This window comes from Spermophilus citellus (assembly GCF_964194105.1).
Source record: "Spermophilus citellus genome assembly, contig: SCAFFOLD_131, whole genome shotgun sequence".
Taxonomy (NCBI): Eukaryota; Metazoa; Chordata; class Mammalia; order Rodentia; family Sciuridae; genus Spermophilus; species Spermophilus citellus.
The window spans coordinates 1,003,400-1,147,578 of record NW_027672905.1 but is presented as its reverse complement, the minus strand read 5'-3'; the positions used below and the strand labels follow the sequence as shown (position 1 = coordinate 1,147,578).

General features: G+C 36.2%; 2 protein-coding genes across 2 annotated transcripts; one reads left to right on the top strand and one right to left on the bottom strand.

The window, feature by feature from the left end:
- Nucleotides 1-44,939: 44,939 nt before the first annotated feature.
- Nucleotides 44,940-59,426, top strand: LOC308640389 (TATA box-binding protein-associated factor RNA polymerase I subunit A-like). The gene is made up of 4 exons (XM_081312319.1): nt 44,940-45,067; nt 48,079-48,248; nt 52,091-52,204; nt 59,303-59,426. Exons 1-4 carry the CDS (start codon nt 44,947-44,949, stop codon nt 59,369-59,371), a joined length of 474 nt encoding a protein of 157 aa, XP_081168445.1. The 5' UTR covers nt 44,940-44,946; the 3' UTR covers nt 59,372-59,426.
- Nucleotides 59,427-78,063: 18,637 nt separating this feature from the next.
- On the bottom strand, nt 78,064-118,437 carry LOC308640399 (uncharacterized protein; the record flags this gene model as incomplete). Its single annotated transcript, XM_081312325.1, has 8 exons — nt 78,064-78,088; nt 78,370-78,470; nt 82,715-82,796; nt 114,417-114,514; nt 115,793-116,075; nt 116,271-116,616; nt 116,670-116,882; nt 118,416-118,437. The coding sequence occupies 8 exons, from the start codon at nt 118,435-118,437 to the stop codon at nt 78,064-78,066; spliced, it is 1,170 nt and encodes a 389-aa protein (XP_081168451.1).
- Between the last annotated feature and the right edge of the window lie 25,742 nt (nt 118,438-144,179).

Genomic DNA, 144,179 nt, shown 5'->3' with positions numbered 1-144,179 from the left:
GGTGTCGGTTAGAGAGTGAATGTAATTGTCAGCACATGTGAAGAGTCAGTCACAATGATGAACTGGGGAACATATGTAGGAAAGCAGATATCAATAGAGACATGAGGAAATCAGGCAAAGTATAAAGTGAGTGAGAGGATTAGACATTTTCAACAGGGTTGAGGTTGAATATATCATCTTAGGAAGAAACAAATGTGTAGTCACCAATAGGATTGACATTTGAGAGCATTAGGCAACCTGGACAAGGATGTTTTTAGTAATCCATGCTCACTTTCCAAGGAGGCTTTGGTACAATCATAAGTGTGACCTTTGCATTTTGTGTCCAGAATATCACTGTGATAAAATGTATATGGAGATCAGGTGACATGAGTATTTCTTCCACCATTTCTGGGAGTAATATGTTGAAGACATATAAATTAGCCTTTGGGGGTACAAATAGGTGTACCCTGGGTCTATGAATATAGAGATAATGCATGAATAGACCATACTGTGAATAAATATTATAACAGGTTCCAATTTAAATAATGGATTGAATTGATATCTGAAAATATATAGGAAATCTGATATTGATACACAACCATTCATTCCAACCAGTTATACATCTAATGGTGATATTAGGTTTATGGTTTACCATGAAGGGGGTGTGAGTTTTGCTTCACAAGGGATTATGGAAATGGAAAAGAATGTGTTTGGAAAGAAGTCTCATGAAAAGACCAGTCAAGAAACGTGGAGGAATACATGTGTTCTGAAGCAGGAAGTGATTGAAAGGGAACCAAATGCCTAGAAATTTGTGAACTTGAGGATGAAATACATATCCTATGATGTGCATCAACTGAAGAAATAGTAATGTACCAGTGTTGAAAAAAAATGAACGTCAAGATACACATCATGTCCCATAGGAATCTACTTGCATTGATGTTAAACTGGGTCAGTTACTGTAGAAATATTAGGATTTCAGGACTAGGAAACAAATATGTATTTCAGGTGGATGACTCTTTCTGAGAATAATCTTGTGAAAAGTTGATTATAAATCCACATATATGAACATGAATGAATTTAGAGAGTGTATAATAAGACACATACATTTCATATTCTGAAAAATCTGGAGAGTGTGTGTATGTATATATATATATATATATATATATATATATATACACACACACACACACACACACACACACAAAACACACACACAGACATTAAAGAGTTGAAATATATATGCCAATCGAAATTCATCATGAAATATTTATCATCCACGGATCCAAAAATATTTATTTTACTGAACATGTATTTATGTATCATGTTGTTCAAGTAGGAAGCTCACCTGGAGGTTGAATTTTCAGTTCCAACAGCGTTTAGGAGGAGTGATCTCTTCTCACAATTTGTATCTGCCAAGTCAGCCACCTCACAAGAATGTGCGTGGGATAGGAGGTAGGATTCTATATGTGCATGTAAAAATGCATGTTGCTGAATAATCTACAGAGAAAGGACACAGGAATTCACATATTTGTTAACTTTCAAAACACATGGAGAACTATTTCTATTAAATTGGACTAGATTTATAACACCTACCCTTCATAATGCAAAAGGCAAGTCCAACTATACACCAGGCCTCCTCTGAACTGCCTGTATTTCTATTCTGTTTGAGTTATTTTTCTCCATCATATTAGTATTCGTAGTCACAATCTAGTAGGGTATGGGTTAGTGTCAGGGATTCAGTATTTCGAAGGGAAAATAGGAAAATGAATCCAATGTGTAGGCAAATATGTGCTACACAAAAATCTTCCCACTCTCATCCAGAACAATGCCTTGACATTACCTTCGCAATAAGTAAGACACAATTTGAGGAGAAGAGTTAGAAAAGCTGTGAATACATATGTGGAATGGAAAATGCTCAGGAGTTCACAACCTTGGAGGTGGTAGAGGAGGTTCCATGAGTAAGGGACAGGGTAAACACTCCACAAACATGGAGCTCTGCTGGCCTAAAGACTTTGTGAGAAACTGCCTCTGAGGTTGGGCACTTGAAATATATGTTGTTGTCAGGAGCTTTAGCTTCCTTTGTAGTGAGACCATCAAACCTGGTCTGCATCTATGTGACCTGGAGTGCATGGTTTCTGATTTTCCAATGAACATGAGGCAGAAGTGCTGAATTCTCTCTTTGGAGGTAAACTGTGGCCACTGGGGTCTAAGTGTCTCCCTGTGTGGACTGTGAAGCCATTTGGTCATCCTCCACTTTTCGTGGTGTTTCTTGCTGCTGCACTGGGAGTTTGGAATTTGCTTCAGGAAACACAAGGAGTTCAACTGGGACACAGTGCTGGAGGGAGTTCTGTCACGTGTCGTGGGTCAGGGTCCTAGGAGAATGCACCAGCCAGGCTTCTATCCCACAGAGCTTGCCCCCTTGACCATAGCAACCTGATTCTGAACATTGCCCTGAAACCTCTCCATATAACAAGATGCCTTTACATAGAAGGGTCTGCTCACTGCACCATGTCAGTCACAAGCCATTTGGAAGCCAATGGCAGATCCACATGGCCCCACCACAGATGTTTTATCACACACCTGCACACCACTGCTCTAGGCCCACTACTCAGCAGGCCCCAACTGACTGGCATCTCTGTTTTACACCATTTTCATGAAACCCAGTCAATCAAGGCACTGTCTGGTACACTCATGATCAGCAACAGGACGTCCAAAGGTTCTCCAGTGCCACCTGGTCATGGGAATTTCAAAAATTTCATGGTATTTATCTAGCTAGCCATTTTTAAAGGATGAAGTTGGAGGCACTGTGGGTTTCCATTCCTTCAGGAACCATTAAATGGCGAGGAAGCTCATTTCAATGAAAGCTCTGGAGAACTCTCACAAACAAGGCTTCCCAAAGAGTGGCCAAAAGGTCACATGAAGCCAGGCCCATTGAGGTCTACAATGTGAGGTCCACGTGTGTTTGGACTCTCAACTATGGCTGCCAGGTCTTTAAGAATAAAATCATGTGATATCCGGGCTGAGATTCCCAGTGCTCCGTGGAAAGCCAGCCTGGGCCTAGATCTCGGTTTCCAAGGGCGACTCTCAGGCGTGGCCTCCTAAAATCCCAACACAATTCACGGCAATACTTCTCTGAGGTCAGTTCCAGAACTCAGTCTCGAAGGGGAATCACACCAGAGTTCAAGCCCAGGTGGACCCAGTCATCTCTTCCCACTGCCACACCAATGACCACAATTCAAACCAAAACACTGCCACATGGCCCTCATCTTCTTCCATATAGACACTCATCATAACCTCTGGCTGGAGGTTTCCATGAGGGGCACAGCCCAAGACAGTGTCCACAATAAGCTCCCTTGCCTCTCATTTGCCTAATGTCAGGGTGGACTGGACACCCTTCCTGTGAACCTGGAGTGATCAAATAGGCCTGCCGTTAATACTGCTCTACTTCTCCAACTGGAGGCCTACTGACTGCCGGGTATAGATTCTTCGTGTGAACTGGAGTCATGAGAAAACCCAAGCACCTATGGGCTAGCCTCTGCAGGGCTTTGAAGAACTCCTTTGACACAAAGGATCCCTATTCTCACTTGATGGAGGTCAGGAACCTTACAGAGGAAGGCGAGAGACTTCATCCACAATGACTGCTTTTGTGCCAATTTGGCTTTGGATGCACACATGGGATCTTTCTTTGGATCCATCAGGTGCTGACAATGTAAGCCACAGCCTCACACAGGGCCAAGAGGCTGATTCAGACACATCCCTTTGCAAAGCAATTAAGCATCAGGTGATGCCCATTCATTTCCATTTGAAAACTGTTTTCTTCAGGCTTCACAAAGGGGTGCCCTGAGGCAAAGGCCTTCCTGACATTCAGGGCAACAGAACAATAGGTAAGCCAAAGGCCCAAAGCAGGGTTTCTCCAGGGAGACTTTACTGGTCACACTGATATCTGAGTTTTCTGAGATGCTCACCATTCCTTTCAACTATCCAGTACATGGCCATGTCACCGAGCTTGGAGGTGGTCCATATCTTGGACACAAAACCATGAGCCTATTCTGGAGAGTGGCCAGAATTCAGGAAGAAAACAGGAACTTAGGAAGATAGTAGGTGTTGCCCATCCATAAGGCAAGCCGCAGTCCATTCATAAATTGGGCAGGATGAATGCTGGGAAGCTTTCTACTAGACAGGACACATCCATTGATGCATTCTCTTTTCTAATGTCTACAACCAGGGACACAGTGGGATACACAAACATAGAAACACTCGCCTTGTCAAAAGCCTTACTAGAAACAGTCCACTCCAAACCAAACAAACCGCCTTTCCTACCTATTCTCAGAACATGAGACAAAACCACAAACTCACACCCACACCCACAAAGGCACCTCCTTCCAAGTTGGTCTGTGACTACCCAGAGTGTCATCTGACTGGTGGGCCATACTATGTTCCCCCGAAAGGGCCTGTCCTGTCTCACATCTGGCCTCCTTGGCCAACTCTGTGAAGTTGTCAGGAGCCAGCGGTGAGCCACTACCTGCTTTCTCAGGAAAGGCCCCTCTGCAGAGCTTTCCTGGCATTTGGCCATCCTCACATCAGTAGGTACCAAGAAAGACTGACTCCGTCCTTGGTAAATCCCAACAAGTGAGCCCACTGGGACTGGGACTGGGACTGGCTCTGGGTGCCTGGCTTCCTGGATCCCAAGTTCAGAGAGTTCCATCACCAAGGAAGTGAGGTGAGGTCACTTCCTTCAGGAACTGAATGAGGTCACTGCCTTGGCAACCACTGTGTCCTAACAGTTGCTTCCAAGGCTCCCATGAGATGGAGGCTGCCCCTCCTTCCTGTGACACTTTCACAAGTTAGAATGGAATATCAGCCATAGGCACCAAGGAACAGCTCTCCACACAGGCCTGCTTTGGTCCATCTTGTCTACATTAAGAAGAGAGAGGCTCATTCAGACACATCCCTTCATCCTGACCGGGTTGTTTGCCACGGAAGATGACTTCTGCTCTCTCAGGTCCTTCATAGCTGCCTACATCTTCTCCAGGGATCGTTTCTGCATGGACCTTTGAGGTTCTCAGCAGATGGAAGATCCCCCACATTCCTGTATTGTAAGACCAACTCTGTCCCTGCTCTTCTGTAAAGTTAGATTGAGGGAACAGTGTATGGTTAGGGTTAAGAACCTGTTTGATTTGGGTGAGGAATCACTCTGCTGCATGAAGAATGGTATTGGGAACCTGCGATATTTATAATAATATATAGGTGAAATATATGTATGAAAACAGAAATCCAAGTAAGATTTGAAGGCCAGAAGGGCATTGGGCCCTTGATTGGGATACTTAGCTTTGAATGACTTTCTGCACAGATGTCTCAGATAAATCGATATACAATGGCATAGGACCTTGTACCTTGGGTGATTGAATGTAGAAGAGAACATCCAGTCAAAAAGGGATAGTAGGTAGGATTAGGAAGATAGTTGGTAGGTTTAGGAAGAAGAGTGAGTATACAATTTGGACCAAAAGTTCTTTAGCAATAGGGTGTCGGTTAGAGAGTGAATGTAATTGTCAGCACATGTGAAGAGTCAGTCACAATGATGAACTGGGGAACATATGTAGGAAAGCAGATATCAATAGAGACATGAGGAAATCAGGCAAAGTATAAAGTGAGTGAGAGGATTAGACATTTTCAACAGGGTTGAGGTTGAATATATCATCTTAGGAAGAAACAAATGTGTAGTCACCAATAGGATTGACATTTGAGAGCATTAGGCAACCTGGACAAGGATGTTTTTAGTAATCCATGCTCACTTTCCAAGGAGGCTTTGGTACAATCATAAGTGTGACCTTTGCATTTTGTGTCCAGAATATCACTGTGATAAAATGTATATGGAGATCAGGTGACATGAGTATTTCTTCCACCATTTCTGGGAGTAATATGTTGAAGACATATAAATTAGCCTTTGGGGGTACAAATAGGTGTACCCTGGGTCTATGAATATAGAGATAATGCATGAATAGACCATACTGTGAATAAATATTATAACAGGTTCCAATTTAAATAATGGATTGAATTGATATCTGAAAATATATAGGAAATCTGATATTGATACACAACCATTCATTCCAACCAGTTATACATCTAATGGTGATATTAGGTTTATGGTTTACCATGAAGGGGGTGTGAGTTTTGCTTCACAAGGGATTATGGAAATGGAAAAGAATGTGTTTGGAAAGAAGTCTCATGAAAAGACCAGTCAAGAAACGTGGAGGAATACATGTGTTCTGAAGCAGGAAGTGATTGAAAGGGAACCAAATGCCTAGAAATTTGTGAACTTGAGGATGAAATACATATCCTATGATGTGCATCAACTGAAGAAATAGTAATGTACCAGTGTTGAAAAAAAATGAACGTCAAGATACACATCATGTCCCATAGGAATCTACTTGCATTGATGTTAAACTGGGTCAGTTACTGTAGAAATATTAGGATTTCAGGACTAGGAAACAAATATGTATTTCAGGTGGATGACTCTTTCTGAGAATAATCTTGTGAAAAGTTGATTATAAATCCACATATATGAACATGAATGAATTTAGAGAGTGTATAATAAGACACATACATTTCATATTCTGAAAAATCTGGAGAGTGTGTGTATGTATATATATATATATATATATACACACACACACACACACACACACACACACACACAAAACACACACACAGACATTAAAGAGTTGAAATATATATGCCAATCGAAATTCATCATGAAATATTTATCATCCACGGATCCAAAAATATTTATTTTACTGAACATGTATTTATGTATCATGTTGTTCAAGTAGGAAGCTCACCTGGAGGTTGAATTTTCAGTTCCAACAGCGTTTAGGAGGAGTGATCTCTTCTCACAATTTGTATCTGCCAAGTCAGCCACCTCACAAGAATGTGCGTGGGATAGGAGGTAGGATTCTATATGTGCATGTAAAAATGCATGTTGCTGAATAATCTACAGAGAAAGGACACAGGAATTCACATATTTGTTAACTTTCAAAACACATGGAGAACTATTTCTATTAAATTGGACTAGATTTATAACACCTACCCTTCATAATGCAAAAGGCAAGTCCAACTATACACCAGGCCTCCTCTGAACTGCCTGTATTTCTATTCTGTTTGAGTTATTTTTCTCCATCATATTAGTATTCGTAGTCACAATCTAGTAGGGTATGGGTTAGTGTCAGGGATTCAGTATTTCGAAGGGAAAATAGGAAAATGAATCCAATGTGTAGGCAAATATGTGCTACACAAAAATCTTCCCACTCTCATCCAGAACAATGCCTTGACATTACCTTCGCAATAAGTAAGACACAATTTGAGGAGAAGAGTTAGAAAAGCTGTGAATACATATGTGGAATGGAAAATGCTCAGGAGTTCACAACCTTGGAGGTGGTAGAGGAGGTTCCATGAGTAAGGGACAGGGTAAACACTCCACAAACATGGAGCTCTGCTGGCCTAAAGACTTTGTGAGAAACTGCCTCTGAGGTTGGGCACTTGAAATATATGTTGTTGTCAGGAGCTTTAGCTTCCTTTGTAGTGAGACCATCAAACCTGGTCTGCATCTATGTGACCTGGAGTACATGGTTTCTGATTTTCCAATGAACATGAGGCAGAAGTGCTGAATTCTCTCTTTGGAGGTAAACTGTGGCCACTGGGGTCTAAGTGTCTCCCTGTGTGGACTGTGAAGCCATTTGGTCATCCTCCACTTTTCGTGGTGTTTCTTGCTGCTGCACTGGGAGTTTGGAATTTGCTTCAGGAAACACAAGGAGTTCAACTGGGACACAGTGCTGGAGGGAGTTCTGTCACGTGTCGTGGGTCAGGGTCCTAGGAGAATGCACCAGCCAGGCTTCTATCCCACAGAGCTTGCCCCCTTGACCATAGCAACCTGATTCTGAACATTGCCCTGAAACCTCTCCATATAACAAGATGCCTTTACATAGAAGGGTCTGCTCACTGCACCATGTCAGTCACAAGCCATTTGGAAGCCAATGGCAGATCCACATGGCCCCACCACAGATGTTTTATCACACACCTGCACACCACTGCTCTAGGCCCACTACTCAGCAGGCCCCAACTGACTGGCATCTCTGTTTTACACCATTTTCATGAAACCCAGTCAATCAAGGCACTGTCTGGTACACTCATGATCAGCAACAGGACGTCCAAAGGTTCTCCAGTGCCACCTGGTCATGGGAATTTCAAAAATTTCATGGTATTTATCTAGCTAGCCATTTTTAAAGGATGAAGTTGGAGGCACTGTGGGTTTCCATTCCTTCAGGAACCATTAAATGGCGAGGAAGCTCATTTCAATGAAAGCTCTGGAGAACTCTCACAAACAAGGCTTCCCAAAGAGTGGCCAAAAGGTCACATGAAGCCAGGCCCATTGAGGTCTACAATGTGAGGTCCACGTGTGTTTGGACTCTCAACTATGGCTGCCAGGTCTTTAAGAATAAAATCATGTGATATCCGGGCTGAGATTCCCAGTGCTCCGTGGAAAGCCAGCCTGGGCCTAGATCTCGGTTTCCAAGGGCGACTCTCAGGCGTGGCCTCCTAAAATCCCAACACAATTCACGGCAATACTTCTCTGAGGTCAGTTCCAGAACTCAGTCTCGAAGGGGAATCACACCAGAGTTCAAGCCCAGGTGGACCCAGTCATCTCTTCCCACTGCCACACCAATGACCACAATTCAAACCAAAACACTGCCACATGGCCCTCATCTTCTTCCATATAGACACTCATCATAACCTCTGGCTGGAGGTTTCCATGAGGGGCACAGCCCAAGACAGTGTCCACAATAAGCTCCCTTGCCTCTCATTTGCCTAATGTCAGGGTGGACTGGACACCCTTCCTGTGAACCTGGAGTGATCAAATAGGCCTGCCGTTAATACTGCTCTACTTCTCCAACTGGAGGCCTACTGACTGCCGGGTATAGATTCTTCGTGTGAACTGGAGTCATGAGAAAACCCAAGCACCTATGGGCTAGCCTCTGCAGGGCTTTGAAGAACTCCTTTGACACAAAGGATCCCTATTCTCACTTGATGGAGGTCAGGAACCTTACAGAGGAAGGCGAGAGACTTCATCCACAATGACTGCTTTTGTGCCAATTTGGCTTTGGATGCACACATGGGATCTTTCTTTGGATCCATCAGGTGCTGACAATGTAAGCCACAGCCTCACACAGGGCCAAGAGGCTGATTCAGACACATCCCTTTGCAAAGCAATTAAGCATCAGGTGATGCCCATTCATTTCCATTTGAAAACTGTTTTCTTCAGGCTTCACAAAGGGGTGCCCTGAGGCAAAGGCCTTCCTGACATTCAGGGCAACAGAACAATAGGTAAGCCAAAGGCCCAAAGCAGGGTTTCTCCAGGGAGACTTTACTGGTCACACTGATATCTGAGTTTTCTGAGATGCTCACCATTCCTTTCAACTATCCAGTACATGGCCATGTCACCGAGCTTGGAGGTGGTCCATATCTTGGACACAAAACCATGAGCCTATTCTGGAGAGTGGCCAGAATTCAGGAAGAAAACAGGAACTTAGGAAGATAGTAGGTGTTGCCCATCCATAAGGCAAGCCGCAGTCCATTCATAAATTGGGCAGGATGAATGCTGGGAAGCTTTCTACTAGACAGGACACATCCATTGATGCATTCTCTTTTCTAATGTCTACAACCAGGGACACAGTGGGATACACAAACATAGAAACACTCGCCTTGTCAAAAGCCTTACTAGAAACAGTCCACTCCAAACCAAACAAACCGCCTTTCCTACCTATTCTCAGAACATGAGACAAAACCACAAACTCACACCCACACCCACAAAGGCACCTCCTTCCAAGTTGGTCTGTGACTACCCAGAGTGTCATCTGACTGGTGGGCCATACTATGTTCCCCCGAAAGGGCCTGTCCTGTCTCACATCTGGCCTCCTTGGCCAACTCTGTGAAGTTGTCAGGAGCCAGCGGTGAGCCACTACCTGCTTTCTCAGGAAAGGCCCCTCTGCAGAGCTTTCCTGGCATTTGGCCATCCTCACATCAGTAGGTACCAAGAAAGACTGACTCCGTCCTTGGTAAATCCCAACAAGTGAGCCCACTGGGACTGGGACTGGGACTGGCTCTGGGTGCCTGGCTTCCTGGATCCCAAGTTCAGAGAGTTCCATCACCAAGGAAGTGAGGTGAGGTCACTTCCTTCAGGAACTGAATGAGGTCACTGCCTTGGCAACCACTGTGTCCTAACAGTTGCTTCCAAGGCTCCCATGAGATGGAGGCTGCCCCTCCTTCCTGTGACACTTTCACAAGTTAGAATGGAATATCAGCCATAGGCACCAAGGAACAGCTCTCCACACAGGCCTGCTTTGGTCCATCTTGTCTACATTAAGAAGAGAGAGGCTCATTCAGACACATCCCTTCATCCTGACCGGGTTGTTTGCCACGGAAGATGACTTCTGCTCTCTCAGGTCCTTCATAGCTGCCTACATCTTCTCCAGGGATCGTTTCTGCATGGACCTTTGAGGTTCTCAGCAGATGGAAGATCCCCCACATTCCTGTATTGTAAGACCAACTCTGTCCCTGCTCTTCTGTAAAGTTAGATTGAGGGAACAGTGTATGGTTAGGGTTAAGAACCTGTTTGATTTGGGTGAGGAATCACTCTGCTGCATGAAGAATGGTATTGGGAACCTGCGATATTTATAATAATATATAGGTGAAATATATGTATGAAAACAGAAATCCAAGTAAGATTTGAAGGCCAGAAGGGCATTGGGCCCTTGATTGGGATACTTAGCTTTGAATGACTTTCTGCACAGATGTCTCAGATAAATCGATATACAATGGCATAGGACCTTGTACCTTGGGTGATTGAATGTAGAAGAGAACATCCAGTCAAAAAGGGATAGTAGGTAGGATTAGGAAGATAGTTGGTAGGTTTAGGAAGAAGAGTGAGTATACAATTTGGACCAAAAGTTCTTTAGCAATAGGGTGTCGGTTAGAGAGTGAATGTAATTGTCAGCACATGTGAAGAGTCAGTCACAATGATGAACTGGGGAACATATGTAGGAAAGCAGATATCAATAGAGACATGAGGAAATCAGGCAAAGTATAAAGTGAGTGAGAGGATTAGACATTTTCAACAGGGTTGAGGTTGAATATATCATCTTAGGAAGAAACAAATGTGTAGTCACCAATAGGATTGACATTTGAGAGCATTAGGCAACCTGGACAAGGATGTTTTTAGTAATCCATGCTCACTTTCCAAGGAGGCTTTGGTACAATCATAAGTGTGACCTTTGCATTTTGTGTCCAGAATATCACTGTGATAAAATGTATATGGAGATCAGGTGACATGAGTATTTCTTCCACCATTTCTGGGAGTAATATGTTGAAGACATATAAATTAGCCTTTGGGGGTACAAATAGGTGTACCCTGGGTCTATGAATATAGAGATAATGCATGAATAGACCATACTGTGAATAAATATTATAACAGGTTCCAATTTAAATAATGGATTGAATTGATATCTGAAAATATATAGGAAATCTGATATTGATACACAACCATTCATTCCAACCAGTTATACATCTAATGGTGATATTAGGTTTATGGTTTACCATGAAGGGGGTGTGAGTTTTGCTTCACAAGGGATTATGGAAATGGAAAAGAATGTGTTTGGAAAGAAGTCTCATGAAAAGACCAGTCAAGAAACGTGGAGGAATACATGTGTTCTGAAGCAGGAAGTGATTGAAAGGGAACCAAATGCCTAGAAATTTGTGAACTTGAGGATGAAATACATATCCTATGATGTGCATCAACTGAAGAAATAGTAATGTACCAGTGTTGAAAAAAAATGAACGTCAAGATACACATCATGTCCCATAGGAATCTACTTGCATTGATGTTAAACTGGGTCAGTTACTGTAGAAATATTAGGATTTCAGGACTAGGAAACAAATATGTATTTCAGGTGGATGACTCTTTCTGAGAATAATCTTGTGAAAAGTTGATTATAAATCCACATATATGAACATGAATGAATTTAGAGAGTGTATAATAAGACACATACATTTCATATTCTGAAAAATCTGGAGAGTGTGTGTATGTATATATATATATATATATATATATACACACACACACACACACACACACACACACACAAAACACACACACAGACATTAAAGAGTTGAAATATATATGCCAATCGAAATTCATCATGAAATATTTATCATCCACGGATCCAAAAATATTTATTTTACTGAACATGTATTTATGTATCATGTTGTTCAAGTAGGAAGCTCACCTGGAGGTTGAATTTTCAGTTCCAACAGCGTTTAGGAGGAGTGATCTCTTCTCACAATTTGTATCTGCCAAGTCAGCCACCTCACAAGAATGTGCGTGGGATAGGAGGTAGGATTCTATATGTGCATGTAAAAATGCATGTTGCTGAATAATCTACAGAGAAAGGACACAGGAATTCACATATTTGTTAACTTTCAAAACACATGGAGAACTATTTCTATTAAATTGGACTAGATTTATAACACCTACCCTTCATAATGCAAAAGGCAAGTCCAACTATACACCAGGCCTCCTCTGAACTGCCTGTATTTCTATTCTGTTTGAGTTATTTTTCTCCATCATATTAGTATTCGTAGTCACAATCTAGTAGGGTATGGGTTAGTGTCAGGGATTCAGTATTTCGAAGGGAAAATAGGAAAATGAATCCAATGTGTAGGCAAATATGTGCTACACAAAAATCTTCCCACTCTCATCCAGAACAATGCCTTGACATTACCTTCGCAATAAGTAAGACACAATTTGAGGAGAAGAGTTAGAAAAGCTGTGAATACATATGTGGAATGGAAAATGCTCAGGAGTTCACAACCTTGGAGGTGGTAGAGGAGGTTCCATGAGTAAGGGACAGGGTAAACACTCCACAAACATGGAGCTCTGCTGGCCTAAAGACTTTGTGAGAAACTGCCTCTGAGGTTGGGCACTTGAAATATATGTTGTTGTCAGGAGCTTTAGCTTCCTTTGTAGTGAGACCATCAAACCTGGTCTGCATCTATGTGACCTGGAGGACATGGTTTCTGATTTTCCAATGAACATGAGGCAGAAGTGCTGAATTCTCTCTTTGCAGGTAAACTGTGGCCACTGGGGTCTAAGTGTCTCCCTGTGTGGACTGTGAAGCCATTTGGTCATCCTCCACTTTTCGTGGTGTTTCTTGCTGCTGCACTGGGAGTTTGGAATTTGCTTCAGGAAACACAAGGAGTTCAACTGGGACACAGTCCTGGAGGGAGTTCTGTCACGTGTCGTGGGTCAGGGTCCTAGGAGAATGCACCAGCCAGGCTTCTATCCCACAGAGCTTGCCCCCTTGACCATAGCAACCTGATTCTGAACATTGCCCTGAAACCTCTCCATATAACAAGATGCCTTTACATAGAAGGGTCTGCTCACTGCACCATGTCAGTCACAAGCCATTTGGAAGCCAATGGCAGATCCACATGGCCCCACCACAGATGTTTTATCACACACCTGCACACCACTGCTCTAGGCCCACTACTCAGCAGGCCCCAACTGACTGGCATCTCTGTTTTACACCATTTTCATGAAACCCAGTCAATCAAGGCACTGTCTGGTACACTCATGATCAGCAACAGGACGTCCAAAGGTTCTCCAGTGCCACCTGGTCATGGGAATTTCAAAAATTTCATGGTATTTATCTAGCTAGCCATTTTTAAAGGATGAAGTTGGAGGCACTGTGGGTTTCCATTCCTTCAGGAACCATTAAATGGCGAGGAAGCTCATTTCAATGAAAGCTCTGGAGAACTCTCACAAACAAGGCTTCCCAAAGAGTGGCCAAAAGGTCACATGAAGCCAGGCCCATTGAGGTCTACAATGTGAGGTCCACGTGTGTTTGGACTCTCAACTATGGCTGCCAGGTCTTTAAGAATAAAATCATGTGATATCCGGGCTGAGATTCCCAGTGCTCCGTGGAAAGCCAGCCTGGGCCTAGATCTCGGTTTCCAAGGGCGACTCTCAGGCGTGGCCTCCTAAAATCCCAACACAATTCACGGCAATACTTCTCTGAGGTCAGTTCCAGAACTCAGTCTCGAAGGGGAATCACACCAGAGTTCAAGCCCAGGTGGACCCAGTCATCTCTTCCCACTGCCACACCAATGACCACAATTCAAACCAAAACACTGCCACATGGCCCTCATCTTCTTCCATATAGACACTCATCATAACCTCTGGCTGGAGGTTTCCATGAGGGGCACAGCCCAAGACAGTGTCCACAATAAGCTCCCTTGCCTCTCATTTGCCTAATGTCAGGGTGGACTGGACACCCTTCCTGTGAACCTGGAGTGATCAAATAGGCCTGCCGTTAATACTGCTCTACTTCTCCAACTGGAGGCCTACTGACTGCCGGGTATAGATTCTTCGTGTGAACTGGAGTCATGAGAAAACCCAAGCACCTATGGGCTAGCCTCTGCAGGGCTTTGAAGAACTCCTTTGACACAAAGGATCCCTATTCTCACTTGATGGAGGTCAGGAACCTTACAGAGGAAGGCGAGAGACTTCATCCACAATGACTGCTTTTGTGCCAATTTGGCTTTGGATGCACACATGGGATCTTTCTTTGGATCCATCAGGTGCTGACAATGTAAGCCACAGCCTCACACAGGGCCAAGAGGCTGATTCAGACACATCCCTTTGCAAAGCAATTAAGCATCAGGTGATGCCCATTCATTTCCATTTGAAAACTGTTTTCTTCAGGCTTCACAAAGGGGTGCCCTGAGGCAAAGGCCTTCCTGACATTCAGGGCAACAGAACAATAGGTAAGCCAAAGGCCCAAAGCAGGGTTTCTCCAGGGAGACTTTACTGGTCACACTGATATCTGAGTTTTCTGAGATGCTCACCATTCCTTTCAACTATCCAGTACATGGCCATGTCACCGAGCTTGGAGGTGGTCCATATCTTGGACACAAAACCATGAGCCTATTCTGGAGAGTGGCCAGAATTCAGGAAGAAAACAGGAACTTAGGAAGATAGTAGGTGTTGCCCATCCATAAGGCAAGCTGCAGTCCATTCATAAATTGGGCAGGATGAATGCTGGGAAGCTTTCTACTAGACAGGACACATCCATGGATGCATTCTCTTTTCTAATGTCTACAACCAGGGACACTGTGGGATACACAAACATAGAAACACTCGCCTTGTCAAAAGCCTTACTAGAAACAGTCCACTCCAAACCAAACAAACCGCCTTTCCTACCTATTCTCAGAACATGAGACAAAACCACAAACTCACACCCACACCCACAAAGGCACCTCCTTCCAAGTTGGTCTGTGACTACCCAGAGTGTCATCTGACTGGTGGGCCATACTATGTTCCCCCAAAAGGGCCTGTCCTGTCTCACATCTGGCCTCCTTGGCCAACTCTGTGAAGTTGTCAGGAGCCAGCGGTGAGCCACTACCTGCTTTCTCAGGAAAGGCCCCTCTGCAGAGCTTTCCTGGCATTTGGCCATCCTCACATCAGTAGGTACCAAGAAAGACTGACTCCGTCCTTGGTAAATCCAAACAAGTGATCCCACTGGGACTGGGACTGGGACTGGCTCTGGGTGCCTGGCTTCCTGGATCCCAAGTTCAGAGAGTTCCATCACCAAGGAAGTGAGGTGAGGTCACTTCCTTCAGGAACTGAATGAGGTCACTGCCTTGGCAACCACTGTGTCCTAACAGTTGCTTCCAAGGCTCCCATGAGATGGAGGCTGCCCCTCCTTCCTGTGACACTTTCACAAGTTAGAATGGAATATCAGCCATAGGCACCAAGGAACAGCTCTCCACACAGGCCTGCTTTGGTCCATCTTGTCTACATTAGGAAGAGAGAGGCTCATTCAGACACATCCCTTCATCCTGACCGGGTTGTTTGCCACGGAAGATGACTTCTGCTCTCTCAGGTCCTTCATAGCTGCCTACATCTTCTCCAGGGATCATTTCTGCATGGACCTTTGAGGTTCTCAGCAGGTGGAAGATCCCCCACATTCCTGTATTGTAAGACCAACTCTGTCCCTGCTCTTCTGTAAAGTTAGATTGAGGGAACAGTGTATGGTTAGGGTTAAGAACCTGTTTGATTTGGGTGAGGAATCACTCTGCTGGATGAAGAATGGTATTGGGAACCTGCGATATTTATAATAATATATAGGTGAAATATATGTATGAAAACAGAAATCCAAGTAAGATTTGAAGGCCAGAAGGGCATTGGGCCCTTGATTGGGATACTTAGCTTTGAATGACTTTCTGCACAGATGTCTCAGATAAATCGATATACAATGGCATAGGACCTTGTACCTTGGGTGATTGAATGTAGAAGAGAACATCCAGTCAAAAAGGGATAGTAGGTAGGATTAGGAAGATAGTTGGTAGGTTTAGGAAGAAGAGTGAGTATACAATTTGGACCAAAAGTTCTTTAGCAATAGGGTGTCGGTTAGAGAGTGAATGTAATTGTCAGCACATGTGAAGAGTCAGTCACAATGATGAACTGGGGAACATATGTAGGAAAGCAGATATCAATAGAGACATGAGGAAATCAGGCAAAGTATAAAGTGAGTGAGAGGATTAGACATTTTCATCAGGGTTGAGGTTGAATATATCATCTTAGGAAGAAACAAATGTGTAGTCACCAATAGGATTGACATTTGAGAGCATTAGGCAACCTGGACAAGGATGTTTTTAGTAATCCATGCTCACTTTCCAATGAGGCTTTGGTACAATCATAAGTGTGACCTTTGCATTTTGTGTCCAGAATATCACTGTGATAAAATGTATATGGAGATCAGGTGACATGAGTATTTCTTCCACCATTTCTGGGAGTAATATGTTGAAGACATATAAATTAGCCTTTGGGGGTACAAATAGGTGTACCCTGGGTCTATGAATATAGAGATAATGCATGAATAGACCATACTGTGAATAAATATTATAACAGGTTCCAATTTAAATAATGGATTGAATTGATATCTGAAAATATATAGGAAATCTGATATTGATACACAACCATTCATTCCAACCAGTTATACATCTAATGGTGATATTAGGGTTATGGTTTACCATGAAGGGGGTGTGAGTTTTGCTTCACAAGGGATTATGGAAATGGAAAAGAATGTGTTTGGAAAGAAGTCTCATGAAAAGACCAGTCAAGAAACGTGGAGGAATACATGTGTTCTGAAGCAGGAAGTGATTGAAAGGGAACCAAATGCCTAGAAATTTGTGAACTTGAGGATGAAATACATATCCTATGATGTGCATCAACTGAAGAAATAGTAATGTACCAGTGTTGAATAAAAATGAACGTCAAGATACACATCATGTCCCATAGGAATCTACTTGCATTGATGTTAAACTGGGTCAGTTACTGTAGAAATATTAGGATTTCAGGACTAGGAAACAAATATGTATTTCAGGTGGATGACTCTTTCTGAGAATAATCTTGTGAAAAGTTGATTATAAATCCACATATATGAACATGAATGGATTTAGAGAGTGTATAATAAGACATACATTTCATATTCTGAAAAATCTGGAGAGTGTGTGTATGTATATATATATATATATACACACACACACACACACAAAACACACACACAGACATTAAAGAGTTGAAATATATATGCCAATCGAAATTCATCATGAAATATTTATCATCCACGGATCCAAAAATATTTATTTTACTGAACATGTATTTATGTATCATGTTGTTCAAGTAGGAAGCTCACCTGGAGGTTGAATTTTCAGTTCCAACAGCGTTTAGGAGGAGTGATCTCTTCTCACAGTTTGTATCTGCCAAGTCAGCCACCTCACAAGAATGTGCGTGGGATAGGAGGTAGGATTCTATATGTGCATGTAAAAATGCATGTTGCTGAATAATCTACAGAGAAAGGACACAGGAATTCACATATTTGTTAACTTTCAAAACACATGGAGAACTATTTCTATTAAATTGGACTAGATTTATAACACCTACCCTTTATAATGCAAAAGGCAAGTCCAACTATACACCAGGCCTCCTCTGAACTGCCTGTATTTCTATTCTGTTTGAGTTATTATTCTCCATCATATTAGTATTCGTAGTCACAATCTAGTAGGGTATGGGTTAGTGTCAGGGATTCAGTATTTCGAAGGGAAAATAGGAAAATGAATCCAATGTGTAGGCAAATATGTGCTACACAAAAATCTTCCCACTCTCATCCAGAACAATGCCTTGACATTACCTTCGCAATAAGTAAGACACAATTTGAGGAGAAGAGTTAGAAAAGCTGTGAATACATATGTGGAATGGAAAATGCTCAGGAGTTCACAACCTTGGAGGTGGTAGAGGAGTTTCCATGAGTAAGGGACAGGGTAAACACTCCACAAACATGGAGCTCTGCTGGCCTAAAGACTTTGTGAGAAACTGCCTCTGAGGTTGGGCACTTGAAATATATGTTGTTGTCAGGAGCTTTAGCTTCCTTTGTAGTGAGACCATCAAACCTGGTCTGCATCTATGTGACCTGGAGGGCATGGTTTCTGATTTTCCAATGAACATGAGGCAGAAGTGCTGAATTCTCTCTTTGCAGGTAAACTGTGGCCACTGGGGTCTAAGTGTCTCCCTGTGTGGACTGTGAAGCCATTTGGTCATCCTCCACTTTTCGTGGTGTTTCTTGCTGCTGCACTGGGAGTTTGGAATTTGCTTCAGGAAATACAAGGAGTTCAACTGGGACACAGTGCTGGAGGGAGTTCTGTCACGTGTCGTGGGTCAGGGTCCTAGGAGAATGCACCAGCCAGGCTTCTATCCCACAGAGCTTGCCCCCTTGACCATAGCAACCTGATTCTGAACATTGCCCTGAAACCTCTCCATATAACAAGATGCCTTTACATAGAAGGGTCTGCTCACTGCACCATGTCAGTCACAAGCCATTTGGAAGCCAATGGCAGATCCACATGGCCCCACCACAGATGTTTTATCACACACCTGCACACCACTGCTCTAGGCCCACTACTCAGCAGGCCCCAACTGACTGGCATCTCTGTTTTACACCATTTTCATGAAACCCAGTCAATCAAGGCACTGTCTGGTACACTCATGATCAGCAACAGGACGTCCAAAGGTTCTCCAGTGCCACCTGGTCATGGGAATTTCAAAAATTTCATGGTATTTATCTAGCTAGCCATTTTTAAAGGATGAAGTTGGAGGCACTGTGGGTTTCCATTCCTTCAGGAACCATTAAATGGCGAGGAAGCTCATTTCAATGAAAGCTCTGGAGAACTCTCACAAACAAGGCTTCCCAAAGAGTGGCCAAAAGGTCACATGAAGCCAGGCCCATTGAGGTCTACAATGTGAGGTCCACGTGTGTTTGGACTCTCAACTATGGCTGCCAGGTCTTTAAGAATAAAATCATGTGATATCCGGGCTGAGATTCCCAGTGCTCCGTGGAAAGCCAGCCTGGGCCTAGATCTCGGTTTCCAAGGGCGACTCTCATGCGTGGCCTCCTAAAATCCCAACACAATTCACGGCAATACTTCTCTGAGGTCAGTTCCAGAACTCAGTCTCGAAGGGGAATCACACCAGAGTTCAAGCCCAGGTGGACCCAGTCATCTCTTCCCACTGCCACACCAATGACCACAATTCAAACCAAAACACTGCCACATGGCCCTCATCTTCTTCCATATAGACACTCATCATAACCTCTGGCTGGAGGTTTCCATGAGGGGCACAGCCCAAGACAGTGTCCACAATAAGCTCCCTTGCCTCTCATTTGCCTAATGTCAGGGTGGACTGGACACCCTTCCTGTGAACCTGGAGTGATCAAATAGGCCTGCCGTTAATACTGCTCTACTTCTCCAACTGGAGGCCTACTGACTGCCGGGTATAGATTCTTCGTGTGAACTGGAGTCATGAGAAAACCCAAGCACCTATGGGCTAGCCTCTGCAGGGCTTTGAAGAACTCCTTTGACACAAAGGATCCCTATTCTCACTTGATGGAGGTCAGGAACCTTACAGAGGAAGGCGAGAGACTTCATCCACAATGACTGCTTTTGTGCCAATTTGGCTTTGGATGCACACATGGGATCTTTCTTTGGATCCATCAGGTGCTGACAATGTAAGCCACAGCCTCACACAGGGCCAAGAGGCTGATTCAGACACACCCTTTGCAAAGCAATTAAGCATCAGGTGATGCCCATTCATTTCCATTTGAAAACTGTTTTCTTCAGGCTTCACAAAGGGGTGCCCTGAGGCAAAGGCCTTCCTGACATTCAGGGCAACAGAACAATAGGTAAGCCAAAGGCCCAAAGCAGGGTTTCTCCAGGGAGACTTTACTGGTCACACTGATATCTGAGTTTTCTGAGATGCTCACCATTCCTTTCAACTATCCAGTACATGGCCATGTCACCGAGCTTGGAGGTGGTCCATATCTTGGACACAAAACCATGAGCCTATTCTGGAGAGTGGCCAGAATTCAGGAAGAAAACAGGAACTTAGGAAGATAGTAGGTGTTGCCCATCCATAAGGCAAGCCGCAGTCCATTCATAAATTGGGCAGGATGAATGCTGGGAAGCTTTCTACTAGACAGGACACATCCATGGATGCATTCTCTTTTCTAATGTCTACAACCAGGGACACAGTGGGATACACAAACATAGAAACACTCGCCTTGTCAAAAGCCTTACTAGAAACAGTCCACTCCAAACCAAACAAACCGCCTTTCCTACCTATTCTCAGAACATGAGACAAAACCACAAACTCACACCCACACCCACAAAGGCACCTCCTTCCAAGTTGGTCTGTGACTACCCAGAGTGTCATCTGACTGGTGGGCCATACTATGTTCCCCCAAAAGGGCCTGTCCTGTCTCACATCTGGCCTCCTTGGCCAACTCTGTGAAGTTGTCAGGAGCCAGCGGTGAGCCACTACCTGCTTTCTCAGGAAAGGCCCCTCTGCAGAGCTTTCCTGGCATTTGGCCATCCTCACATCAGTAGGTACCAAGAAAGACTGACTCCGTCCTTGGTAAATCCCAACAAGTGAGCCCACTGGGACTGGGACTGGGACTGGCTCTGGGTGCCTGGCTTCCTGGATCCCAAGTTCAGAGAGTTCCATCACCAAGGAAGTGAGGTGAGGTCACTTCCTTCAGGAACTGAATGAGGTCACTGCCTTGGCAACCACTGTGTCCTAACAGTTGCTTCCAAGGCTCCCATGAGATGGAGGCTGCCCCTCCTTCCTGTGACACTTTCACAAGTTAGAATGGAATATCAGCCATAGGCACCAAGGAACAGCTCTCCACACAGGCCTGCTTTGGTCCATCTTGTCTACATTAAGAAGAGAGAGGCTCATTCAGACACATCCCTTCATCCTGACCAGGTTGTTTGCCACGGAAGATGACTTCTGCTCTCTCAGGTCCTTCATAGCTGCCTACATCTTCTCCAGGGATCATTTCTGCATGGACCTTTGAGGTTCTCAGCAGGTGGAAGATCCCCCACATTCCTGTATTGTAAGACCAACTCTGTCCCTGCTCTTCTGTAAAGTTAGATTGAGGGAACAGTGTATGGTTAGGGTTAAGAACCTGTTTGATTTGGGTGAGGAATCACTCTGCTGGATGAAGAATGGTATTGGGAACCTGCGATATTTATAATAATATATAGGTGAAATATATGTATGAAAACAGAAATCCAAGTAAGATTTGAAGGCCAGAAGGGCATTGGGCTCTTGATTGGGATACTTAGCTTTGAATGACTTTCTGCACAGATGTCTCAGATAAATCGATATACAATGGCATAGGACCTTGTACCTTGGGTGATTGAATGTAGAAGAGAACATCCAGTCAAAAAGGGATAGTAGGTAGGATTAGGAAGATAGTTGGTAGGTTTAGGAAGAAGAGTGAGTATACAATTTGGACCAAAAGTTCTTTAGCAATAGGGTGTCGGTTAGAGAGTGAATGTAATTGTCAGCACATGTGAAGAGTCAGTCACAATGATGAACTGGGGAACATATGTAGGAAAGCAGATATCAATAGAGACATGAGGAAATCAGGCAAAGTATAAAGTGAGTGAGAGGATTAGACATTTTCATCAGGGTTGAGGTTGAATATATCATCTTAGGAAGAAACAAATGTGTAGTCACCAATAGGATTGACATTTGAGAGCATTAGGCAACCTGGACAAGGATGTTTTTAGTAATCCATGCTCACTTTCCAATGAGGCTTTGGTACAATCATAAGTGTGACCTTTGCATTTTGTGTCCAGAATATCACTGTGATAAAATGTATATGGAGATCAGGTGACATGAGTATTTCTTCCACCATTTCTGGGAGTAATATGTTGAAGACATATAAATTAGCCTTTGGGGGTACAAATAGGTGTACCCTGGGTCTATGAATATAGAGATAATGCATGAATAGACCATACTGTGAATAAATATTATAACAGGTTCCAATTTAAATAATGGATTGAATTGATATCTGAAAATATATAGGAAATCTGATATTGATACACAACCATTCATTCCAACCAGTTATACATCTAATGGTGATATTAGGGTTATGGTTTACCATGAAGGGGGTGTGAGTTTTGCTTCACAAGGGATTATGGAAATGGAAAAGAATGTGTTTGGAAAGAAGTCTCATGAAAAGACCAGTCAAGAAACGTGGAGGAATACATGTGTTCTGAAGCAGGAAGTGATTGAAAGGGAACCAAATGCCTAGAAATTTGTGAACTTGAGGATGAAATACATATCCTATGATGTGCATCAACTGAAGAAATAGTAATGTACCAGTGTTGAATAAAAATGAACGTCAAGATACACATCATGTCCCATAGGAATCTACTTGCATTGATGTTAAACTGGGTCAGTTACTGTAGAAATATTAGGATTTCAGGACTAGGAAACAAATATGTATTTCAGGTGGATGACTCTTTCTGAGAATAATCTTGTGAAAAGTTGATTATAAATCCACATATATGAACATGAATGGATTTAGAGAGTGTATAATAAGACATACATTTCATATTCTGAAAAATCTGGAGAGTGTGTGTATGTATATATATATATATATATACACACACACACACACACAAAACACACACACAGACATTAAAGAGTTGAAATATATATGCCAATCGAAATTCATCATGAAATATTTATCATCCACGGATCCAAAAATATTTATTTTACTGAACATGTATTTATGTATCATGTTGTTCAAGTAGGAAGCTCACCTGGAGGTTGAATTTTCAGTTCCAACAGCGTTTAGGAGGAGTGATCTCTTCTCACAGTTTGTATCTGCCAAGTCAGCCACCTCACAAGAATGTGCGTGGGATAGGAGGTAGGATTCTATATGTGCATGTAAAAATGCATGTTGCTGAATAATCTACAGAGAAAGGACACAGGAATTCACATATTTGTTAACTTTCAAAACACATGGAGAACTATTTCTATTAAATTGGACTAGATTTATAACACCTACCCTTTATAATGCAAAAGGCAAGTCCAACTATACACCAGGCCTCCTCTGAACTGCCTGTATTTCTATTCTGTTTGAGTTATTATTCTCCATCATATTAGTATTCGTAGTCACAATCTAGTAGGGTATGGGTTAGTGTCAGGGATTCAGTATTTCGAAGGGAAAATAGGAAAATGAATCCAATGTGTAGGCAAATATGTGCTACACAAAAATCTTCCCACTCTCATCCAGAACAATGCCTTGACATTACCTTCGCAATAAGTAAGACACAATTTGAGGAGAAGAGTTAGAAAAGCTGTGAATACATATGTGGAATGGAAAATGCTCAGGAGTTCACAACCTTGGAGGTGGTAGAGGAGTTTCCATGAGTAAGGGACAGGGTAAACACTCCACAAACATGGAGCTCTGCTGGCCTAAAGACTTTGTGAGAAACTGCCTCTGAGGTTGGGCACTTGAAATATATGTTGTTGTCAGGAGCTTTAGCTTCCTTTGTAGTGAGACCATCAAACCTGGTCTGCATCTATGTGACCTGGAGGGCATGGTTTCTGATTTTCCAATGAACATGAGGCAGAAGTGCTGAATTCTCTCTTTGCAGGTAAACTGTGGCCACTGGGGTCTAAGTGTCTCCCTGTGTGGACTGTGAAGCCATTTGGTCATCCTCCACTTTTCGTGGTGTTTCTTGCTGCTGCACTGGGAGTTTGGAATTTGCTTCAGGAAATACAAGGAGTTCAACTGGGACACAGTGCTGGAGGGAGTTCTGTCACGTGTCGTGGGTCAGGGTCCTAGGAGAATGCACCAGCCAGGCTTCTATCCCACAGAGCTTGCCCCCTTGACCATAGCAACCTGATTCTGAACATTGCCCTGAAACCTCTCCATATAACAAGATGCCTTTACATAGAAGGGTCTGCTCACTGCACCATGTCAGTCACAAGCCATTTGGAAGCCAATGGCAGATCCACATGGCCCCACCACAGATGTTTTATCACACACCTGCACACCACTGCTCTAGGCCCACTACTCAGCAGGCCCCAACTGACTGGCATCTCTGTTTTACACCATTTTCATGAAACCCAGTCAATCAAGGCACTGTCTGGTACACTCATGATCAGCAACAGGACGTCCAAAGGTTCTCCAGTGCCACCTGGTCATGGGAATTTCAAAAATTTCATGGTATTTATCTAGCTAGCCATTTTTAAAGGATGAAGTTGGAGGCACTGTGGGTTTCCATTCCTTCAGGAACCATTAAATGGCGAGGAAGCTCATTTCAATGAAAGCTCTGGAGAACTCTCACAAACAAGGCTTCCCAAAGAGTGGCCAAAAGGTCACATGAAGCCAGGCCCATTGAGGTCTACAATGTGAGGTCCACGTGTGTTTGGACTCTCAACTATGGCTGCCAGGTCTTTAAGAATAAAATCATGTGATATCCGGGCTGAGATTCCCAGTGCTCCGTGGAAAGCCAGCCTGGGCCTAGATCTCGGTTTCCAAGGGCGACTCTCATGCGTGGCCTCCTAAAATCCCAACACAATTCACGGCAATACTTCTCTGAGGTCAGTTCCAGAACTCAGTCTCGAAGGGGAATCACACCAGAGTTCAAGCCCAGGTGGACCCAGTCATCTCTTCCCACTGCCACACCAATGACCACAATTCAAACCAAAACACTGCCACATGGCCCTCATCTTCTTCCATATAGACACTCATCATAACCTCTGGCTGGAGGTTTCCATGAGGGGCACAGCCCAAGACAGTGTCCACAATAAGCTCCCTTGCCTCTCATTTGCCTAATGTCAGGGTGGACTGGACACCCTTCCTGTGAACCTGGAGTGATCAAATAGGCCTGCCTTTAATACTGCTCTACTTCTCCAACTGGAGGCCTACTGACTGCCGGGTATAGATTCTTCGTGTGAACTGGAGTCATGAGAAAACCCAAGCACCTATGGGCTAGCCTCTGCAGGGCTTTGAAGAACTCCTTTGACACAAAGGATCCCTATTCTCACTTGATGGAGGTCAGGAACCTTACAGAGGAAGGCGAGAGACTTCATCCACAATGACTGCTTTTGTGCCAATTTGGCTTTGGATGCACACATGGGATCTTTCTTTGGATCCATCAGGTGCTGACAATGTAAGCCACAGCCTCACACAGGGCCAAGAGGCTGATTCAGACACATCCCTTTGCAAAGCAATTAAGCATCAGGTGATGCCCATTCATTTCCATTTGAAAACTGTTTTCTTCAGGCTTCACAAAGGGGTGCCCTGAGGCAAAGGCCTTCCTGACATTCAGGGCAACAGAACAATAGGTAAGCCAAAGGCCCAAAGCAGGGTTTCTCCAGGGAGACTTTACTGGTCACACTGATATCTGAGTTTTCTGAGATGCTCACCATTCCTTTCAACTATCCAGTACATGGCCATGTCACCGAGCTTGGAGGTGGTCCATATCTTGGACACAAAACCATGAGCCTATTCTGGAGAGTGGCCAGAATTCAGGAAGAAAACAGGAACTTAGGAAGATAGTAGGTGTTGCCCATCCATAAGGCAAGCCGCAGTCCATTCATAAATTGGGCAGGATGAATGCTGGGAAGCTTTCTACTAGACAGGACACATCCATGGATGCATTCTCTTTTCTAATGTCTACAACCAGGGACACAGTGGGATACACAAACATAGAAACACTCGCCTTGTCAAAAGCCTTACTAGAAACAGTCCACTCCAAACCAAACAAACCGCCTTTCCTACCTATTCTCAGAACATGAGACAAAACCACAAACTCACACCCACACCCACAAAGGCACCTCCTTCCAAGTTGGTCTGTGACTACCCAGAGTGTCATCTGACTGGTGGGCCATACTATGTTCCCCCGAAAGGGCCTGTCCTGTCTCACATCTGGCCTCCTTGGCCAACTCTGTGAAGTTGTCAGGAGCCAGCGGTGAGCCACTACCTGCTTTCTCAGGAAAGGCCCCTCTGCAGAGCTTTCCTGGCATTTGGCCATCCTCACATCAGTAGGTACCAAGAAAGACTGACTCCGTCCTTGGTAAATCCCAACAAGTGAGCCCACTGGGACTGGGACTGGGACTGGCTCTGGGTGCCTGGCTTCCTGGATCCCAAGTTCAGAGAGTTCCATCACCAAGGAAGTGAGGTGAGGTCACTTCCTTCAGGAACTGAATGAGGTCACTGCCTTGGCAACCACTGTGTCCTAACAGTTGCTTCCAAGGCTCCCATGAGATGGAGGCTGCCCCTCCTTCCTGTGACACTTTCACAAGTTAGAATGGAATATCAGCCATAGGCACCAAGGAACAGCTCTCCACACAGGCCTGCTTTGGTCCATCTTGTCTACATTAAGAAGAGAGAGGCTCATTCAGACACATCCCTTCATCCTGACCGGGTTGTTTGCCACGGAAGATGACTTCTGCTCTCTCAGGTCCTTCATAGCTGCCTACATCTTCTCCAGGGATCGTTTCTGCATGGACCTTTGAGGTTCTCAGCAGGTGGAAGATCCCCCACATTCCTGTATTGTAAGACCAACTCTGTCCCTGCTCTTCTGTAAAGTTAGATTGAGGGAACAGTGTATGGTTAGGGTTAAGAACCTGTTTGATTTGGGTGAGGAATCACTCTGCTGGATGAAGAATGGTATTGGGAACCTGCGATATTTATAATAATATATAGGTGAAATATATGTATGAAAACAGAAATCCAAGTAAGATTTGAAGGCCAGAAGGGCATTGGGCCCTTGATTGGGATACTTAGCTTTGAATGACTTTCTGCACAGATGTCTCAGATAAATCGATATACAATGGCATAGGACCTTGTACCTTGGGTGATTGAATGTAGAAGAGAACATCCAGTCAAAAAGGGATAGTAGGTAGGATTAGGAAGATAGTTGGTAGGTTTAGGAAGAAGAGTGACTATACAATTTGGACCAAAAGTTCTTTAGCAATAGGGTGTCAGTTAGAGAGTGAATGTAATTGTCAGCACATGTGAAGAGTCAGTCACAATGATGAACTGGGGAACATATGTAGGAAAGCAGATATCAATAGAGACATGAGGAAATCAGGCAAAGTATAAAGTGAGTGAGAGGATTAGACATTTTCAACAGGGTTGAGGTTGGACTTTCTGTAAAAGTGGAGGAAAACAAGTCTGTTTCCTTTCCTCATCCATCTCATTCAGAATCATCCTGGATTTCCTATACCATTACTTTTCTGTATGAATCTTAGAATCATCTTAAAGTTCTATTAATATCCTTTTTAGGTATTTGGTTAAAGTGATTTGAATCTAAAGATCATATCACACTAGGAATGATTGACAGCTTTATGCTGGTAGATCTTCTTATTCACAAAGATGGCATTTTTAAAAATAAGCCTTTATTTGAAAGCAGTTTTTTTTAAAGAGAGAGAGGTAGAGAGATAGAGAATTTTCATATTTATTTTTTAGTTTTGGCCGGCACAACATCTTTGTTTGTATGTGGTGCTGAGGATCGAACACGGGCTGCATGCATTCCAGGCGAGCGCACTACCACTTGAGCCACATCCCCAGCCCCAGCAGTTTTAAAATTTATAGAAAAATTGTGATTTTAACATAGCTTTCCTTATTGCTAACATCTTATATGAGTGGGGCACGTTGATGACCATTAATAAACAAATATCAATGCTTGATTATTAAATCTTTCAACTCAGATTTCTTGAATTTTTATCTAATGTTCCTTGCTAAACCCTTCTATCATTTCTAAAAGTTCTTCCATGTATTAAATTGATTTTTATAAACAATTATTGACTCTACAAATAATGGTAATTTTAGCATATCCATTGAAATCCTGCATCTCTATGTTTTTATTGTTGTTCATCGTTTTTGTGCTGGTTGGTATTTTCAATATAACACTGAACAGAAGTGTTGGCAGCTGACTTTTATATCTCATTTTTTTCCTACTTCAAGGGACTGTTTCTAAGCTGCTCCACCTTAGATTCATTTTTTTTCTGGGTATTTCTAGTTTTTTGTTGTTGTTGTTGTTTAATAAACATTCTTGTTTGGTAAAGATGCCCAGTTATCTTCTGAATTTAGGAAATGCTTTCCGACATAAAGAGGGGTTAACTTGTCCGTGAACTTTTGAAGTCCAGCACCCACACAGAAGGGGGAGTGGAACCTAGATGCACTGCTGTGTGACCCTCCACAAGGTGGACGCCCTCCTGCAGGAGTCAGCACTGAGGTCAGGACGATGCGGGTCCCTGCCTCCTGGGGAAGCCCACTGCTGCCCACTCCGTGGGAGTTCTGCCTCTCTGTCCTTCGTGCCCTGAGGTTTCATCCAGCACGAGCAGCTGAGGTGCTTCGGGCATCGTAGGTGAGGGCTCTCCTGCTCCGAGCACTTCATTGTGCAATACACGGAGCGTGATGTTTCCTTTCCATTATTCATGGACATCTGGGATATTTCTAGCTCGAACATAGTGAATAATGCCGGTACAAGCTTTTGATGTGTCTTTTGAAGAATCTACGTGTGCACGTCTTTGAGGTGCCAACGGAGGGATGAAATTGCTTGTGTAAGATGTGGGCTTGTTGAGCTGTGGAGAACTTCAGAAAAGATTCTCCCAAACAGGCTGTTCCCAGTGCACGCTCACCAGCAGCGCATGAGCCTCATCCACTCCGAGGCTAGGTCAAGGCCTGCTCCTGCCCATCATCCACATTTGGACCTCCTGGTGGATGTGCACCGGCTTTGAATGATGGCGTCATTTCATCCCTCTGATGACCAACGGAGTGCAGCAGACCCCCGTGTGAGTTTTCGACCATTTGGATGTTGGCTTTCATGAAGGGTCCCAGGTCGAGGGCGTTCTGAGCCACCTGCACCTCTGACTGACTCGCACACACTCCACCTAGGACATGGGCACATGTGCCACGTGGATTCCACTCTTTCCTGCCTCACTGTGTGTGTGTCTTCCACTGCATGACTGCGTCTTCTTGGGAATGGATGCTCTTAGCCGGGAAGTGGTCCGACCTGGCTCTTCTCTGTCCTTCATGTTTCACGATTTTAGCACCAAGTATAAGGTTTTAGTTACTCAGAGCCCATGAAGATGTCCTTCTAAGGTTCTGGGTACCAGTGCATTGTTAACCTGGGATATTAATGGTAACGTCCCTCTTTGGCTGCCATTTGCATGTGGAGGGACGCATCACAGGAGCCACTTAGGGCTGCTACTAGACCATGCCGTTTGCTCCCACTCTGCGTGTGTGGTGTGTCTTTTGCTGTAGTCAGGTGGTTGCACGGGTGTGGGCTTGTCTGGGGAAGCTCGGTGTGGTCCTAGTGCATCTGTCCAAGCTGGCAGCCATGTCCTGTACAGCCTTTGATAAAGAGCTGCGCATCCGTGGTGCAGGGAGGCCGCTGCGGTTTCCCCCTGCCTAGGCTCTTCCCTGGGGTCTGCAATTCCACATGACCTTCAGACTCAGGTCTGAATTTCTACACACTCAAATATGCTCTTGGAATTTTAATTTACATTACATTAAATCTATTTATTAATTAAAGAAGGACTGTCATTTTTATATTAACAAATATGGATGTTTCCTTTCGTAAGTAGGACTTTTCTAAAAAAAAATCATAATTATTTTCAAACTGTCTGTGAAGGACCCACTTTCATTTGGGTTTTTGTATTTCTAATCTAATGTGTTCGTGAAAGAAAATAAAACATGGGAATGTTGAAATTTCCATAAAAGTTTCTATGTGCCTATAAAAATTTTATCTCATCATAAACAGTTAACATTTTACCACCTGTGCTTTGTGTTGCACTATCATAAAGGTCATATACATCTTTCATTACATTAATTTCTAGGTATTTGTTTATTTGATGCTATCAGAAAATACATCAATTTAGTATTTTTGTTCTGCATATTTTGTTTCTGATACGCCAAGACATATTGAATTTTATTATTTGTTTTATATTATTCTTGCAATATTTATTTACTAATTCTGACAATTTGGACTCCTTTGGATTTCTAAACCCATAAATTATATCATCTGAAACAAAAATTTTGTATTCTCTTTTTAAGCTCCTTTGGGCCTTGTCACTTGTTTTCCTTGCCATATTGCACTGGCTGTGATCCACTTTACATTGAGTTTGCTGCATGGTTGTAGATAGGTGTATTCTTGCTGTTGCCAAGGACAACATTTCTCAGAGATTGCCTTGTCTATGTTAGGCTGTCTGCTCTGTTCTGACCCATGTTGATGCAGAAAGTTTGAGTTTCAGAGGTCTCAGTTTATGGGAAGCCAGCTCCTTTGTTCTGGTCATGATGTGAGAAAAATTATCATGGAAGAAGGGTAGTTTGCAAGAAGCCTCTAAACTCATAGCTTCTATGAAGCAGAAAGAAAGGAGGACCAAGTGACAAAATATAATCTCCAAGGACATGCCCGCAGTGACCTCCTTCTTCCAGACACGCACATTCTCCATTTACCAACCAATGCAGCACTGCTTCTAAATTATGAATCCACCCAATGGATTTATTCATGGATTATGGCACCAAACTCAATAATGTGATAATTTCACCTCTGATTATTCCCACATTGACTCACTTCAGCTTTTGAGGTACACTGAACTCCAAAATTTTACATGCCACCCATGATCCCCCAAAGCTATTAACATCTCACCCTGGAAAATGTGTGCAGTATATTTTCAGGAGATGCCCAAATCTAAATAGTTTTAGCATTGCCCCAAACTGCAAGTTCAGAGTCTCTTCTGGGACTCAAATTAGACTTTTGGTTTTCAGACCTTGTAGGAATCAAAATCAACTCATGTATAACTAAGGTACAGTGGCACAGAGTAGGTATTTCCATTCCAAAGGGAGAAATAGGCACACAGAAAGTAAAGCTGGCTGATCAAAACCTAAATGTAGCTGGGCTAACAACTCCTCTTTCCCCATGCTCAGCATCTGGGCACATGTTGTGGACAGCGGGCTCCAAAGGACTTGGGCAGTCCTGACCCATGTCCTCTCACATAGGCTAACTGTATCCTTAGCCAGAAATCTCCTGACATATAGTCCACATTGCCAGCATCTCTTAGTCCCAGGGGTCACTACTGAAGCTTCAACTTCCTTCTACAACTACACACATGACCCTCTCAGGGCCTACTTACATGAATTCTCACTTTGTTACACTTGGACCTTCCAGGCCGACCTTTGCAATCCTATGGAAGCTTTTATGACCACTAACTCCAGGATCCTGCATTCCTGCAGAACCAGCACCACATGCTTGAAGCCAGTGTCTGTCCCCATCTCAAGCAGTAGCCAAGCCTCTGAGGAACATGGAAGGGGCAAGTTTTGTGTGGCTGAGTGAGCATGGAGAACAAACTTTCTAGTAGTTTCTCTTCTCAGTGGAATTTGTATATTCATATCTTGTGAACATGATTTGTGAATCTGGCCAATTCCTGAAATGACCTCTACTGTGTCTGGGTAATTTTTTAGAATCTCTTTGGTGACTGTAATGCATTAACAACCACAATTCCTGAGGCCCAGAATTACTCCCCCTTTTCTGACCAAAATGCAAGTTTACACTCTTCCTTGTGCTCCACCTTCTCCCAGTAAACATGAATAAAAGCTGCTAGAAACATCCATATCATTGCTTGAATGCTATGCTTCCTTGACATTTCCTCCATCAGAGTAATGAGTATATCACCTCTAAATTTAGTCACAGGAATGTGATAGGACATAAGCATAAAGTGGACAACATCTTTGCCAGAATGTAACATAAATGTCTTCTACTCCCTTTTCCAGCAGAATCCTCCTCCTGTGCAGACTCATGAGCACAGTATTTCCTAGCAACAATCCTATCAGCATTGTTGTTTAGAGCTTCCACCATAATCACATGATAAGTTCACTAACATGTTCAGAGCTTTTCCAGCTTACATCTCTAAACTATTCAAAGTATCTATCCCAATTACCAAAGTCCCCACAAGTTTCTGAACCAAATATTTAGGCAAGTCACTGCAAACAACTCACCTGTTGACACCTATTTCTATTCTAGGTGGCTTTTTTTTGTCTGTATTAAAGAGATGACTAGAATAATTAGAGGAGGAAAAATTTATCTTTCTTGGATTCAAAGGTAATTCATAGTCAGCTGTGTTCCTAACTCTGGGCACAATATGAGGCCAAACATCCTGTCAAAAGAGTGTTGTTTAAGAAAGCAGCTCAGGCATGGCCACTTGGAAACACAGAGACGGCAATTCACCAGACAGAAAATGGAAACCCCCAGGCATGTTCACATGGAACTACTTCTTCTAGCCAATACCTACCAGCTTATACTGGTCTCTCATTTAATCCTATGCATGCATTAAAGCTCCTGTAACTCTATCTTTTCACCTCAAATCTTTCTTGCATTGTCTCACACAGGAGCTTGTGTGGGACACCTCATATTGAAAACTGTAACACTTTATAGTGTCCTGTTCAAATATGATTTGTCCTGTGATGCAAAAAGTCCATTGAAACCATGCTGAGAGCAATAAGAATGGTCCCTTGAGTGAAACTATAGGAGGCCTGACTAATGGAAAGATTTTGAATAACATGTGTACTTTCACAAGTGATGGTTTGTTTTTGCTTTTTGCTGGAATCTTGTGTCACTCTATATCCAAAAGCAAAGAGAGTTCAGCACCCCTGTGTTTGCCAACTAAGATAAATGGAAAAGACAAAGTTCTGACCTGGCACTCATATGGGTTATTTCCACTATGGACCAGTACAGGGACATGCTCCATGGGCCCTATTGCATGGTGGCTGTTGTCCCTGCTGCATGCTGCATCACTGACACCCCCTCACAGCTCTGATCTCTACTGGGACTGCACTGCAGTGACCTACATATTCTGCCCTCAGGGAACATGAATGAGAGAAGGCAGGCTGAGGACCTTGAACTATACTACAGAGCAATAGTGACCCAAACAGCATGGTATTGGCATCAAAATCGCCTCATAGACCAATGGTACAGAATAGAGGAGACAGGGAGTAACCCACATAATTACAGTTATTTTATATGAGACAAAGGCACCAAAAACATACATTGCAGACAAGATAGCCTCTTTGACAAATGGTGCTGTGAAAATTGGAAATCCATATGCCACAAAATGACATTGAACCCCTATCTCTCACCATGCAGAAAACTCAATGCAAAGTGGATCAAAATTAAACAGCGACTGCAAATATTTGGTGTGTTGAAATAAACGCAGAACAGATATTGGGGACTTGTGGCCTGCACATCTCAATTTCCACAGTGCACTGTTGGGCTTTATCCATTTAGTTTTCAGAAATATAAATTACTTCCTTACCAGAACAACAGCAGAAGTAAGGAATATAGCCAAAAGGATTGTAGTAAGAGTCAGAAGTCTAATTGTGTGACTATAGGTAAATCATTAACTTTTCTGAGTCTCAGATATTTCATCTATACAAATATGGGTCAAAGTTAAAATTTTATAATTCATTTTTTAAGAAGAAAATGAGATAATATATGAAAGATTGCCCATTTATGTGGTTTAAATAATTAAACAGCAAAATCCTGGCGGTTACACCCACTATAGACAATTGACAAAGCAACAAAAGTCTTGGCAATAAATGCTTTCATCACTAAGGAGACATTTTTAGATAGTGCTTACTCTGGAAACTGTTCTCTTCTCACTGAAACAAAGTAAGGCTGATAACATCCTCCAAAGTGTGCTTGGAAGATCACAAGTACCTCTTGGAGGAGACAGGGAGAGTGGAGGAGAAAATATGTTCTTCGGGATAACATATAGTCTACCAGAGCATACACTGAAGCAAAGCAAACCCTCCTGAATCTTCAGCATTTTAACTGATGTATGCAGTATAAAATTAGAAACAGGACCATAAACACTATTATGAAGACTATACTCAGTGGGGTACACTGAACAAACATATATGGGAAAGTAAGTTCTCTGCGATTAGTATGAAAGCTCAGTCTTACCCAAATCCACGTGAAATTTGCAATGGTTTGGCATACATAAGAGGATCAGTGAATGACATCAAACCCAAATGATGAAATAGAGAATCTGAACATGATCTTTCTCTTATTTCTCACTGATCCCTTAGAACCACCAATAGAAATATAATATAAATACAAAATTACATTTTCTAGAAGTCATATTTTAAAAAGTAAGACAGATGAGCTTCATTTAATAATACATTTTACATAATTCAATATATTCAAAATGTCATCCTTTTAACTTGTAATCAAAATAAAAAGATAACTGTTATTTTACATTCTTCATAATAAGTCTTTGATATCTGACTTATGGCACATCTCAGTTCAAACTGGGCACATTTAAAGACAGTTGCAGCATAAGAAAGTAGGGATTGTAAATTAACACTAGGCCATATCATATACTTGCACTTATTTTAAAGAAAAGCCAAGTTTAATAGTATGTTTTAGGTTTTAAAATATTTTTGGCCAACCTCTCTTGGTACTTACGCAGAAGTGAGAAAAGATGATTGAAGGTATCTCAACATCCCTCTTTTTTTTTCACTCAGAGGTTAAGATTTCTGTTGCAATAGCTAGGGATTGCATTGTCATTTCAGATGAATCTCAAGTCTGTAATCAAAAAGTGTAAGTCATCATTAGGTTCCTACACTTGTCATTCTTTTATTATTTTTCATTGTTATCTTAAATATATTTACTTCTTGACAAACAAAGAAATAAAGAATTATATTTAAATGGATAATAAAAAAAAATTACTGCATAAAATCCCTTTTCGTTTTAGGTAGACCTACTGGTACAAACACGTCACCTGGGTGGTCTATTTTTCTTTGGTAACAGGGATTGAACTCAAGGGCTCTAGACCACTGAGTCACATCTCCAGCCCTATTTTGTATTTTATTTAGAGATAAGGTCTCACTGAATTGTTTAGGGCCTTACTTTTGCTGAAGCTGGCTTTGAACTCACGATCCTCCTGCCTCAGCCTCCAGAGCCACTGGGATTACAGGCATGCAGCACTGCATCCGGCACCTGCTCTGTTCTCTTACTTAACTGCAACTGTGTTTTCCTTGGTAGATTACTTCTTTGCACCAGGGTTTCTTGATAGAACTCTATTGGTACTTTGGTTTGGACTATTCCTACTAGCTGAAGGTTATATACTATCTATGGGCCTGGCCAAAAAATGTTAGTAGTTTCCTCAGTTATGGTGAAACAACAACAAAATGCCCCCAGGCATTTCTAAACTTCTCTTGATAAGACTAGTATCACTCTCCCAGTTTGAGAGTCACTGCTTGAAATGTTAGTTAAACTCTGATAATTTAACAAAGCACCTTTAGTTGTAAGTATCCTATATTTTGTAGTTTGCAAATATTCTGTATTTTGTAATTTCTCTTATCAGCTAAAAAGAAAGGATCATAAAATCAACATTTAAGGCCGGGCTTCATGATGCACACTGTAATCCCAGTGGCTCTGGAGGCTGAAGCAGGAGGATCTTGAGTTCAAAGTCACCCTCAGAAATTTAGCAAGGCCTTAAGTAATTTATGGATTTCCTATCTCAAAATAAAAAAAAAAATGTAAAAAAGGGCTGGTGATGTGGATCAGTGGTTAAGCACCTAGATTCAATCCCCTGTGCCCATCCTCCACAAATCAACATTTTAAAAACCAGAATCACTAAAACACCAAAGAAACGCAAAGGCCCTTGTAAACACAACTGAGTTTGCTTCAAAGTTTTTTTTTGCTTTTTGTTTTCCACTTCAAGTTAACACTACCTTTAAAAAAAATCACATTTTTGAATTTATTTTTTCTGACCTCTAAGAGGGATCATACATTTTTCTACTTCCCTTTCCAAGACTATTCCCTCTTTTGCACTGTGTAATCTTGAATTTAAATCTGAATTAGTTGCATTGATTTTCCCTTGTGTTAATAGTCAAATTATGATACAATTTGAATTATTGAAATGCATATGGAGGGGTTTCTTTTATTATTTTTAATGAAAATTCACGTTTTTTTAAAATTAGCACCTAGGGGACTATAGGTGGAGACTTAATATGTAGAGTCATCAGCATGATAATTGTAATTAAATAAACACAAATCAGTTCATGATAGCTGATTTCATTTACTATTATAATCAGCTTTCTCCTCTATAAAACAGCACAATTAGTCCTAAATTGACATTCACTAATTGTATATTAGAGTTTCAAGGAAAACAATGAAGAGTTAGTGACTATCATAATGATTGAGATGTGTTTTGACATCAGTAATTATTATTATTTTTAAGATGGGGGTCTTGCTATGTTGCCTAACCTGATCTCCAACTCCTGGACTCAAGCAATCCTCCTGGCTTGGCCTTCTGAGTAGTTAGGACTACAAGTCACCAAACCAGCCCAGTAATTATTGTTTAGTAGATCTCTTTTTGGACACTAAAATCACTACTAATATGATTGTATATGTTTGAAATTGGTTTTATGAGCAACATACAGATTTGATGCAATTCCCATCAAAATACCCATGAATTGGTGTAAATCTACTTTGTATACAACAAGAGATATGAAAAATTGTGCTCTATATATGTAATATGAATTGTAATGCATTCTGTTGTCATATAAATTTAAAATAATAATAATAATAATAATAAATGTCATTTTTCCAGAACTAGAAAAAACAGTCCTGAAATCCATTTGGAAGAATAAAATATTCAGAATAGCCAAAACAATTCTAAGTCAATAAGCAAGCTGGAGGCATCATCACAATACCTGACTTCAAATTATACTACAAATCTATTGAAATAACCACTGCATGGCTCTGTCATAAAACCAGATACATAGACCAATGGGAAAGGAGAGAAGACACAGAAAAAGATGCAACACAGTTAACAGTCATCTGGTTCTTGACAAAGATGCCAAAAACATATTGGGAGAAAAGACAGGCTTTAAACAAATGGTGCCAGGAAAATTGGTTATCCATATGTAGACAAATAAGACTAGACCCTGTACAAACTTGAAAGAGATCAAAAGCCCAGGAATTAGACCAGAAACTATGCAAATCCTTGGAAGAAAATATACGTTTGAGACTCCAGCATATAGGTACAGGCAATGACTTTCTTATTAGAACTCCCTAAAGCTCAGAAAATAATGACAAAAGTTAATAAACAGGGCTGGGGATGTGGCTCAAGCGGTAGCGCGCTCGCCTGGCATGCGTGCAGCCCGGGTTCGATCCTCAGCACCACCTACCAACAAAGATGTTGTGTCCGCCGAGAACTAAAAAATAAATATTAAAAATTCTCTCTCTCTCCCCCTCTCTCACTCTTTAAAAAAAAGTTAATAAACAGAATGGCATCAAATTAAAAAGCTTCTGGACAGCAAAAGAAACAATTAGTAACATGAAGAAAGAACCTATGGAATGAGAGAAAATATATTTGCTAACTACTCTTTTTTTTTAAGAGAGTGAGAGAGAATTTTTTAATATTTATTTTTTAGTTTTCGGCGGACACAACATCTTTCTTTGTATGTGGTGCTGAGGATCGAACCTGGACTGCATGCATGCCAGGCGAGCGTGCTACCGCTTGAGCCACATTCCCAGCCCTGCTAACTACTCTTTTGACACAGGATTAATATCCAGACTATATAAGAAACTTTAAAAAACTTAACACCAAAACCTCAAATAACCTAGCTTAATTGGGCAAATGAATTAAACAGATACTTCTCAAAATAAGAAATAAAAATGGACAACAAATCTATGAAAATGTTCAACATCATTAGCAATTGGGGAAATGCAAATCAAAACTACAGTGAGCTTTCATCTCACTCTAGTCAGAATAGCAGCCATCAAGAATATGAACGATATGGGGCTGGGGTTGTGGCTCAACAGCAGATTGCTGGGGCTGGGGATGTGGCTCAGGCGGTAGTGCACCCGTCTGGCATGCGCAGCGGCCCAGGTTCAATCCTCAGCACCACATACAAACAAAGATGTTGTGTCTGCCGAAAACTAAGAAATAAAAAAATGTTAAAATTCTCTCTCTCTCTCTCTCTCTCTCTCTCTCTCTCTCTCTCTCTCTCTCCTTAAAAAAAACCCAGAAGATTGCTTGTCTAGCACGTGTGAGGCCCTGGGTTTGATCCTCAGTACCACATTAAAAATAAATAAATAAAAATAAAGGTATTGTGTCCAACTACTTAAAAAAAAGAATATGAACAATAATAAATGCTAGAGAGAATGTGGAGAAGAAGGGACACTTTTTTCTCTGTTTATAGGATTGTAAATGAATATAACCACTATTGAAATCAGTATGGAGGTTCCTCAAAAGACTAGGCAGGAAACCACCATATAACCCAGCTATACAACTACTCAATGTTTATCCTAAAGAATTAAAGTCACAATACTAGAGTAGTACATGCATATCCATGTTTATAGCAGCACAATTCACAGTTGCCAAACTATGGAGCCAAACTAGGTGCTTATCAAGGATGAATAAATAAAGAAAATGTGGCATGTACACACAATGGAGCTTTATTCAGCCATAAAGGTGAACTATGTCATTTGCTGGAAAACGGATGAAACTTGAGAACATTCTGTTACACAAAATAAGCTAAACTCATAAGATCAAGGGAGCATATGTGTTCTCTCGGATGTGGAAGCAAGGGAGGAAAAAGGAAAAGAAAAGTGAAAATCAAAAGGAGATCAGTAGAGTGTAGGAAAGGGACCAGGAGAGGGAGGAGTGAAGGGAAAATACTGGGGAATGATATTGGCCAAACTGTAGTGTTATATTGTGCATGTGGAAATATGTAACGACAAATACTGCCACAATTTACGACTATAATGTATCAACAAAAAAATGGAAAAAATAAAAGAAAGCATACAAAAGAACAAAATTGCTTTCATGTATGTATGTATGTATGTATGTATGTATGTATACAGCCTAGCCAAACATCTATTGTGAGCATAAACATTAATACTCTGGAACAGTGATGAGCAAATCATAGCTGTCATCCTGACACTGTTTTTTTTTTTAATTGTTCTCTTTATTCCTTTTTTCTCTTTCTTTCTTTCTTTCATTCATTCCTCTCTCTCTCTCTCCCTTCCCTTCCCTTCCCTTCCCTTCCCCTCCCTCCCTCCCTCCCTCTCTCTTTCTCTCTCTCTCTCTCTCTCTCTCTCTCTCTCTCTCTCTCTCTCTCTCTCTTTCTTTCCCAGGCTGGCCTGAACTCCTAGGCTCAAGTAATCTTCCTGCCTCAGCTTTCTGAGTAGTTGTGACTGTTGGAGCACACCATGGTGTCCAACAGTGACACTTGCTTTTGTAAACAAAGTTTTATTAGAACACAGAAGCTTATATTATTTACCCACAGTCTAGGCTGTTTTTGTGCTACACTGGCACTTAAGTGGCAATGAAGACTTGCCTACAAAGTCTAATATATTTATTATCAGTCTCTTTTCAGGAAAAGTTTGTTGATCCCTGATTAGATTATAGATTAAAGTCAGCAGAATGAATACATAACCATTTCTTTTCTTATGACTAAAATTGGCTGTATGAAATGAGATAAATGATCTATTAATTGCCAAGATAAATGTCTCTTCCCTATAGAAAGTGTGTATTCAGGACTAGAAATCTTGGCACTGTATCATGTCAAATGTAGGAAAAAACCTGGCAGTTCATTTTGATGAGACTTAAGAAATTTCTTTTCCAGGGCATTTTGAGGTGTATCTAAACTTTGTAGATAATACAGGGAAGAACATTTTAATCTGCAAATAGATTATGTTCATTATTAGTTTGTAATCATTTCACAACTATCATATAATATTAAAGCATCATAAGAGACTGCCTATCATAATAGAAACTTTTATGACTCTAGCCATTAACTTATATTTTTCTAGTTATTGTAGACCCATACTTTTAAGCTAGTGCTATTGGTAAAATATATGATTATTTAAGTCTGATTGCCTTACTAATTTTGACCAGTTTATTTTTCAGATATCCATTTTGGGGTTTACTCTTTCAATTAATTTTGGGTTCCGTGGGCAATGAAATTGTTGTTGAGTATGTAAGATGTTGCAGTTTCTATTTTCTATGTAAGTTCACCTAAGTGACTCTACCACTATTGATGGGCAAGGATATAAGTAATTTAGTACTTTTACTTGAAACGGTTATAGATCTACTGTACTGGATTTGTTTTCCTGACACAAAAGAGTATAAAACTAGAAAAACTAAACATTTTCAGGTATTAATTTCAGACTTGACTGTAGGCCTGGTGCACAAAACACAATTAGGGAGATGAAGCTCAACTAAGATGGTGGTCATACTGAGTTAAGGAGAAAATTATCAAAGTGCAAGATTATCATAGTGGTTGGAATTTTGCGGACAAGAATGTCTGAGCTATTTATGGTGGGTGCAATGTGATTATGTGTGTGTGTTTGAGAGAGAATACTAAAAGCCTGGAGGAAATTTATTTTTGATATGAATGTACCAGATGAGACTCTTTAAGGCTTAGCAGAGTTTGACTGCTATAAAGGAGACTGAAGATGATGCTAAATGGCAATGTTGGAAGAAATTAGGTTTCCAGCAGAGTCAGGTTGCAGCAGCTTCACTAATATACCAGGTACTTAATTAAGAGTTCAGAAATAAGCCTTAGCAAAAAGAACCACACACAAAAGAGTAAAGGGAAAATGGTAGACCTAAATTTGAAACCAAAATTGATTCATGCTGAAAATGTATGAGGCAGCCAGAAAGGAAAACGGAAAAGAAAGGTGTGTGTGTGTGTGAAAGGAATCTGACGACAATCAAAGGGAGATCAGTAGAATAGAGGAAAGGGATCAGGGGAGAGAGGAAAGCAGGTAAAAGAGAAATACTCGAGAATGATATTGGCTAAGTTTTATCACTGTATTGTACATATGTATAAAAACATAACAACAAATCCCACCATTATGTACAAGTATAATGCACCATGAAATATGGAAATAAAGAAAAATACCAAACCTAGTGAGGCACGGTGGAATATGCCTATAAATCCCAGTGACTCAGGTGGATGAAGCAAGAGGATCACGAGCTCAAAGTCAGCCTTAGTAAATTGATGTGCTAAAGCAGCTCAGCAAGACCCTGTCTCTCAGTAAAATACAAAATAGGTCTGGGGATGTGGCTCAGTAATTGAGTACCCTGAGTTCAATCTCTGGAACCAAATAATAATAATAATAATACCAAATCTAATATGATCAAAACAATTCACCAGTAATTAGCCTGCATGACACATAAAACAGAATATCCTTTATAGGAAGACAACATAATCCAGACTTCCTATGATGTATCATCTATAAATGACCAGAATATAATTAAAAAAAAATTTGGTACCAGGGATTGAACCCAGGGGTGCTTAACCATTGAGCCACAACCTCAGCCATTTTTTGCATTTTATTTAGATACAGGGTCTCATTGAGTTGCTAAGTGCATCCCTTAGTTGCAGAGGCTAGCTTTGAACTCTTGATCCTCCTGCCTTAGCCTCCTGAGTCGCTGGGATTATAGGCATGTAGAATATCATTAAATTTTGCCAGAATGCAAAGAAGATAGAAAAATGAGAACCACAAGAGAAAATATCACATATAAAAAAAGTTCCGTGAGCTGACCCAGATGTTAGGATTAGCAGAAAAAAATTTAAATAGTTTTTATAACTAACTTCAAGGAGTTAAAGAAAAGCTTAATCATAATGAATAAGTAGATATGGGTGTCAACATATAAATGAAAAATTTCTTTTAAAAGAAATAAAAAGTATAGTATTTGAAACGAAAAATTCATGAAACAAATCTATCATCAGATGGTATAGTGCAAAAACAGCAAAAAGTTAACTTGGAGATAGACCAATAAAAATTATCTGGTCTAAAAATCAGAAAGAAAAAAATAGAGACTTGGTTACTATCAGTACAAAGTGACCTAACATACATATAATTAGATTTCTAGAAGAATAGAGGCATACATTGTACAGAAAAAAATATTTAAGACAATGATGGCTAAAATTATCCCAAATTAACAAAAAAGATGTTAACAGATTTAGGAAACTCAGTGAATACTAAGGTTAGTTACAAAGCAAATCACATCTATATGCATCAGAGTCAACTGTAAATAATCAATTGGGAGGAAAAAGGTCTTGAAGGCAATTAGAAAAAAGTGGTGTGTTATGCATTGGTAAAAATGACTAAAATGATAGCTGACTTCTTATCAGAAATGAGAGGTTAGGGCTGGGGATGTGGCTCAAGCGGTAGCGCGCTGGCCTCGCATGCGTGCGACCCGGGTCGATCCTCAGTACCACATACCAACAAGGATGTTGTGTCCGCTGAGAACTAAAAAAAATAAATATTAAAAAAAATCTCCCTCTCTCCTCTCTCACTCTCTCTTTAAAAAAAAAAAAAAGAAATGAGAGGTTAAAGTTAATAGAAAGGTTTAAGGTGCTAGAAGACAAAAACTGCTAATCCAGGATAAATACTCTTCAAAACTGAAAGCAGAATAGACATTTTCAAATAAATAAAAAGTAAGAAAATTCAATACCAATAGATCTCTACTATTAACAATGCTAAAAGAACCTCTTCAGGATAAAAGGAGATGATCCATCAGGTAGAAACAGCTGCACTGTGTGTTTTAGTTCACTGGGTAATAAACTTAATGGTTTAAAATAAAAATTCTTTGTTATTTCTCCTTATTCTATGATTTGGCTTTACATAACCTGATGGGTCCTTTGCTCTAGATATTTATTACTGCTTATGTGGTTTCGTTTAGCAGGGATTGTTTAACCAAAGGTAGAACTGACAAAATCCTCCTACCTCAGCCTCCTGAGCCACTGGAATTACAGGTGTGCACCACCACTCCCGTCGGAAAGTGAAGCAAAATCCAAAGGACCACCAGGTAAAGTGACATCTTACTCCCCTAGTCCAGCCGCCGTCCCCTCTCCACAATCTCTATTTGCAATGGAAATCTTACACCTTCTGGATGGGACAGAATGATGTAAATCTCTGGCCAAACAAATGGGAAGGCAGCAGTTAGTTCCTGGTTCCCTTCCGTTAGCCGGTACCGGCTCCAGGGGCGGGCAACTCCACTTCCGCCTTCAAAGGCGGAGTTGGGGCGGGGCTCTGTTTTGCGCATGCTCCCAAGGCAGGTTTTTGGGCTTGCTCAGAGCAAGCGCGCGCTAACGGTTTCCGGTGAGAGCTTTCTTCTGGAGTGGAGGCGGTTTCCTGCGGAGCCCCGGTGGGAGGTGGGTGAGTGCCGGGAGGATAATTGCGAGCTTACGTGTTTAGAAGAAGACAAAAAGGGTGTGCTTGGATTTACCCGTGTTTTCCTTCCGAGTTTTTCTCCCTAATGCTCTAAAATCTTGGGTTCTGGGAAATGAGAGCCAGCTGGAGAAGCTTTGGTGACTGTGGCAACCATGTGTTACCGATTCTGGTTTTTGAGGATTTGAAAAGAGAGAATTTGTGTTATAACTCCTCAAAGTACATGCTGGGTCGCATTTAGAGTCACGTATTATTTCAAACTCAGGTGTTTAACCACGGAAATTGACTTTAAAAGACTTAATTCTGGTAGTAATGTGGAAAAGCAGTATTTTAGGCAGGGTAACTAGTTAGAAAGCTAATGCAGTGATTAACACAATTTCAGGGTGTTGTAGAATTCCAGAGAAGAGGAAATATTGTAGAAATTCTAGGAGGTAGGATCAGAAGCTTTCATGCTTGGGTCGATGTGGCCAATGAGGGAGAGAGACACTGAGCCTCTTGAGGATTAATTCCAAACTCGCTTTGGCATTTGTATTTCTAGCTTCGTTTGCCACCTGAGATATCATTGCCTCCTACCTATCTCTTGTCCTAGTTCTAGTCATTCCTAGTAGTTTTGTGTTCTCTGAATTTCCTTGTCCTCATTTTGTGTGTGTGTATGTGACCTTGGACAGGTTTCATAATTTCACTCCCTTAGTTTTTTTCAACATAATGTGGAAGAAAACAATTAGTATGTAGCGTGAGTGTGTGTGATGCTGTGTGGGAGGGATAGAACCCAGGGCCTCATGCAAACTAGTCAGGCACTTTACCACTGACTTACATCCCTAGCCCCAAATTAAATAATAGACCAGGTATGTAGTAAAGATCCAGTAAATATTAGCTACTACTATTCGTACTGTATTTGTTATTTGCATTTTGTTGTTTCTTTCTCTAGGCTGCTGGGATTACAGGCCTTGGCAAATTCATTCTTTACTTTAAAAGAACTGCAAGTTGCAGGTTGGAGTTGTTAAATGGGTAGAGTGCTTGCTTAGCATGTGTGAGGCACTGGGTTCAATCCTTAGCATCACATAAAAATAAATAAATTAATAAAGGTATTGTGTCCATCTACAACTATATTATATATATATATATATATATATATATATATATATATATAATTTTAAAAAACCTACAATGGAATGGATCTTGCTGCTCAAGTCATATTTATTATTGGCTGTTTTTCTGTACAATTCAGAAACTTGTGGATCAAGATATACCAAAAGTAACTGATATTCTCAGTTTGGAATAGGTATGAGTGATTTCAGTGAAGAATTGACAAAGACCATTTCAGAGGATGACCAGGTGGAAACATCTGTGCTCACTGGTACAGGAATGTATTTTCCTTGGCTTCAGAAGCATTTAGAAACTGTAGGTAATTAAAATAACAGAACCATTTTAACTTTAGTACAAGGAAGTAATAGATTCAATATGTATACAAAATGAACCATGCTGGTTTAGTTTTTAAGAATATATAAGTTGTTTTCTTGTTCTGACTATAAGCAGAAAGGGAATCATAAGAAATATTCTTTTTTGTTCTGGAATCCTTTTCTTTTGAATTAATATACAGTCTATATTATGTTGCAGCCACATTTTTTTTCAGCAGTGCTTTCTGGGCACTAATATCTAATATATAAGTCTAAATATTGGGCACTTATACATGAAAAAGATATAGTCTCTTCTTTTGAGAAGCACATAGCTTTCAAAAAAAATAATATTTTCCCTCATTTTTATCTAATGTAAATACAAGCAAAATTTTCTATAGGATAAATTCCTTAAAGATATATACAAGAATCAGTTATTTGTACATTGCCCTGTTGGGTGGTATAACCCCAGGAATACATTTGAATCAACACTTTCTTTATTGCGTCAAAATGTCTTTCTTATCCCAGCCTTCTTTCCCCTTTGGCAGGGATTCCTTGGATCCTAGGATTAATTCCAAATTCACTTTGGCATTTGTCTTTCTTGTTTAGTTTGCCACCCGACATATCACTGCAATGAATCTTGCTGATCAAGTGATATTTATCAGATGAAAAGGTGGCTGTTTTTCTGTACAATCCAGAAATTTTTAGATTAAGATAAAAAGTAACTAATATTCTCAGTTTGGAATAGGTATGAGTTATTTCAATGAAGAATCCTAAAGTTTAGCTCCCATTGGAAAAAAAAAATTTTACTCTGTCTTTTTATTTGATGATCTCAGTTAATCCTCAGTAAATTTATGTGCTAGGCATTTTAGTATGAAGAAACTGAGTTTCTCAAATTTATACTCTTAAGTATTGCTATTAGGAATCGTGTATCTGATTTTAGAGCATTCACTTCTAACCACTGAGATGAAGGGAACTTAACCTGAGTATAATATTCTTTTAGATGAACAAAGAATATTTCAAGGAAAGTGTGTTTTGTTAGTTTTCTGGGCTAGTTGCCAGGGATTGTTGCTTATTAAACAGCTTGAGTGTAGGTGTTGTTAAATGAAGTCTCTGATTTGGAGATCTGGATGGGGCATTGTATTCTGCATTTCTAATTAGCTTCTAGGTGATTCTAATGTTGCTAGTTTCAGAACCACATCCAGTAGCCAGGCTCAAGATCCCAAGGTGATTTATATGTCCTTATTAGTGATTTATATGTACCTAGATCAATATAGTCTTTGACCTTTTCCACTGTCATATTTCTTTTTTGTAAACTGTGTCCTACTTTGCACAATTTAAAAATTTAAAAATTTGCCTTCTAAAAAGTTTATCAGTTGCAAGAGATAAATTTCCAGCACATGATGGTGTTTTAATTACATTAAATTAAATTACTTTAAAAAGTAGATCTGGTAGAATCTAAATAGCAGAGATGTAATGTCCTTTCATTGCCAACCTTAAAACATTCAATGAAAAAACTTTTTATAAATGGAAATTTTGTATTGTTCCTGTTTTTGTAGTACATTTTGCAGTAAAAGTATGTCTGTATTTGCACTTATTTTTAACGTCCTATAAATTTTTAAGTTTTAAAATTTCTTGTGGGTTGAGATATGTGTTTTAAGTATTCAAGTAAATTTTAATTTTTTAATCTTACCCCAGTTACTTCATGTATCATTAAGAATGTTAACTTTAGAATGAGAAAACATCTGGCATTAATTCTATATTTTAATGAATGTAAACTCTGAGAAACTTTAGTCACATAGGGAAGTAGAATGGAGTTTAGTTAAGCAAGTATCAGATCTTCGACTCATGAGTTACTCACAGAAAATTACATGTTCTGTTTAAAATTATTAGAACATTCTACAGTTTTGATAAAAGAATTGGGAATCACTTGACTTGCAAAAGTAAATATTAGAATCATTCAGTTTTCATCATGTGTTGAAAATACCTTCAGGTAATATGTAATGATTTTGATTGTGAGACCTTGATTATGGGCATAGCACTCTAGGAGATTAATTTCGGGAAACAATATACAAGGAGGTAGAATCTTCAAATTGATTGCTTTAAGAGGATCTTTGCTTTAAGAGGACCTATTGGTCTATTGTATTTGCAGGGGTAAGGGTACCCAGCTAGAAGACTGCTAGCCTAGAGGGTCTGGTAGTTGTATAGGAAGGAAAGCATAGTAACCAGTCACTTATATAATGAGGTTGTTAACTAAGTCCAGATATCCTTAAAGGAATTGCTAATACTTAAGGGATATAAATGCTAATGTCTATAGCTGTTTTAATTTCGTATGCATTTAATATCATTGTGTTACTGGGAAATTGGTACTTAAAATATAAAAGCCCAGCTAGGTGAGGTGGCACATGCCTCTATTCTCAGATAGTTAGGAGCTGAGGCAAGAGGATGGCAAGTTTGAGATTCAGCCTAGGCAAGTAAATTAGCAAGACCTGTCTAACAAAAAGAAAGAAAAAAGGAAAGACTATAACTGCTCAGCAGTGGTAGAATACTCCTGGTTCAATCCCTAGTACTGTAAAAATAAACAAGTTTATTTGGAATTTTCAGAATATTGGTGGATAATAAAGACTGTGCTTGCATAGGGTGACTGGTGATTTTTACCTATTCTAATTACCAGGGCTTGTGCTTTGGGGGATCTTATTGAGAGATTCTCCTCATTTCCTCCATGGGTTGTGCACTTGTTTTCTACTCTCTTGTTCAAAAAATTGCTTAATGCCAAGATGAAAGGATGATTGAATGAGATTTGAAGGATCTGGTGATTGTAGTAGCCCAAGAATGTAATTTAGATTTTTAGAAATTTGCTAAAAAACAGTATGTATGTAAGAGTTTGTTTCAAAAGAAGTTGACTTTGATACTTGGGGATGGACTGGGCCAAGTAATACCTACTGTTCTATTTATCAGAAATTAAGTTTTTGTAATAGTTGAATTGGAGTCACTGGGTGACCCTTATCCTTCATCTTTACAGTGACTGGAGGGAAAAAGAAGAAAGATTTTGCTCAGACAACAAGTGCTTGTTTAAATTTTATCCAAGAAGCCCTTCTGAAGCACGAGTGGCAGCAAGCTGCAGAGTATATGTACAGCTATTTGCAGACCTTGGAAGATTCAGACACCTACAAAAAGCAGGCTGCACCAGAGGTAAACAAAGTGTGAGTCTGCTGAAAGAAACAGCAGATTCCTGAAAGATTTTGCCTCTAGCTCCATTCACAAAGCTTTAGGGGGATTTCAAACTGAATTTACTAAAAGCTGCTAAAAGTAATGTTGGATGTAGAAATTATATCAAGACTAAAAATAGTCTTGAGTTGTGCATTCTCAAATTTCCCAGTATTCATTCATTCCAATAATAATTCCTTCTTACCTTGTATTATTTTACCCTCTGTATAGGGTAAAATTAACACCTTTGTAGATGAGGTTAAGAAAAGAAAAGATCAAATTGGAATGGGTGAGCACATCACACAGGAACCCTGATTACAGTGTTTTTTAGCAGAGGAGTGAATGAGGATTTAAGGTTTTAAAAGGTTCACTCTACATCATTAGACATTAGGAAAACAAAAATCATTTTTAAACCACGATAAGATATCACTTTAAAACCAACAGGATGACTAAAATCAAAAAGAGACAATAAGGCAAGGGTGTAGATAAGCTGGAACCCTCAACACCTTTCATCTACAAAGGTGTTAATTCTTTTTTTTTTTTATTAGAAATCATTTTAATTCCCACTTACTCCACAGGTTGTGCACCTGTTTTGTACTCTCGTTCAACAAAACTTGAAAGTTTTTTTCTCCAACCAGAGTGTTCTTTTTGTCTTTTTTTAAAATAGCTTTATGGAGACATTAGCACACCATACAATTCACTGACTTGTACAATTTAATATTTTAAATATTTTCACAGAGTTGTGCGAACATTAGCCACAATTTAAATTTAGGATAGTTTCATCTTCTACAAAAAGAAAACCTGTACCTATTTGCAGTCTTTCCTCATTGCTTCTCTACTGACTCGTAGCCCCTGGAAGCTACTAATCTACTATTTTCTATGGTGGACATTTCATATAAATGGAATCTTATAATGTAATGGTCATTTGTGAATGATTACTTTTACTTTGTAAAATGTTTTCAAGGTTCATTTATGTTGTAGTAAAAGTATTCGTGCTTTTTCCTTTTTATTGGCAGATATTCTTTTATATGGACACACCACATTTTATATATCCATTCATCAGTTTGTTAGACATTTGGGTTGATTATACTTTTTGGTTATTGTGAATAATGCTTCTATAAATATTCATGCACAAGTGTTTGTATGTGGATGTTTGTTTTGATTTTTCTTGGGTATATTCCTAGAGTAGAAATTTAGATCATGTGGTAATTGTATTTAACTTCTCAAGAAACTACTGGACTATTTTCAAAAGTGACTCCACCATTTTATATTTCCATCAGTAATATTTGAGAGTTCCAGCTTCTCTACACCTGTGCCTTGTTGTCTCTTTTTGATTTTAGTCATCCTGTTGGTTTTAAAGTGATATCTTATCGTGGTTTAAAAATGATTTTTGTTTTCCTAATGTCTAATGATGTAGAGTGAACCTTTTAAAACCTTAAGACCTCATTCACTCCTCTGCTGAAAACACTGTAATCAGGGTTCCTGTGTGATGTGCTCACCCATTCCCATTTGACCTTTTCTTTTCTTAATCTCATTTCCTGTTACTTGCTCACCTGTATTTTTTTTCCAGTCTTACTAGCCTTGCTCTTATTAGAATAAGCCAGGCATATTCTGCCTCAATATTTATCTTATTCATTCATTTATTTATTTTACTTGGAAAGATCTTTTTTCAGCTACCATCATGTCTGCCCTTCTGTATGACCGCTTTTCTGTGACTTCTGTGAGGTCTACCTTGATTATTTAAAATTACAACTGCATTTCTTGCTTTCTTATTCCTACTTTATACTGGCACTCTTGAACTCCATGTCCTTCTCATGCTTTTCCAGTAATACTTGTCAATATAATTATGTTTCTTGTTTCTTGTGTGTCTCTCCATATCAAATGTACATTTCTGAGGGAAGGGGTAAAACAGTGCCTGAAACGGTGCCTGGCATATACTGCTAAATTTGTTGAGTAAAAAGCAGTTTCTCCACAGATAACTTAGAAATAACTTTACTTGACTATTTCAGGTGCTTTTACTAATGTAGTAACCAGTGCATCAATGTAATGGAGCCAAAACCAAAAATACCAAATAGTACATACATGCTACTTGGTGTGTGTGTGTGTGTGTGTGTATGTGTGTATGTGTGTGTGTATGTGTGTAAAAAGAAAATATAATTATTGACAAATTTTAATTTAGGGACTAAAGTTACATATATCTGTAAATCATTACTAATGATTTACATTACAGAGAGGCATTATATACCTCTCTTTTGTCCAGATTTTGTTTTATAAAATGAAGAAATTAAATGAGTGGCTTCCAGATACTTGTTTGAATCCTTTTGAACTACCTAGGGCATGTGTTGAAAATATAGATTCCATCAGTCACTGTGGAGTACAGCTGAAATCCCAAGCAGCTCGAGGCTGAGACGTGAGGATTGCAAGTTCAAGACCAACCTCAGCAATTTAGTGAAACCCTGTCTATCTACCGCGTGTGCGCGCTCTCTCTCTCTATATATATATATACACACACACACACATATACACATATACATATACATATACATATACATACATATGTACGTATGTATATTTATTTTTGGTACTGTACTCCTGGGGCTTTTAACCACTGGCTTAGCCATTTTTATGTTTTATTTTGAGACAAGGTCTCACTAAGTTGCTTAGGGCCTTGCCAAATGGCTGAGGCTGGCTTTGAACTCATGATCTCCTGCCTCAGCATCCCAAGCTGCTGGGATTACGGGCATGGTGGCTTAGAATATTTATTTTTAATAAGTGCCCCAGGTAATTCTTATGACTGGGTTTAAGAACAACTGTAGATAACTATAAATAATGAATAATCTTTAAGTTTTTGTTTTGGTGGTGCTGGGGATGAAACCTAGTACCTGCCTTGCTAGGCAGTGCTTTTACCACCGTGCTACTCCCCAGCCCTCTATAAGTTTCTTTAAGCTCCTCAATGCTACTTTTGATATTCTACAATGAAGTCGTGATCTTTTTTTTTTTTTTTTTTTGTAGTTGCAGATGGATAGAATGCCTTTATTTGTTTATTTTTTATGTGGTGCTGAGGATTGAACCCTGTGCCTCATGCATGGAAGGTAAGTGCTCTACCACTGAACTGTAGCCCCAGCCCTGTTTTTTTTTTTTTAATTGGGAATATGAAGTTATTGTACCAAACAACCAATGTGTGCCTTCTAGAAATAATTGACTTTGAAGTTCACTTTAAAGTTGGTATGGTTGAAGTACTTTAAATGGGAGTAAGAGAAATAGACATTTGCTTCCATGAAAAAAGAACTCTCAAGTTCTTTCACCAGGATTGGTGATCTGAAGAGAAAATATATTTTATTCAAATTTGTTTATATTTAATGATAGTTCTTAAATTTGTGTTGTAAATATTGGAATAAATATACTCAATATTGGTAAGATCTTAAGAAACTAGTCTGTTGCACTCACTTTGCTGAGAATAAAGATGAGGTTGAGACCAGTTAAGAAGCCAATATTACCAAAACCTAGTTTCTGACTTATTCTTCCTATACTAATTAAGTTTTATACTTAATAATATCTTAACTGCCTCTTCCTCTTTTAGACTGCTAATCTAATAATGGCACTGTTATACTTACCTAGAATTTAAATACTAGTATTGAAAAGATTTTGTCATGTGAGATCTAACGTTAGTTTTACTGGGTAAAGTACGATAACATAGACAATTATGATATCTAGGGAAAGGAATTTTAGGTTGTTTTTATATGTAACCAGAAAAACAAAACTTACAGGAAAAACAGAGTAAAGGCAGGGTTGGACTTTACATTGGGTAATAATTTCTGCTTTGACAGGTTATTTGGAGGCTTGGAAGTGAAATTTTCTTTTATCACCCCAAAAGCAATGTGGAGACTTTCAATACCTTTGCTGACCGGATGAAAAATATTGGTGTCCTGAATTACGTAAAGGTAAGAACATAGACTTTGTGAACTTATATTTCCAGTGTTCATATTGTTTTCTGAATTGTTTGTATCAGTGTAAAGTAAACAATAATGAAGAAAGGGTAAGATACTAGGATAAATAAGAAAGAAAGCAGTGTTGTGGCAGCCATTCCTTAGTTTCTGATCACCTTCCATGTTGTCTGATGGGAAATACCTCCTCTTTGTTTATCTCTGGCTGCCAAAACCAGTCCATCAGATGTTGAAGTTGTGCTTCTACTGTTTGCCCAAGTTATTTGTGCTGAGTTGGTATTTTTGGAAAAAGCGAAACAAGTGGGGAATTTGAATGTGTAAAAACATTTTAATTCCTATTTGCATTGAACCTTCTCTCCAAGTTAATGTTTTATTAAAATTATTACCAAAAGGGCTGAGACATTTCCAAGATATATATTCATTCTCTCTCTCTCTCTCTCTCTCTCTCTCTCTCTCTCTCTCTCTCTCTCTAACTAACAGAACACTTTTCAATAAAATTTTATAATTTGCTTTTAATTATTTTTCAAGGCCATAAGGTTTTACTGGAATACAGCCACACACATTCATTTCCATATTGTCAATAGCTGTTTTTTAATGAAAATGAGTAATTATGAAGAAGCCATGTGCCATGCAAAGCCTAAAACATTTACTTTGTAGCTAGTTTTAAATTTTGTTTTGTTTTTACTTTTCCTGTTTTCTGGAATTTTAAATTGTGATTGTATATAATGGAACATGCTATCTTAACCATTTTAAGTATACAGTTCTGTGGTATTAACTATATTCACCATGTTGTAAACTATCACCACTATTTCTAAAACATTTCCATCACTCCAAACAGAATCTTTATATTTATTAAGCAATAGTTTCCCATTTTCTCCTCCTCCCCATGCTACTGACAGTCTCTAATATCTTTTCTGTTTTTTATGAATATGCCCATTCTAGATGTTTTAGATAAGTCGAAGCATGCGCTTTCCTTTCCATTGGAATTGACATCATTCTCCAACACTCCCTGTTAAGGTGTTTTCTTTTGAGCTGATTTAATATATTTAAAATAGTTATATTATTGGTTGTCTACTGTAGCCCAAACTAGGAATTAGTAGTATGCAAAAGTTAAATCTCATTTAATTTTTTAAATTAAAATTAAATCTCATCTAATCCTAACAACACCCTTCTGAAGGATTAAGAATTGCCTCATACAACAGGTCAGACAAAAGGACAAATTAGTTATTCAGATTTATTTAGCATTTAATTGGCATATGAGCCAGGACACTGTCTTCAAAACCCCTGTTTTTTATTGTTGTTTTTTTTCACTATTGTACTGTCTTCTCTTTGTAAGTTTACATAATTTAGCTTTCATTTACATAGTGTCATTTCATCTGTCTTTCTTCTTTGTTAGGTTGAAATTGTTGATGACAGGGACAGTGTCTTATCTTTCGTATCCAATCAAGGACTTAGTCCATCATATATTTACTGTGTTTTTTGAGTAATGGTTATCTTAATGACTTCAGTGACAGTGGGCTTTTTCTTATTACTGGTGCAGATCTCCTTACAACATGCATTGTACCTTATGCATCATGGAATGCTTGAGGATGCAAACAGAAATCTAAGTCAGGCAGAGACATGGAGATATGGTGAAAAATCATCTTCCCAGGAAATATTAATCAACCTTGTTCAGGCCTACAAAGGGCTTTTGCAGTATTATACGTGGTCCAAAAAGAAAGCTGAATTGTCAAAGCTTGGTGAGTGAATATGAATAAATTATTTTCTTATGGTGAAGAGACTGAAGAGCAGAAGGGATCTTAAGGAGTAATCTAGTAATCCATCTACTGACTTCATTCAGATAAATTCTTGACCATCCTTTATGATATTTCTGATATATCATAAAACTTCTTGGTCATAAATGAGATGATTCATTGCTAAATTCATGACCATTTTAATGATTTTTAAAATTTTGGTCAGAGGTAAACAGCTGGACCTCAGTGGTGAAAACACATTCAGTAGGTTAAGAGCTAAGCTCCATTGCAGTTTGTATAGAGGCGATTCAGATTCTTAAATAGAAAAGTGGGAGGGGGGATAACAGTGCCTTGAGTAGAGTAAGAAAAGTGAAAAATTCTAAAGAAGGGGTTGTTCATGTGAAACCTATCTGGATTTACTAACTGGGTTTATGCAAGTGAGGCATATACTCTCCCACAGAGAGTCAGGAGCCCTATCTTTAGAAGTGTTGGCTAGAACAAACTAAATTCTTTAGGCAGCCTTGAGTATACCCTTTAAGGAGCCCTAAGGTTATCCTAGGGATATAGCCTCGCGTTAGAAATTATCTTAGTGTTTCTTGGGGCTGGGGTTGTGGCTCAGTGGCAGAGCACTTGCCTCACACATGTGAGACACTGGGTTCAATCCTCAGCACCACATAAAAATAAATAAAATGAAATAAAGATATTGCATCCATCTATAACTAAAAAATATTTTTTAAAAAAGAAGAAATTATCTTAGTGTTTCTTAAAGTCTTTATAGGTAGGCCAGGATTGGGGCATAGTCCAAATAGGGACTAGGCTTAGAGGAGCTGGTTGGAGTTTGATCTGGGAGAGAGTTTTTGAATTTATGAGAAAGGTTGTAAATTTTCTTTAGCAGCCATTATTACATGTAATAAACTCTTCATCTTGTGTGTTTAGAGTAGAGTTTAGTTTGTTCCATATTATTGTTCCCCAGAATAACGTTTAAAGAATACCGCAAGTTAAAAAGTAATTTCTGTACAAAGGTTATAATGCAATTTTTTTGATTTACTGGCCATACCAAAAATTGAGCACTCAGTTCTCAGGCTGAGTTCCCCTTCTCTTAAACTTCTTTGGTGATATCATCCTCTCCTACTCCCAGATATACATTCTTTGAAGCTACATGATTCTCTGCACTTTTCTTTCCCTTGTGTAGTTTTCCTCCATAGCTTCTCTAGAATTAAGTCTTTTCTATTTTCACATCCTTCATCCAAATTTTAGCCCTGGTATTTATCACCTTATAGGTGATAAACACTATTTTCTTATTATCCTTATGTAGTAAGTAATATTTCTTTTGTCCCTAGGCATGTAGATTTCGCCAATCTCAGTTCCCATCCTCCTCCTTGTGTTACCTCTTCTTGTCTCCCAAGATTCTTCTGGAAGGCCCTAATGTTAATCTTGTGACATTTTTGCAGATTCTTCATCTATCATACCCTCTGTCCTTTAAGATTCTTCGAAACCTGCCCTGGCACCTGATTCATAAACCTTCTATATCAGCTGCCTGTTCAGCCTATGTCATTTGGCTTTTCATCTCTTGCTTTTTAATTGTTCTAAGTTTTTTCAGGTATATTTTATGCTGTATATTCTTATTTAGATTAAGCCATCTTTTGATGTCACATGTTTGTCTTCTATTTCTTTTGACTTTGCTATCATTTCTGATATAATTTTCTTTTTTCATCTATTTTAACCTTGCTATCATTTCTGGTATAAATTTTCCTTTGAAAAAGGCTTGTTGATATTAATTGATTAGGTGAGTTTTACAATCACTATTTACTTTTTTATTACACATGGTTAGAAAAAACTTGAGCAAATATTTGACTAAAGCAATTGTAATATGACATTTAGACTGTCACTCTCATGACTAGATTCAGTACTTTTAGGCAACTGACATTTTGTTCTCTGGCTACAAGAGATGAAGGTGAGACACTGTATGGAGCAATATGGAGTCCATATTGGTTCACTTAGAAAAGAATATCAACATCTGTTTTTATTGTGGTATTATGTTGTGCTTCTACTAGTTGTTGCTATTTAAATCTTAATGTTATGAAATATAATGTAGACAAGAAAACATATGAAATAAATGAGTGCTGTAATGCATAAGTTTAAAGTTGCATTCCTCTAACTACTATCCTGATTAAGGAACACAGCATTGCTGTTACCTTAATGTAAAAGTTTTATATGTATGCTTTCCTGATCATACTTCATCCCATTCTGTATCACGAAAATCACTGTAAGGTCTTTTAGGGTTTTCATTCTCTTGCTTTTCTTTAAATGGTAAACAAAATTGGTTTTGCTTATATATGAATTTCTTGCCTATATATAAATTTTTTACTGTGTTTATTTTTTTGGGCCTTGCATATTTTATTCAACATTGGTTTTTAAGACAATTGTATTGTTGAATGTAACTCTAGTTTATTTTTACTGCTAAAAAATGTATGTTATCGCGCTAATTATTCTTTCTGTTATTGATGGCCTTTAGTGCATTATAGTTTAATGCTGCTTTGAAATTAACCCTTCATAAGCATGCATTGCTAGGAGTAGAATTGTCATAAAGTATATGCATCTTTGTCACTGTATGAAATACCTTAGGAAGCTAACTTTACAAAGAGAAAAGGTTTATTTAAGTTCATAGTTTTGGAGATTCAGTGTCCAAGATTGGGTGGCTCTACAGTAGGTAGAAGCAAGTGGTCACATCTTGAATATGAGTGCCAAGGAAAAGGAGGGTGGAGCCAGGCTGTTTCTGTTCTAACAAGCCTCTTGTCAGAACACAGGAGGCTACATGAGAATTAGCCTGAGGACCTGAGGACCTCCCACAAAGCTCCATCCCCCACTGTTTTCATCTCTCATAGTACCACACTGAGGCCCAAGCCAGTAATCATAGTGTGTCTTTTGGCAACAAAAACCATGGCAATATATAACATGCTAAACTCTGGTTTCCAAAGTAGTACCAATTTATATTCCACTGGTAATCTGATTAGGGTTTTCTTTTGTCAATATGTTCCTTAACATTCGTTAATTTCAGAATTTTTTTATATCTGTTAGTTTATTGGGTATAGTGGTCTCATATTTTTTAAAAAAATAATAGCTTTATTGAAAATTGAGAATATAGTTTATATGCCACATAAATATACCCACTTAAAGCATATAGTTTTTAATATATTTATAGAGTTGCCTAGTAATCATCACCACCATTAAATTTGGAACATTTTCATCACCCCAGAAAGAAACCCTAAGCTCTCCATTTCTTCATAAGCTTCTAGGCAACCACTAATCTACTTTCTGTCTTTTGAGATTTATTTATTCTGGGAATCTCATGCAAGTGGAACCATCTGTACAATATGTGCTCACTTAGCATAATGATTTTAAGGTTGCAAGTAACTGTATTTCATTCTTTTTTGTTGTTGAATAACATGCCATTGTATAGAAATACCACATTTAACCATTCCACATTTATCAATTGATAGACATTTGGGTGGTTTCTACTTTTTGAATAATATTGCTGTGAATATTTATGTACAGTTTTATTTTTCTTGAATATGTTCCTAAGAGTGAGATTTCTGGATTATATAACTATGTTTAACCTTTGGAAGGAGCACTAGATTGTTTTCCATAATAGCTGCACTATTTTAAATTACCACCATTATCAATGGAAGGGTACTAAAATCCATGGTATCTGTGATTTTGATTTGCATTTCTATAGGGACTAATTATGTTGAGCTCTTTTTATGTGCCTGTGAGCCATTTGTATGCCTTTGGAGAAATTCATGTCTTTGCATATACTTTGATTAAACCATTAATTTTTAGTTATTGAGTCATGAGTTCTTTATATGTTCTAGACAGAAGTCTCTTAATAGGAGATATTTTCTCCTATTCTGTAGGTTGCCTTTTTACTTTCTTGCTGATGTCCTTTGAAACACACATTTTTTTTTTATTTTGATGAAGTCCAATTATGTGCTTTTGCTTTTGTTGCTTGTGGTTTTGTTGACATATCCAAGAAACCATTGCCCACTTCAAGGACACAAAGATTTTCACTTACAAGAGTTTTATAATTTTAACTGTAGCATTTAGGTCTTTAATCTATTTTGAGTTAACTCTTGTGTGTGATATGAGTTAGGAAACAATCTAACTAAATTATTATGCATGTGAATGTCCAGTTGTGCCAACATAGTTGTTGAAAACAAGTATTTTCTTACTGAATTGTCTTGGTACCCTTCTTGAAAATCAGATACCATAAACATGAAGGTGTTGTTTCTCTACACTCAATTTTCTGTCATTGATCTATGTATTTTCCTCCTTACACCTATATCATACTGTCTTGCTTACTGTAGCTTTGTAATGAATTTGTAAAGTCATGGTATGAATCTTCCAACTTTGTTCTTTTAAAAATTTTTTATTCTATTCTCAGTCCCTGGGATTTTCATATAAATTATAGTTAGCTTGTCCATTTATACAAAAAGATTACCTGTGGTTTTGATAGGAATTATAGGACTCTGTAGACTAGTTTAACAATAGTGGTCTTCCAACCTGTGTATCTGAGGTGTCTTTATATTTATTTGGGTCTTTTGAAATTTGTTTCAACAATATTACTTTTCAGATGGAACTTTTCATCTCTTTCATAAAACTTACACCTTTTATTTTTAGTTTTTGATGCTTTTACAAATGGCATTGTTTTCCTAATTTCATTGTTTGCTTCTTTATTGTAAATTCATTTTTTTGTATTTATCTTGTACCTGGCAACATTGATGAATTCATTTATTAATTCTAATAAATTTTTAATGGAATTTTAGAATTTTCTAGACAGAAAATATAGTTTTCCTTTTCAGTCTAGATGTCTTTTCTATAATTTGCTGAAAGCCCTAGCTAAAACCTCCAGTATAAGGAATAGAAATAGTGAGAGGGGACACTCTTATCTTGTTCTTGATTTTAGGGAAAAAAGCATCCAATCTATCACTATTAAATTTCATGTTTACTGTGGGTTTTTCATAGATACTGTTTAATCAGATTGTGGAAAGTTCCTAGATTGTCCATGGTCAGAAGATGATCATGTAGTTTTTGTTCTTTGGTCTACTGATTTGGTTTAGATCAGTATATCTTTATTTACATTAATAGATTTTTCAGTTGTTAAGCCAACCTTGCATTCCTAGAATAGATCCCACTTGAGCATGATGTATTATTCTTTTAACAATAGCTCAATTTACTATTGTCTTAACAGAAGTTCTCAATACTAAACGACTTTTCTCTCTCTTTTTTGTTTTTTTGTGATGCTGGGGATTGAACTCTGGGCCTTCACCAAATGACTTTAAATTTTTTTTTTATCTTCGGGCAGATGAAAATGATTATGCATACAGTTCAGCAACCCAAAGTATGCTCAGTGACAGCTGAAAGACATCTGTAAATATTTGTGGATTGATTAAAACTCCTGGAGTTTGGGACCCTTTTGTGAAGAGTTATGTAGAAGTAAGTAGACTTTTCATAAAATTGTATTGGTTTTATTTTTGTCTTAAGCCTATTCGAGATTGCATTTCTAATTATCTTTATTGATCAGGAGGAAATTTAATGGAGAAAATTGTTAGGGTTAGGGTTAGGGGTTAGGTTTAGGGGGTTAGGGTTAGGGTTTAGGGTTGGTTAGGGTTAGAGGGTTAGGGTTAGGGGTGAGGGTGGGGGTGAGGGTTTAGGGTTAGGGTTAAGGTTAAGGTTAGGGTTAAGGTTAGGGTTAGGGTGGTTAGGGTTAGGGTTGGGGGTTAGGGTTAGGGGTTGGGGTTAGGGTTAGGGTTGGTTAGGGTTAGGGTTGGTTAGGGTTGGTTAGGGTTAGGGTGAGGGGTGGGGGTGGGGTTAGGGTTTAGGGTTGGGGTTGGGTTAGGGTTAGGGTTGTTAGGGTTAGGGTTTAGGGTTAGGGTTTAGGGGTTAGGGTTAGGGGTTGGGGCTAGGGTTAGGGTTGGGGTTGGGGTTAGGGCTAGGGTTAGGGGTTAGGGACTGGAGCTAGGGCTAGGGCTTAGGGTTGGGGTTGGGTTTAGGGTTTAGGGTGAGGAGTGAGGGGCGAGGGTTTGGGGTTTGGGGTTAGGTTTAGGGTTTAGGGTGAAGGTGTAGGGGTTAGGGTTTTGGGTTGAGGGGTGAGGGGTGAGGGTTTTTGGGTTTGGGTTAGGGTTTTAGGGTTAGGATTATTGTTAGGGTTAGGGTTAGGGTCAGGGGTCGGGTTTAGGGTTAGTGTTAGGGTTAGGGGTTAGGGTTGGGGTTAGGGGGTTAGGATTAGGGGGTTAGGGTGGTTAGGGTTAGGGTTAGGGCTTAGGGTTAGGGTTGGTTAGGGTTACGTTTAGGGTGAGGGTGAGGGGTGGGGTTAGGGTTTAGGGTTAGGGGTTTGGGTTAGTGTTAAGGTTAGGGTTAGGGTTGTTAGGGTTAGGGTTGTTAGGGTTAGGGTTTAGGGTTAGCGGTAGGGGTAGGGTTAGGGGTAGGATTGGGTTTAGGGTTAGGGTTGTTAGGGTTAGGGTTTAGGGTTAGCGGTAGGGGTAGGATTGGTGTTAGGGTTGGGGTGGTTAGGGTCAGGGTTAAGGTTAGGGTTAGGGGTTATGGGTTAGGGGCTAGGCCTAGGGTTAGGGGTTAGGGTTAGGGGCTGGGGCTAGGGCTAAGGCTTAGGTTGGTTGGGGTTGGGGTTAGGGTGAGGGGTGAGGGTGAGGCTTTGGGGTTTGGGGTTAGGGTTAGGTTTAGCTTTAGGGTTTAGGTTGAGGGTGTAGGTTGTGGGGTTAGGGTTGAGGGGTGAGGGTTCAGGTGAGGGTGAGGGTTTTAGGGTTAGGGTTAGGGTTTTAGGGTTAGGGTTATTGTTAGGTTTAGTGTTAGGGGTTAGGGTCAGGAGTCAGAAGTCGGGTTTAGGGTTTAGGGTTAGGGGTTAGGGTTAGGGTTAGGGTTTAGGGTTAGAGTTTGGGGGATAGGGTTTAGGGGTTAGGGTTAGGGGTTAGGGTTAAGGTTTAAGATTTAGGGTTAGGGTTTGGGTTAGGGTTGGGTGTTAGGGTTATAGAGCTAGAGAATATTCTCATGGACAAAGCAGATAACAGGCAGTCTTTAACAATTTTTTAAAATGAATTATAATTAGTCAATTGGAATATACGGACAGAATGTGTCAAAAATGCATTTTTGGAGATCTGTCAAAAAAGCAAAGTATAATTCACTGTATCGGTTTGAATTTAATCTTGATTTTTCAGATGATGTCTAAATAAATAAATTTACTCTTATACAGATAGAGTAAATAAAACCACACTAGAACATAAATGAAAGTATTCCTCTGGGAGTTAAAGATATAGAATTCTATAGATTTTAGAAGATTTTTTCCTTTATATTTTTAAATATAATATTTGATACAGATTTCTGTGTATTTAAATTGTAAAAATCACCTACTTCTCATATCAAATTCATGTAGTGTCAACAAATATAACTGATAAACTTCCTTTAATATTGAACTCTTTATTTTCATAACTGTCAAATATTCTTATTAGATTTAATTTCTGAAGACTATACAACTTTCATAATTAACACAATACAGCTAGGTTAACTTTTGAGTATTTTTTACACATTGCTTATTTCACAATTTTTACTGGCAAATAAACAATACTATTCCAAAGAATAATGTAAGAGAATATATGACATTGGACAAGAAAAGTAATTCAAATTTTCTAAGATACATGGTAAGACTACTAAAAATAGAACACAAGAATATTACCCTAAAGTCATTAATTTTAATTATTTTATTAAATAAAGAAGGTATAAAAATCTAAGACAGGGCTAGACCCTTCCAAAAAAGCTTTTGAAAATAATGACAAAATAGACTTTTATGGTATTTAAGTGATACAATGAATATTAGTAATGAAGTAAAATCTTACCCAGATCTCGTCGTTTTGAACTCCACCTTGAGGATAGGTTTGCATGGTTCTGGTTTCTTCCCGTCCTTTAACTGTTTTCCTAAAATATATTTTCCTACATTTAATTCTAAAATTCTACGTTACTCTAAATTCTTGCATTGACAATTTATGAAATGAAAGTGAAATGTAATGAAATTCACCATGAAACATTTCAAAATGATTTTGAAAGATATATTTAATATAAAATACGATACTTTTAAATGATCAGGCAAAATTCAGTTTGAAATTCACTGCTGAATATAAGTAAAATAACATTTATGTAATAAAATTCTACTATGAAAAAATTATAGTCTTCTCAATGTTCTTCATTATAGATAAGCAAAAGAGAACTTCAGTTTGCTAAATGAATACAAAATTTAAAAAAAAAATGAATCTATATTACATTTTTATCCAGGTGTAACAGGCTATAAGATTAAATCCTATTTTAACAAATTCATTTATATTCATCCTCCTAAGTAAAATTCATTCATTATAATGTATAAAAGCTACTAAAACACACAAATCTCTATAAAATGTCAATAACTAATTCTGTAAAATAATTTTGATTTTGATTTTTGATATTTGCAAAATGTTTGAGATTTCAGTTATCTATTTCTAGATATTCATTGTAGAAACCACAAAAAAACTCAAAAAAAATAAAGAAATAAAACAAAAATCTATTTTATCTCTTTTTTTTAGTAATAATTACTCTCAACACTATTATACTTTTGGCAAATCACCAAACATGGGAATTGCCTTGGGAATCTCTGACACATACTCCTACCCTAACACTTCTTATTTGCTTTCATACTTTTATTTTTTCCTCTATAACACTTATTCTAAAATACTTTATATTTCACTGCTTTATTTTTATTTATTTTTGTTGTTGTAGTTTGTCTAACAAACCAGAATGTAAATTCTGGGTAAGCAAAAATTTTTAGTGTATATTTTCCCTGTTGTGTCTCTAGTGGCACAAACCCTTTGACATATAATGGGTACTCAATAAACATTCAATGAGCAAATAAATTAATGATTATTTCCTTGGGATAAATTCCTAGAAAAAGGATATCTGGGTAAAACTGTATTCTAGAAATGTGACTGTTTATACTTCCATCAACAATCTAAGAGAATATTTTGCCAAGGGCCAAGATACCAGAAAGATATAACAATTATGAACAAATTAGCACCAAAAATAATGGCACCGAAATATATGAAAATTAAATGCCTACAAAATAAGAGGGAAATAGACATAATAATAACAGTTGGAAACCTCAACATCTTACTTACAATAGTGTATAGACAACCAAACAGGAGGTGAACAAAGAAACAAAATTTGAACAACTTAAAACAACTTAGAGCCAACAAACATTTATAGAACATTTCATCTAACAGAAACAGAATATAATTTTCCCAAGTACATGCAAAACATTTTTAGGACGAACTGCATATTAGACCATAAAATAAATCTCAATCAAATTTAAAAGATAAACATACACAAAATAAGTTCTTCAACCAAAACAGAATGAAATTAGAAATCATTAGCAGGAAAAATAATAGAGATTCTAAAAAATATGTGAAAAGTAAACAACATATTGCTAAATAAACAATGGGCTAAAGACAAACATCAAAAGAAAAATCGTGCTAGGTGCTATAACATATGTTAGTAATCCTGGAAACTTGAGAGGCTGAGTCAGGAGGACTCTAAATTTAAGGACAGCCGCTGCAAGTTAGGGCCTGTCTCAAAATAAAAAGGGTTGGAAAGGGGCTAGGGTTGTGGCTCAGCAGTAGAGCGCTCACCTAGCATGTGCAAGGCACTGGGTTCGATTCTCAGCACCACATAAAAATAAATACAATAAAAGTACTATACAACTAAAAAAAATGATATGGAAAATAGTTCAGTGGTAAAGTAACCTAGGCCAATCCAATACCACAAAAAGAAAAATAAACAAATAAACAAACAAAAACACAAAGAAGAAAAAGATAAATCAGGAACTACTTTGAAATAAAATAAAATAAAATAAACCCTTTAGCTACACTGACCAAAAAAAGAGGCAGAAAACTCAAATCATAGGACCAGATAAAGAACTGTAAAGAAATCTATGAACAACTGCATGTCAACAAATGAGATGCCTTATAGGAGATGAATAAATGCGTAGAAACACAAAATTATTAAAATTGACTCAAAAAGAAATAGACAATATGAATAAACCTACAACAAGTGAAGAGACTGAAAAACTACAATAGTTTTGAGTTTTAACAGATCTACAAGGAAATGCATAAATTTAAGTATATAATGAGTTTTGACATAACTATGTACCTGCAAGCACTACTTATTGAGACTTCATTGTTTTCCCATTGATAGGAAATGTTAGCTGTACTATATGGCTTTTATAAATATGTCTATAATCTGTTGGTAAAACATATAATCTTGTCTTAATTTAAGATCCTAGGATCGTCACTTTCCTTCCTTCTGAAGAAATGATGGTTCAATGGACCCTGAATGTCCAAGAGGAAGCTCAATTTTCAGAACCAAGAAGTGATTAGTGGTAGATAAGATGTAAGGGCTGGAAAGGAATGTAGAAGGAAAACTTGACTATTGAGGTAGGAGAAAAAAATAAGAAAAAAGAAAGGTATAAATAAAATTCTAAAAAAAAATTATAAAGCTCTAATGAAAGTGTCAGACTGGTATAATTTGGACTCATAAGCCAGGCACTATGAGTGGCACATGTCTATAATTCCAAAGACTCAGTAAGTGGAGACAGAAGGATCAAAAGTTCAAGGTCACCCCAGCAACTTATAGTAAGGCCCTAAGCAACGATGCCATCTCTAAATAAAAAATTAAAAAGAGCTAAGGATGTAGCTCAGTGTTAAAGTATCCCTAGGTTAAATTCCTAGTACCTAAATAATAATAATAAATTAATAATAATTGTCATTATTTATTATTATTTGGTATCACAGACCCAATTTTACATTTGTTTTCAAAATTATTATGTTATATAAAATTTTGTTTTTATTCAGAAATAGGTCATTAACTTATTTCAATATTCAGTGATTTAGTAGCTAGAACAATTTTTAAGAAGGTCATTAAAGGGTATTTTTATTGAACTCTTGCAAGATGGTATTTGCATATCTTGCATAAAACCTGGCTAGGTATAAAATTATTTTTTCTTGCTCAGTCTTCATGTTGATCCTTTGTGTTCTAGCATTTAGACTTGTAATACAGTTGAAAGCTAGTTTTATTGTTGTTCCTTTAAAGTTAACCTTTTTTCTCCAGTTAAAAATTCTAGTAATTTCATTATCTGCATAAATTAAAAAAAATTGGCTGTTTTTCTAGTTATCATTCTTTGCTAATATTGCTTGGAAACCAGTGAGTATTTTAGACTGGCATATTCTGATACTTTTCCAACTAAGATGTTTTAAAAAACATGTTACTGATTACTGCTCCTGGTCCAGAAAGATTAAATTATTCATCTGTATTCTCACACTAACTATTTTGAAACCAAGTAATAAGGCATTAGATATGATTTTATAAGTCATAGATAAATAGAAGAATATTTAGAAAATTACCAGATTTCATTCACCAGGTGTCATTTTACTTAAGTGCTGTAGACCAGTGGAGCAACAAGGTGTTTCTTCTACCTGAGAACTGCCTTAACAAGTCCCTGAAAAGATCTGACTAATTATAAAATCTAACTTAATAAATCACATAAACCTTTATGCCATCCACATACAATTTCTTTTCGTTTTATAAATATCCTTTTCCTATGCCCACTTACCAACCACAATGGATATTCTGCCACATGAACTGGTCTGAGCTCTAGTAATTCCAGAATTTCAGTTATGAATTTCTATTTCTTCCCATTTCCTCTGTCACAACTGAAATCTTCAGTATTAACTGTTTATTAATGTAAGCATTTAGTTATTGTGCAACCTCTTCTGCCTTCAGGTCACCTGATGCACTACTATTTAAAGTGATATTTTCCAAGATGCTAATTGTGTATTCCTCACTGTAAACTCATTTACTAGGCTTCCATCATGAAGTTCAAACATTGTAGCATACTTTGATGTATAATCTTGCCTTTATACAGTTTTTTTTTCATTTCCTGCTTTTACCTCAAACAAATTTTAAACCCTAACACTTTTCCAAAAACACTGCTTATGATTACATCTTTGTGACTTTGTATTTTTTCACTAAAACAACCTTGTCCTATTGTTTTCTATCGAACCCCTTTCCTTAAGACCCCACTCCTATGTCCTGAATTTGTAAACTATTTCTATACCCTTAACCCAAAACAACACCACTATTTCTTTGTTTTCACATCTTATTGTTATAGTTATAGTTATAAGTTTATAGATCATTTTCATTTACTTGACTATGAACTCTTTAAGGGCAATCTACTCCCAGCATTTAATCTCTAGTGCATAGGAGATACTCAGTAAAATGTTTCTTAAATGAATAAAGATTGATTTAAAAAAAAGAATGAAGATCAATGACAAAAACAATTACTAAGTTTTTCATATTGCCAATTAGAACACAGGACATTTTCTAACTGACACAGTTATTATATTGTAGTTTTGCTTTTTCAGTGTAGAGCAGCTGTCCAAAATGGTAGCCACCAGTCATATTTTGTTGTTGGGCTAGTCCAAGTCAAAATGTGCTGTGACTGTAGAATGTATTCTATATTTCAAAGGCCTAATACAAAAAACACTGTGAAATATCTCAATTTTGTATGCTGGATTTCATGACAAAATAATACTTTTGCATATCGGGGGTTAAATAAAAGTTAAAATAAATAATATCAATTTTAACTTTCATTTTACTGTTAATATGATTACTAATAAATTAAAATCAATCTATGCAGTTCACATTACATTTCTATTGAACAATGATTTTCTAAAAAAAAATACAATGACAAACTAGAAAATCACACTGTTGATGTTAATAATATTAGTCTGAAACAGGGACAGAGGGTGAACTTCTCTTAATATATATGGAGACAGAGTTGATTTAAAGCTGGGGACTGGATATATCTGAATATCTGGTTTTTGATTCTTAGCTAAGATTTAAGGATGGTGGGATTTTTGATGAAGTGTTCAAGTTCTAAAACTTCCTTGTTAACCCTCAGGGCACTGACAGGCAAATTGGATGTATCAATTAAAAGGCCTTACTGAGTTTCTCCTGGAACTATCCAGAAGCCAGATTTTGGTGGATGTACTTGGATACTCAGCATAACCATTGTGTGTCAGTAAGTGCCATGGGGAGCCTGCTTATAGGGGATGTTTCAGAATGCTTATCTGCATTCTTTTCTCTTGCTATATTATATCCTTTGCCTTTAAATAAAAACCTAACTTAAGGATGCTAAGAAGTGTGGTAAGTCCTTTCTGGAGAAAATTTTAAATTCTATAAAGTACTAAAGTATGGATTTATTTTATGCTTCAGATGAATCTTAAAAGTAGACAAACAGAATTCTGTGTATATTTCATCCTAACTTGAATTTTTCTTAAACTTTGATTCTATTTTTTTCTTTAGTGACTCTTAATAAAAGTTCCCCAATCTTGGTTTACTTGTTGATAAGTAAATTGATTGTACTGATGAATAAGCTCTAGAAACTAAATTTAAAATGTCATTTTCTATTTTAGACATCTATTGATTTTGACTGCTTAGGATCTCCATTTCCTTAGGGAATCATCTGATTCTGGCAAAGTTGACAATCAGAAAATCTCATTCTGCTACATATCATCCCCAGGGCTTCATGTGGGGCACTGGCCCAACAAAACACATAACAAGGTCACAACTTCAAGGTTAAGAATATGAGCCATCAAGTTATTCCTTGTAAATAATGAATAACGAAAGCCTATCTGTCACAGTAGAAAAACAGACCAAAAGAAAGCAGCAGAGTCTACCCCTACAAAAATACAGAATCCACACTTCATCAAGATGAAATGACTTTGCAGAATCTACATAAATTAACTTCTGCTTACTTTTTACATATTCATAAAATTTTAAACCTTAAAATTCATCTTATTCAGGGGATGGGGTTGTGGCTCAGTGATAGAGCACTTGCCTAGCATGTGGGAGGCTCGGTTCAGCACCACATACACATAAATAAATAAAACAAAGGTCCATCAGCAACTAAGAAAAAAAAATTAAAGAAAATTCATCTTGTTCAATCCTGCCATTTAACATATAATGAAACTAAATCCCAGAGAATAGAAATTATCTCCACAATGTATTTCATATGTAACAAGGTTAGAATAGGTTTCAGGTTTTCTAGTTGCCAAGGAAATGTTTTTTGATATCATGGAAACTGGATTAAAGAGAGCTATCACATTTTGTTTAAGGAGTCAAAAATCACCTATTGTGTTTTATAGTGAATAAAAATTTAATTTAGCATTTCTAAAACTTCTTTGAAAATTACATACTTCTTAGACCAAATAACTCATCAATAAGAAAAAATAAATAATATTTGTGAACTATATTTTTGAAAACTAATCTATCCTTCCAGATTTGTATTTACTAGAATCACACATTTATAGCACCTAATAATTTCCAGGTACTTTTATTTACATATTGCTTATATGATTCATACCTAGAATAGTACTTATCATACAGTGGAACCAATAAATATTTATTGAATGAACATATATAATCCTCACAACCACGTGAAGAGGCCATATTAACTTTCATTATTATCTCTATTTATACATAAGAATAATGAGGTTCAGAAACATTAACCAACTTCACAGAACCAAAAACTATGGAACTAAAAGTCTATAACCACATGTGTGTCTTTTGGAGTTAAAATCTCTTTAGGCTAATGTAATAATAAATCTTGTGAACACATTCTTCAAGGCTATTTTGACCTATTTTAAGTATGAAACCCTGTAACAATAAACATTAAAGTAAAATACTAGTAGGAGTTCAATTAGTTCCTGACTATCAAGGTAATACTATAAATGCTTTCCAAGACTAAGATACTTGAATAACTATTAGGTAGGTTTAAATTTAAAAAACCAAAAATGTACAAAATTTTAAAAGTCTAGTAGATTTAAAGTAATTTGCCATAGCTGTTTGGCTAAAATTAAGATCAAGAGACCATAATAGAAGACAACAATGAGAAAAAAAAGAACTAAATTTATATATTTTTTTTAACCTTTATTTTATTTATTTATTTTTATGTGGAACTGAGGATTGAACCCAGTTTCTCTCACGTGCTAGGTGAGTGCTCTACCACTGAGCCACAACCCCAGCCCCAAAAGAACTAAATTTTAATTCATCAACAGATAGTTGTTATTCTGAAAATTATGTATCACAAATATCATATGTAAAGAACAGATACACATACCACAACAAGATATATAAATCATATCTCTGTACTTTACTATATCAAAATGGACATGACTTTGCAATGGAACTCAGTTGTGAACACAAAACTCTTTTAGTAGGTTATATACCATCAACAATAAGTTAATAAGTAAGTAATAAACAAGAATAGAACTCTTAGAATTCATATTTTAAAAGTATGAATTATTTGTATAAAATAAAATAACACTATTTTATCTTTTGGGGATTATAAAAGTTATATTTATTCACCATGGTACATTTACTGCATTCCCCTAGGAAAAGGGAGAACTATTTTTGTATCCAATTTATATATATAAAAGTTTGTACAAATTATGTGTAGCACATAAAGGCCTCTGTTACACCTAAAATCCAGATACTACTATTTGGGTATTCCTGCTTCAGGGTCTCCAGTTTATCAAGTCTGTTCCATAGAAAATAAAAACTAGAATTATACTCAGTCTTGCTGTTAACACTTAGAAATTATTTTAAAATATAATAAAATAAAAATTTCCTTAACTTTTAAACTCAAAAAATTCTATAAACTGGGAGTGAATACATTTTGTTAACAATTTTAACAGTATGACAAATTCATACCTTATTGTAGTTCGATTTTTTGTAGTTCGGTTTTTATAATTTTTTTTTTTAAATCACCTTAGTTGTGACATTATCTTTCTAGTTTATGCCTATTTCAAAAGGTCTTTGTCAAAATATTTACCGAATACTTTAAAAAATAATAATATTCCTTGACAAAATAATATAACACTTTAAGGAATCAGAAAATACTAAATGTCTGGCTATGCAACTAAAAGGCCATTCTTCCAACAGAATAGAGCATAGTCACTTCAGAAACATTGTAAAAAAACAAAGCATAACAGAAATATGCATACAAATCAAACATTATTTTATGTAAGTAAATAAATAAATAAAATAAAATTCTGACCACCTACATTTAGACTACTATATTGGACAACAAAAGCCATATTTACATTTTGTTTGGATTCTAATTCTGAGAAAAGATAGTAAGTCAAATATTCTTTATCTTACTGGTTTAAAAATAATTTTAGCTAATGATCCTTTTCTAACACACTACAAACATTGTAGAGACTGACTTATATGACTTATAAAGTCTGCTCTTAAAGACCTGTTCGTAGTATAAAAAACAAAAACAAGATTAGATTTAAAAAAAAGTTATTACTTGGCAATATTAGAGTAATAATTGATCAAGGAAACATCAATAGATACCAAAATTAGAGGGAAAAAGTCTGATGAGTAGCAGTATGCACATAATCTCAAAGAAACTAATTCATATCAACATCCTTATTGATAATATAAATTAAAAATACTTAATTTCAAAGGGAAAAAGAATAAGTTTATAGTAGAGACACAGCACACAGATTCCTAATCAAGGAATCAAAAGATACTGCAAATATGAGAGAAAGAAAAAATAAGTTTGGGGGCTAGAGGTGGAACTCAGTGGTAAAGTGCTTAGCTAGCATGAGGTAGGCCATGTGTTCCATTCCCAAGAGCACACACACAAAAGGTTTTGCTTGAGAAGATGTAAAAATAATAAGGACAGTGGAAGGAGACGGTCATCATTATACAAAATTCATGTATGAAGATGTAAATTTGGTGTCAACATAACATATGTACAGAGATTTGATAAACTGTGGTATAAAGGTGTATTGAACATTTTAATGCAAAAAATTATGAATATGTAATGCACTCCACTATTGTCATGTATGTAAGAAATAGTAAAAAAAATAATTAAAATTTTTTTTAAAAAATAATACATTATTATCTCTCTAGGATATGCTGCCAAAAAGTGCAACCTGAATGTAATCATGAGAAAACTGAAGCACATTTATGTACAAAATAAGTGCTTAATACTTTTTATAACTTTTATAATTTACCTGATATGAAAGTTAAAAACAAAAAAAAGGGCTCAATAACTGTTCCAGATTTTAAAGACTGAAGAAACATTGCAACCAAATCTAATGAACATGCAGTATTTTCTTATAAAAGACAAAACTTGTTGAGAGGAGAAAGTTTTATTAGGAAAAAAAAAAATATATATATATATGGAGGGTGCATACACGCGCGCACACACACACACCATAGAATAATTAGGGGTGATTGGGCACTATAGCAACTATGGTTTCAAAGAGAAAATGCACTTAGCGCTTTCTTTTTATTGCAATATTGCAATGCGGGGGATTGAACCTTGGGTTTGCAAATGCTAGGTTAAGTGCTCTACTGCTGAACTACACCTCCAGTCCGAGTACTATTCTTTGAAAGAAAAAACAGATAAACTTCAAGATGCAATAACATCATTATATATTTCTACTATCCTTGATACTAGTTATATTTTCTTCTGAATTTGAAAGGAAAGGTGTTTGAGCTAATTGCCCTTATCTCTACTTTTTGGGTTTTCTAAATTTTCTAGATTTCCCAGTGGGGTTAGAGGATTCTAAGACTTATGAGAATTTTCAAGAGTATCAACAAGATTAGGAACCTAGGCATTAATGAAAGAAAGAAGAAAAATACACTAAGAAAAACTAGAACCTACTATCATAAGGGATATATTCTAGATTCACTTGTAAATAGCCCTGCTGCAAATTTATTAAAGTAAGTGTTTTTCCAGCAGATGATTCTTATTACAGAGCAATGGTAAAGTATATCTTGATGTCAAGAATTGCTATTCTCACAGGAACAGAAGCCTAAAAACCCATACTGCCACAGACAGATAAAATTTGTTTTTAATTTTACTGTTTCTTTAATATCAATATAGCAATAACTCAGAATATTTAGAAAGTGATTATTTATATTTAAAGCAAGAAATGAAATATTAGCAATAGCTATAAAGATTCTCTTTTATTATTATCAGTTTATAATAGTTTCTTTAAATGTAATTTCTCTAAATTTCTCAGGAAGAATTCTCTTGGATTAGGGATGGAGAATTCAGATTGATCCAAAAAATATAGATTCAAAATGAAAAGAGGCCTTCTTAATTCAGCTTTAATAAATAACCTAGTACAATTTTCATAGCAGTTTTAAAATCCTATTTATACAGAAAAAAAAAGTTAATACAGCAGGCCAGAGACTGCTATCCCTAGAAAAATCTACTTGCAAATTAACCTTTTGGTTGGTTTCTGGGACTTTGCCTTTTGAGGCAGCTCCCATTATTACCTGACTGATACGGTTGGATCACTGTGCCTCACTGTTGAACAGAGAAAGTAGTTTATGCTGAACCTCTACTTTCCTTCTGGGAATCTGGAATTTTGGTACATGCTAAAGCCTATATGACAAACAATAAAAACGCACAGGCTCAGGTGAGCTTATTTGATAGATAAAATTTCTCACATGTGGTAACAACAACTCACTGCTAGAATGATGAAGTATGTCCAAGATAACTCCATGAGGAGAGGGCTCTTGGAAGACTGAACTTACTTTTCTCCATACTTTATACAAGTGCCTTTTCCCTTTGACAATTTTGCTCTATGTTCTTTTGCAGTAATAAATCACAATTGCAATATGACTATATGCTGAGTCCTGAGAGTCTTCCCAGTCAATCGTTAAATATGGGATAAACTGGGAACACTCAAATCCCAAATTTAATGTATAAAATTCATCCTATAGAGGTACGCCTGTTTCAAGCACATTGTTTCATATAACACTGACAACTTGCAAGTGATAGCTTTAAGATGACAAAAGCTTAGAGTCCTACCTCACTCAAAAGACCATTTGCTTTTTGGATTACTAAAGAAATGATATTCAAAAGATGAAATATAATATTAAATAAATACAATATTCATTAAAAACTGGACAAAAACAAAAGCAAACTCAAAAAACAAAGAGTTTATGTTATAATCCAAGAAGTATTTAAAATCAAGGTATTCTTACCATGTGGTGTGATTGTCTGTACAGGCTTAGCAGGGGACCTCACATTCCAGATGGTCAAGGTACCATCTGAATGACTGCAAATTGTTTTCCTTCATGATGCCAAGCAACAGAGTGAATAGCCTAAAGAAGAAGGAAAAAGAATTTCATTTTTCAAATTTATTTAAATATCAAACCTATCATAAATAGTTTTATCATGAATTTTTATTTTAAATTCTTTTTATATTTTCCAAGCTAAAATCAATGTTAACTTTACTTTCCCAAAATTTAGCATTCTTGAAATACACAGAGATTTTATTTCATACTGACAATGTTTTAATTCCTTTCAATTATTTTACCTCCTTTTTTATTTATATATGACAGCAGAATGCATTACAATTCTCATTACACATATATAGTACAATTTTTCATATCTCTGGTTGTATACGTAGCATATTTACACCATTCGTGTCTTCATATCTGTACTTTGGATAATAATGATCATCACATGATAATCCCATGCCCCCTCCTTTCCCCTCCAGCCCCTCTGCCCTATCTAGAGTTCTTCTATTCTTCCCATCTCCTGCTGCTCCATATCCCACTATGAATTAGCCTCCTTATATCAAAGAAAACATTCGGCATTTGATTTTTTGGGAATGGTTAACTTCACTTAGCATTATCTTCTCTAACTCCATCTATTTGCCTGAAAATGCCATGATTTTATTCTCTTTTATTGCTGAGTAACATTCCATTGTGTATATATGACACATTTTTTTAAAAAACTGGAACAAAAATATCCCTGTGACAAAAAAAATCCAAATTTAAATAATTACATATAATTTCTATTATATTTATAGATATTTCTACCAAAATAAAATCTGACTACATATGAAAATAAGACAATGAGTAAAACACTTAATTTTAAGTTAATAATTATTCAGAATCTTATGAAATAACCTTTTATAATAAGATTTCCTCTACCTTACCTACCATTAAAAGTAACTATGCAAAATGGCATAAGAATGAAACACAGTAATTTAACTTAGTTAGCCCAAATCCATTCTGGAATGAGGGGAAATTAACTAAGTTATTTTTATTGTGCTTCTATGTCAACAACAAAAATGAGCAGTGTGATAGTCATTATAACCATTCAAAAATAACCTAGTCTTCTCTTTTCCTGTGGATATTGTTGAAATCAGGGATAGCCATGTGATATGCTCCTTGAAATGAGAAAGGAAAAGATGAACATCTCCAAGAAAAAACTAGTGCTTTAGCACATTCTTTTTTCCCCTCTACTATGGTGACTCTTAACATGTTAAAAACTGGCTGTCCTCAGCTAGGATTCCAGAGCAAAGACAACAATGAGAACAGTGTTCCAGCAAGCCAGAAAGGACATACAGAGTAAGCAAAAATAAATCATTGTATTAAACCACTGAGATTGTGAGATATTGACATAGCACAGCACAGAATACATCCTAACTGAAAAAGAATCTAAATACTGAATATAAAGCACTGGTATAAAAAAGTAAAGTGGATTCCCACAAATGAAGAAAGGAAGGATGGGCAGGGGTGACAGGATTCTCCCCTTGTTCTCTACTTGCTCTGACACAAGGCTTCCATCAGAGTATAGATACCAGGGCATTACTCAAAGCCCTGCATGCCACAGAGCTCAGGCTAAGGGGCAAAACAAGTACTGCTACTATAGACAAGTCTGAAGAGCTGAGGGAAAGCTTTTTCTCTCCTTTCCCTTCCCACTTGCAGCCAAGTATTGAGGAAAACTAGATTCCTCTGAACACTAACTTTATTCTTTCAGCCATGTGAAGAAATCATCATCTTGAGAAAATTTAACAATGTTTGTCAATGAAGTACCAGGGCCCATTCCTTGGCATTTTAAGTTCATCCACTACCATACAAATTTGTAGCCTTATAGACAATTCCACCCAGAGGAGTTATTTAAGAATCAGTTATTCCTCCTACAGTCTCTTGTTTACTACTGCCTTCATGAAGACCAAAGGGGAGCTGAACTTTGAACAGGAACCAGCTTCCTGTTCAAATTAAGTGACCAAATTACAGGGCTCAAAATTGGGAAATTCATTAGCTCGTTTCATTTGTAAGTTTTAGGACCATTATAAACAACAACAGAGTTGTGCCCTGGCTAATAGCAACTTAACCCCAAAGGGAAGTGGTGGACACCATAGGGCTTCATCCACTGAGAACAAGAGCCACTTTCCTGCACTTCATGAAAAGGCAGCTTTTGTTTGCTAAGCTATGCCTACAGACACCCTACAGAATGGCTTACTATTCCCCATCCTTGTTTACTGGAATTTCTTGGAGATCATCTTTAGAAGTAGTATATTAGTAAGATGCACTCAATTTCTGACCATCATCAACTCCTGAGTGTGGGTCTCCTTGAGGTTTGATCCTTCCCCTGATATTTAGCATGATAACCTGCAGTGAGTATATTTATGAACTTGGACAAGATACTGTGCCATTCCTGTGCCCAGTGAGAAATATGGACATGTCTCTGATAAACAAGGAATCAGAGATATTCTTTTGCTGCAATTCTAGCTCCTGGTAGAATCTCTCCCATGAAAAACAGTTTAAGAGAACTTCTATAGCACAACACTAACCAAATAACATCACTTTTATACTAATTGTATTTAGAACCAAATAATTATTTGTTGTGGCCACTATCCATGGCAGTGCAGCAAGTATAGCAGAATCCCTGGTCTTTACCCACTAGATGCTAATAGCATCACTTTCCTGTTCCCAGCCTGTGACAATGAAAAGTGTCTTGAGATAGCACCTGAATGCCTTAGAGGTAGGGTGCAAAACCATACCAGGTGACTACTCTGCTAGAAGCTGGTTCCATTTCCAGCAGTTAGTATGACATTGACAAGAGGATATACACTAGGACCAAGATGCCCACCCCATCCCCACATGCTCCACTCCATTTGAGGCTGGTATAGAACTTGCCCTGAGGTACCACTGGTAAACAGATTAATGGACTCTGCCCATAAGTTGAGAAGTTGGCCTGATTCCCAGCAAGTAGTAAACAACTGAACCTTGATTTTTTGTTTGATCTTCTTCCCATACCACACCATTCTCTCCTTCTAATACTTCCCTTTCACTTTTGACTTTCTCCTACAAGTAGAGACATGACTCAACTAACTCAGATGATTTATCTTACAAAACAAGATGTAAACCAATAGCAAACTGCTACTGACCTGACCTCCTGCCACCACCATCCCCACATAATGTAGACATGTTCTGGTGTTAACTGGAAAAATCTGAACTGGGTCCAATTCTCAGAAGTCTCTTTAGCTTGCCTAATTTACAGGGCCAATGGGGGCAGAAGCCCATATTCATAGATTGACCTCACGGACTAACTTATATTTTACCAAACCAGGAACATAGTCTGGTCCTTAACCAAAGAAAAAAAATTAAAACAGGAAGGAAAAGATAAAAAGAATATACCTTTAATGCCAACTACAACTACATAGGTATCACACTCATAAACATAAAAACCCCACCACATTAAAAAACTATGTCTCATAAGCTACAGGGGAAGGACTATATCCTTGCTCTATTTCATGCCAAAGTAAGTTCCATATGAATCTACAATGAAGTATAAAAAATGAAAACTTTAAAAGTTCTATAAGAACACATGTGGAACAATGCTTTAAAAACCTGGGTTGAAAAAAGTCTTTTATTTTTATTCTATTTTATTTTTCTGAGTTTCCCTCATAACAAATCTAATCATTTAATGTTGTTTAGAGTTCATTTTAAACATTCTGTAGAGAACATGATATAAATATTAAATTTAAAAAATCTCCATGGAATATATGCTATCATCCAATTTCATCCAATATTCATCTATAAAAATTAGAAGCTAGATTACATCATCTTTTAACAAACTTGCAAGTCAAATTGTCTTGTTCTTATTGTCACTGGACAGCATTTTATTATTTTTGTGTAGTTTTTCAGAAAAGTGCTAGAAATATTGACAATTATTGTAGCCATTAATGCATATATTATCTGTATAAATTTCAAAATATATAGTTGGAAAGATGAAAGATAGTTGGTTGGAAAAGTTATCTTTGGCAGTTGTAAAACAGTAAATGGATTCAATTTATATCAGACATTAGGATGATATACATTTGGTTTATCACTTATAATTTTATAGGTCATATTTCCCTGATTTCCTAAATTTCCAAAAGGATAAAGAGGCAGGGAACACCTATAAAATCTGACCTATAAAATTGATTAATCGAAAGTCCTCCAAACATGTTTTAGAAATTCCACATTTTACTATATTTTCATCTAAATATTTTCCCTTTTAAATTGAATAGGTATTTGATTGAATTAACCAGTGTGTGCTGTCATGTAGGCCCAGATTGCATTTGAATGCTAGCAATAAAGAGCTTAAACATGCAACCACTTTCATTGACTGTTAGTAAGAACAGAAATGAAATCTGACCACAAATACCCGAACTTTGGCTTCACTGCCTCAAAGTTGTCTTCATGTGTGCTTGCTCATGAAAAAAGTCTTTTAATCAATGCCCAAAGTTCATAAGTTATATTAGAACTAATTTCTTTCACCAAACTCTTATTCTTCTAAAAATTTAGCTGATTTTTGGACATATGAATAAAGAAATATGTTTAACATAATATCAAAATAAAGCAAACTCAACTGGAAATGATCATCTGATGTCCACTGATGAAAACTGAATAAATAAATTATCTATACAACAGAATAGTAAATAGTTATAAAAATGATTACAAAATTGGGTTGGGGTTGTGTTTCAGGGGTAGAGCGCTTGCATGGCATGTGTGAGGCACTGGGTTTGACTCTAAGCACCGCATATAAATAAATCAAAAATAAAATAAAGGTCAACAGACAACTAAAAATCAGACTACAAAAGATTTAAATGTGGTGGTATAAGTGGATCTATTGGATAATGTTATAAACAAAACAAGCTAAAGGAATACTGTAATGGCTTCTCTGTCATGAAAAAAAAAAGAGTCACAGAGAGGTTTTTGCTTTTATACACAGTAAGTATTTTTAGAGGGACACAAAAGAAATTTATATGCTTGTTTCTAGGAAGGAAGACAGATCTGGAAAGGAAGCAATCTTTCTTTCATTGTATATCCTTTTAAGTTTCTTAATTAGTTTTTAGATTATGCATAAAGTTCATCACAAAAAAGATCAAAAAGTAAAATTCAAAGAAAATGCATCAAAACAGAATAGCAAAAGTCCTATATACTTAATGAGAGTATACTCACCTTTCCCGACAAAATTTAAGTGAATGTAGTATGGCAGGCCTTTTTTGACGTAAATTCCATAAGTGTAAGGTATCATCAGCCAAGACACTCACAAGAGCTCCCTTAAAAAAAAAGCATATTTTATACATAAATACATCTTATAAACATTAATGCAACCAAACATTTGCTAAAAAATATCTCATTCTTAAACTTCAAAACATTTGCTTCTAAGAAACATTTACTGCACCAAATTCTAAGCAGCAGATGTTGGAGTCCATCATGTGTATGGATGTCATTTAATGTTTGAACCTCAATAACTTCAAGTTTAACTTAATATCTTATGAAACAAAAGTGTAGTAGTAGTATATAGTAAGATACATGATTAAGACTTAGCTATTTAAAATTAGAGATTGGAATATAAAATTAGTTGGTGACTACAATAAACATTTTCTGGACTAACAGAGCAAAATATGATATAAAATGTCAAATGTTTTCTCTGATATAAAGAGGCTGATTCATAATGGGATAGGGAGAAGGGAACATGGGAGGAATAGATAAACTTAGGGTAGAGTTGCTGGAAAGGGAGGGAAGGGGCATGGGGTTATAAATGATGGTGGAATGTCATTATCATTATTATCCAAAGTACATGTATAAGGACACAAATTTTTGTGAATATACTTTGTATACAACCAAATATGAAAAATTGTGCTCTATATGTGTAATAAGAATTGTAATGCATTCTGCTGTCATATATAAATTAAAAAAATTATGGGAAAAAAAGATAATTTCTTGTTTGTTGGGTTTTATTATTTAGGGTAACAACTGTTAAAGGGATTAAGGTTTGTGTAACTCTAGTTACAAACAACTGTCACTTTAGGTTATTATACTACACTATGGATTCTAAATTTTTCTTAAAAGTTAAACTTGGTTAATATAAGTAGACTGGTGTAATTATGAAGCTACTACTGGTTTCTTTTATATTAGATGTATTCATGTCCCCCAAGAATATAAGTCTTTAAATAAAAGGTTTAGGAGAACACTTTACCATGCTGTTGTTCTACATCTAAAGTTGTCTGTAACACTGGTCTTTTGCAAACTTAAATTTTTATTTATGTCATTTGATGTTCTATAATTAGATAAAAATAATCTGTCATAAGTTGTAAAATTTTGTGTTACTCTTTACTTTGGGATGGGCACTTTAATACATTTTTGGAAGACAATAAGGAGAGACTGGTTTATTTAAAGGTTGAAAATATGGGATATGAAGAAATTTTGCCACTTTCCCACAAATGGGGTTAAAAGCTCTCTTAGCCTGTTTGATTCATGTTTCAGTTTAATGTGAAATTATGTTAACTGATTCATATAGGCCCAGGAAATGATACATGAAAATGTTGTCAAATAATATTTGAGGAAGAAATAAGGATCAGTTTCAGAAATAAAACACCTTACCTAAGATTTATCAAGAGGCCACCTCACTTGAGTTAAAAAGCTCTGCCTCTCACCTTATTCCATGTTAGGATAACCACTCAAGTTCATTTGAAGTAAATTAAAGAAATAGGCATTTTTTATAAGAATTACTGTGATTTTAAAATAAGGAGGAAATATAATATATAGCTAAGTAAAGGTCTGAAATTGCAAAAATATGTTTCTTGGTTCATAGCTATTATACAAACTAAAAATGTTTTTACTCTTGTTAAAAAAAAACTGCTAGTCCTTATTTTCATGGTCATATTCAATTTATTTTATATTAATATCATTCCAATACTCATGTCTTCTTGTTTCTCTGATAGAAGCACCCACCTCCCAGATGACTTTACAACCTGTTCTTTACAAACCAGACTTTTACCATAGACCTTTCGACTGACCCAAAACATTCCTAAAAGGGAAACCCAAACTGCTTGCCCCATGTCACCCCCTGTCAGCCTGAAAGAGCCAGAGTTGTCATTGCCCATTTCCCCTTACAGCAGTAAGGGTTCCCTTACTCAAAGGGAAGAATAAGACCAAGATAAAAAACAAGTAGTAGATTATATTTAATTTTAAAAAAAGGAAATGGGGTAGATAGCACTCCCAATCACCAATGCTTTGGCACAAAATATTTCAAGAGACCTCCAGGATCAACAGACTATTGATAATAAACTTGAAACTAAGGTGAATGCCTTAGAGGCTATTGTAGTAATCTTGGGTGATCAGATACAAAGTCTTAAGGTCAGACAACAATTATGATGCCATGTTGTTTATTAGTTTATTTGTGTAACTAACACCTGTTCCATACTATATCTCCCAATGGGATTGGGAAAAGATAAAGATACATCTATTGTGAATTTGGAATCATAACAATGTGAATTTATATTTTTTACAACTACACCGTTACATCCAAGTCATGCAAAAAAGTAAGATTCCTGTGTTATCTTCCACCAGTTTTACACAAAAAGCTGTTAGATGATTTGAATGGTTTCAATTATTAAAACATGCTAAAACATACTGCATGGTATCTCTTCGGACTTGTTTCCTTGCTCTTTATTCTGTGTTGTTTTCTCGTGGTCAGCTACAAGCTTGTCGGACAAGTTCTAGTTCCTGTACTTCAGAGTAGACATGCATAGATTACATTTAAAAAATTAAAAAGGGGGAGATGCAGAAAGTGGTGACTTATATCATGGTCTCTGACTGCCTTGTGGCTGTGGCTATGGCTGTGCTTGTGCTGGGAATTTTTGCACAAAGTTGCAGGATAAGATTGCCTAGTTGCTATAGTGATGCCCTGCCTGAGGAAGCTCTGTGCAAAGGCACAGAACCACATCAGTCTTAACTTTGAGCTCAGACACCTGTCATCAGTGAAAGAGAATTCTGAGCATAACAAGACAACCACAAGAGCCGCGACATTCAAGTCTGTCTGCTTTGCAGAAACATTCCCACAAATAACCTTTTGATGATAAAACCTATATAAAAAATCTGCTGTACTAGCTCTGGGTCTTTGTTCTTCTATCAGAGTTTGGTGTACCAACTGGTCCCAGGTTTCTCCTTGTAAGTGTGTATGTCTTTAAACCCCACATTGCCCCTCACCAGTTTCTAAGATTGGGCTATGTAAGTCAAGGAAAAGTTAGATACCTTTTATATTAATTTCAAAAGATTTGCAATCCCAATCCTTTATGTTATGAGAAATCTTAAAGTCTCCCCATTTAAAATAAGAGTTTTTCATCCAATTCGGAATGATTAAAATAGCTGTCAAAATAAGATATACATCAAACCATATCTCCCAGTCCTTTCCACCTTCTAAATTCTGAGGGGTAACTCTTTTATGTAGGTCCTACTGCTATAACATGACAATTGGAAAGCTATCTGACATACATAAAGTACACACTCTCCTTTTACTAGAAAGCATCGTCTTATCTATAACACTCAGACCCTAAAAAAATTACACAATTACAAATTATTAGTATGATAGTTTTACTTAATTTTTTGTCATCTTTAGAATTTTACTTCCATGAAAACATTTCTTAAATTCTGACATGAATATTCATCAAAATCCAGAGGTATCTTAAGGATTTGGGGGAAAAACAACGTTCACAAACTATCCTCAAATCTAAGGAGTTCATCAGAGCCCTTTCTGGAGAAATTTCTCATCTTTCCTTCTACAACCATCTTTCCTTGCCTGTTGCCACTTACAGTGAAGATCTATTCTCAGAGCTGCTCATGTTGTTCTAAAATCTGCAAGCACAGCGTTTCCTGAGCTAATAAAATGTTGTTTACTCTATCTCTTTCTATATAGTAAATTCAAAAAGAAGGGGATTATCAATTACTTCAACAAATAAGCAGCACAACTTGAAGCAATATCCACTTTAAAATGAAAATTGGCTTCTTCCTGGTAGTATTTCAAAGCAATTCATTAGGGCTGGGGATGCAGATCAAGAGAACACTGCCTAGCATGTGCGAGGCTCTGGGTTCAATCCCCAACACGGACGGACGGACGGACGGACGGAAGGAAGGAAGGAAGGAAGGAAGGAAGGAAGGGAAACAAAAGGTCAAAGTAATCTATTAAAGGAATTCTGTTACTTATAACAGGATTCTTATTTTATTAATTTTTAATATAGACTTTGTTATACAACTTTAAATATCCCTGAAATAAAATTAAATGCAGCATCTAGTCCCAAAAAAATTTTAACCTTATTCCCTTCTGTTTGCAACTCTATTTTGAGAAATACATCATGCAACTCTCCACAATGATGACTAAAACTAAATTACAGTTATCTCCAACCCACAATATATTAATTTTTGTTCAAATATTTAAATGTGAATGCATACAAAAAAACTGAAAGACCAGATGTAGCCCAATTTCAAATATAAAAAGGAATGATTAAGATAATTCACTAACCTCATTAATCAGGAACTGGAGCTGAATTACAGCAGCTCCACTGTCATGTTGGCAATAACATTCTACTCCCGGACGACCAAAGCTATCATAAATTCCATTAAGGAGTTTTTGATATGTGTGGCCTTTTTTTCTTTAGAGAAATTGATAAGTTATAACAAACTAATAAGTATTTTGATAACCTGATATGTAATAATAGAGGGCACTTACTGAGGTGGAGATTTAGAGTTAGGTTTACTACACATTAATTAGTTTATGTCGATAATCAGAAGTCTCACCGATTATAGTTCTAAAAGAAATAAGAAAATAGATCCTTCTAGTAAAAAAATGAAGTATTAAATTCAGCAATATGGAAAAACACAAAATAGTTAAAATATTTTACTCTGGCCCAAAATCTTTTTTTTCCTTTTAAAATTTTCATATAACAGAAAACATTTATATAACATTTTTATGTGCCACCCATTATTATAAACATGTTTCATTATATTAAATATTTTAATCCTCATAACCCATGGAAGAATATATTAATATTCCCTATGATAAGGAAACTGAAGTACAGAGAAATTACATAACTTGACCCAAGTCACACAACTACAAAGTAAAAGAGAAGGAATGTGAATATGCAACATGGTTCCAAGGTGTTCACTTTTTTTCCCCCCAGTGCTGGAGCTCAAACCTAGGGTCACTGTCATGTTAAGGACAAACTCTACCACTAAGATGTACCCCTAGCCCTACATTCATAATAGGTATGCTAATCAATAAAACGGAACAAAAAAGGACAAACTCTACCACTAAGATGTACCCCTAGCCCTACATTCATAATAGGTATGCTAATCAATAAAACGGAACAAAAAAGGCTATACACTCAATAGAATCCCCTGTGTGCAGTTAAATACATTTCACCTTCATAATCTTGATCATTTTAACATGTTAATACACTAATCCAATTTTCACTACTTAATAAATACTAATAGTAACCAAAGTAAAAATCTTTGGTGGGATTTAATAAAATTATAACTCTCTCTATAAATTCAAATCCAGGAATACAGACATTTTATTAATCTAGGGCTTAATAAAAAATTAAATTGTAGCATAGGTTCAATTTGTGCTTCTCCCATTTGATTTCTAGACATTTTCCTAGGTAATATTTATTTTCAGTAGGGTTTTTTCTATTTTATACAATTAACTTCTATTTCATAACTTTACAGACTGATTTGAGTATGCTTAGCTTATACTCAAAACCTAGAATTACTGTTATTAGCAGTTTGACACACCAGTACAAATGCAACTACAGAAACCAGATTTCAAATTGCTAGTATTGGCACTATGCAAATCACATCAAAAGTCAATAGAAATGTCTACATGCCTGTTCACACATTTCTTTTCTCAGGTGACAAGACAGATCATTACAGTGAGACTAATTCTAATCTTTTCAGCTAAATTATTTTTGCATCAATGACTATATTTTAAAATTCTTTTTACATGAATCGAGTTAGTTAAATTTTTCTGAGCAGACCAGGAAAACTAATGTAAAAATTGTGAGCTACTATGGAGAATCATAAAAAATATATTCATCTTAATATTATCACAAAATATATATCACTTTACTAATCTTCTGATGTTAGCCCATGACCTTTCCTTTGAGTATGGATTCAGAGTTGTTTCTCTTGAATAAAACAGCTCTAACTACCCAGATTTAAGATTTCCAGTTTATCTGGAACCAGACTTGGTGTCCATTAGTGGATGAATAGATAAAAGAAAATGTGGAATATATACACAATGTTCTTTTTAGTCATAAAGGAAAATGAAAGTGTCATTTACAAGAAAATGGACGGAAATTGAGAGCTTTACAGAAAGGGAAATAAGCCAAACTAAGGTGTTCAAGTGCCATATGTTTCTTGCATATGTGGAAGCTAGAGAGGAAAAGGAAAAAAAAAAGTGGAGCAGGGATCTCAGGAAAACTGAAGGGAGATCAGTAGAGTAGAGGAAAGGAATCATGGAGCGGGAGAAGTGTAAGGAAAGGGAAAATACTCAGGGATGATATTGGCCGTATTATATGGTTATGTTGAATGCATGTACGTAACAATAAATCCCACCATTATGTAGAACTATAGTGCATCGATAAAAATATAGAAAAAAATCATCCTGTATAAGTGGAAAAAATTATTTCTAGCTTAATTGTTTAAACACATCTTAAAAGATATTGGCTGTGAAATTCAAGTTCAACATTCATAAAAAATGTTATTCCTTCTCAATCATCTACAGTTATGATGGGAAATTTTAGCATGGAAAAACACAAACTATAGAGTACAGAGTTCTCAATCTTGTTATCATGTTAGAATTCTAGAACCACTGCAAACGTATTGCCAGAGAAGATGCCTGGGTGGGTAGGTCAGTTATTTAGTTAATCTGCTTATTTATTTATTTTAGGTGCCACAGGAACATCTGAGACACAGTGAGAATGGAAGATCTCTAATTTCAAGTCAGTTCATAGGCCAGTTCTGCCATTATCTGTAATATGAGAATTATTGTAACTTTCAACGTTGTAATCTGTGAAGTAAAGATGAGATTTATTAATCTAATAGCAAACTAATTTGTTATTTATTAAAATAACAAATATTAAATAACAAGTTCTTTATATAACCTAAAACTAAATGTTATTTTACAGTGAAGGTGCCATTATAAGAAAATGTCAATTTTGAATATCAGATCACCAAACAGCATGCCACAGAAACAAACATTCACATCCTTTTACACCTATGGTGATTACTGCTTCTGGTACATGTGGTTCTTCCTAATACTAACAACACTGAGAGTTAAAATTCTTATTGGAAAATGGCCAAAAACTATAAAAAAGATCTGCTTGGTATATTATTCCCATATATCATGGATACATTCTTTATAATTAAATGAAAAAGCAAAAATTTTTACATTAAAATGAATGAAGATGAATCAAAAGAAGAGTACATATTGAGTAATGGTATAAATATATTTGTTAAATGGAGAAATATTATTCTGATATATACTTTTTACACATGTATGAATCAACTCTAAGGCAAAGCTAACAATAAATCTTATCTTAGTACACTGTCTCACCTTATAACTCTGAATTCCAATATAATTTTTTCAAAATGGTACCATCATCCTAAGATAACTTTGTGTCCTCAATTTTTCTACTGCTTGCCTATCCAGAGCTATGATATCTACCTAATCTTGTTAGTCATCTTTGTTTCTGGGAAGAACCAGTTAATTTATCTGACCCATGTCATATGGCAGATACTTCTTGTACAGTTACATTCATGGTCCTTGTCCAAAAAAGCACCATTGATAACAGTCACACTTATGAAGAGGAGATGCAGAAGCCAAAGTTAAAATATACTGGGAGCAGAGACTTTGAATGTTAAGGTTAGTTAACTGAGACACATAAACAATAGGGGAAAATAATTATAGAAGTAAAACGCACAATGAAACTAGAAATTAAGTAGGAACCATCAGGAAGAAGTATACAACATTGATGAGCAGAAACAAAAAGCTTGTTTACTTATAGAACTATACATCAATTTAAAAATAAATATGTATCCAATTGCCTAAATTGACTATTGTTGTTGCTGTTATGATGTTGGCTGGGTGACTGGTTAAGAAGGGAGTGATAAAGGAGGAACTAGGATATCCTTATATCCATCATCCATTATCATCATCATTGAGATTTATGAAACATTCGATAGGTGTCAATAACTATGGATGTATTACTTCACAATAGTAATTCTTTGACAAGTTGTTTTTAATAAATGAGAAGAGTCAGGTACAATAAGTAAACTGTCCAAGGTAATTTGTATGTTAGTTAAGAAAACTGACCCCAGATAATCTAATTTCAGAACCTACTGTGTAAATCACCAAGCTTTATCATACAAAAAAAAATGTATGTTAAGAGCTGAATTTCACATGTAAATTTGTCACTTCCTACCTTACCTTACCGTAAGTCACCTTAAAATTGGGAGAATGAACATAGAAGAGATTTATTATCCATATTTTACATATGAGTAGCTAAAAAACTCAGATTGTTCTAATACTATAAAATTGGACCAAATGTAACTTTTAGTAACAAGTAAACATGATAAACCAAGTAAGTGGTTATCCTTAGGTAGCTGGGGTCATGCCCTTAAAGGGACAGTGGGACCTTTGTCTCTCAGTCTTTCTTTGCTTTCTGGCTTATGAGAGGTCTGATCAGTCACATACTCCCTGCTATTGCCATCCAGCAGAGAGGCCCATGGAAATGTGGCCATCTGAACTTGGACTGGAAAATTTAGAATCATGAGCTAAATAAACTTTTTCTAAGGTAAATGGCTTACGTATTTCATTACTGTACTGTGAAGCTCATAGGAATGGTACACAATATTCCAATCAAAAAATACAATACACTCATTTTTCATATTAGCTCAAGGTCTAATATTAAATATTAATTTTAATAACAAATCAATGTGTCCCATTAGGGTAAGTAAAATGAAATTCTATATTTCAATTTAGAAACTACCATCTTTTTTATAATATTTTTTTAGTTGTAGGTGGACACAATACCTTTATTTTATTTATGTGGTACTGAGGATCGAACCCAGGGCCTCAAACATGGGAGACGAATGCTCTACCGGTGAGCCACAGCACCAGCCCCAAACTACCTTCTTGCATACGTTTAATGTCTAAATATTTAGAGACTAGAGCCATGTGAGAGCAATAAAGCAGCAAACAAACAAATGGAGTCTTGGGTTTAGTTCAGTGGTGGAATACATACTTAGTATTTATGAAGTCCTGGATTCAATTCTCTGCATAAAAAAAGTTTAGTATATCAAACATCATCTTACTAAAGATAATACAATATGTTAGAGAGAGAGAGATGGTGGGGGAGAGAAAAAAGCTTGCAGGATTAATGAAATATACTATGTTAGTAGAATAAAGGACAAAAATCACATTGTCATTTCAATGGGCATAAAAATTTATAGACAAAAATCAATCCTTTTTCATGATAAACCACTCAATAGAACCAGGAATAGAAGAAAACTTCTTCAATGTAACAAAGGACATCTATGAAAAAGTCACAGCTAAGCTAACATCATACTTAATGGTGAAAGACTGAATAGCTTATCCACTAAGATCCAGCCTATAGGCTAGTGAGCTTCTAGGACAATCTCAAGTAATAGGAACATGGTAATGAGCTCTCTTTATAGCCCAAAAGCCTAGGAAAGACTCAATAAATATTTATGAATGAATGATCTTTTCTAAACACATGCTTCTATCTAGTCACCGCTTCTTAGGTCTAATATTAGCTCACTTTTCAGAAAAACAGTATGGGATAGTGGAAAGATGTTACAGTCTTGCCTTTACCAGCAGATTAATCTAAATTGTTTCTAGGGCCCATTATATCTCCATGAAATATACATTTCTAAAATTCCATGAAACTATTTTTCCAGCCCATTCATTTTACCTTCCAATCATTTGTTGGATTGCTATTACAGTCATAGCACTAGTTCCTCTTATTGCTCATCCTAGCTTCCGGGGTTTATACTGTACTGTCAGCAAGGTAGAATCAAAGAGTACTAAAAGGAAGCAGGCAAAGGTACCAGGCAGTGTTCTGAAAGTATAGCTCAAGGGGAAATTTTCACTGCTGTCACTACCACTATGTGTTATGAAAATGGATGACATACATATTTTGACAACCTCTACTTTTCCGCAGAATGTAATAATATCAAGAGTGGTATAGTATATACTTAGTAAATTATTAAGATTTATAAAGATTTAAAGATATTCAAGAGTATCTTTTCATCAGTTCCAGTCAACTAAAAAAGAGGAAATGAAAGCAATGGCATTATCCTAATCTCTACTGAAGTGACATATTCAATTTTTTTCAACCTAGGAAGAGAAGATTCTAGTATATTAAAATAAAAACCAACCAGAGAACTTCTATGCAGTTTCTGAAAATACACATTTTTACCCTGTAAAGTCTGAAGCATAAGGATGACTATATTTTCCATGAACTCTCAAGTGAGTAATAAATTATTCTACAGTATTATTCTGTGAGGGTAACTTAGAAAACATATCTGTTTCGAAACCAAGGATTTTTAAGGGCAAATTGTTCCCTCCTGTTACAACAGAGGACAAACCCAAGAGCACAATTTTAAACCATCAGAAACAACAGTTACCTGTGTTACTGTTCCTTTCAGTACATTCTTACACTTTTAGCAAATACGATGCTTTATGCCTGTTTAAATATTCTGGTAAACCTTCAAGGTGTTGCTACTCTGAACTCCCTTACTACTGTGTAAATAAAAGGTCAGTGAAAAAAATATATATATGTGTGTATATGTGTGTGTGTGTGTACACATATACAGATGGGGAGAGAGAGAGAGAGAGAGAGAGAGAGAGAGAGAGAGAGAGAGAGAGAGAGAGAGAGAGAGAGAGATATTACTTTTAATGGCATAAATCTTAAAGAAATTTAGCCATGTGATTATTTTTAAATTAGAAAGTTAAAATAGAAATATCACTGTAATATAATCAAAGAATACTATAAAATAATTTGTTAAGTGAAAAGAGGATGATGTGCTTTAGAACATGACTAATGTTCTCACTTATTTTGTGTGGACATAAATCACTTAGCATCTGAAAGTTTGATTTCATCTGTAATTCCACAGTTATGAGAAATAAATAAAATTGACAAAAGGGTAATAGATCATATATTATCTTATTAAAATAATATAACCAGTTAAAAAATAAAACAATAAACAACAGGTAGCTAGAAAAAAATGAAAAGACATAAAGTGATTTGTAAAAACTAAATAATATGTATGTGATATAGTTTTCTCAACTGGTAACATCTGCCTTCTTCATCTAATCAATATTATGATCAACTACAAATTTAAGACTAGACTTTTCTATTTCTATGAGGAATGCCATTGGGATTTTGATCGGAACTGCATTAAATCTGTACAGTGCTTTCGGTAGTATTGTCATTTTGACAATATTAATTCTGCCTATCCAAGAGCAAGGTAGATCTTTCCATCTTCTAAGGTCGTCTGTGTTTCTTTCTTTAGGGGTCTGTAGTTTTCATTGTATAGATCTTTCACCTCTTTTGTTAAGTTGATTCCCAAGGTTTTTTTTTTTTCTTTTTCTTTTTTTTTTTTTGAGGCTATTGTAAATGGGCTAGTTTTCCTCCATTCAGTTTCTGAGGATTTGTCACTGATACACAAAAATGCCTTTGATTTATGGGTGTTGATTTTATATCCTGATACTTTGCTGAATTCATTTACTAGTTCTAGAAGTTTGCTGGTGGAATTTTTTGGGTCTTCTAGGTATAGAATCATATCATCAGCAAATAGTGCTAATTTGGGTTCTTCTTTTCCTATACATATCCCTTTGATTTCTTTCATCTATCTAATTGCTCTAGAAATAGAAAAAGCAGTCATGAAATTCATCTGGAAAAATAACAGAATAGCTAAAGCAATCCTTCGCAGGAAGAGTAAAGCAGGTGGCATCACTATACCAGCACTTAACTATACTACAGGGCAACAGTAACAAAAGCATCATGGTATTGGCACCAAAACAGACTGGTAGACCAATGGAACAGTATAGAGGACACAGAGACTAACCCACACAACTACAATTATCTTATATTAGACAAAGGGGCCAAGAACATGCACTGGAGAAAAGATATCCTCTTCAACAAATGGTGCTGGGAAAACTGGAAATCCATATGCAACAAATAGGAATTAAACACCTATCTCCCACCATGTACAAACTCAACTCAAAATGGATCAAGAACCTAGGAATAAAACCAGAGACACTGTGTCTAAGAGAAGAAAAAGTAGGCCCTAATCTCCATCATGTGGGATTAGACCCCAACTTCTTTAATAAGACTTCTGTGGTGCATGAATTAAAATCAAGAATCAATAAATGAGATAGATTCAAACTAAAAAGCTTCTTCTCAGCAAAAGAAATAATCTGTGAGGTGAATAAAGAGCCTACATCTTGGGAGCAAATTTTTACCCCTCCCACATCAGATAGAGCACTAATCTCTAGGGGATATAAAGAACCAAAAAGCTAAACACCAAAAAAACAACAAATAACCCAATCAATAAAGAGACACTTCTCAGAAGATGATGTACAATCAATCAAGAAATACATAAAAAAATGTTCAACATCACTAGCAATTAGAGAAATACAAATCAAAACCACACTAACATTTCATCTCACTCCAGTCAGATTGGCAGCTATTATGAATACAAACAACAGTAAGTGTTGGCGAGGATGTGGGTGGAAAGGTATACTCATACACTGCTGGTGGAATGCACAGTGGTGCAGTCAATATGGAAAGCAGTATGGAGATTTCTTGGAAAATTGTGAATGGAACCACCATTTGACCCAGCTGTCCCTCTCCTCTGCCTATACCCAAAGGACTTAAAAACAGTATACTACAGGGACATGGACACATCAATGTTTATAGCAGCTCAACTCACAATAGCTAAACTATGGAACCAACCTAGATGCCCTTCAATAGATGAATGGATAAAAAAAATGTGTCATATATACACAATGGACTATTACTCAGCAATAAAAGAGAATAAAATCATGGCATCTGCAGGTAAATGGATGGAGTTGGGAAGATAATGCTAAGTGAAGTTTGCCAATCCCCTCACCCCTCAAAAAAAAAATGCCCAATGTTTTCTCTGATATAAGGGAGCTGATTCATAGTGGGGTAGGGAGGGTGAGCATGGGAGGAATAGAAGAACTCTAGATAGGCCAGAGGGCTGGGAGGGGAAGAGAGGGGGCAGGAAGTTAGAAATGATGGTGGAATGTGATGGTCATCATTATCCAAGTACATGTATGAAGACACAAATTGGTGTGAATATACTTTGTATACAACCATAGATATGAAAAACTGTGCTCTGTATGTGCTATATGAATTGTAAAGCATTCTGCTGCCATATATCAATTTTTGAAAATTAATAAAAAATAAAAAAATAAAGACTAGACTTTTCAACCTCATAATAAGACTACATGGTCATTTGCTCCTGGTTCTCAGGCCAGTGATAAATTGCTAGGAAGGGAAAACACCAAAACACAATCCTGGAACTCTGTTTCTTTACAAATATTCCACACACCACAGTTTCACAATTCTATCTCCAAAGGCAGTACAGAATCAAAGCAAATCATCGGCATATTTCCTCACCACAGGTTTCAAGATGATGTAACTGCTTTCAAATAACATCCTTTCTATACACACAATAATGAATGTGTGTATATCTACCAATTGCCTCACTAGGAATAATACTACCCAAACTAAAACACTTAAACCAGCATTACTCAGCTCTGGTTCTATATTACAAGTATTTATAGAGATTTAAAAACAAAAAATTGCAAATGTCATACCCCATGCAGAACCACTGAATCAGAATCTCTACAGAAGAAATCCAACTACATGTTTGGCAGTGTTTCTAAGTTTTGTATTGTTTTTCCTTTCAGCTCCACAAATGATTATAATGTATGAGACACCCCATTCTTTAATACACTAATACACATATACATACACACACACACACACACACACCTGTGAGATGCATAAAATTTCTGATTTTCTTTCTTCAAAGAAAATAATCATGAATTTCCTTAATACCCCAAAACTCTTAATTCTCAAATTTCTAATAGATTCCCACTAACTGCCATAACAGAAACATGCTCAAAACAACAGTTTAGTAAGTGTTTGCCAAAGTGAAGATCATTTCGTTTTCTATATTGAAATACTTGCCACACAAAGCCTTTGTGAAATAACATTTAGATATCATACCCCTATTGTATACTTTCATCTACTTGAAAAACATCAGTTTTAAAACCTCTTCTTGAGGTGGGTATGTCAGTCAACTTTTCATCCTGTAACCATAAAACCTAACCACGGCAACTTAAAGTCAGAAAAGTTTATTTGGGGCTCATGGCTTCGCTCAGAGTTTTATTCCACAGTCAGCCAACTCCATTGCTATGGGACTGAGATGAGGTAAAATATAATGGTGGAAGGGCATGATGGAAGAAAGCTGCTTAGTTCATGTCAGTCAGGAAACAAACAGAGGAAGTACCTAGGGACAGATATAGTTGAAGGCCACACATCCGGTGGCCTACTTTCTCCTGTCATGCTGCACCTACCTACAGTTACCACCCAGTAGTCCATTCAAATTACTAATCCATCAAATGGATTAATCCACTGATGAGGTTACAGTTCTACTAATTCAAAACTTTTCACCTCTGAACACTGCTACATTGCCTAACGCATGAGCTCTTTGGGGTACATTTTTAGTTCTAAACCATAATATCAAGAGTGGTGGCACAGGCCTGTTATTCTAGCTACCAGAGAGGACAAGGCAGGAGAATCACCAGTTTGAGGCCAACCTAGGCAATTAATAAGACTGTCTCAAAACTTTAAAAAGAAAAAATTTTTTTTTAATGGCCAAGGATGTTTCTCACTGTGGAGTGCCACTGGGTTCAATCTCTAGTACCACAAAAGAGAAGAAAAAGAAAAAAAAAACATTATTTGCATATTATGTATTTTTTCACCAATAAAAATTAACATAGACTTCTAGCAGGTAAGGAGCTTAGAAGCCATTACTGTCCTAAGAAGAAGTAAAAAGCTGAACAAACTGTACAATCAACAACTCTTCTTAGAGCTATATGCAAAATGAGGTCACAAAACAAACCATTGCATCACAGTTGGAAGAAGCAACAGGTTAACAGAGAATCGCAATTTACGGAAGCAGAAACCCAGAAGCAGAAAGTTTTGTGGAAACCAGTGCCAGGGTAAGGAAAGTAGCACTGTAATTGATGAATTACTAGAGGCTCAGAGCAGACATGGCTGAAAAATCACAACTCCAGAAGGACCCAGTCCATACACTGTTTTTAAAAAATATTTATTCAGTTGTAGATGAACGAACACATAGTATCTTTATTTATTTTTATGTGGTGCTGAGGATTGAACCCAGTGCCTCACACATGCAAGGCAAGCACTTTACCACTGAGCTACAGCCTCAGCTCTCCCAGTCCAGACAATTTTATGAGTTTTACCTCCAGGAGATAAAGCAAGTTATCATAGTGAATATCGGGAGAAAAATCCTCTCCTGCTTTTAGCATAGGAGACGAGAAAAATGAATAGAATAACATAGAATAGGTCTGCATTAGAAGACATAATTTTATCAAGTCTCCCTCTGGGGTTTTACCTAAGCCTAACAAACCTGCAGGAAGAAAAATACCCAATTCCAGTTGGCCCAAGTCTTTGAGGTGGAAGGAAGGAATGCAACTCCAGCCCCCTCAAATGTCATTCTATCTAATCCATTTAAAGTGGGATAAAGAGGAGGGTCTGAGAAACACTTGTGAAGACTTCTTTATAGAAAAACACAGTCAAGACACAGAAAGAATAGATGGGCAATATAAGCACAGACAAAAATTCTAAGAAAGAATCAAAAAGAGAAGTGGAGTTTCATTATTAACTAAGAGACATGTCTCTAGATGGTGGAGTGGAACTAAGCAGCAAATATTTACTTTTCCACAGTCCAGAATCAAAGAAGTGAGAGAACAGTTGATCAAAGATTTTAAAAGTCATTTTAAAATTCCTGCTTAAAATGCCAGATGGATAATATCTTAATACCTAATTTCTCAATCTATTCTAGAACACTATTCTCCTCTTCTACTTTGATTAGTGAACTGTGGAGAACATTTTCACTAAGGTTTTATTAGCTTGTGGCTTTGTTCTGAAATGGTCCTAGTTACTGGTTATTATGACTCTTTTCAAACTGGTGCTCTAAACTGGACACAGCAGCAGGATTATGTTGAGTGAGAGTACTGGCACTTTGATATATGTTCAGCCTGGAACACTTGGTAAAAAGAAAGCAGCTCACTGAAAAGTCCCTTGTATAACAGTAGAAGAGATAATCAATCATATCAGCCATTGTGACAAAATCAGAGAACTTCATCATGAGAAAAAAGGGAATAAGATATCCCCAAAGTTCTAACAGCTGACCCCATAGACACCAATGTAACAGAAATACCTGATAAAGAATTCAGAAAGTTGATGGGTAAAAATCACTAATGAACTAAAAGAAGATCTAAGGAATGAACAAAGGGAGAAAATGAAGAATATGATAGAGTATTTCAATAAAGAGAGAGATTCTAAAAAAGAACCAAACAGAAATCCTGAAAATAAAGACTCAATAAATAAAGAAAAATTCAGTTGAAAATCTCACCAACAGATTTGATCACATGGAAGACAGAATTTTAGGCACTGAAGACAAGGTATATGAATCTGAAAACTCAGTCAACAAAAAGAAAAGAAACTAAATTATCATGATAAGAATATACAAGAAATCTGGGACAATATTAAGCATCAAGCACAAGAATCATTGGCATTGAAGAGAGATCCAAGACACAAGCTAAGGACATGGATAATCATTTCAGTGAAATAATTTCAAAAACATTTTCAAACCCTTGTGAATGATTACAGACATCTAGATACAGGAGGCATTCAGAACCCCAAATATGAAAGATCAAACAAGAACTTCTCCATGACATATTATAATTAAAATGCCTAATATACAGAACATGAATGGAATTTGAAAAGCTTCAGGAGAAAAACATCAGGTCACATTTACAGGCATGACAATCAGAATAACTTATGATTTCTGAGTGAAGACTCTAAAAGTCAGGAGGGCTTGGCACAATATATTCCAAGCCCTGAAAGAAAATAATTTCCAACCAAGATTACTACATCTAGCAAAGCTATTCTTCACAATCAAAGGAGAAATAACAATCTTCTAAGAAAAGCATAAACTAGAGAATCCATGACTACTAAGCCAGCATTACAAAAAATACACAAAGGAATACTACACACACAAAAATTTAAAAACAAAATTTCAAGGTTGTGAATAAATGAATTTCATTAGACAAGTAGCTAAGAAAATGAGAATTAGGATTGGATTAAACATTATAAATGAATTAAAATTGTAGGGGAAAATAAAGCTCTATAATAACACTGAAAGTAAATGTTCTCAACTCTTCAGTGAAAAAACAGACTACCTGATTGGATTAAAAACTATGGCCCAAGTATACATCGCTTGCAAAAGACAAACCTTAAAAGCAAAAATATTCACTGACTGAAAGTGAAAGAATTAAAAATGATATTCTGTGCAAACTGAGTCCAATAATAAACAGGAAAAGTGCATAGCCAAAAAAACTAATAAGACTGAGAAAGTAACTCCATACTAGTAAAGGGAATAAAACAAGGAGATGGAAATATTAAATACACATGCCTCAAACAAAAGTGCACCTAATTCCACAAAACAAACACTACTCAACATAAAGGTTCAGAAGGATTTCAACAAAATAATACTAGGTGATTTCAACACTTCTCTATCACCAATACACAGGTCATATAGATTCAAAAACAACAGATACTTAGTTCCAACCTAAAAAATGCCATAAGTCAATTGGATCCAACAGACATGGACAGAATACTTCATTCAACCATAGCTGAATGTATTTTCATCTCAGATGCTCATGAAATTTTCTCCAAAACAGAGCATACTGTAGGTCACAATGCAAGTTGTAGCAAATATATACACACACTCATACACACATACCAAATTAAAAAAAAAATCAATATAATTTTATCTTATTAGTTCATAATGGAATGAAACTAGAAATCCCAGAAAAATAACTACAGAAATTATACTGGCACATGGAGTTAGACCAACACACTCTTGAACAATGACTAGACTACAGAAGACATGAGGGGAGAAATTTTAAAATTATCACTATCAAATGAGATTAAAAATATACCACACCAGAATCTCTTGGACACTATGAAGACAATTCTAACAGGAAAATTTGTAGCTATTGAGTTCTCACATTAAAAATTATAAAACATCTCCCAATAACAACAACAACAAAAGAAAGATCTCAAATGAACCTAATGGTGCATCTCAAGTTCCTAGAAAAACAAGAACAAACAAACTTAAAGCCAGTAGGAGGAAAAAAATAATTAAGATATGAAATGAAGTTAATTAGTAGAGAATTAAAAACTACAAAGGATTGAAATGACAAAGAGTTGGTCCTTTTAAAGAGAGACAGAGATAAATAAAACTCATAAAGACTCAGCCAGACTAACCAAAAGAAACAGAGAAAAGATCCAAGTTAATAATAATTATAGGTAAAAAGGGAGAAATCACCACAGACATGACTAATATCCAAAGAATCAACTAGGAGTTGTAATGAAAATTTTATTCCAATAAATTGGAAAATCTAGAAGATACAGACAAATTTATAGACACATAAGACCTGTCAAAATTGAATCAAGAGGATACACAAAATCTAAACAGAACAACAAGAAGCAACGAGATCAGAGGAGTAATAAAGTCTCTCAATAAAGAAAAGCGCAGAACCAGATGGATTCTCAGATAAATTCTACCAGAACTTTAAAGAAATACTAACAATTCTCCTCAAATTATTTCATGAAATAGAAGGGGAAGGGAGACACTTCCAATGCATTCTATGAAGCCAAGTTCACTCTGATACCAAAACCAGATAAGGATGCATCAAGAAAAGAAAACTACAAGACCAATGGACTTGATGACAACAGATGCAAAAATCATGAATAAAAGATTAGCAAACTATATTCAAAAACACATTAAGAAAATTGTATATAACAATCAAGTTGGTTTTATTCAAGGGAGGCAAGAATGTTTCAACATTCATAAGTTAATAAATATATTTCATCACATACCTAGAATTAAGAATAAAAATGGCATGATCATCTCAATAGATGCAGGAAAAGTCTCTGGTAAAATTCAGCACTCATTTCTGTTAAAAATACTAGAGGAACTAGGGATAGAAGAAACTTAACACCATAAAGTCTATATATGACAAACTCAAAGCCAACACCATATTGAATGTAAATAAAAAATGAAAGCATTTTCTGTAAAATCACAAGATAAGGATATCCACTCTTACCACCTACATTTAAAACAGTACTTCAAATTCTGAACAGAGCAATCAAATAAGAGTAGGACATAAAATGTATACAAACAGGAAAAGAAGTCAAATTATCACTGTTTGCAGATGACATGACCCTAAAGTTAGAAGACCCAAAAGATTCCATCAGAAGACTACTATAGCTGATAAACTTATTAAAGTAGCAGTATACAAAATCAATAGCTTTTCTGTATACTGATAACAAATCTGCTGAAAAAAAATCAGTAAAATAATTCAAAGCACAATAGTCTCAAATAAAATAAAATACCTAGGAATATATCTAACTAAAAGACGTCTACAATGAAAATTAAGGAAAAGTGATAAAAGAAAAAGAAGGCACTAGAAGCTGGAAAGACTCCCATGTTCATGAACACATAGAATTAATGTTGTTAAAACTGCCCTATTACCAAAGTCAGATTCAATTCAATTCAATCCTCATCAAAATACCAATGTTATTCTTCAAAGAACTAAAAAAAAAAGATCATCCTAAAATCCATATGCAATAAAAGACCAGAATAGTAAAATCAATTCTGAATAAGAGTAATGCTTATATGGAGATTCCTTGGAAAACTTAGAATGGAATCACCATTTGACCCAGCTATCCCACTCCTCAGTTTATACCCAAAGAACTTTAAAAAAGCATACTACAGGACTCAGCCACATCAATATTTATAGCAGCTCAATTCACAATAGCTAAATTGTGGAACCAACCCAGATGCCCTTCAGTAGATGAATGGATAGGGAAAACGTGGTATATATACACAATGAAATATTACTCAGCACTAAAAGAGAACAAATCATGGTATTTGCAGGTAAATGGATGGAGTTGAAGAATATTATGCTAAGTGAACTAAGCCAATCCCAAAAAACCAAATGCCGAATGTTCTCTGATATGAGGATGCTGACTCATATTGGGAATGGCGGGGGGAGCATGGGAGGAATGGAGGAACTTTAGATAGGGCAAAGGGAAGGAGGGAAAGGGAGGGGGCATGGGGGTAGGAAAGGTGGTGGAATGAGATGGACATCATTACCCAAAGTACATGTATGAAGACACAAATGGTGTGACTCTACTTTGTGTACAACTAGAGACATGAAAAATTGTGTTCTATATGTGTACTGTGATTTGAAATGCATTCTGCTGTCATACATAACAAATGAGAATAAACAAATAATTAAATAAAGAGGAATGCTTGACGTATCACAATACCCAATTTCAAATTATACTAAAACAGTATGGTATGGGCATAAGAACAGACATGTATATCAATGGAATAGAACAGAAATTAGAAACAAACCCACACATATACAATCATCTAATCTTTGACAAAGACACCAAAAGCATGTGTTGGGTAAATATGGTCTTTTTAATGAATGTTGTTGAGAAACTGGATATCTATATATAGAAAAATGCAAGTAGATCCCTATCTCTCACGTTCTACAAAAGTCAACTTGAAGTGGACTGAAGACCTAGGAACTAGACCAAAAAAAACTGCTACTAGTATAAAGAAACACAAAGAAAACAGTTCAACATATAGGCATAAGAAACAGCTTCCGCAATAGGGCTCCTAAAGCTCAGGAAATAATTCCAAGGATTAATAAATGGGATAACATCAAGTTAAAAACCTTCTGCATAGCAAAGAGAATAAGAGTGTGAAGAGAGAGCCTACAGAATGGGAAAATTTCTTTATCAGCCACTCTCCCTACACAGGATTAAGATTCAGAATATACTAAGAACTTAAAAAAAAAAAAACCTAATAACCCAATCAATAAATGGGCAAATGAACAAACATTTCTCAAAAGAAGAAATTCAAATGGGGCTGGGGATGTGGCTCAAGTGGTAGCACGATCGCCTAGCATGCGTGTGGCCCATGTTCGATCCTCAGCACCACATACAAAGATGTGTGTCCACCGAAAATTGAAAAATAAATATTAAAAATTTAAAAAAAAAGAAATTCAAATATCCAATACATTAGAAAATTTTCAATATCTTTAGCAAACAGGGAAATGCAAATTATAACTAGTTAGAATGGCCATCATCAAGAATAGAAGAAATAATAAATGTTTGAGAGAATATGGGGGAAAAGGAACACTTTATACTGGTGAGACCGTAAATTACGGTCTCTCAAAGGATAAGGAATGTTACTGCCATGTAACCCAACTATAATATTCCCCAGTATATTTCTAAAAGAATTAAAGACAGCACACTATAATGAAACATACATACCCATGTTTATAGCAGCACATTCATAAGAACCAAGTTATGGAACAAGAAGATATTCTTCATCAGTAGAATGGATAAAGAAAATGTGGTATATATACACAATGGAGTTTTAATCAATCATAAAGAACAAAATTATGTCATCTGCAGGAAAATGGATGGAACTGAGGAGTGAAATAAGCTAGAATCAGAGAGTCAAGGGTCTTATGTTCTCTCTCATTTGTGGAAGCTAGAGACAAAAATATTTTAAAAGGGACTTCATGAAAAGAGAAGACCAGCAGAGATGAGAAAGAGAATCAGGTGAGGATGGATGAGAGGAAAAGAGGAATTACTAGAGAATGCAAGTGATCAAGTCATGTGCATATACAAATATGTCACAAAGAATGTCACTATTATATATAGTCATATGCACCAATAAAAGTTATAAATTTATATTGCAAATTCTAGGAAAACTGCTAAAAAAAAGAAGTACAAAAAAAAACATAAGGGGCTGAAGTTGTGGCTTAGTCAGTGGTATAGCGCTCACCTAGCATGTGTGAGGTGCTGGGTTCGATCCTCAGCACCACATAAAAATAAATAAATAAAATAAAGGTATTGTGACCAACTACAACTAAAAAAAAACTATTAAAAAAAGAAGCATAACTACTATACTAAGAAATAAAGAAAAGGAATTTATAAAAAATGCTAGCAATCAAACACACTACATGTAGTCTTTGATGTTCTTAGCAGTAGACTGGATACAGCTGAGGAAACAATCCTTGAGCTTGAAGATATATCAACAGAACTTACCCAAACTGAAAGACAAAGAGAAAAAACCTAATAAGAACTATCCAAGAACTGTGAGACAACTACAAACAATATAACTTAAATGTAATAGGACAACTAGAAAGAAAAAAAAGAAATATTTGATGCAAAAATGAGAGTTTTCTCAACATCAGACACTAAATTACAGATCCAAGAACCTCAGAAAACACCAAGCAGAATTAATGTGGGGGAGAGGGGAGAGCAGACCTAGACATTTCATTTTCAAACTACAGAAACTCAGAACTAAAGAAGAAATCTTGAAAGAACCCAAGGGAGAAAATATCTCACCTATAATTGAGCAAAGATAAAAATGATTTTTCACTTCTTCTCAGAAACCATGCCAGCAAGAAGACAGAGAAGTGAATATTTAAAGTGTAGAGAGGGGGGAAAAAGAAACTCTTCAAACTGGCACTCTGTACCCTACAAAATAATCTTCAAAAGTAAAGTAGTAATAAAGACTTGATCAAATAAAAATTAATGAAATTTGTGATGTGCTGAACTGTCTTACAAGAAATATTTTTAAAAGTTCTTTAGAGAGAAAGAAAATCATATAGGTCATAGTTCATATCCAAATAAAGAAAGGAAGAGCATCAGAGAAAGAGTAGAGGCAAAATAAAAACTGGTATTTCTTACTCTTAACCAATATAACAGTTAAAAAATTTGTTCAAAATAATAATAGCAATACAGTTAAATTACAGTTAAATATATGCTTATATATATATATATATATATATATATATATATATATATGCACTATGTATGTTTTTGTAGAAGTAAAATAAATGATATCAATGAAAGAAGGAATGAGAGAGAAGAATTGGTACTCACAATACCTCTGAAGCAGTATAGACGTAGTGACAGTGGATATCCTTTTTACGATTTTACAGTAAATGCTCTTAGTTTTATCCCATACAATATGACATTGCCTTTGGGATGGGCTCAATGGTGAATTTTAAGTCTATAATCTCTTTCAGAACTTATTTTATGAGGCCAGCCAGACTATCTAATACCAAAACCAGACAGAGACATTACAAAAAAAACTATAAACCAATATCATTCATAAACACAAATGCAAAAATTATCAACAAAATTTTAGCAAACTGTATTCTCACAATGTATGAAAAGAAATCACATAGCACGACCAAATGGGATCCATACCAGGTATGCAATACTGGTTTAACACTTAAAAGTCAACTAATGTGTTTCAACACAAGCCAGGTATAGTGGTATGCACGTCAGGAGACTAAGACAGGGAGATTTCAAGTTAAAGGACTAGCCGGGCAACTTAGCAAGACCATATCTCAGAAATAAAATATATATATTAATTTTTTAAGGGCTGGGAGTGAAACTCAGTGGTAGAGCTTTTGCCTAGCATGTGTGAGGGCCCTAGTACCATCCCCAGCACTGCAAAACCAAAACTCACATGCTTATATCAACAGATGAAGAAAAACCATTTGACAAAGTCCAACCCTCATTTCAAAAAAAAAAAAAAAACTTCTAGAAATCTAGGAATACAGGGGAAGATGAAAAACTCAATTTTAAAAGAACACTTACAAAAAATCAACCAATAACATTCAATGGTGAGAAAGCTTACATGGGGAGGCCAAAGACCCAAAAATGAGAAGATCAAAAGTAGATTGCCACTATTCAATGTTAAGACTTAGCACAACACTACAGTAATCATGGCAGTGTAGAACTGGTGAAAGAGCAGATAGATCAATGAATTGGAACAAAGGGCATGAAAACAGGCCCACATAAATAGAGTCTAATAATCTTTGAGAAAGCAGTAAAGCAATACAATGGTGAAAAGTTGTTCTTTTCAACCAACTGTGTTGGAACAACTAACTACACACACACACACGCTAAATAAATCTAAACACAAATCTTTCACCCCTCACAAAAATTAACTCAAAATGGATCATGGACCTAGATGTAAAAGGCAAACCTAAAATCTCCTAGAAGATAACAAAGCAGAAAATCTGGATGACTTGGGTTTGGTGATGAATTCTCAGATGTGACACCAAAAACTCAATACATGAAATAAAGAAGTGATAAGATGAACTTCATTAAAATTAAAAACTTCCACTCTGCAAAAGCATTATTGAAAATGAAAATACATATCTAATACAGAATCGCTGTACAAAGTATACAAAAGATTTTTAGAACTCAACAATAAGAAAATAACTTAATTTAAAAAAATAGGTCAAAGACCTTCACAGATACCTCTCCTAAGAAGATATGTACAGGTAGCCAGGCAAATGTCTGTAACCCCAGATGCTTGAGGCCTGCAACCTCAGGAGGCTGAGGCAAGAGGAACATAAATTTGAAGTCAATTTGGCAAATGAGTAAGAATCTGTCTCAAAATAAAGGTCTGCGGGTGTAGCTCAGTGGTAGAACACTTGCCTAGAATGCATGAGGTCCTAGTTTCAATCCTCAGCATAGAAAGAAAAGAGGAAAGAAAAAGAGGATATAGAAGTAGCAGATAAACATATAAAACCACAGACAGTCACTTTAGAAAACAGTTCAGGAGTTTTCTTATAAAACTCATACATACTCTCACCATTAACCATGCTCTAAGTATTTTTCCAAAGAAAGTAAAAAAATTACATTCACATAAAAACCTGCACAGACATAGATGTTTACAGCAGAAGTTTTATTCATAACTGCAAAACTTGGAAGCTAACAAGATGTCCTTCCAATAATAAATAAATTAAAAGTGGATAAATTAAAAGTGGCACATCAAAGCAATGTAATATTATTCAATGTTAAAAAGCAATGAGCTATCAAGCTATGAATAGAAAATGGAAGAAGCTTAAAAACATATTACTAAGTGAAAGAAGCCAAATTGAAAAGGACATACTGTATGATTCCAACTATATGACATTCTAGAAATGGCTAAACTATGAAGACGGTAAAAGGGTCACTAGTTGCCAAAGTTAGTGGAAACGATAAGATGAATGGGTAGTACACAGAGAATTTTTAGAGCACTGAAACTATTCTTGAGGATATAACATTAATAAATAAATATCATACATCTTTCAAAACCCTATAGATGTATAACATCAATAGTTAACCCTGATGTAAACTATGGACTTTGGATAAAAACAATATATCAATGTAGGTTCCTCCAACATCACAAATGTGCTATTTCGGTAGCAGATGTTAATAATGCCAGAGGAAATGAATGTGAATGGGGAATACATGGGAACTATAAGCTTAAAACTGCTCTTAAAAATGGCCATTTTACAACTCCTTTTTAAATTTTTTTGGTACCAGGGATTGAACCCAGGGACATTTAACAACTGAGCCATATCCCTATTCCTTTTTAAGGTCTCACTAAGTTGCTTAGTGCTTTGCTAAGTGGCTGAGGCTGGCTTTGAACTTGTGATCCTCCTGTCTCAGCCTCTCAAGCTGCTGGAATTATATGTGCCACTATATCTAGTCTACAAATTAATATATTAGGAATAAAAAATTAGTGAAAAATAGCCATGCCCTCATGATAATAAGGGTGGATACTTAATTTTTACTGCTGAGTCATAATTCTAACATTCTGCTCTGTCTTATGAGGGAAGCTATAAAATGCACTGTTTCTTAAGCAAAAAAATAACAAATGCTAAAAAATAATCATGAAAGAGGAAAAGTCAACATTTAAAACCTCCTTAACTCAAAACACAATTATAACATTTTACAGTAACTGTCCAATGGTATTTGAAAAAATTAGATTAGTTATCTTTCTTCTTTGATTCTTAATGTGAAGCAAACAAATACCAAAACAAAGTAACTACAGCATCTAAACTGTTATTATAGTATTAAATGGGTTGAAATAGGCCTCCAGTTATCTCTCCCACTATTAATTTTGGTAAGAACTTTTAAACAATGTATTAACCAAGTGGAGTGGTTGGATATACTCACTCTTATTATTCACTGTTTTGGAATTAGAATTGCCTCTGAAGAGGTCAAAATGAATAATGTTTATTATCATATATACTTTTAAATTTTTACATGAACTCAGTCTACTATAAAATGCACCATAAATAATAGGGATCTGGGTTAAATGAACAGGAAGGAATATACATTCTCATATATAAGAAAAAGCAATCATTTATCCTAGTATTCTCAGGAGTCTAATGGCTAAATTCTTTTCTCCAATATGGCAAAGTGAATTTTAAAAAAATACATATCACATGAAAAATATAGCACAAACATGAATAGATGGAAAAATGTGTTTCAACACTTTTCCTCCTTTTCAAAAGACAAAAATGAAAAAAAGAATACACAAGAGGAAAGCATTTAGCAGAAAGTACCGAAATAGCTGATGCTACCAGATTTATTGTCACCTTTGGCAGAGTACTGCTATGAAAAAGCAGAGACACTGCTATTACAAGAAAAGATTATGTACTCTCAAGAAAGGGTAGGATTAATCACTCTTCAACAGACAACCACACTGGGAAAAGTTTCAAGAGTGCTAGATTGCACTTATCTAAAAGAGAAACAAGACCAAAAACTATTATAAAATTATCTCCAATTACAAACAACTTAGTATTTAAAATAATAACCATATAATTTCTAAGACTAGCCATACATTTTGCAAATAACATCGTTCATTGAGCAAACCTTATTTTTCAAATGATTAGTATATAAAATCAAAATTGCTGGTATTTTTATTAAAAAATCTTTACATTCACCCCTATTTTAAAGTAATCTAGCATTCATGCTAAAATCATAGCAGTAGTAAATATAAAAAAAATATGCTCAGCAGGTACCATTTTATTTGTCATATATGTGACAAATATAAATATATATGTACATTCATCATGTAAATACACAAGGATTAATACTGATTAAAGAAATAAAGCAAGTAATTTTATTTACTGAATAAAGTATATATTTACTGCTACTGGAGAACGATGCAAACAGAGGACAATTATAAAAATTTTTCCAAAAGAAGGTGTATTTTCATTTTCCAATTAAAGTACCATATACATCCTTTCCAAAAGAAGTATGTACCATATCTGATTCTAAAGAAGGTAACCAAACACCTGAATGTGCTTCTAGGAGTCTTATGATTTTTTTTAAATACATTACTCATTTTTCAGGTTGTTCTCTTATACAAATGAAAGTGATATGCATTCAACATTTTTACACCTCTAAGAAATCACAATACTTAAGTAAATTGCTTTTACTCACTTTTATCTTTAAAGGTATCAATCTAAATGTATCTGTACAGATGTATATGATACTAATTAAAACACTAAGAAAAAGCTACAAATGCAGTATTTAAATTAAAATTATGAAGTAAAGGTCTCAAGATAAAGACTTCAATAATAGAACTGATTACTGAACTACTCACAAAGAATGCCTAATTAAGCACCTTTATTATTATACTAGTTATAATTCAACAGAATCAGAGGATAAAAAACATTTATGAAAATAATTTAGGATATACAGTTATGACACATCATTAAAAATTATTGATAATTTTTAAAAATACTTTTTCTGAGTTAAACTTTAAATTTCAATTGGCATAACAAGTGCAATTTATAAAACTTATATATAAATATGTCAATAGTAATTCTATCTAGAACAGTCCTCTTTGCATACACTTTTAAAAGGCAGCATTTATTTTTTAAGCAAACGCTTAACACACTTTGGCTATAGGCCAAATCTATCCCATCGCCCAATTTAGTAAATAAAGTTTAAATGAAACACACCTACTCATTCCTTTACATATTATCTGTGGTTGCTTTGTGCTATCTCAGCAGAACAGAGTAGATGTCAGAGATCATAAGGCATACAATAATTTAAATATTTACAGAAAATATTTACTAATTCCTAAACTAAACGTTTAGATATTCATTACTTTCATGTGTCCACGCGTGCACGCACACACACACACACACACGCGCGCGCGCACACACACACACACACACACACTCATCTTCTATATAATCCTTATTACAGCACATATTGAGTTGATCCATTAGGATCTGTACGTTTCTCTTTCTTGGTTATATAATTCATACAGTGAATACTAACTTCTAGATTCCTGATAAAGCAGAGAATAATGGCTAACTTTGCTGATCTGCGATTTTAGGACTGCACTGCATCTTCTCACATGTAATAATGTTCTTGATGGATTATTTTAAAGAAAAATACCACCCAATACGACAGCTGCAATTTTCAAGACATCTATTTTTACACACTTAATGTCTATATGGTGATACTACTCTCATATTAAATGGTAATGTAGAAATTTAGATTTTTAGATGCTGAACTAAGAAAAAGATGGCTAAATGGGTTGGAGGCAGAATGAATTAAAAATATATATATCACAGAGACATTAGTCTTTAAACAAAAAAAATATTTAAACAGAGGGAAGAGTATTCTGGACTTAAGGAATCGCTAAACACAAGGCTCACTGTGGAATATGGAGTACTAAGCAGTAAACTATTATCAAGAGTTCTGTTCCCTACCTCCTTCTATCAAGTTACCTTCCACCCATAGCCACAAGAAAAAAGAAAAGTTACATGGTAAAAAAAGTTAATGTCCCAAAAGTTTTTAAAATGAAATACAAGAATGAGATAGTAAAGCAACTGGAATTGCAAAATCTGAAAGTGGATGACAGCCATATGTCTAAATTATTCAAAACCACTAAAAATGAAAACTTAGATATATGGAAGATCACTAATTTCTTTTATTGCTGCAAATAAAAATAAAAAACAGATTCAATTTACAAAATAATTCAACTTATAAAATAATTATATAACATAGAAATCTGAATGTCTTTACAGGAAAAAGTCTAAGTACATCAGAAAGTATCAATTTCTTCTTAAATAATTTATGTTGCACATGACTAAGGGAAGAGATATGTATCAAGTACTTTTTCTTAGTCTTTTAGGATTATGATTTTATAAACTTTTAAATCACTTTGTTTTGCTTTCCAAGAAGTTGGTAGTTCTAGATTATGTTTAAAATCCATCTTAATAAAAGGCACTAAAGTCAAAAAGTAAATATATAATGAAATGCTCTCATTATATCATTTTATTATGTTTCTAAACATCAAAAAACTATTTTTTTAATCTGCAATCACCAAATATTAAGTATACCTTCGGATGATGCTAGTGTCAAATCAATTCAGAAAATTCTCATTTAAACATTACAAAACAAATCAAAACCTATAAGTGTTAATTTTCTTCTTGTAAATAGCATGCCTCTTTGAAGCCAAATTAATGGCATAATAACAAGAGATTATCTTTTATTTAGTGATAATCAACCCTACAGTCCACTTATTCCCAGCTATTACTCTTCTAAAGTACTACAGAATTAACAAATTAGCACTCAAATACCAGCAATTCAAGATAGTTTCCATACTAAATCTTACGTAAAAGTTAATAAGACCACATGAAATTCTTTATCATTTTTAAGTAAATTCATTTTAAATTTACATATCAGTCATTAACACTCAAGAAAGGAAAGTAAACTTTGTTAATGGTAGTAAAAAATGCCGCAATTTCTTATGTCATAATGAGACTATCACACAAAGAAAATGGTACAATCTACCATCTTAGTACTCAAAATGAGCTGCCCTTTCAAGGAAAAATGACTGTTTTTATTCATTCATATGCTCCTTCCTGATCTCTTTTGTACACAAAGGATTACACTTGTGCATCTACTGAACAAGTAGCAAGCAGTCAATAGACAGAAAGTAAGGAGCTACAATGGGATGAAGTCAATACTACCTCCTTTTTTACAGGTATTTCAGAACATTCAATCAAAAGATTATATAGACATAGGTCAAAGAATTCTCAAGTCCTTCACAAAGAAGTCTGAAAATGAGAACATAAATCTAATAATAAGGTAATGCTTCCAATATTTCTTTACATTTTTTTCTTTAGGATAGCAAAATCAAATTATAATTTTCAAATGAATTATAGTAAAAAACAAATGGAAAACAGAATACTCAATAGAAATAAGCTGACTTATGACAAAATGCTAATTTAGCACTCATTCTTCCTTTTATGCAGAGTTCTCTTTCAGGGAGAAGAGTTGACAAGTAAAAGTATTTAAAGTTCCTTGTTTCTCCTCTACAGCTAGAACTCCATGTGATTATAACTCTTTTTAACCTTTTTTTCAGTAGTATAATTATGTTGTGTAAAAATACAATAAAATAAGCTGCAAGTAATCTAATACTATCTTACTAGTCATTAATTGATTTCATACCCTGTATAAGAAACTTTAAATATTTTATCTTACATCTAAATAGCAATTTTGCAAACTTGTCTTTGAGAATAACATGACCATTTAAAAGGCAAACTCAAAGATCTTTTCTTCAAAGACTGCATCAGCTACAAAAATAAATGAAGTGGAGGCCTTCTTAAACAGCATCTGGCACCTATGAATGAAGGACCTGAAAGTTAAAACCACAGAAAAAAATTTCCATAATAATAACAATCATATATGGAACATTCATCAAAATGTCCCTGAATGGTCTTAAAAGCTACACACATATATTTATTATGTTTAACCCTGACAATAGTCTCACAAGAGAGGTAGGGGTTATTTAGGACTTTTAAATAAATGAAGAACTTAGGCTTAAGTGCAGTGACTCATCCAATCCCACCTGTAAGTGTGTGGGAGCCTTGGGGTTGCAACATTGCATGGAAGGCAACGATGACATGGTAGGAGCCAGGAATACTAAATATCCTGTAACATACTGGACAAACTCCACAGAATTAAACTGCCCAAAATGCTACTATTACTGAGAAATACTGACAGAGAATTAATTGCCAAAGCCAAAAAGCTAATAGTAGCTTTAATATAAATTTAATAATGAAATTCAGGAAATTGCCAAGGACAAGCCCAAAATGAAATCAATCATAAAAGTATTATCAAATTCTTGTCTAAAATAAGAAGTCTAGGCTGCCTTTTCAAAATGGCATTGCAACAAAAGCAAAAGATGACATAATCTCAAACAACATTTCTCTGCCACCTCTTTGCCAAGTTTTCCATTTGTGTTTTATAATAGCTTTGATGCTTTATGTGCAAAATCTTATCCTTAGTCACTCCCTAAGATTTTATACAAACGAGTCATTAAGTCCTCCAATTCCCATTCTTCCACATTTGTTCTGGGTCCTTTTTATTACATATAAAATTAATAGTTACCTATGAGATTTTACTTGTTCTATTCTTTTCATCTATGACACAACTGCCCCATTAATTATGAAAAAAAATCTTTCTTCCTGTTAAATCACCTTACATAACTATAATTCCTAACTGAATAGCATGTAGATACCTTAAGTTAACATTCAAGGTCCTTGTCAAACTGGCTTATTTCTCCCCCAACCTAATTAGGATCATTATTTCAAACAGTTTTTTTTAATCCTTCAAACTACCATGATGATTCTCTTTTCCAACGGTCTGCCTGCCTAAAATAATTCTCCTACTGCTTATTCCCTGCCATTCTGAATCCTTAATAACATGCAAAAATATTAATCAAATGCAACAAATTCTAGTAATCTACATTTGTGTAATGTCAGTAAGCCCCTAGATAATTCTCCCCTGGTTAAGACGGGAAACCTCTTGAGAGTAAGGCTCACACCTTCATTTCTTTTGCATTACTCCCGCAGAACAATATATAGTTAGTTGAAATCAGAATTTTTTTAATAAATCATCAAATATAGCAAGTTCATTTTTATAGTAAAAAAAAAATTAATTCAAGGAGACAAGACTTCCTAGTGAAAAGAACCAGAATTCAGGCCACAATTTGTAAAATAATGTTGTTTGACAATTAATAAATAAATGCTTGTTAAAAAGAACTCTAAGATTTAAAAAAAAATCACTTTGCAAACATGTATCCAGCAACATTTCACTGCAATTGAAAAGAGAATCAAGCCTCCTCAAAGTAAAGACTGCCTATTACACTGTATTTTCTTTCCACATATCAAAAAGATAAAGGAGATTCTTTGATAATAGTTTTGATAATTTTTTTAAATCTCAAATTTTACACAAATTTAATCAATCTAAAATTCCATTTTTCTGCTTGGTCTCTAAATTTCTTTTTTTTTTTTTTTTAACGGTACCAGGGATTGAACTCAGGAGCACTCAGCCACTGAATACATTCCCAGCACTACTTGTTGTATTTTATTTAGACACAGGGTCTTATTGAGCTGCTTAGTGCCTTGCTTTGTAGTGAGTCTGGCTTTGAACTTGCGATCTTCCTGCCTCAGCCTTCCCAGGTATTACAGGCATGCACCACCACACCTAGCTAGATCCCTAAAATTTTAACATATAGAATGCCCTCATTGTTTTTAGATGAAATTTATCCTAAAAATAAAATCAGGGTAGCCCATGATTACATTAGGGTATGAAAATATACTAGTAAACCAAAAGACTGGATGAAGACAATGGCAATATCATTAAAAATACCTTCATTTTTCAATTATGACCCATTTTTCCTTTTACTTTTCCATATGAAAAATAGTTATTTTATCCCAAGTTCTGATTCCTAGATTACTCAAAAAAATAAAATTGTCTGTATTTCTTCATAGCAAAAAGAATTAAGAGAATTAAATCACATCATTATCATATTACTTTATATACAAAATTTATAAAATTATGCTTTCCTCCATCTCATCAATAAATACACTGTAATCTCATAATCTTTCCAGAAGCCAAGAAGGTTGAGCATTAAACATTTTTATAATATCAGTCATCTGTAATACATTAACTCAGTAAATACACCAATCATTTTGCATCATCACTGGTAAGATACTCTCCAAGGACTCAAATTTTCACTAATCCTAGCTATAAAATTAGAGGTAACTTTTTCATCTACTTATTTGGGTTTTTTATTATTATTATTTTGTTTTGAAATCAAAGTAGGCAGATCAGCTTAGTATAGTCCTCCAACATTTAGGAAAATATACTATCAGTCAAATTAGACTTCTAATCGACCAGTTCTACTTCAAAAAACTCTCATGCTTTTTTACTGTGAAGTTTAGGAAAATACTTTATTTATAAGTGAATTTCTCCTCTTAAGACACTTTTTAGGGCAAGTACATTTTCGACTTGTTACAAAAGTCTAATATGAGAATAAAATGGAGACAAATATCAAAAGAAATCATTTGCAATAGGAAAAATACAAAGGCAATATCAATAAATGAACTTAAATATGCATGCTAAACCTATATGGAGCTTCAAAATTAGAATCTATAAATTTAGGTATCTAGTTTCAAAAATAAAAACAAAACAAAACAAAATAACATATCTTAAAACACATATGTAGAAAATGAGACAAAAAAGAAAAAAATATTTTCTATATAAGCTCATTAGTTACTTAAACTGAACAGAAGGAATGAGTATGTGGTATTGCTGGTAGACAAGCCAATTTATCACTCTGGGATGTTTACACAAATCTCATTAAAAAAAAAGTAAAGAAAAGACAGAAAGGAAAAGAAAAGAAAAGCAGAGACAGGTTTGGTAGAGTTTTCTAGACTTCATTCTAAATATAGTAAGGGTTCTAAGAAACAAATTAGAGTATAATTATAAACTATAATTGCAGGCTCACTTTTACTCATATAATATTTAAAAATTATGGACACCAAAGGACATATACAAGTGATAATTTTAGACACCTGATTCTTGCTTTTTAACTGGCAATCAGCAGTAGGCCCAACATTTTAACTGGACCTTTGTGTCCACTTTTTAATTATTCAAATGTATTAGGGTTAAACACATTGGCTAAGACAAATACTTGGTTTTGTAAAAATAGCCTTGTTGGTTGAACTTATAATTAAATTATAAAGGACCAGACTGGCTATTACAAGGACAAAAATTATATGCTATGCAATTGTTGAGACCACACTCAGAAAACAGAAAACTGAATTCATTTAAAATAAAAACAAAATAATCCAAAAATAAAAGATTTAATTTAACTTTAATTCTAGTTGAGTAATGAAATTCTTTTGTTGGAGAGGGAAAATCTGCTTTCAGTTCCAAAAAGTCCTTCTGGAACAATTACCTAGACTTGACACTACAGAGTTTCATTGAAAGCGGACAAAATTAAGTATTCCCATCTCCACAAGACTAAAACAGAAATCCTAAATTAGAAAATCTTAATTATTGGATTCAGAAATAAAAATATCTAAACAATTTAAGTCAAATAATACTCTAGCCTCAACTATTGAGACATCTGGGCAAGAGTAGTTTAGACAATACTGTCCTAGATATTCATGGATTTCAGATGGGGCCTGGTCAGATTTTACCATTTAAAATATATATATGATTGTGCTACTAGTATTTACTATGTGTTGTGGACTTCACTTAGTAGCACAGTTCAAAAACCCATCTGAAATTTTTTATTAGCATTATGAAAATCCTATACTAAATCAGAAATGAAACTTGAGGCATATCCTGACACTATGCAGTACCTCTTTCAAATATTTTAAAAGATTATAAGTTTATTTGTTTAATTCAAATTCTGAAAAAGCTGTAATGTAATTAGGTAAAATTCTTCCCATAGCCCCATTTCTTTCTTTTTTTTTTTTGACAACAGTAATGTCTTGTGATTTTTTTTTTCTATTCCAACATACTACCTCAGTAATATGTAGGAAGCAGATATCCTACAGATGAATAAACAAAGCTTCTTCTTTTTAAAATGTTATGTTTTAGTTTAAAAATAAGAATATTTAGATTGAGTATGGTTAAATGCCATATTAAAAGCAAACACAAATTATATTTCAAGTTAAACAGTATAAAAGAGGAAGTAAAAAAGTTTCTATTGTTCAGACTAAAAAAGTGATCTTGAAAAATCTTTTGAAGTATTTGAAAAACTGCTTATCACAAAATTACTATATCATATCCAGGAAAAATAATTATTTTATTCAACATGTTAATGTACTCTTATCCCAACAGCTTTTAAAACAAATGAAGACTATAAAAGGGAAAACATCATCAAGAGAGTACAATTCCTATGTATTTTACAAGAAAATGCTGTAAAACTTCTAGAAATATTAACCCTTCATAATTTTTTATAGAAAACTAATTTGCTACATTTGTCTTCTGTTAATGATTTTCTAGATAGACATATGGGAAACAAATTCAAATCCAACCTCTAATCCAATAGAACAATAAATTTACGTAATATACATATAAATAGTAACAAAAATTTCAAACTTTCCATGTATATTTTTTAATATCAAATAAAATGAGCACCATACTATTGTCTTTAAATCTCATCCTTAATAAACTCCACTCAGTAGACTACTAGCATTAACAAATATATTTCCCCTTAGAAATTTCTAGCTCCTTGCAAAGAAAATAGTTATTACAAAAAATCTTTAGACCTCTATTCCAATACATGTTTTACAGCTGAGAACTGCCTCATCAACATACAATCTGAATATGAGTATATACACATATGTATACATATACATATGTATATACATACATAAATATATTTATATATTTTCCCCTAAGGGAAAAGCCGACACCACATAATTCCTCAAAATATATGCCCAATTACACCATGTCTTTGCAATTACCCAGGAAAATTTTTAAAGTTTTGGAACTAATTAGCAACACAAAAGGACTGCTGAATACAAAGCAACCATTAAAAAAAAAAAAGACAAAGGATACAGCCTTAAAGCACCAGTCTGAGTTTCCACTGCCAGGATCTTCTGTACAGGATCAAAGGCCAGGGCTGAAGGTTGATAGGGAAATCCATGGCGAACAGTCTAGGGTTGGGCAAGTGTCATCACAGCAACCAAGGTAGCAAAGGATATTTAAAAATAGAAATGTCAATACAGGCATTAGAATTTAGAAGTATACCTGATGCAAAACATACACACATAGGTGCTACTTTAAAAAAAAAAGTGAACTCTACATTAGTTATTAACACAGAACCTGAAATAAACAAAAATCTATTGCAGAGTAATACTTCAGTTTTTGCTTTTCCATACTACTGGCATTCTACAGAAGAAAATTTCCTATTAATGTTCTATACTGCTATGTCTGACACCAAATTACTAACGTTTTCAGTAGTCAAAAATTCTGTTAATTGATTTTAAAATGTGACTCATGCTTTGTTTCAAGAATAATTGTCTCATCATTTAACATTACTTGAATGCTAAATGCAAGTACTTCAAGGAAAAGTTGTCATATAATTCATTATTTTGGTCAAGGTATTGGGTAAAGCAATTATCAAGCCTGTACCAAGCATTTTGCAATTGTAACAGAATGGATATGAATACAACAAATGTTTTTGCAATTTACTATCAAGTCCATAATAATTTTAGAGTATTAAGGCAAAAAGTTATATATATACAGACTTTTAAGAAACTCTGACCTATGAACACATGGATATTTATGAGGAAGGCTGACATTAATAACAAAACACCACGTTTGTATTTCTCATTGAACAGCTGGTGAATTAATTCGCTGCATCATTCTTTCTGAATTACAAAACGCTATAGCAATTATCTTGCCATTAGCAGGCAAAAATCTCAGTACTAACTTTTAAACCTAACATAATGATAAAGAACCATGCGATTTCATACAGTAGGCCACTCAGACACGTTGTAAGAAAAAAGTTATGAGCAAAGACCTGGTTGAACAGGTTTGGCTTTCTGAAAAACAATATTCACTAGATAGACACTGTTTTTAAAGGAAATCCCGAAATTGATGAATTTCATTAAAATGTTATAATATAAAAGCTTTCAGATTATTGCTAGCAGTGTCAGGATATGGATCAAAGGGAAGATCATATGTTTGAAGAGCCTTGAAATGATTATTGCTTCTTGTTAGAAAAGAAAAGCACCAACGAAAAGTGGGAAATCAGTCTTCAAAATAACCTACCAAGGAAACGTTTGCTAGGGGAGAAACGAGCTCTTTATGAGAACTACAATTATTATTGGCGCTCGTTTCTCTTGCACTACTGTGTAAATCCCGAATCGCCCCCTAAAACGACCCCAGTTTTCCGATGACGGCATAGCAGGGTTGCACGCACTGCTCACCTTACAGAGCTGAAAGTGCTCGGACTGGAGCGTTTCCTGAATCTCAGGCTCCCGGTTCCCTGGCGGGTGCTGCTGCTGTTGCTGCTGCTGCGAGGCCGAGGAGGAGCCGGCGGTCAGGCCGTCCAGCACCTTCTTGAATTTCCTCATGGTCTCTGCTGGGCTCCCCCGCAGCCCAGGAGCGAAGGCACCAGGGGTCCCCGGGCGGGGGTGATGGGCCAAAGCCGAGGGCAGCTGCGACCCAGGACCCGGAGGAGTGGGTGAGCGGAGGAGGAGGAGGAGGCAGCTGGGGGAAGCAAAAGATAATCCGAACAGGAAATACTGCGGCGACGAGCGAGCGGCGGTCACAACAAAACCGGGTGGCGACCCCTCTTCCTCCGAGGCCGCCGCGGCTGATGTGGCGCCGCCGCTGCCGCCCCGCTCCGCGGCCCGGCGGCAGCAGCGGAGGTCGGGCGCCCGAGCCCGCTCAGCCCAGCCTCACCTGGCCGCGGGCAGGCTCTGCGCCGCGCCGCCGCCCTGGTTCGCCCGCGTCACCGCCGCCACGTCCATGGCCCACGACCCCGCGGATCCTCGCCCGCCCCGGCCCCCGGTCCCTCGGCGCGTCCTCCTGCTGCTCCTCCGCGGTCCGCAAAAGCCGCTCGGCCTCCCGCCGCTCAGCGCCGCAGCCCGCCCAGCATCGCACGCACGGCGCCCGGGGTGGCTGCCACGCTCCACCGCCGCAGGACCGGCCCGCCCTCGCACCTCAGGAGCCCGGCTGCCTTCCTCTGGCGCCGCCGCCCACGCCGCCGGCTCTTCCCGCCCGGCCGCTCCCTCTGGCCGACTGGACCCTTCGGCACAAGGCACCAACGCCCGCCCGAGCAGCGGCGGCAGCCGCGGTTACAGCGCCCGCCGCGACGGTGGCGGCAGCTGGGCCTCCGCGGAGCAGGGCTGTGGGGTGTGCGCATGCGCGCCGCAGCCTGCTCCCCGCCCGCGGCTGGTGCCCCGGCCCCCAGCGGCGAGAAACAGGGGCTTAAATTATCCTCTGCGAAAATCCCAGACGCTGGTTGAATTTCTCCCTCCCCGGTCGTGTTGCCAGAGTATGCAGCTGCTTCTTCTGCAGCGGCATAGTAATGACGTTGAGGACCAAAAACTAGCAGGAAGCCTTGGCTTCAAATTCGGCCCTGAAGCCAGCCAGCCTTCCTTCCTTCCTTCCTTCCTTCCTTCCTTCCTTCCTTCCTTCCTTCCTTCCTTCCTTTCCTCCTGCCCATTTCTTTTCTTATTTTGTAAAGTTTCACATCTTCAGAGGTCCTTTAAACAATGTGCTTTGTGTCTTTCTGTACATTTTTGAAGTTTTGGTTCACTTCTTACTTTACTGGGTAGGGAGTCAACAGGAGTCTTTCCTAAGTGATAAGGCACTCCTTTTGAGGGCAGAAAAGTTGCAGCCTCTGCCCTTTGACTCCATCAGCAGGATTTCTGTGTCCGGAGACTGTCTTCTCTTAGTGACCAGCTCTTTGTTTCTGAGGCCGCCTGGCTTGGAATTGAAATAAGCAGGGCTAGGTGCACAGAGGTTGGCCCACACATTGGCACTCTGCTCCTCACAAGCTCTGTACCAGCCAAGAAAGGTAGTGCTTGTGACCTCCTTTTAATTTGTGCAATGCTGCTTACAGAGAAAATATTCACTCTTCAACAGATGCCTGTTTCTTCATCTAAGTCCAGGTGTATACATTCTGCACAATTCACAGCATTATCTGGGGGGAAATGGAGTCCTGTAATGTATTTGAAAAATCAGGTTAAAGCTACTAAATTTCAGGACCTGAAGAAATAGTCAGTGTGTTCACCCAAAGGACATATCCAATTCAATCAAAATAAGGAACAATCATGGCTTATTTTCATGAGTGTTATGTGGATCAGACCCCATATTCCTCTAATACTATTCCTCTGGCCCTGCTTTGAGAATGAGAAAGGGTAGAGAGGGGAGGAGAGCAAAAGAACTTTAGCAGTTGAATAAAGCCAACATTGGTTGGAGTAGCTAATACAAAATCTTTTCCTCTTGTTGATAGAGAAGCAAATTGTTTTCTCACGCAGATAATCTATTGATATACTCATTATTAGATAAAGAAGGCTTACATCAATAGGGTCATCATGAAAATCCTCATTTTCCTGTGTACCACCACTTTTATGAGCTGCTGCTACAGTGGTGTATTGGCCTGGCTTGATGGTAAATGAAGTCCACATCCCTTTGTTTTTATCTTGGCAGTTTCTGGGACCACCCTTGCTTCTTGAATCTCATTGTGTGATCTGAGCATCTAAATGAAAGATTTTTTTTCTGCCAGCATACTGAATAAACACTATTCTCACTTCTGGAATCATTATGAGCTTCTCTGTTCATCAAATAGTTGTATCAGCTTTATTGGAAATGAGTTCATTCCTGGGCTGGTTTTTCTCAGTGAAGACCATGTTTAGCATGTCGAGGATAACTATGAAATCACTCTGATAAGTGATGCAAAAGGTTTCATAAAACAATAGCTTTGTAAGGCTTCCTTTGTTTCAAAAGCAAGTAAGTTAGATTCAGTTATTTTCAAATATTTACATAAGTAAATTATATGCTCTTCAGTTTTTGAAATTTCCTGCTGCAGAACTCTCTTACCGTTACTGGGACCAAACCTCATTCCCCCATTTCAATTGAACTTTCTTTTAGTTTGTTAGGGATTGAAATGGGAATCAAGGTTTTGCATTAAATAATGCTGTCGGGACCATACATAAATTTTAGAGATGGAGCAAGTTCTTAATGGAAGAACATATTCAAACATTTCAGTGAAAATAATGTCATAATTTTAAGTTATTAGCACATAAAACATTTTATACTATGTATTTCTTTGATGCATTGGCTTGAAATTTTTGAAATGATATTTAAGGTTAAGTTATTTTGATTTTATTTATAACAACTGAGAGCTATATATTTTTGTTCCTATAATTTGTAAAAAAAATATACAGCCTGAGGTTCAATCAAAAGTCTATTACCTTTTTATTTTCACATTTATTCCTTACTATACCTGTGTGACTCTAGCTAGCATTTATAAGCAGCAAGGATTTCGTACTTAAAAAGTCCTGAATCATTTTTATCCACAAAAGAACCCTATTAGAGGATGTAATAAGATTTTGAAAATTTAAAAAGAAACCCTCAAGCCATTGACTTACAATGGCTCACATAACGGATCACATTACGTGAAGGATGCTTGAATATTACTTTTCAGTTTTTAGGCTATTATGTACTCTACCAGATTTCAGAGAGGTAAAGCAAATAAGGTGGTATGGGAGACAGGCAGGAGAGGAACATGGGAAACATCTGTAGGGTGACAGCTTGACCATTCCGAAGGGCACTGTCATTCCCAAGGCTGTGCTCTCCACAGGGCCCTGAATACTCCAGGAGACCCAGGGGCGAAAACTTTGCCTTCACTGGCATAGGGCTCCCAGTCAGCAGGCTGCCATGCTGCTAAGCTTCCTATTGGTCTTGCAACTGAATTGGTCTAGCAGTTGAATAAAGCCAACGTTGGAGTAGCTAATGCAAAATCTTTTCCTCTTTTTGATAGAGAAGCAAATTGCTTTCATGCTTAGTGCACCATGTGACTTCCATGCTTTGTGCACAACTTTTGGTGTAAGGAACCAGATCTGAACCTTGACCTTTTGGTTTCTCATTCAGATCACTCATCATTTCCAGTGGCCACACTAGATAACTATTGTTTAAAAAAAAATCAGGAGTTTGGTAAAGGTACTAAGGAATATAATTTTGTACTTTCTCACTGTATTTGTTTTTCTCTTCTTCACGTTCTCTACATTTTTACTATGGAAATAGGGTTGGGGGTTGCACAAGTTCACACTAGCATGCATCCTTGGGAAACTGGCCGGCTTGTGGAAATGAGTATAAGTCACATATCACTGGGTGAGTACAGATTGTGGCAGTGTGAGCTTAGGTAAGCCAAGTCATGATTTCTCTGCTTTTTCTGTTAAATGGGGCAATACTATATCTACTTTATCCTAAAGTGTTTTGAATGATGATACCACATGACAGTATTTTTATTTTTATTTTTATTTTTTTATTTTTTATTGTCTTTTTACACAATCTATCAATGTCTGTCTTTAAACTGATTTTCTTTAGTATTTATATTTTTAGTTGTGGTTGAGCACAATACCTTTACTTTATGTATTTATTTTTTATGTGGTGCTGAGGATCCAACCCAGGGCCTCACATGTGCTAAGCAAGTGCTCCACAGCTGAGCCATAACCCCAGCCCTGCCTTTAAACTGATTTATTAACACTAACCACATTTTATGTGACTATTAATAGATTTGAATTATAATATATAATCTTGCTGACTATTTTCTATTTGTCTCATGTGTTTGTGTGTCTTTTTTTTTCCTTTTTCCAATTTTTTCTTAAGCAGGTGTATTTCAGAACACTTTTTCTTTCTGTTTTACTTTAGTCTTTTTCTCACATGTCATTTACACCATTTTAACATAGTCTTTGTCTACATTCAGAGTTTATGTCACCTCACCTTTAAAATTTTCAGTGGTAAAATCCCATTTTCTCTGTCTCATTATTATGTTTCTTGTCATGGATTGTAAACCATAATCACAACAAACACAAACAAAGACTGAACTGTTTTGCTTTAGAAGTCAGTTATATGTAGAACAATTAAATCAAGGAAAAAATGTGAATTTAATTCAATTTTTCATAATTTTATTTGCAGCAATGTTCATTTCTTTGTGTAGATCCAAATTTTAATTTGATGCCATAATAACCCTCCTTTTAGGTTTGTTGGCAATGAATTATGAAGGTTTTTTGTTTGTTTGTTTTTCCTGAGAAGTGTTCTAACATTTGTTTCTCTAGATTTTTGAAATCCAAGTTGACAGTTTGGGTAAAGGGATTATTTCAATCATTTAAAGATGCTACTCTTCTTTTTCAATCTGTATTTTATAGCTTCTGAGAATTATACTGTAATGCTAATCTTCTGTATAAAATATTTTTATTTTTCTCTAGCTGATTTTAAGGTTGTCTCATTTTTTTATTTTTTAGAAGCTTGCATACGATACTTATAATGTATATGTGGGTTTTCATTTTATTATATTGCTTATTTTCTATTTTTCCAGCATAGCATTTTCTAATATTTTTGTGTCTGTGTTTTGATGCTAGCCTTTTTGGAAAAAAAAAAATTGTTTTCTGTCTTCAGATATTATAATTTCACATTTTAGAATACTTGTGATATTTTTCCATAGTTTGTACATGTTTGGCCTTGATTTTTTATTATTGTACTCTTTTTATTTGTTTATGTTTCAGTTTGAATAATTTCTATTGGATTTTTCAAATTTACAGATTCTTTCTTTAGCTGTTTTGAGTATACTGAAAGCATTCATCATCTGTATTAAAGTTATTTTTTTCATTTTTAGCGTTTCCATTTGATTATCTTTTATAGTTTCCATTTCTCTGCTGAACACAGCCACATTAATTGGTGTGTTCTCTATTTTTTCTCTTAAATCCCTTAACATGTAAGTCATGACAGTATTTTTAAAAGCAAGTTTTAAAAAGCCTTAATCAAGTGGAATGTGCTATTTGTAGTAATTTTTAGTATCATTATTGTAAGAGAGGCCATAAAATTCTTAGTTGACTAAGCACTTTTACATTCAAAAAGTGATTGTGTGAGAAGATAAATTTTTCCCAATTTTCCTCCCTTCCTTTCTCATATTCTCACTCAGTGTAAAGAGACCATGAATGTTGTATGAGTCTCCTCCATACAAAGCACATCTGGACCCTTGACCTTTGCTTTAGGTAAGAGAGCTAAAAACTTCAAGATTGAGGTGAGCTTTTAAATGGCACAAAATCAGCTAAAACCATGCCATGTGCTTTTGTAGCACAGAAAACAGTAAATTCAAATTACCACTTGTTTAACTTATTATGTATAATTATTAAGGAATATTTGTTACATTTGATCCTGTATGTTTAATCTGCATTATTCTTTAATTCTTGCAAGATATCTATGATAGCAGCTGCTCTTATTACCCCCATTGTAGGGATGAGGATATGAAGCTCAAAAGAGGTTAGTTAACTTGCTGAGTATTCCAGAGCTAGCAGATTTCTCTGTCTCGGAAAGAAGATCTGTGTTGTGTGGGAAGTTGCAGTGTAAGATATATTCTGCTTTCAATTATTATTTTTTTGTACTTATGTGAAAATAAACTTAGACCACCCTTCAATTCCAATGAAAAAATAGCATTTGGTAAGTGAATAACTAAAACAGCTGCTCAAGGTGTGATGTCACAGACACGCAAAAAAGTCAAGGAAAGCTGGAGTAATTAATTAGTAATGGTTAAGACATAACAGTCGACATTTCTTAAGCGGGTATTAACCAACTGGGATGCATTAATGGCCCAAACAGTGCTGTAGCTGCTGGTCTTTAACTACAACAGTAATTATTCCTGGGCAATGTCTAAATACTCTGGTTTAAGTATGCAAACCTGAAACAAATAGATTCTTCTTGTCCTGTGTATGCTAACAAGTCTGGAGTGGGGAAAATGTACTAGATAGAGTGATTGCAGTTCTCTACAGCAATATATGACAAAAATTGTGTATATAAAAGGGAAGTTTGTCGGACTATGTTCTACTCCATTTTATTGTCATCGAAGCTGGAATTTGCATATCATCCCGGAGTCCCACAAAGCGCATCTGGACCCTTGACCTCTTAATTTCATATTTGGATCCTTCACATTTCCAGTGGCCACACTTGATAATTATTGATAAGAAAGGAAACTATCAAGAGTTTGGTGAAGCAACTAGTACTGTAGAATACAATTTTTGTAGCTATCCAGAGAATACTGAGCAAAGATAAAGGCCAATGGTGATGTGGGGTGGGAAAGAAGGGAAAAGAAAGAGGGAATTGAGAAAGATGGAGCTTCCAAACATCAGCAGAAAGAATTGGCAAAGGGGAAGAAATTAAGAAAAATGTGTGTGTGTGTGTGTGTGTGTGTGTGTGTGTGTGTGTGTATCCTCAGAGTTCTCACTTGATCTTTCCTTTTCCCTCGTCTTATTAGCCCCTTCTATGTGTACCTTTCTTGTTCATTTCACATTTCTCACAGACTCTCATTAATGCCACTATTCTCTAACCTCCCCCACCACCACCTGGGTCCTCATTGGACAATTTCTACTCACTGGAGAGGCCAAGATTTGAGCTACTCCAGATGGGCAGTTTTGAGCCTTTCAAATCAGTGCTGTTAAATAATCCTTACAGGGGAATGCATGACGTCTGGTACAAGCCATTCTTCTGCTAGTTCTAGGCTATCTATGGCTCTGGCCTTGCACAGCACACTCAGTAGGGCAGCAGCTCTGAGGTTACTGGAGCCTACTATATGAAGCACTTGAGCAATCTTGTTTTTTAACTCAAGCTTGGCTCTTCTTGGTAGAGGGAAGGATATCTAACTTTTTTCCCACCTAATAAAGCAATAAAAAACTTTCTTCCATACCTTATGGGTCACTTCAGATACTCTTTCAGTGAAGTTCAGGTAAAAGTAATTTTCTTTTTAAAGTGACATTTTAATACCTTGTATAGATTGGTCCCCTGATGTGCTTTAAGATGATTTTCCTGTAATGTTACTAGCCAGGTGGGAACTCCCTCGAATTCTATTATCTCTTTCATCTTTTGAACTCTACTCCCACCTCATTTCTCTCTCTCTCATAATACACATTTATAAACAAAATCTTTAAAGTCAATTCTAATTTATCATCCATGCTCTTGAGTTATCCTTTTTTATGTCCTCCAGGACTGTAATTGATCAATTGTAATGTTATTTCTACTATTCTACTAACATAAAGTCTGTAGTCTACAAACAAGCTTACTTTTCAAATTAAAAACAATGTTTTTCTCCTGTCATGCCCTCTGTAGCCATAATCCTATCTTCTTGTGAAGCCATATTTTGATGATGATGGCAATAATAATTTATATTGATTATTAAGCATAAATTTTAATATATTAAATATTAACCTTATAACATATTATATTAAATATAAACTCTAACTCCCATAATTGTATTTTCTTAAAAATCATCTGTAATTAGTGTAATTTCCACTTTAAAGATGGAGAAATTGCCATCTACAAGGTTAAGTATAGGGTCACAGAAAAGAAGTGGCTGGACCAGGTTTAAAAGCCATATTTGGCTGAATCCAAAACCTTTTGACAGTTATCATATAGTTTCTTGCAAGCCTATACTTTCTTTTTGTACCTCCCTACTTTCTAGAACCTGGTAGGAGAGTGATAGTAATGTGTAGATAATGCAATGCCACTTCTCAATCCTTGTTGATACTGATTTTTTTAAAGCACTTGATATCCTGAAACACTGTTTTCTCATGTTTTTTAGTATGACAGTCTTGCATATCTTTCATTATACATGTCCCTAGGTAGTCAGTATTTTGAATGCTAATAAGGTATGACTGATTTGTAAATTCCTTTTTCTATTTGTTTGTTGATGGCATATGGATATACAGTTGGTTTTTCTTCACCATCTTGAATCCTACTGCCTTGTCAAATTTACCTACTAGTTTTAATAGTTATCTGTGTGTCTGTATGTGTTCCATAAAGTTTTCTCTGTCCCTAATCATGTCTTCTGAGAACAATTACAGTTTTTCTTCTTCCTTGCAATATCTATGCCTTCTATTTCTTTTCTGTTCTTTCTTTTTTTTTTGTCTTCTTTTATTGGTTAGGCACTCCAGGACAGTGTTGAACAGAAGCTTTAAGACCAGGTGTCCTCTCTTTTTCCTACTCTGAAAACAGTTTTCTAAGTGTTCAATGTCTCCTGTTAATGACAGCATAGTATTTTTAAATGTCTATTATTAGATGGAGAAAATTCATAATTTAGATTACTAGTTTGCTAAGATACTTTATCATAGACAAGTTTTTCAATTTTGTCACATGCCTTTTGTACATCTATTGATATACATTAAATTTTTCCTTCTTTATTCTGTAAATATTGAGGCTTTCATTTACTTATATGTGATGTCGTTATTTGTGAGGTCAAACCTAGGTCTGCTGTCTTGGCATCAATTTTCTTTTTCACCTTTGTCATTTGTTCTTCTGTTTCATTTTATTGCTTCCTTTTGAGTGAATTAAGTATTTCTGGTGTTCTAGCTTATCTTTTCTATTGACTTTTTAGTTAGATACATTTGAGTCTTTCTTTTCATGATAGTGCGAGAGACTATCATGCATTGATTTAAACTTCCAGTCTACTTTCAAATAAAATTTTAATATTTTTATGAAAAGTATAAGAACTTTTAACAACAGAATTCCACTTTTTGCTACACATCTTGCTCTCGTTTTCACATAGTTTACTTAAAAAAAATTTTTTTAGTTGTTGATGGATCTTTATTTTATACATTTATTTATATGCAGTGCTGAGAATCGAACCACACATGAGGCAAGCATTCTACCAGTGAGCCACAACCCAGTCCTAGTTTACATTTGCATATGCTAAATTCCACAAGATAATATTATTTTTGCTTTAAATAGTAAGCCTTCAAAAAATTTAAAATTGCATGTATAAAAATAATGATAATATAAAATGTCCTGTATTATCAGTACAAACAAGCCACTCAAATGCTTTGAGGCCTAGGAGTGGCAACAAATCCGCATAGAAGTGCTATGGTATTAGATTGGAGGGATCCTGAAGGATGTGAAGGAACTATACAGCCCTATGTATTGGATCATCTTCCCGTAAATTTATGGGGACGAGATGTCCTAGATCAATTAGGATTGACATTAACAAATAACATCAATCCTAACGCGCCCACTACTAGGGCTAAACAAGACTTTAGGAAAGAAAAAAGATTAAGAGAACAAGAACAAGGTATGACAACACCTATTCAAATAGATCAAGAAATAAATAGACATGAATTGGGTTTTCAGAAAGGGCCACTGAGACAATCAAAATTACTTGGAAATCAGAAAGACCAGTGTGGGTTCCTCAGTGGCCCCTGACTAAAGAAAAGATACAAGTAGCCCATGACTTGGTCAGACAACAATTAGCGGAAGGACATATACAACCTTCCATATCCCCCCATAATACTCCCATTTTTGTCATTAAAAAGAAATCTGGTAAATGGAGATTATTACAAGATTTAAGAGCCATTAATAATGAGATGGTTATTATGGGACCTGCTCAATCAGGGATTCCTCAATTGTCTGCTTTACCAAAAACCTGGCATGTTTTAACTATAGATATTAAAGATTGTTTCTTTTCAATTCCAATTCATCCCGAGGATAGTCCACATTTTGCATTTACTATCCCTGCACTGAATCATGAAGGTCCTGATCAGAGATATGAATGGAAAGTACTCCCTCAAGGGATGGCTAACAGCCCAACTATGTGTCAAATTTGTGTTAATAAAGCAATCCAGCCACTTAGAAATCAAAATCCTGAACTACAAATATTTCACTATATGGATGATGTGTTATTGGCACATAAAGATAAAAACACATTACTAGAATGTTATGCCACACTTACAAACTTATTGAAAAATTATAATCTAGAGATAGCAATAGATAAAGTACAATTAAATCTTCCAATTAATTATTTAGGAGTTCTATTATCCTCAACCATGGTCCATCCACCAAAAATTCAAATATGAGTAGATCAACTCAAATCACTTAATGACTTTCAAAAGTTATTGGGAGACATAAATTGGATAAGGCCTTATCTAGGCATACCAACAGGAAAGTTGGGACCTTTGTTTGATATTCTAAAAGGTCCATCAGATCCAAATTCACCCCGCATGTTAACGCCTGAAGCAAGAAAAGCATTAAAAATCATTGAAACATATATGGAAAATATGCATTTGGATAGAATTGATATGTTTGCCTTTATTATTTATTGTACTACCAACAAAAAATATTCCTACAGGAGTATTTTGGCAAGAAGGTCCATTATTGTGGATACATTTATCTTATTCTCCTAACACTATTCTAACTAGATATCCTGAGGCTGTAGGACAATTGATACTCAAAGGAATAAAAGCAGCTAAGGGAGTATTTGGGATTTCTCCCAATAAAATTATTACTCCATATACTATGGATCAAATTGATGAGTTAGCTAATGAGTTAAATACTTGGGCAATAATCATGTGTAAAACTAGTGTTTCATTTGATAATCACTTACCATCTAATCCTTTGTTGTCTTTTTGGTCTAAGCATCCTGTAGTTTTTCCAAAAATGACAAGAAAAACCCCTATCATAAATGCTCCAAATATATTCACTGATGGGTCAAACAATGGTACAGCAGCAGTAGTTACTCCTGATCAAACTTTTACATTTTTAGTACCCAAACAATCAGCTCAAAAGGTAGAGCTTAATGCAGTATTACAAGCTTTTATGATGTTTAAAGATTCTGTATTTAATTTATTTTCTGATAGTCAGTATGTAGGTAATGCTATAGTATCCCTTGAAGATGCTGGTAGGATTTCACCTTCTTCTACTGTTTTCTCTTTGTTTTCCGCTATACAAAGTCTAATCTGGGACTGAAAAGATCCATTCTTTATAGGACATATCAGGGCACATACAGGATTGCCTGGAGCCCTTAGTATGGGCAATGAACTAGCAGATAAATCTACACATGACATACATATTTTCTCCACAATAAAAGAAGCTATAAATTTTCATAAAAGGTTCCATGTCAATGCTAATACTTTACAAAAGCGTTTTAAAATAACTAAAGAACAAGCCAGACATATAATAAAACAATGTCAAAATTGTGTGACATTTTTACCACAAGTTAATCTTGGAGTCAATCCTAGAGGACTGATACCTAACCATATTTGGCAGATGGACGTCACACACTTGCCAGAATTTGGAAAATTAAAATATTTACATGTTACAGTTGATACTTCTTCCAGATTTTTGATGGGCTCCCTTCATGCCGGAGAAAAAACTAAAGATGTTATAGCTCATTGCTTACAAAATTTTGCCACTGTGGGCGTTCCAAAACAGTTAAAAACGGACAACAGTCCTGGTTATATTTCCACCTCTTTTAAACAATTTTGCTCATCATTTGGCATTACTCACATAACAGGAATTCCATACAATCCACAAGGACAAGGCATAGTTGAAAGAGCTCATCAAACTATTAAAATGTACTTATTAAAACAAAAGGAGGGAATTGGAAAGGAGTATATATCCCCCAAAGATAAACTCAAAATAACCCTTTTTACTCTAAACTTTTTAAATTTGGATTCATCGGGACTTAGTGCTGCGGAAAGACATTTGTACCCAAAAAATGTACATAAGCCTAAGGTACTTTGGAAAGATATTCTAACAGGACAATGGAAAGGCCCGGATCCATTGATAGTCTGGAATCGGGGCGCTGTCTGTGTTTTCCCACAGGATGAACAGCAACCGATTTGGATTCCAGAGAGATTAACTAAAACAATTTCTACAGAAAAAGAAGATGATTTGACTCAAATCCATAACAGCTGACATCCAGAGCTCCAGCTTGGCTATTCTTACATCTGCGACAGAGATTAACCAAGGTGTTTTTTTTCAATATCTATTTTATTATTGCATTTTTCCCACATCATAAAGTTCTATTTTATTTTTATTTATTTATTTATTTGTTTGTTTGTTTGTTTATTTATTTATTTTTTTTTTTTTTGAGCTCATACAAACCTAGGTTAATGTTTTTCTGATCAGTTTTATTTTTTGACTGTGTTTTATTTTTTGACTGTGGAGTTTTTAAACATTGCAATGGAGATTTCACCTAGGTATAGTTACAAGGCCTTTATTTACTATTGTCTTATGTGTTGTATGTTGTGTGCACACTTCTGTTTTGTGTTGTATGTCTGTATGTGTGTATGTCCATATTTCTTATATGAGGAGCGCTCATGAAAATGGATCCGAATTTTTTTCTTTATTCACGTGATTTATATGGTTTAATTTAAATTAGGTGAACAGCTGTTAAGGATTGTTTTTAAAGGAGTTTAACAGATCTGTTTGTTTACTTTCACCTTTCCTTTTCATTATATTTAATAATTCTGTTCAGGATAATGTCTCTTTAGCATCATTGCCAGAATTTCCATCTCCATCCCAATTCCGGTGAAGACTGAGATAAAACCAAACTACAGCTTCTATGATAGCTATCACAGTAAACTGTATAAACTGATGTATCAATGAATATAACTCAACAAGTAATGCTCAATCAAGGACTTGATTTACTTTGGGAGGAAATGGACACATTGATAGACTCCTCCAATTTGAACTGCTTGCAGAACTTGCCTGGACTATATATCAGTTGCATACATTGTGAAATATCATCTGGTGCACCGAATTGTGGTACTGCTGGCATATCTTTGCTGATGGCGTCGCCAGTGATGCAATTTCCTTGCCAGCTCACCCCATGTTTATTGTGGTAATGCTGGCATATCTTTGCTGATGGTGTCACCAGTGACGCAATTTTTCCAAGGAGCCATCAATTGGCTTGGTGTCGTGGCATTTCTGTATCCTCCTCCCTTCTACTAGTGATGGTCTAAAATTTGGGGGCCAACAGAGGTGAGGCAAAGAACCTCACCCCCCCACTGGCACCAAGACAAAATTTGGGGGCCAACAGAGGTAAGGCAAGAACCTCACCCTCCCACTGGTGCATAGGCCTATCCACAAGCATGGCTGAATGCTGGACCGGTAGTCAGTGACGGGTTGATCTGATTACAGTGGATTCAACCTAAGACAGGAAGCTGACGCCTAAAGGTCAGTTCTCCCATGACGGGTAAGAACCATATGTTAAATTGGACAACCTACCAGGCACGGTCCCTAGCCACATTGCTTGTTGCTTAATTAAACAGAAGGGGGCAGATGCTAGGAGCCACAAGCAGATAAATGATGTATGGCACCTTTGCTTGTAAAGTGACGCCAGCTAGCCACTAAGATGATATGATTATGTTAAGATTTACATTCATATGCAAATTGGGCTCCTGCTGTTCACCTTGGCCTGCTACTGGACTCAAGTTACGGGACTGCTGGAGAGTTCCCATTGGTTGGGGAAAGATAGTAGGAGGAAATTCCGGGGGAGGTCCGGGCCCCCTGGTTCCGGGGGAATGCGCGGTTCTGGTAGACGCCCGCGTGGGAGGACCGGGTTGCCTTGCCGGCGCATATGGAGTGTTGGCGGCTTTTTCAAAAATAAAGTTTTGTTCCTGCTTGAGTGGCTCCTGATTCTGTGCCCAGCCAAGACTGCGGCAGACACTGTGTCAAAGTAAAATTGTAAAAAAAAAAAAAAAGACTGGGGATATAGCTCAGTGGTAAAGGGTCCTTGGGGTCAATCACCAGTAACCCCCCACCCCCCAAAATGAAGCAGCTTATAATTTTGTTTCCTATCAAACTTTGCCTTGAGATATCTTTTCCCACCCCATTTCTGTTTATACTAGATACATGATGAGTCAAACAAGAATAGATAACCTGAAATTTTTTTTAGAGTGCACCATACCTATACTTTTTTGAAAAAGGGTGCTCTGACCCTTCTAAGACACTTTGTTCCCCCTTTAGATAATAGCTCTGTAGGATCACATTACACTCTGGTAGAAGAAAACCATTTTAGATTGCTTTAAAATGGCTTGGAGTGGGAGAAAAGTAAAATTGTCCTACTCTTTTTACAAAGTTCAGAATGACTGACTGCCTCAGATGATCACACTTACTTTACTTAGTCATTTTTCCAAGCAAGTACAAATATAGTTCTGATTTCTTTTTCCAGTGACCCCCACCCACTCACACACTTTCTTTTCTCTTTACTGATTGCTCCTTGCTGCCTAATCCACCTACCTACTTCCAATCAATTTCCAAAAGAAATCTGCACATAAAGTATGTGCTTATTCATAACATTACTAAGAATGGTAGATGATGGGAAGGTATGGCAGGAAACGAAAGCTGCTCATCAGATGAGTCTTTGGGGAAGGCAGAGTGCTGAGGAGGAGGAGGAAGTGCCCCTTAGGTACAGCCTCCGGCCCTTGTTCTGCCCTCAGTTGTTGCCCATTAGTGCTGTGATTTGGGCTCAAGGCCTCCCGATGAAAGAGTCAGAGTCAGGTTCCTCTACTTCTCCCATGCCCGTCGAGGTATAACTTGTTCCCACTGTACTTTTTGAGAAATCCATATCAGCTTTTTATACTGGGTACTCAGTGGTGCTGAATGAATATACTTACAAGGTCTTTTTTCTTTGATGTGGACTCTAATTCTAACTATGTTAGTTGAATTTTCTTGATTTTTTGTCTGTATAGTGGGAATAATAATACCCACCTTGCTGAGCTGGTGAAAGGATCAAATGATTCTATTCATCCTGGGCCTTGAACAAGCACTCACCGAAAAGGGTAACTGGTTTTTATTGTTGATAAAATATACCTCCATGCTCACCTCCCAGGTGACTGTTCATATTCTGCTCTAGAACAGATTCTTGTGTAGGTGCTATAGGTGCTTTTTTTAAAATATCACAAGTTTGTGTATAACAGGAAACAAATCTTTGTCTATATATGAACAGTTTTGCTGGGGCTTTCCTAGATTTCTTGGATACCATCCACCTTTAAGAGGACATACAGGCATGAAAGGTAGCCCAGTTCCTTTTGCCTCTTGCTTGACTAGGAGCACTTGTTAAAGGGTGACTAGGGCCACTTGAACAGGAAATAAGGACTCAAGCTGGAGTTGGGCCTGGGATGAAGGGCGATGTGGCTAGAGTCATGAGATGGCCTTGCTGAGAATCCTTGGTGGCCCAGGAACAAAGGGACATGGATAACAATGCTTTGATGCCAGATTGCCAGTTGCTTTAGGTGCTTACTAATATATCTATCCTTTCATACTTCTATTAAGTCGATATTAAACTAGTTTTGTAGACAGGTGCTGAGCTGCTCTCTCCCCAAGGCCAGTCAGTCCAGTAGTTAGAAAGGAAGAGGTCATATCTAAAGAACTTCCCCTATCTTTATCCTTATGGACATCCTGCTAATGTTGCTTTGATAAATGACTTTCTGTGTAGCTTCAAAATTAATTTAAAATTACATAGACATAAATAGAATTTCATTGACACTGAAGGGAAAATTCTATCCCTTTAAATTGAACATTTAGAAAATGATAGTTATAAAATTTATAAATTTTTTATTCTTTGAGTTAGTGATGAAAAATTACAAACTCAATTAGTGTGGATGACCCATTATTATATTTTTTGTGAATTATTTTTTTTTCTTACATTATCCTTTTCTCTATCTGTTGTCAGGTGTTCATAAAGTCCATGGTTTCCTCCCATTCCTTTCACAATACTATTTTTGAAATAAAAAGCAGAAAAAAAAGCAAGTAGGAATTTCATTTTCAGATGTTATTTTTTTTTTCTGCCTCTATTCAATCAGTAGTCTGATGGTTTGTTAACTTCATCTTGTCATGGGATAAAAGTGAAGCAAGTCTTTATAAAATATAAAGAGTCATTGATTTTACCTGACTCTAAAAGTGAACATAAAAAATTGCATAGCTCTTCAATGTCTTGGGCTTGGAGAAATGCCAGGGAAAATTTCATAAGGAACAAAGGATATATTTAATCTCTTGTCCCTACTGTCTCTCACAAGTGCACTGTGGTCAAAAGAAGATGCACTTGGAGACTGGATAATTGACCTCAGTATCAGAAGCACCCCTGCCAGCCATGAGAAACTGGAAGTCATTTAACTTGTTGAAATTTCAGTTTCTTGTTCCCAAATGGAGATGTTTCATAACTTCTCTCTAGTTTATCACGAGGAAGAAATGACTAGCAGATATAGTGAAGCTCTGGTGACTGCATACTGCGATGGTTAATTTTATGTGTCAATGTGGGTATATCCTCGTCCAGATATTTGGTCAAATGTTAGTGGACATATTCTGTGAAATAGAAGGAAGTTTTTCGATGAGGCTTGTATTTAAATCAATAGACATTGAGTACATATATCATCCTTTGAAATGTACTTGGGCCTTATCCATTTCATTGAAGGCCCTAATCCAATAAGACTGAACTCTCTGAAAGAAGAATTTTGCCAGCCAACTGCTTGGGATTGCAGTTGGGTCTCAGCCTGTTATTCTACCCTGCAGGTTTTGGACTTGCCAAACTTTTGTCATCTCATGAGCCAATAAAAAAATAAAATAAAATAAAATAAATCAACCCTTCTATCCTCTTCTCTCTTTCTATCTCCACATCCTTTTAGTTCAGTTTCTCTGGAGAATGTTGACTAACACACATATAAACAAAATTATTTTGGCCAAGAACTTTTGTTTGATAAAAATTTTAATTTTCCTCAGTTTCTTATTTTCTATCTCTGCAAAGGGTATACTCCAGCATAATCCTTTCATAAGAGATCATTTTTGTCAGTTATTGATTTGCATACAATAAAACTTACCAATTTGGGTTCCAATTTGATGACTCTTGACAATTTTATGCAATAGCACAATTCAAAAACTGCTTTATGTAGAACATTTCCATGACTCCCAAATTTCTAATTATTTGCAGTCAGTTCTCTTCTCTCTCTGGTCACCAATTTGCTTATCATTATGATCACCATATTGTTTTTTAGCAAAAAATGAATTCATAGATCACATGGTTCTCATTTTTGTCTTTTTCCACTTACTTTTGGGAGCTATCCATATTATCACAAGTATCTGTACCTGGTTCATTGTTATTGTTGAATAGTATTCTACTATAGGAGAATGCTCATATTTTGTTTATCTAGGCTTCAGGTGATGAATATTTATATTCTTTGTATTTGGGGGCTATTATAAAGGAAGTTTTTTATGAAGATCTGCATGTAAGTTTTTGTGTAGATGTGTGCTTCCTTTTCTTGTGGATAAATATACTTCAAAGAATAATCGATAGTCACAGAGTAAACATGTATATCTTTATTAGAGGTATCCAATCTTTGCCAAAGGGTTATGCAAAGTAATCTATTCCTGTGTTCAATGCATAGGAGTTTGAGTTGTCTCATATTCTTGTGAATAGTTGGTAATTTCAGCCATTTTAATTTAAGGCAGTTTGATGGATGTGTAATATATAGTGATTTTAATGTATATTTTCCTGATTTTAATCACTTTGCTTATCTTTCTCATGTGCTTATTTTTATTCTATGTATTTTTTTCTATTGAGTTTCTATTTAAATGTTTTCGTCATTTTAAGTAGTTGTTTATTTTCTTGTTATTAATTTGAGCGTTTTCTTTATATATTCAGGATACAAGTCATCAAATCTTTATTTTATGTACTTTTCTATTTTATATTTTTCTGTCTTTAGGTGTCCTATTCAAGAAATTTGGCTTAATACAAGATCATAAGATTTTCTGCTGTGTTTCTTTCTAGATGTTCTATAGTGTAGGTAGTGAATTTGTAGCTCTATAATAAAGCAGTTTTATGTGACATGAAGTGAGAGCAAAGTTCATATTTTTTGACCTTGAATGTTCAATTATTCAAGCAACATTTGTTGAAAAGATTATTGTTTCCCCACTGAATTATCTTGGCACCATTGTTTTCCAACTGAATTGCCTTGGCAAGATATTGTTGAAAATCAATTTGCCATAGATACATGTCAGTTTCAAAACTCTCTATTCATTTTCTTTTATCTGAATGTCTATTTTTTATACCATATTATGCTGTTTTGATTTCTAAAGTGATAAAGTAAATCTTGAAATCAACTGAGTATGTCCTGAACCTTTGTTCTTTTACCAAGTTGTTTTGGAGGGTTTGTATAAATTTATAATCCGAATATCGATTTCCAAAGAGGAGGATCCTAATGAGAATGTAGATTGCATTGCTTATATTAGTTCTGGAGGAAATTGTCTTAAAACTATCAAGTGTTCTAATTCACCAATATGCAATGCCTCTCGATTGAGTTATATTTTAATTACTATGAGTAATGTTTTGTGGTCTTCAGTGCATTGCCCTTATGCAAATTTTGTAAAATTTCATATTTTAAGTTATTATAAGTGGTATTCAAAAATAAACTTTTTTTGGAAACAATTTTAGATTTTCCAAGAAGTTATACAGACATTACAGAATTTCCATATATTCTACATGCTTATTTGGCGTGGTGTATTAGTCATACTTTCATTGTCATGACAAAAATGCCTAACAAGAACAATTTAGAAGCTGGACATGGTGGTGCACACCTGTGATCCCAGTAGCTGAGGCAAGAGAACTGAGAGTTCAAAGCCAGCCTCAGCAATTTAGAGAGTCCCTAAGCAACTCAGTGAGATTCTGTCTCTAAATAAAATATAAAAAAGGGCATGGGATATGACTCAGTGGTTTAGTGACACTGGGTTCAATCCCTGGTACCAAAGAAGAAAAAAAAAGAACAACTTAGAGGAGGAAGTTTTTATTGGTTCACAATTTTACAGGTTCAGTCCATGAACAACTGACTTCATTTTTCTGGGGCCAAGTTGTGGTATGGAGCATCATGGTGGAAGGACATAGTAGAAGAACATTTCTCAGCTCATGAAGGCCAGAAAGCAGAAAAAGCAAGGGGAAGGTACTATAGAGAAGATGAACTCTTCTAGGATATGCCCTCGTGACTCACCTCCTCCAGCCAGGCCCCCACCTGCCTTTAGTTACCACACAGTTAGCCTATTCACATTGCAATTGGTTGATTAAGTCACATCTCTCATAATCTAATCATTTAATCTACGAATATTCCTGCATTAATGCAGGGGCTTTTGGATACACTTATACAAACCATAATATTTTTGTCTTGTTTTGGTCCCATCTCTTCTTTCTATGCTTTTTCTCTTTTTGGAATGTGAATGCTTTCTCTTTGCCATTGTATAATGGGAATATGTAACTTGGTTTTGATCTTTACAGGGGCTTTTGTAGCTAAGAGTTTGCCTTGAGTCTCAGAGGAGACTTTGGATCTGGACTTTTGATAAAGGATGGAACTGTTAAGACTATGAAAACTCTTGGAAATGGACTAAATATATTTTTACTGTGAGATTGACATGAGCTTTGGGGGCCAGCAACAATATTAGGGCTGGCATCTTTCTTCTTTTTTTAATATTTATTTTTTTTAGTTGTAGTTGGACACAATACCTTTATTCCACTCATTTATTTTTATGTGGTGCTGAGGATCGAACCCAGGGCCCCGCATATGCTAGGCAAGCGCTCTACCACTGAGCCACTACCCCAGCCCAGGCATCTTTCTTCTTTGCTTTGGAATAATCATTACACTCAAGAGGATCACAGCAATTAGACTTCAGAAAAGACCTACTCTCTGGAAGGGTTGGTGGGGAACTGAAATAATTGTCTATTTCTTTAGAAGGTGAAATATTGTATAATGTTATCACAGGTCTTTAGTCTAGAATATTGGATTTGAATATTGGCTCTCTCTCTTTATAGCTGTGTGATTGAACTCCTCTATTCCTTGGTTTCCTCATCTATAATATGGGTATAAAATACTACTTTCATTGTGTAGTTGTTGCAAGTTATACATGAATGAGCTAATATGCAGAATTATGGAATATATAACATAAGTTAGCACATAAATTGAGACTTGGAAGAATTTCTGGCACTCAGAATACAATCAAATATTAGCCATTTCATAATTACCAGTAATTTAAAAACTATTGATAACCTGTTAGATGGGTCATGTATAGGAAGTAATATAGTTTTTCTGTGTTTATAATCTACTTTAGTTCCTTTAATCTCCATATCTATGCCCCATCCTATCAGGCTTTCTGGTCAATTAAACTTCTGAGCTACAAATTGTATTGACAAAATAATCCCCCATAATTGCTTAAGATGCTTTTCTCTTCTAGGAACATATTCATTTTTATAGAAGACTCTTCCAGAGACAAAAACTCTTAGTTCTAAAAAAATAATTACATTCTTAGGCCATCTTAGGCAGGACCACTATGAGATGTCAACTTGGCATGCAATAAAGGAAATTTGGTACAGTAATTTTCATACTTTGCTCACTAGAATCTTTGGGAGTATGTAGGAGATAAAGACAGAAATCGAAGGACTCATTTTACCTACCACATGTAAGCTCTTTGATCCAATACCATATTGGATATTGTTTACTTTAAAAACCATGTTTGAACTTTATAGATTTAATGAAGAATATTTTCTAAACCCTGTTTTTTTGTTTTTTTCTTTTTTGGTGGGGGGAGTGGTGGTTGAAAATATGTTTTTCTCTAGTAGGATAGATATATGAGTCTCTGTGGTTTTGATTAAACTACCTGACTTGGGATAACATATAGGATTCTCATGTTCAAATATTGTTCAAGGCACATAACATCATCTTTTTCAGATGGTCTGAACAACATAAGGCTCATTATAAAAAACAACTATCATTGTGAGATTGACACAGCAACTGTGAAGACAGCAATTCCTCAAGTATCAGAGGTCTCTTGAATTTCCTATCTGAAAATGTGTTCATGCAACACATCTGAAGGAGATTTACATAAAAATTGTTGATTATAAAACAATGAAACAAAATGCCCTACATTCTCTCCATCCTTGACTTTTGACCTTTGCTATTTTTTAAAATTTTCTTTTATGCATTCATACAATATACAAATCTTTGAACATTTAAATACTGTCATTCACTATTGAAACTGCTAGAAGCCCTACAAAGGCCATCTTGAGCAACTTTCTATCAGGGAAGAGACTTCTTATCACATGTAATCAAATCCTATATTTAAAAATATGTATAAAGGGAACTACATTGTAAAATATATTTAAAATACAGAACACATCCTATAGAGACAGACATCTGAAAATTGCCTAATTTAGTTACATAAAATGCCTTAGAATGAAAGTTGGTTCCTCAAGTAAAAGTGACAGGATGTATCTGCAGTGGAAGAATTGCTAGATGGGAAAATGCTAATGCAACCAGATATTTTCTTTCTTCATCAAAAGCCTTATTTTCCCCTCCTGTGAATAGATCTAATCATCCTCTACTTTTCTCATCCAACTAAACATGTTTACTACTTCTGATAGTTTTTTCTGCTTTACTGGCCTTTAGTCATAGATCATTAACACAAAATACAATAAGCCCCATTAACTCTTATCTGTGGATGGCTGGATAATAGATAGGAGTAGGTCCTTGGTTGTTCTTTCAAGGTAGGAAGTGATCTGGAACTGAAAAGATCCCCAACTGATATGATTAACCCTTCAAACAAACTCCAAAGGGAATTATGTGAAAAGTACAGTGAACTGGACTGTAATGTCCATGTCCTGTTAAAAACAATTTTTGTCTGTTTTGTTGAGTCTTTTAGTTCCATTCAGGGCCCTTTACTCTTAGATACACACTTTGATCAGGTCAGCAGGCCAAAATACCCTAACCAAGGCTGTGGAAGGCCTGTCATATGGAGAGATAGCACCTTTAAATTAGAGGTGGCCCCTGGGTCCATCTTATTAAACATCTAGCATGAAATTATAAAGAAAGAAGCAACCCAAAATGAAATAGATATTTAAAACAAAAGTAAAGAATGAAAAGCATAGATATGTGAGCTTTGAAGTGTGTTGTTCTTTAAAAGTCTGCTTTTCAGGATTGTGGTCTAAGTGACTCTTCCTCTTGACCCAAGACAGATCTCCTTCTGGACAGCACAGGATTGAGGATAACTTGAGTATGCCTAGAGGTTGAACCATGTAGCCAAAATAGATTAAGTCTGCATTCCACACAAGGTGCTAAGGTAATACAGAGGTAATAGTAGACATCCTTGTGCTACTTCAGGTTCATTTCTCTTTCCCACCCACCTTTCAAATATCTCAGTGTTCTCTCATGGACAACCTCTGGCCCTTTGGTTAATTAGCTCCAGTAAGTTTTTTTTTCTTTTTATCTAGGTTCATAAGTGAGTTTTAACAAGGTATTCTACTCAGAGAGGAACCTTCATATTTCAATAACATTTTATATAACATTTGAAAAGAGATTAAGGGTTTTTGTGCCCAGCCAGACTGCGGCAAGGTTCCAAGATGTTAATTGAGAAAATAGGATACCGTCGGGAACAAAACCCAGACCTGAGCATGAATCCAACATTCAGACCAGATCGTAGGAGAACCTAGTTGCAAATAAGGACCCAGGAAGATATTGACCTCAGGTCAAGTGGTACCGCTTATAACTTTTTTTGCTGGGGCCACTGTGAGCAAATCATCAGCTGGCAGCTGAAAGTTTGCTGGGGCCACTGTGAGCCAATCATCAGCTGGCAGCTGGAAGATTGCTGGTAGGTGAAAGTATGCTGGGGCCCCTTTGGCTGTGGCTCTCAAAAGCATCTTTCTGGTATTTTTCTATAACATTATGAAACAGACTAAAACAACCTCTGTGTCTTATTTCTAAAGAAGACAGGTAAGACTTTGCAATGTATTATCAAAAAATTCTGTAAAAGCTTTAGAATAAGAACTGTTATGCATTCACTGAGTGACCTTTAGTGAGTGATTAAATATCTCTGAGTCTAAGGTATCTTACTATAAGAGTGAGTAGAACATTTAAGATTACATTTTATAAGCTCTGGTATAGTTTAGATGGTAATGCCTTAGCATTTCTGATTCTTATTTGTTTTTATATTTCAAAGGTGATATCTTGTATTTCTTATATTCCTCATGGTGCTTAGGTTAATGTATTGCTGTTTACTTTGGGACTCAAATATGTGGAATTTATTTTGTTTAGTAAACAAAAGCCAGAGTGGTTCCTTAGAATATAGCAAAGACTCTATGAGAAAGTTTTTATTTTTAATGGGAAGAATTGTCTCATTGCTAATGATTATAGAAGGAATTTAGATCTAATGACACCCATTAATCAGAAATGGTCTGAACTGACTAGGTAAAAACCATTAAAAAACCATGAATAAAGAGGAAGATTAAAAAAAATGTTTGTCTAGCACTGTTTTGAGTCTCATATTAGAGTACAAATTACACTATTTTTTTTTTTTTACCAGTGAAAGGACTCAAATACATGTAGCTGCATTTTAAGACTCCTGTAATCACACAGGTCACCATGAATCATAATACCATTGTAGGAAGAGAAATGTAGATCTTCACAGGCAGAAAAATCAAATAAAAAAAGTGCAATTTGCCTTATGCAAAACAAGACCTCATTATTTATGTCATACATCTTTTAGCTCCAAGGTTCCATATCGTTGAGCTCAACATACTCAACCAGAAGAAAATGGATTTGTTTTATGCTAGATGAGTTAAGAACTGATATAATTAAAATGTAAACATATTTTGATTTGGGGTTGAGTTGTTCCAACTATGATGGCTTGCCCAGGAAAACAATGCAGAAGATTTTGTCCTCCACTTCACCCATATTGTATGGAAAAATTATTATGTTTTTAAATTAAAAGTGGAAGTCACAGGCAATCTACAGCAGGTATTGAAATATCATGATGAGACAGCAAACTGCAATTGTTTTTCTCATGTTTTTGTATCATTGATTGCTGTGGAATTTGAATATTTGAAATATAAAAATGATATTTAAAAATAAACATGAATACTCTTTTGTATTATAAGGTAATTTTAAGGCTCATAGCCTAAGGTCATAATACACAGTATAGTTACCACATATTTTTTTAATGTAATCCCAAGACAAAAGAAGTTGGGATATATTTTTCATGAAAAAAAAATATTTTTACTAAGTAAAATTATGTTATTCCATGTATCATACTTTTCTATGCAGTATATGTTTGGCCTTAAAATTAATAGAAGTGAATGCCTTGATGGGGCTGCCAAAAGGTTTATATTATCTTGTCCTGGTGAATATTGTGGAAGAATATATGGAGGATGAACCAGAAGATTTCTGAAATTGTGTATTTTTATGGCTGGAAACTATTGAAAGGTACATCATTGTTATTAATAAAAAAGACTGATTAAAATCAGCAATGTTCTTTAAGCATACATACATGAACAAATTCTTTGTTAAGCAAAAATGCCCTGTGCAGCCAGGGATGGCTGAAATATATTATACTTAACTCTAACTAGTAAATTTTTCTAGCTCAATAAATCTCTCTCGATTCCTTTTCTTGCTTTTAAAACCAGAGGAGCATTACGTGTCTTTTTAAACTTTCTGGATTGTTTCCCAATTTGACTGCAATAAAATATGCAGAAAACTTGGGAAAATATTACAAGGCATACAAATGGAAGTGAATAATCTTTGCTTACTTCGTGACTCTTTTTCTTACAAATGCTGTTGTAGCTCAAAATTCATAACATATTTCTTCAATTACATTTAACTGATTATATGTCCATTTTCCCCCTAGCATTTGGAAACCACACGTCATCCACTATTGGTCTCCTGCTTAAGTCTTTACAAGTTTTTATTTCTGCATTGTTGTGTATTGATCCAATTTATTTTTCTTCTCATTTAGTGTAGTTTCATGTATAATTAAATTGATATAAATATAGATATAAATGTCTATATTGGAGAGTGTAAAATGTCCCCAGATCTTGTTCTTAGGCATATATTGCTGTTCAGTTCTTCATGAATTATATGTAATGTTAATAAAATTATGAATAATATTCAATATGATTTTTGTATGGATTGTGTATATAAGAAGATTTTACCCTATTGTAGCTGAAAAGGCAACATTTTATAAGAAACTTAATCTTTATTTTTTTTAAAGAGAGAGTGAGAGAGGAGAGAGAGAGAGAATTTTTTTTAATATTTCCTTCTTAGTTCTCGTCAGACACAACATCTTTGTTGGTATGTGGCGCTGAGGAACGAACCCGGGCCGCACGCATGCCAGGCGAGCGTGCTACCGCTTGGGCCACATCCCCAGCCCAAGAAACTTAATCTTTATATACAAACTTCTCAGTTTACTTCTAACTACTTGGTCATCAGAAAATGAGACTATAATACATAGCTCATTGATTATTTTGTCATAAGTATAAGGCCTCAATCAACGTTGAATCCACATTCATTTCTCTAATACCTGCCCTGAAATAACTTTATCTATAGAATAACAAGGATGTTAGAATTTACTAATGTACAAGAAAACACTGATCATTGACCTCATTCACAGAAAAATGAAATGTCTCCAATGAAGATGAAGTCTAGAAGGCCATTATGCACACAAGATAAAGCTCTTCTCTCCTGTAAGAGCTACCTTTATGTTTGTGGAAATTCAGTCTATTAAAATCACTAGGAAATGTTAAAATGTTAAAAAGTTAAAATTCTAAAATTTATACATCAAGATGTGAAAATTTGGGGCTTATTTTCCTATATCTATATCTTTCTTATAACTCTTAATTTCACCATAAATACAAACAGAAAAAAATTATGATCTAACTTATGCAAATTGTATTCCACATTAAGTTTGATTAAAATGTGTAAAAGTATTAACAGAAGCTAGAGTATTATTTACTCAACAGTATGTTTTACTGTTACATAGAACATTTAGTCAAGTGGAACACTATGATGTCTGTCATTTAACAGGATGCAATGCATGAGTGTTAACATATAAACAAATATTCAGTTGTAAAGATATATTGCATACATAAGGTAAATATAGGTAAAAAAATGCACTATAAACCTGGTGTGATGGTCCATGCTTGCAATCCAAGCAAATTGGGAAGCTGAGTAGTTACAGAAGTTTAAATTCAGCCCCAGCAACTTAGTGTGGTTTCAAGCAAGTTAGCATGGCAGTCTCAAAATTTGAAAAAGTGGAGAGAGGGCTAAGAAATGTGGCTCAGTGTATAAAAATACCTAAACTTACACTGAAATACAAAAAAAAATTAAAGTTTAAAATATTACACTTCAGTGTTAAATATCAAAAATAGATTTCATATAATTCTTTTCTCAGTATTCAAAAGTGAAAATAGTAATTTTTGATTTGGAAAAACAATTATATTCTTTCAAAGATGAGGTTTCTTCACTATGCATGTATTATATTTATGACAGATATTTCTACAAAATAACTTAATAATGCTTAATAAATTTAAGCAAAAGTCAAACACAACTACTTGTTTTCTAAACTTAAATAAATTCTGTATTTTACTGATCCTCATATACATCAAGGTGTAATATATAGATAATAATTTTACTATACTCTCACATTTATTATAAATGTTTCATTGTTATATAAGGCATACATTTTGGACAAACTTTGTTCAATATTCACTACTAGTATGAGTTTTCAGATGTTCAATGAATTTAAAATTTAAATACATTTTAGAAATATTATTTAACTTTTTAGGGTTTCTGGGCACAATGATTTCTCCAAAAATAAGCAGTGTTTAAGAAACATGTGGCTACAATTTATTTTCCATTTGTATTTTCTCTAACCAGTATGTATCCACAGGTGCTGAGTATTGGTGAATAAATTTTGGAGGCATTGTCACATTGTCAATTTTCACATTTCAAAACTTTCTCTACGCTGTGATTATTGTGGTGAGGATTTAAGTGTTGTTCATTTCTAAGAGTAATGGTACAATGGTCTCTTTTGTAGAGCTTCTCTCCAGTGTGTTTTCTCTGATTTCTAGTAATATATGATATATAATTTAAAATGTTTCTACATTCTCTACATTTATATATCTTCTTTCTAGAATAAGTAGCCCAGTGGTGAAAAGAATCGATTTCTTATTAAAAGATTTGCTGCATTGTTTCAATTTGTAGGGGTTCTTTTCTGTATAAATTTTGTTGTTAATAAGGTTTAGTCTCTTTTTTTAATGTTTATTTTTTAGTTGTAGTTGGACACAATACCTTTATTTCAGTTATTTGTATTTCTGTGGTGCTGAGGATCAAACCCAGGATCTCACACATGCAAGGTTAGCACTCTACCACTGAACCACAACTCCAGCCCTATGGTTTAGTCTTTCTTTAAAAATATTATCACTTTATTTACATTTCACATTCACCAGGATGTTTTCTGCTGTGGTGAATAAAGTTTTATTTTTTATTAAATGCTTTTTCACATTATTCACATTTGTAGGGCTATTCACCAGTGAGTGCTGTTGTGGTGAATAAGGTCTGTTTTATTGCTAAAAGCTTTGCCACATTCCTTATATTTGTGAGGCTTCTCTCCAGTGTAAATGCTTCTGTGGCAAATAAGGTGTAAAATTTGAGTAAAACTTTGTCACATACTTTGCATTTGTGAGGCTTCTCTCCAGTGTGAGTTCTGTTGTGGCAAATAAGGTGTGATTTTTGACTGAACGCTTTGCCACATTCTTTACATTTGTAGGGTTTCTCTCCAGTGAGTTCTGCTGTGGTTAATAAGGTCTATTTTTTGAACAAAAGCTTTGCCACATTCTTTACATTTGTAAGGCTTCTCTCCAGTTTGAGTTCTGATGTGGCGAGTAAGGTATGATTTTTTACTGAAACCTTTGTCACATTCTGTACATTTGTAGGGCTTCTCTCCAGTGTGAGTTCTCCTGTGGTAAATAAGGTATGATGTTTGAACAAACGCTTTGCCACATTCTGTACATTTGTAGGGCTT

Coding starts and splice junctions, on each gene's coding strand:
- LOC308640389 (XM_081312319.1), top strand. CDS start 44,947: ATGAGTGATTTCAGTGAAGAATTGACAAAGACCATTTCAGAGGATGAC. Junction 45,068..48,078: donor GAAGCATTTAGAAACTGTAG/GTAATTAAAATA, acceptor TCATCTTTACAG/TGACTGGAGGGAAAAAGAAG. Junction 52,205..59,302: donor GTGTCCTGAATTACGTAAAG/GTAAGAACATAG, acceptor ATCTTCGGGCAG/ATGAAAATGATTATGCATAC.